The 144,179-nt window shown below is 33.8% G+C and overlaps 3 protein-coding genes, 1 long non-coding RNA gene and 1 other non-coding gene across 11 annotated transcripts; 1 reads left to right on the top strand and 4 right to left on the bottom strand.

Moving 5' to 3' along the window:
• Window positions 1-60,311: 60,311 nt before the first annotated feature.
• Window positions 60,312-71,844, bottom strand: LOC108457905 (phenylacetaldehyde synthase-like). Of its 3 annotated transcripts, none has more exons than XM_017757114.2 (13): window positions 71,564-71,844; window positions 71,315-71,435; window positions 70,998-71,070; window positions 70,575-70,805; window positions 70,232-70,395; window positions 69,896-70,036; window positions 69,557-69,616; window positions 68,830-68,994; window positions 63,335-63,391; window positions 62,431-62,495; window positions 62,019-62,142; window positions 60,935-61,072; window positions 60,312-60,767 (listed from the first exon to the last, which is right to left on the bottom strand). In XM_017757114.2, coding segments are annotated over exons 1-13 (1,467 nt in total). In that variant the 5' UTR covers window positions 71,566-71,844; the 3' UTR covers window positions 60,312-60,641. The 3 variants fall into 3 exon arrangements, with proteins under 3 accessions (XP_017612603.1, XP_017612611.1, XP_052886284.1); XM_017757122.2 differs by having other exon boundaries at window positions 60,312-60,757; XM_053030324.1 differs by lacking the exons at window positions 60,312-60,767; window positions 60,935-61,072; window positions 62,019-62,142; window positions 62,431-62,495 and adding an exon at window positions 62,543-63,216.
• An 11,667-nt stretch (window positions 71,845-83,511) lies between these two features.
• LOC108486903 (uncharacterized) lies at window positions 83,512-84,331 on the top strand. The gene is made up of 2 exons (XR_001871566.2): window positions 83,512-83,990; window positions 84,091-84,331. It is a non-coding gene; the product is annotated as an uncharacterized LOC108486903 (long non-coding RNA).
• Window positions 84,332-85,484: 1,153 nt separating this feature from the next.
• On the bottom strand, window positions 85,485-88,344 carry LOC108463947 (alcohol dehydrogenase class-3-like). Its single transcript, XM_017764005.2, has 9 exons — window positions 88,098-88,344; window positions 87,866-88,002; window positions 87,415-87,461; window positions 86,990-87,315; window positions 86,746-86,828; window positions 86,494-86,569; window positions 86,156-86,313; window positions 85,912-86,073; window positions 85,485-85,825 (listed from the first exon to the last, which is right to left on the bottom strand). Exons 1-9 carry the CDS (start codon window positions 88,129-88,131, stop codon window positions 85,709-85,711), a joined length of 1,140 nt encoding a protein of 379 aa, XP_017619494.1. The 5' UTR covers window positions 88,132-88,344; the 3' UTR covers window positions 85,485-85,708.
• Window positions 88,345-114,416: 26,072 nt separating this feature from the next.
• Window positions 114,417-121,917, bottom strand: LOC108456418 (uncharacterized). 5 transcript variants are annotated; one of them, XM_053030768.1, is made up of 14 exons: window positions 121,485-121,885; window positions 120,155-120,307; window positions 119,887-120,003; window positions 119,714-119,798; window positions 119,062-119,170; window positions 118,900-118,967; window positions 118,636-118,761; window positions 118,441-118,551; window positions 117,482-118,350; window positions 116,993-117,193; window positions 116,836-116,896; window positions 115,999-116,112; window positions 114,885-114,998; window positions 114,417-114,776 (listed from the first exon to the last, which is right to left on the bottom strand). In XM_053030768.1, the coding sequence occupies exons 1-14, from the start codon at window positions 121,553-121,555 to the stop codon at window positions 114,678-114,680; spliced, it is 2,298 nt and encodes a 765-aa protein (XP_052886728.1). In that variant the 5' UTR covers window positions 121,556-121,885; the 3' UTR covers window positions 114,417-114,677. The 5 variants fall into 5 exon arrangements, with proteins under 5 accessions (XP_052886728.1, XP_017610507.1, XP_017610498.1 ...); XM_017755018.2 differs by having other exon boundaries at window positions 120,155-120,310; window positions 121,485-121,884; XM_017755009.2 differs by having other exon boundaries at window positions 117,482-118,551; window positions 120,155-120,310; window positions 121,485-121,917.
• Window positions 121,918-138,438: 16,521 nt separating this feature from the next.
• On the bottom strand, window positions 138,439-138,545 carry LOC128295677 (small nucleolar RNA R71). Its single transcript, XR_008286237.1, has one exon. It is a non-coding gene; the product is annotated as a small nucleolar RNA R71 (small nucleolar RNA).
• Between the last annotated feature and the right edge of the window lie 5,634 nt (window positions 138,546-144,179).

Raw genomic sequence — 144,179 nt, 5'->3', positions numbered from 1 at the left:
CAAGAATAATTTCAAAATACCAAAAAGTGCAATATCATCGAATCAGATCAAACCCTAAGGTGAATCTACTATTTTTTTTTTATTTTTATTTTTTGTTCATTTTCGAATCTTTTTTTTCTTTCCTATCTAAATACATAAATAGAAATAAAAATAATATTTTAAAACATAAAAAAAAGGAAAAATTACCTTTTCCCGGTGGCCGGCGCCGGCGACGGTGGCCCGACGATCGGCCGGTGACCGGCCCATGGCCGGAAATCTCATTCCCCCTCCCTTCTCTCTTCCTTCTCTCTTCCTTCTCTCTCTTTTTTTCTTTCTCTCCTCACCAAATGATTTTTTTTTTTTTTTTTACAAATTTTAGCCCTTTTATAGCCCTCCAAAACGACGTCGTTTTGGGGTTGGCCTTTAAACCCCAAAACGACGTCGTTTTGGCCTAACCCGTTTATTGACCCGGACCGCTCCAAGGATCCGCGTGTTTTTCATTGAAGGGGCTAATTGCACTTTTAGCCCCTCCGCTTTTTCATGCTTCTACAATCAAGTACTTTTTCAGTTTTTTTAATTTGGCCACAAAGTATGTAACGCTTTGTGATTTAGTCCCTTTGTTGTGTTGTGTTTTGAGGGAGGAATAATTGTGTTTTAGCCCTCATTTGTTTTGTCTTGCGTCAATCAAGTCCTTTCTTTTTGTTTTATTACTAATTTGCCCCAAACTTTCTGTTTTAATTTCGATTTAATCTTTTTTATGGTTTAGCTATTTTGTCATTAAATTAGTTAATTTTATCATTTTGCTATTATTTATACTGTTGTTTCCTATTATTATTATTGTTACTAATATCAATCTATTACTATTATTAATATTACTATGTAGTAATGTATATTTTACATACGTATATGTATATATATATTTATATATGTTGTTAATTTATTACTTTATTTTAATATCTTTATTATATTTACTTTTTATATTTTAATATTATTATTATCATGATTACTATATATTAGTGTATATTTTTATATATATATATATATGTTTTTAATATATTTATGTATATACTTATGTAGCATTATTATTAGTCGTTTTATCCCTAATATTTATGTATTATGTAAATAGTTTAATATTATATTATGTATATCTATATATTTTTCGTATATATTATGTATATATGTTTTCAATATTGTATGTTATATATATTATTGTGTATATATTTTAACATTATTAGTTATACATCTTTTATACTATTTTATACATATTTCTAATATCATTGTATATTTCTAACATCATTATTATTTATATATATATGTATGTATTTATATAGCGTATGAATAGTTTTTATATTATTATCATTTCTAATATATATATTATATGTATTTTATATATTATATATATATTTTAATGTTATTAGTTACATATAATTCTTATGTTGTTCCATGTATATTTTTTTATATCATCTTATGTACATATATAAATATTATGTTATATACATATATGTAATATGCTTTTAATACCATATTTTGTACGTATTATTATTATATCTATTTTTATCCCTATTATATTTATTGTTAATACTAGTACATATATTTTATTATATGAGTATATGTATACTTTTATATATAGTATTATTTTCATACATTATCATATTTATTATTATACCTATTATTTTCACTATTATCACTTATTATTTTATTTTAATATTATTATATATATTCATATATGTTATGTACATATTTTTTTATATCTATTTTATACCTATGTATATATTATATATATATCTTAACATTACTAGTTATATTTTCACTATTTTATGTATATACTTCAAACACTATATATAGTATATTTCTAACACTATTACTATTTGTAAATATATATATATATATATTTTACGTACATACTCTTAATATCTTTATTATGTATATATTCGTTGTTTTTATTTCACATTGGATACTATTATTACGTTTAATATATCGCATGCATTGTTATTGTTTTAATATTGTTGTCATATTTATTATTTGTTTCAATGTATTTCCAACTCGTTTATTTTTGTCTCCGCCTATTTTATATCATTCTCTTGTTCATTACTTTAAAGATTTTTATTCATGTTTTACTAATTTCAATAAATAAGGCAATGTTTCGCATTTTGGAACATCGAAGAATTGTGCCCTAACTTACGTGGTTTTGGTTCTCTTGTTGGTTCTAAATAGCTAAATATCCTTTTGAGTTTTGAAATGCACGGATTTCAATTTAAATTAAAAGACGACCTTGTGCTCTGAATTCATGGTATTGTGTCCTAACTTACGGGATGTGATACTCGATATCTCGAGATAAGAAAATCTTTAAACAAATCGATTTAAGCTACTTCAAGAATTTTAAAATCAGTATTAATAGAAAAGATCGTATTTCAAGTCCCTTCCCGATTTTTAATTTTCGACATTAAAACACTAACTAATCAATTCGGTACCAATTTTTTGGGCGTGTCGAGGTGCTAATCCTTCCTCATGCGTAACCGACTCGAACTCATTCTCTCAAGTTTCAGAAACCAAAGGCCCTATTTTAGTAAACTAAAATTGATTTATTAAAACAAAGGTGATCCGATCACACCTGATAAAAGATTGGTGGCGACTCCCGTTTTAATTTTCACTTTCAAACAAAGTCGATCCCCGTTTTCAAAAGAATGGTTTCGACAGCTTGGCGACTCCGCTGGGGACCTCGAGAGTCAAGCCTTAAATTGATTATTTTTTTGTCTTTTGTCAAAAATCGAAAATCGATTTTAAATTTACTGCATTGCATGTTGTCTGTTATTTTCGCGACTCTCTTCATAATATGCTTGCTTTAAGTGGTTTAATTCTTTGAGGTATCTTTGCATATCGCATCGCAATATTGGTCAATTTCACCCTCTTAAGTGGAAGTGAAAAACTACTCCTTCGTGAGGTCTTCAGCTCTGTATAGGATAGTAGATCGCTTTCGGGATATATCCATACCTGCATCTTCGTGAAGTTTTCACCTCCGTATAGCCGTAGGGAAATGTATTCCCCTGAATCGAACTCGGTCTGTATGAACCTATAATGAGTAAGGACCGAGGAATCTGCTGGTTCAGGTACCTTTACTTTAGAACCAAACTACATGTAATGAGCCCTAGGAGCCTACCCTAGGTAGAACCACACCAAACCCTAGTGGTTACCTGATTAGGTGCTTATTTACTCACTATTTGCTTTGAATTCTATTCTTTGTATATAATACTAACTTGTTGTATTTTGATCATTTTCGCATGACATTTCATCATAAAAGGGTGTTGATTTACGTTTGGTTACTAATTAGAAGAGTTTAGTATGGAAAAAGGATTTCTTGATAGAATGGAGGATAATGCGGCCGTCCGACTATGGTTTGAGAGAACGCAACAGGAGAAAGGAGATAGTTTGACCGAGGGATATAAATCGGAGTTGTGGGATTTCACTCGCATCAGTGTGACTCAGAACGACCTGCAAGAGTTAAGGGATATAAGGAATAGTTGGAATGACGAAGTCAAACAACTTTTTTACTGTAACTATGGCGACCTACCCCATTTGCTCGATGTAAAGGTGGACAAGTACTTGTTCCGGGCCCTCGCGCAATTTTAGAACCCCGCTTACAGTTGCTTCACTTTCGGAGGAGTTGATTTAGTACCTACGGTGGAGGAATACATGGCGTTACTTAATTGCTCAAGATTCGGGCCAATAAGGCCTATTCAAGACCATTAATGTCCCTCCTTTTGAAGAAATTGATGAATATCACGGGATGAGCGAGCAATGGGTTGCGGCCGCATCAAGCAAAAGGGATAGTAAATGTATTCCTTGGAGGAATTTGAGGATTTTATTCTTGCGCACCTGGATTCAAGAAAAGGGTTGATGTTTTTGCCTTAAGTCTCTACGGTTTGATCGTCTTTCCTAAAGCACTTGGACACATAGATGAAGCCGTCTCGATTTATTCGATCGACTTGATAAAGGTACCACACCGTCCGGAAATCCTAGCGAAACTTTTCGATCCTTGAATACATGCTTGGGAGGCGGGCGAGGAAGATTTATTGGTTGCGCATGACTTCTTTTGGCTTGGTTCCACATCATTTTGGAAGGTGGAGAAGGTCTCCTATCGGGTATTCTCTAAGGATTATTCCCCATTAAGAGAATTAGTGGCCACATCGAGGTGGGATGACATCTCCGAAGAGAGGTGGATAACTATTCTCCAAAATTTACGGGCCGAAGACGTTGAATGGAGAGCTCCGTGGTTGATTCTTGGCGAGATCTTATATAGGTTCGATGATTTTGACTGGGTCCCTCTGGCTGGAATATGGGGAGCCATTGGATACGCTCCATGATGGTGTTAAGGCAGTATCGGTCAAGGCAATTTATAAGTGACATAAGGGTTGGCACTATGTGAGTTCCCCTATAAAGACAACAATTATAAAAAGAGGGTTCGCGAGATATCAGATGCATGGAACCAAACTCGAAGAATGAAAGGATTCACTGCAGGCCCGATGACGACCCCCGAGTATGAATGGTGGTGGGGTAAGAGAGTCAACGACAACATCCCTAGGCAGGATCAAGGGAACACACAACCGATAGAGGAGCATTTACGGGTTATCCCATCCGAGTTAGAGATTATTAAGCAAGATTTTGAGAAAAGAAACTCGGAGTTAGGGAAGAAGATAAAATGAAGTTGGGGTTAGACGTCGATATCCACAAGCTAGAGGCCGAGAAGTTAAGGAAAGGAAAGAACAAGGCCGAGGAAGATTTAGATAGTCTGAAAACCGATTACAAGAAGCTTCGTATAACGATAAAAACTACCGGATTAGGTAAAACGTCGGAGCAATGGCGTCAAGAGATTAAAGAGGAAAAGACTAGAGCCGACCATTGGGAGAAAAGATTTCAAGATGCTCGAGTACGAGAGCACACTCTGAAGAAGAGTTTGTTAGAAACCCAAAACGAAAAGGAGAAGTTACGAGCTCGGGTGGCTGAATTGGAAAGATTACTTCAGTAACATCGTAGCCATAATTCGATAATTAAGCTAAAGGCTAGTCTGAGCAGGATCGAAGAGTTGAAAGGAAAATAGAAGAACTCGAGACCGCACTGTGAGATAGCAAAATTCGAGTGGAACTTCTTGAGACAAACAACGACCATTATAGAGAACAACTTCACCACTCTCAAAACTAGATTAGAGATAGAGACTATGTCATGGGCGAAGCTATAGCTCAGGTTCGGGAGATAACTGATCACTTGCAAACCTTGGCAGTTCAAGCTAATATATTGAGCTTAAAGTACGAGTCGGAATCAGACCGAGGCCGAAGTTTAGCTTGGCTTCTTAGGAAAGTTAAGACTTTAGGCATTAGGGCGAAGTCGTATATGTAATCATCCGTTCTATGTAAAGAAAATTTTCTTCTAGTGAAGTTCTTCTAATAAAATTGAAATGGGAATCAACGCATCTTTTTGCATTCATTCATTGCATGTACATGTCCCATAATCATTCGCTAAGGTTAGAATCCTATAATTCGCAATTGCAACACTTCAAATCTGGAACCACGCCATTCGTATAAAACGCGTCGACAAGCTAGAGCAATGGAGGCTGAGTTCAATAAAAGAATCGAAAGGATGGAAAGAGTCCAGAAGGAATTACAAGAACAACTAGCTAAGTCATAGCAAGAAACGAGGGATTTGATAGTAAGATCTCGAGAGGAATCACTTGAACAAAAGGATCAAATGGCTAGAATAATGGAGATGATGTCAGTTTTGGTCAAAGGAAAAGGACCCATGCAGAACCCCGGCAGTATGGAACCTCAATCAAGAATTAATCATGACCAGAATCCACTCTATCCCCCAGGATTCACTCCACCACATGCCCACGTAGCACAAAGAGGGTATACTCAAGGGGAATCCACAGGCTTGGAACAATGACCTATGCCATTTGCTCATCTAGGGCAAGAAACATTTATGTCAAATCCCGGAGCAACCCCTGCCAATCCTGTAGTTCCAGATTTAGATGATCCAGTCAAAATAGCCAAATTGAAAATAAATGATCACGAGGCTCAAGAGAAGTATAAGAGTTTGGAAGAAAGACTCAAGGCAATAGAAGGCACTGAAGCTTTCTCGGTACTAGGTGCTAAAGAACTCAGTTTGGTACCTGACCTAATCCTGCCTCCGAAGTTCAAGGTGCCTGATTTCGAAAAGTATGATGGGACAAGATGTCCAAAAGCACATCTTGTCATGTTTTGCCGAAAAATGACTGGTTACGTGAATGAAGATAAGCTACTTGTACATTGTTTTCAAGATAGTCTAGTAGGACCGGCTCTTCGGTGGTACAACCAGTTCAGTAAGGAAAAGATCCGATCTTGGAAAGACTTGGCATCGGCATTCTGTGAGTAGTACAAGCATGTATCAGATATGGTGCCTAATCGGATGATTTTACAAATGATGGAGAAAAAGTCGTCAGAAACTTTTAGACAGTACGCGCAGAGATGGAGGGACGTCTCAGCCCAAGTGGAACCCCCACTAATGAAAACGGAGATAACAATCCTTTTTATCAACACCTTAAAGACGCCGTTTTATGACAAACTAGTGGGAAGTACCACGAAGGACTTCGCGGATATTGTAATATCCGGTGAGCTTATAGAGAACATCATCAAGAGCAGTAGAATGGAAGGTTCAGAAGGCTCAAAAAGGACAGTGCCCATGAAGAAGAAAGAACCAGAAGCCTACATGGTGGGAATGGAAAGCCGTTATGCCCCTAATCCATATCCAAACCAACGCCGACCTTGAAGTTATCCACCTCCAAATTTCTATTATCCCCCTCAAACCCCTTACAACCAAGCACCACCTCCTTCCTACCCCGTATACGCCACGAACAACTAAAGACCCGTCACCACATTCCCACAAAACACGGTACCTGTTCAAAGCCAGCCCAGAAATGAACCAAGACCAGCAAAGCCTAATCCCGAGAGACCGCAATTTACTCCTTCCTTGTGTCGTATGGGGAATTGTACCCAAAATTTTTAGAGAAATAGCTGATTTCTCCCCATTACGTGGCACCCCTTAAACCTCTATACCCAAAGTGGTACGATCCAAACGCTAGTTGTGCATACCACGCGGGGAACCAGGGGCATTCCACGGAGAATTTCCTAGCCTTTAAGAGGAGAGTTCAAGGACTCATTGACGCTGGTATCCTACGATTCGATAGTGCGATGCTTGGCTCGGGAACCCGTTCCTAACTATCTTTGAAGGGAATGTGAGCACAGTAGGGAAAGAGGACGAATGGAAAGTCAGAAGATGTGTTTCAGAAAATCTGGAAGGTACTGGTTAAGAAAGGATTGCTTTGTCACCCCGATAGAATTCTCGAAGAAGAAGGTCAAAGTTTTTGCAATTTCTATGAAATTGTAGGACACGATATTCAGTCGTGTGAGGAATTTAAAAGGTTGCTTCAATACCGGATGGATAATAAGGAGATTAAGGTCCTTAACAAGAGGGAAGAGACCAACGAAAGAGAAGTATGCACCTCTGACAACCAGTCATCAGGTCTCCCTTATAGCACGGATCGACCGTTAGTAATTTATTACGACGCGATGAAAGAGCCGGTGAAACCAAAAATGATAATCGAAGTATCGTCTCCTTTCTCGTACAAGGACGACAAAGCCGTACCATGGAAATATTACATCAATATTGTCACACCAGAAGATGAAAAGCTCAAAGCCATAACTGGAGATGTTGGAGAGGTAGGTCATTTTACCCGAAGTGGAAGATGTTATTCGAAAGAGGTCAAACCAGTGAAGAAGAACAGTGACTGGAAGCAAAAAGGGAAAATAGTGATGCATGAGGCCGAAGTTGAGCAAGAAATTCCACCCGTGCAAGAAACTAAAAAAGCCTGTTGATGAGGAGGAAGCACAGGAGTTCTTGAAATTTATCAAACACAGTGAATACAATGTGATGGAACAATTGAATAAGCAACCAGCACGAATCTCGATTTTATCTCTGCTGCTAAATTTGGAGCCACACCGGAACGCTTTGCTGAAGGTGTTGAATCAAGCTTACGTGGCAAACAATATATCCGTGGAGAAGCTGGACAGATGGGTAAACAACTTGAATGCGGATAATTTCATTTCTTTTAGTGATGACGAAATACCACCCAATGGTAGAGGCTCTGTGAAAGCACTACATGTTACGACTCGTTGCAAGGGCTACATAATACCGAATGTGCTTATCGATAATGGCTCGGCACTCAATGTCATACCTTTGGCCACGCTTTCCAAAATTCCGATAGATCTATCCTATTTAAGGCCCTGTCATTCCACGGTAAAAGCATTCGATGAGACAAGGCGTGAAGTTATGGGAAAGATTGATATCCCTTTAGAAGTGGGCCCTTACATTTACAATGTCGAGTTCCAAGTCATGGACATTACTCCCTCGTATAACTGCCTTCTGGGAAGGCCCTGGATCCATTCTGCTGAAGCAGTTCCATCCTCTTTCCATCAAAAAGTAAAGTTCATCATGGATGGTTGTTTGGTCACTGTCGAGGGAGAAGAAGACATTATGGCATCTATCTCTGCTGATGCGCCATATCTTGAAGTAAGCAAAGACGCATTGGAATGTTCCTTCCGATCCCTTGAATTTTTCAATGCCACTTTTGTCGCTGAGGGAAATAGAATTTCGGTGCCAAAACTGTCGAGAAATACCAGAATGGGTGTCAAGTTGACTGTAGGAAGGGGAGCTCGAGCGAGAAGAGGTTTAGGGAGATATCTGCGAGGAATAGTCAGGGCTCTAAAACCAGTGCACCACAAGGCCTGATACGGTTTAGGGTTCCAGCCGAACATGCGTCAAAGAAGAAGACAGTGGAAGAAAGATCAGGAAAGAAGGATCACGAGAACTTTAGGCCGAGAACCAGAATGGGAGCTTTTGGAATTCCCTCCTTTGTCAAGAACATTTACGTCTGCTGGAATGATATACCCAAGGCAGGACAATGCACAAGGCACAATGTTAATGATCGAAAAGGGTTTTCAGAACATCAGTATAAATGCCATTGACAAAGGAGCTAACGCAAGTAAAGACATCCCAAGGATATGCCCTTGTCCCCTGGGTTTCAGGTTGAACAATTGGACTGCCGAGGACCTTCTTGTAGTTTATAAGTCTTCAGAGTAATGCTCAAACGTTAACATTCTATTATGTCCTTAGATATAATAGAGTTCTTTTGTAAGAGCCTGTATTCGCTCTTTATCATTCAAATGAATATCAATGAAGATGCATTTTGTCATAATCTTTCACATTATCACTAATTTCATAATCATTTTCTCCTTTCATAGCCAATCCTCACATTTGCCTTATTCCATGCCATAACATTTTGTTTGTTGGTTCCAATACTTGGATGCCCCTCTATAGTCTCCTTTTTCATTCAACTTTCAGGTGCTCAGATGTCAACAGCATGAACAAACCCGTTACGAGTCCTGAAATCGATTTTGAGAAGGCTGTTTGTTTAGGAGAATTCGAAGCTGAAGAAAATTCTGAATACTATGTCTCGTCTCCTGACTTGCTAAGAATGGTGGAACAAGAGGATAAACAGATTTTGCCTCATCAAGAATCTGTTGAAACAATAAATTTGGGAACTGAAGAAATGAAGCAAGAAGTGAAAATTGGGACCTCTATTTCAGGGGGCACCAGGCATAATTTGATTGCTTTGCTCCGTGAGTATAAAGATGTATTCGCATAGTCATATCAAGAAATGCCAGGATTGGATGAAGATGTAGTGGTTCATAAGTTCCCGTTAAAACCAGAATGCAAACCCATTCAGCAAAAGCTAAGACGGATGAGACCTGGGATGCTGTTAAAGATAAAAGAAGAGGTCAAAAAGCAATTCGATGCGGGTTTCTTACAAGCTTCCAAATATTCAGAATGGGTGGCTAACATAGTCCCGGTGCCAAAGAAAGACGGCAAAGTACAAATGTGCGTGGATTATCGTGACCTGAATCGAGCAAGTCCTAAAGATAATTTTCCCTTACTGCACATTGATACGTTGGTAGATAACACAGCAAAACATTCATTGTTTTCTTTCATGGATGGATTCTCGGGGTATAATCAGATCAAAATAGCCCATGAGGATATGGAGAAAACTACCTTCGTAACAATGTGGGGAACATTCTGCTACAAGGTGATGCCATTTGGGCTAAAAAATGCTGGGGCAACATATCAGAGGGCTATGGTAATGTTATTCCATGACATGATGCATAAAGAAATAGAGGTCTATGTCGACGATATGATCACTAAGTCCCGAGGGGAAGAATAACATGTGGTGAACCTCAAGAAGTTGTTCGGAAGGCTGAGAAAGTTTCAGCTAAAACTTAATCCAACCAAATGTACGTTTGGGGCTACCTCGGGAAAGTTGCTAAGCTTCATTGTCAGTGAAAGAGGTATCGAGGTTGATCCGGATAAAATAAAAGCCATTCAAGAGTTACCACCTCTGCGCACGCAAAAAGAAGTCAGAGGATTTTTAGGGAGGTTAAACTACATCGCCCGATTCATCACTCAACTTACCAACCAATGTGACCCAATCTTTCGGCTTCTTCAAAAACATAACCCGAGAGAATGGAATGAGGAATGCCAGGTGGCCTTTGATAAGATAAAACAATATTTGTCTAGTCCTCCAGTGCTAGTACCGCCAACTCCGAGAAGACCATTGATATTGTATTTGACTGTGTTTGAAAATTCAATGGGTTGCGTACTGGGGCAACACGACGAGTCAGGAAAGAAAGAAAATGCGATCTACTACCTCAGTAAAAAGTTCACTAAATATGAGGCAAAATATTCATCCATTGAAAAATACTGTTGCGCTCTGGTTTGGGTAGCTCGGAGACTCAGGCAATACATGTTGTATTATACAACATGGTTAATTTCAAAGATGGATCCAATAAAGTACATGATAGAATCACCGGCACTCTCAGAAAGAATAGCACGATGGCAGATCCTCCTACCAGAATACGACATTGCCTATGTAAGTCAGAAGTCGATAAAAGGGAGCGCAATAGTTGATTTCTTAGCTGCTCGAACGACAAAGGAATATGAGCCCTTGAGATTTGATTTCTCGAATGAAGACTTGATGTGCATTGCAGAAAAAGAATACGAGTCATCAAAAAAGAAGTCATGGAAGATGAGCTTTGATGGTGCATCGAACGCATTGGGGCATGGAATTGGAGCAGTCTTAGTATCGCTAGAAGGGAACCATTAACCACTCATTGCCAGACTGAACTTTTTCTGTACCAATAACATAGCAGAATATGAGGCTTGTATCATGGGACTTCGTGCAGCAATTGGACGAAACATAAAAAATTTAGAGGTATACGGAGACTCAGCCTTAGTGATATATCAAATCCGTGGAGATTGGGAAGTGAGAGATTCGAAACTGGTCAAATACAATGATCTAGTGGCAGGGCTGATTAAAGAATTCGAAGAAATAACTTTTAATTACCTCCCATGAGAAGAAAACCAATTGGCTGATGCTCTGGTTACTTTGGCTTCAATGTTCAAAGCAAACAGAGAAACAGAAAAATGCCTTTTCAAATGAGCATATATAAAGTCCTTGCACATTGTTTCAGCATTGAAAAAGAGCCGGATGGACGGCCATAGTTTCATGATATCTTAGAATACATTAAGAATCAAAGGTATCCCGAGTAAGCAAATGAGAATGACAAAAGAACAATCAGAAGAATAGCAACGGGATTTGTTCTTGATGGAGATATCCTGTATAAAAGAGGAAAAGATCAAGTGCTCTTGAGATGCGTGGATACTGTTGAAGCTAGGAAAATACTTGAAGATGTCCATGAAGGAATTTTTCGGACACATGCCAATAGTTTCACTATGGCCAGGAAGATTATGAGACTCGGTTATTACTGGTCGACGATGGAAAGTGACTGCATTAGTTTTGCAAGAAAGTGCCACAAATGTCAAATTTTTGGCGATAAGATTCATGTAGCCCCGTCGCCCCTTCACGTCATGACTTCTCCATGGCCCTTTTCTATGTGGGGTATGGATGTTATAGGGCCAATTTTCCCAAAAGCTTCTAATGGACACCAGTTCATTTTTATGGTTATTGATTACTTCACAAAATGGATAGAAGCTGCTTCGTTTGCCAATGTGACAAAAACTACAGTTTACAGATTTTTGAAAAAGGAAATCATTTGTCGATATGGTTTGCCTGAGAGAATCATTTCAGATAACGCTTTGAATCTGAACAACAAGATGATGAAGGAAGTGTGTGAGCAGTTTCAAATAAAGATCATAACTCGTCACCCTGTCACCCGAAAATGAACGGAGCTGTTGAAGCAGCCAACAAGAATATTAAGAAGATTATTGGGAAAATGACTGAGACATATAAAGATTGGCACAAGAAGCTACCATTTGCTTTGTATGCATATCGCACATCTGTACGGACATCTACGGGGGCAACTCCTTTCTCTCTGGTCTATGGAATAGAAGCTGTGCTACCTATCGAAGTTGAGATCCCCTCTTTACGAGTCTTAATGGATTCGAAACTAGAGGAGGCAGAATGGGTTCGAGCTCAATATGACCAGTTAAACCTCATCGAAGAAAAACGTTTAAAGGTAATTTGTCACGGACAGATGTACCAGAAGAGAATGATCGATGCCCATGACAAGAAAATACGACCAAGAGAATTCCACGAAGGAGAACTCGTGCTGAGAAAGATTCTTCCAATACAGAAGGACTTACGAGGAAAATGGGCACCAAATTGGGAAGGACCATATGTTGTAAAGAAGGCATTCTCGGGTAGAGCTTTGATTCTCATTGAGATGGATGGGAAGGGGTTACCTAATCCAGTGAATTTAGATGCTGTGAAGAAATATTATGCCTAAAAAAAAAAAGAGGGGATCAATGTGAAAACCCAAAAAGGGCATCTTGATTAACACAAAAGATTAGGATGAAAACTCGAAAGGGCATTCTAATGAAGCAAACCCGGGCTTAAAGAGCAAGGCGGATGAACGGTGGGTTAAACAGCGAAACTACAACATTTGAAGCATTTTTCAGTAGCTCGAAATCTTCTACGCAAGAAGCCATGCTAGAAAAGATTCTTGATAAGAAACATGGAAGAGTTCGTGTGTTGAATATCTAGAGCATCTGTATCCATTGAATGCGATCCGTTTTCTCTTTATGACACTTTCTCATTATCATTGGTTAATTTTCTTTGTTTGCCACGTTTGAAATAAATAAATGTGAGGTATCCCTTTGTCCCTACCTGACCATTTTCATGCATCTCATTATGTTGTTTATTTTCATGATAAATAGTGAAATGACATACTCTAAACAAAAGAAATGTTAAGCATTACCTGGATAAGAACTTGATAAGTACAAGAGCCTCAACGCAAGGACAAAGTTCAACCAGGGGCAAAAGAGTGATATCTGAGAAATGTAGATTACTCATGAAGCTTGAGGATGGGTACAGGGCCTAAATAGAAAGTCAAGAGTCAAAGCAATGAACACAGATCATCAAAAATCATGATGAAAGAGGACATATGACAAACAAGCCCAAGGCGCATAGTATAATCATGTAGGCATAAAGGCATTTAAGACTAAAATGTGCATATCATGATGACATCATGCATGACATATACAGGTATTCCAGTAGAGCAAGAGGATGTGATGATAGTCATCTTGAATCAAAGGAAAAGACATCCGAGTTCCACCGGTTGACATCTTTTGGTATTTTGATGTTTTTATTTACATTTCAAAAAATCAACTTATATTGCGAGAGGTGAGTTGAGCCTCAAGTCACATTGAGGTATTTTCAATTTCTGCTTTTCAAAAAAATCAACTCATATTGCGAGAAATGAGTTGAGCCTCAAGACACGTTGAGGTATTTTCAATTTCTGTTCAATTTATGTTTTCAAAAATCAACTCATATTGCGAGAGGTGAGTTGAGCCTCGGGACACTGTTGAGGTATTTTCAATTCTGTTTTCAAAAATCAACTCATATTGCGAGAGGTGAGTTGAGCCTCGAGAACCTGTTGAGGTATTGTCAATTTTGTGTTTCAATCTATTTTCAAAAATCAACTCATATTACGAGAAATGAGTTGAGCCTCAGGACACGCTGAGGTAATCTCAATTTCTGTTTGTCAAAAATCAACTCATATTGCGAGAGGTGAGTTGAGCCTCAAGGCACGTTGAGGTAATTTCAATTTCTGCTTTTCAATTTGTATTTTTCAAAAAAATTTAACTCATATTGCGAGAGGTGAGTTGAGCCTCGGGACACGCCGAGGTAATTTCAATTTCATTGTCAAAAAATCAACTCATATTGCGAGAAATGAGTTGAGCCTCAAGACATCTTGAGGTATTTTCAATTTTGTCTTTCAAAAATCAACTCATCTTTGCGAGATGTGAGTTGAGCCTCAAGGCACGTTGAGGTAATTTCAATTTCGCTTTTCAATTTATATTTTCAAAAAATTCAACTCATATTGCGAGAGGTGAGTTAAACCTCGGACACGCCGAGGTAATTTCAATTCATTGTCAAAAAATCAACTCATATTGCGAGAAATGAGTTGAGCCTTAAGACATCTTGAGGTATTTTCAATTTTGTCTTTCAAAAAATCAACTCATACTACGAGAGGTGAGTTGAGCCTCGGGACACTGTTGAGGTAATTTCAATTTACATTGTTAAAAAATCAACTCATATTACGAGAATGAGTTGAGCCTCGTGACACTGTTGAGGTAATTTCAATTCTGTTTTCAAAATTCAACTCATATTATGAGAAATGAGTTGAGCCTCAAGACATCTTGAGGTATTTTCAATTTCTGTTTTCAAAAAAAATCAACTCATATTGTGAGAGGTGAGTTGAGCCTCGAGACACGCTGAGGTAATTTCAATTTCTATTTTCAAAAATCAACTCATATTGCGAGAGGTGAGTTAAGCCTCGGGACACGCTGAGGTAATTTCAATTTCTGTTTTCAAAATTTAACTCATATTGCGAGAAATGAGTTGAGCCTCAAGATACGTTGAGGTTTTTTCAATTTCTGTTTTCAAAAAATCAACTTATATTGCGAGAGGTGAGTTGAGCCTCGGTCCACATGCTGAGGTATTTTCAATTTCTGTCTTTCAAAAAGTCAACTCATATTGCGAGAGGTGAGTTGAGCTTCAGATTACACACTGTGGTATTTTTTCAATTTATATTGCGAGAGGTGAGTTGAGCTTTTTAATTTCTGCGAGAGGTGAGTTGAGCCTTGAGTCACATGTCGAGGTATTTTCAAAATCTGCTTTTCAAGATAAGTTTAAAAAATCAACTCATATTGCGAGAGGTGAGTTGAGCCTTGGCTCACACGCTGAGCTATTTTCAATTTATGTTTTTAATGTCTACTTTTAGAGAGTCAATTCATATTGTGAAAAATGAGTTGAGCTCAGGATCACATGCCGAGTAGAGAATAAAGATTGAAGCTGATTGAAGACGTCAGACTCTGTCTCCTTAAAGTTGCAGTGGAGTTGATCGAGGACATCAGATCTTGCCTTTCTGAAGTCGCAGAAGAAAAGACCACAAACCTTATCTCACCGAAGCGATAGAAGAAGCAGATTGAAGTTGTAGATCTCACCTTTACGAAGTTACGGTGAAGTAGATCGAAGCCATAAATTTCATATCCTTGAAGTTACATTGGAATAGATTGAAGCTACAAGGCGTATATCATAAGATGCGATGGAGTGAACCAAAGCTACAAGATGCGGTGGATGAAAAGGGACTAACTAAACAAGAAGAGTTCCAAAGCAAGTCAAGACCTAGCAAGACCGGCAAATTTGGTCTTCCTTGAAAGTCTTTGCTCTATTCCGTTGCGATAATGAGCAAAAGGGCATTGTAGAAGCCCAAATTGCCCAGTGCCGATTATATCAAAACCCAACCAAACCTCTAAACCCACTAAAACCCTTAACCCATGACCCATTTACATCTACCCAAACCCATTACAAAACCCAAATATTAAACCCAATTCAAAAGCCCATTAAGCCCAAAAAAACCTAACCCCCAAAAAAACCTAACCCCCTCCAAAAAAAGCCAAGAAACCCTAGCCAACTAGCCACTTTCCCACTTGCCCCATTTTCCTCCCATTTTTTATATCCATTGTCTTCCACCATCACCTACAAAATAGAAAAAGAAATAATAGAAAATCATGTAAAAGATGGCTATAAAAAGCCATTCAAAAATCATGTAAAGGGGAGGCATTGATATATATAAAAAAAAAAAGAATTTTTGGCTATCAAAACAAAGAGGATTTTTTTTGCATCAATACTAGTAGGTTAAAATACAAGAATAATTCCAAAATACCAAAACAGTGCAACATCATCGAATCAGATCAAACCCTAAGGTGAATCTACGATTTTTTTATTTTTATTTTTTGTTCATTTTCAAATCTTTTTTTCTTTCCTATCTAAATACATAAATAGAAATAAAAATAATATTTAAAAACATAAAAAAGAGGAAAAATTACCTTTTCCTGGTGGCCGACGCCTGCGCCGACGACGGTGGTCCGGCGATCGGCCGGTGACCGGCCCATGGCCGGAAATCTCCTTCCCCCTCCCTTCTCTCTTCCTTCTCTCTCTTTTTTTCTTTCTCTCCTCACCAAATGATTTTTTTTTTTGCAAATTTTAGCCCTTTTATAGTCCCCAAAACGACGTCGTTTTGGGGTTGGCCTTTAAACCCCAAAACGACGTCGTTTTGGCCTAACCCGTTTATTGACCCGACCCGCTCTAAGGATCCGCGTGTTTTTCATTGGAGGGGCTAATTGCACTTTTAGCCCCTCCGCTTTTTCATGCTTCTACAATCAAGTACTTTTTTAGTTTTTTTAATTTGGCCACAAAGTATGTAACGCTTTGTGATTTAGTCCCTTTTGTTGTGTTGTGTTTTGAGGGGAGGAATAATTGTGTTTTTAGCCCTCATTTGTTTTGTGCGCGTCCAATCAAGTCCTTTCTTTTTGTTTTTATTACGAATTTGCCTCACACGGCCACTAGAAACGCCCGTGCCACAGATCATGTGAAAACAGGGAATACATACTAACTTGCACCACACGGCCGATAACACGCCCGTGTACCATGGCCGTGGGAAAATTGGAAGGGTTACTGACTTGGGTCACACGGCCGGCCACACGCCCCTGTGCCAGCCCGTGTGCCACACACGGCCAATAGACACACCCGTTGTCTAGACCGTGTCAAACCTGTAGGGTATACTGACTTAAATTCAAAGGGTACCCTAGGGGACACACGACCGTGTTGCATGACCGTATGTCGCACACGGCTGAGACACACGCCTGCATCTCTGCCCGTGTGGATAAAAATAGGCTATTTGAAAAGCCAATTTGCCACCCTTTTTGCAAATACCTACATAAGCTCATATGGTACCAACTTAAGTCACAAATATGCAACCAAAACTCATCAATCAATACACAAATATGCCAAATCCAATATTTCAAGCATATCATTTCACCATTTCTATCTATTACAAAAACATGCCATTGATAAACAATCAATCTCATAATCATCAATCCATTTCAATTTCCATAATAAACTTGCCAATCACATAGACAAATATATATATATATATATATCCACAAACACATATATGAACACATATCATAAGCTAAATTCACATTCAATAATACCAACATTCACAAGTCAACTTATATGACCAAACATAATCCAACATTTACAAGCCAAATCACTTGGCTAATATCACAACTCAAAGTACCATAACTAGCCTATACATGCCATATACCATATATATACAACTCAAAAGTACCAAGTAGTTGGTTGGATAGTGTGACGTAGTCTCTAACGATCCTCGAATCTGAGCTAGCTTTTAATTTACTATAAAACACGGAAGGAACAAACAAGGTAAGCTATAAAGCTTAGTAAGTTCGTATGATATAAACTTATCTAATCACAAATATATCATTCAATAATTTAAGCATAATAACATGTAACTCTTAATTACTAACAAACCTTTCACCTTTATGTTCATATGTTATATGTAAACTTCATGACTTCTTCAATTTAAAATACATATACATACACAATATGCCGTTGAATACTTGATATTTCACACACTAAGTGCCATACCAAATGTCTCGCACACTAAGTGTCATATTCAATGTCTCGCACACTAAGTGCCATACTCAACGTCTTGCACACTAAGTGCCATACTCAATGTCTCGCACACTAAGTGCCATACTCAATGTATCGCACACTAAGTGCCATACTCAATGTCTTGCACACTAAGTGTTGTACTCAATGTCTTATACACTAAGTGCCATATATAGTCGAAGCTATCTTAAATCGCACACAAAGTGCCGTATATAGTCAAAGCTATCTTAAATCGCACACTAAGTGCTAAACATAGCCGATTTGTCGTTGAATATGACCATAATTTCGTATATACAATTTATGCAATATCAAAGCATTAAAACCATAATTGTAATAATGTTTATCACGTACGAACTTACCTCGGATGCTAAGATGGCGATTTGAGTCGATTATTCGATAACTTTCGTTTTTCCCCGATTGATGCGTCGTTAAGAGCACCAAAAATATCTTATTCCCTGTAAAATAGTAAAAATAACAGTAAAGGGGAAGTAGGATCGAATCCTTAGGGACCGGATTGTACGAATGCTCGTTTCTTGAAATCTTGGACAATTTATTGGCCAAGAAAACCTATGTTCTTGAAAAATAATAAAAATAATAATTAAGAATTTCGAAATAAAAAAAATTTAAAGTCGAATTGAAATTGCAAAATTCAATAAATTGCGAAAATTAAAATGGAGAGTATAAAAATAAATAGTGTTTGGGAAAAGAGAGAGTTTCTTATGTGGCGAGATTCTAGCCTCTGGTTGTCTCGATCCACTTTGGGTTTAATCCTTGGCTTTTAAGTAACACTTCTCGAGTGGGATAAGCCAGTTATAGTGGAAGAGGACGCCTATGAGCACCAGCTCCAAGAATTTAGACTTAAGATTTGGTGGAACCTGACTCTAGCCAATAATCGCTTTTGTAGGACTATCTTCTGCTAGATCATCACTTCCCAACGGCGAATACCACGCCGTTTTGTCTATTGGATTCACCAACCTCTGACGCAGAAAACCAACGAATCGGTTGTGCAACCTTCCCAAAACGTACAAAGCGGCTGTTCCTTGCACAAGTTGAAAAGATCACCTATTAAGGGACATGGATGGAAGCGTCAGCCCCGTAATATGGAGAAGCGATGAATACCCTGTTGAGAAGGCTAAGCACGGATTCTAAGTCTCATGAAAATTTTTGGGGAATTTCGACATCCTTCGGCTAGATTGGTTTAGTGGCTCATGATTTTTGGGAAAGAAATAAATATAATAAAAATGGAATTTTTATTGAAGAAAATATGGAGAGAACAAAAGACAGAGTTTTGGAGAGAGGGAGTGTTTACGGAGAAAAAAAAATGTCCAATATGTGCCACTCCATCCCCTATTTATAGTACTAGAAAACCTAGCCTATTCTTAATTAAATTCTAAAAGATAAATATAAATAAATAAAGATAATTAAAGATAAATGAAAATAAATCCTAAAATTAAATCTAAATAAATATCTTTAATAATTATCCTAATATAATTGAAATTAAAATAGAGTCTTGTGCTATAAAATCTCTTCTTTTGTATTTTTGCCCCAAAAGTCTTCCATACTTTGCATTTTCGGCACCACTTCTCTCCTACTTCACATGCTGGCCCAATTTATCTTTAATTTCACTTTTTTTGCCCCCAAATATCCTTTTATCTTCAATTATGTCTCTACAAGACAAAGAACCATAAAATAGCCCAAATTAGTAGGACATACTCAAAATAAACATGCAATTAGCACAAAAAAAATGATGTTCTAAAGTAGTATCAAATTCCCCTACTTAGCCAATGCTTGCCCTCAAGTATGGTTTCTATCCACTGTGAAAAGTAGATCCTGCCATGAAAGAAATTCTACTCCAAAGTTTTATAAAAATTAGTCAAAATGTATACGAAAAATAAAGAGAAGCCTTAGCTTGATTTAAGTAAAATTGAAAAAAAAATGTTCCAATTAACACACACAAAAATTAAGATCGACTTGTATTATTTCATGAAAGTTAGGTAATTTACCAAACCTATCAAGACACCTTATTTATTTCTCCCTTTAGTCCCCAAATTTTATTAATGCATTTTTTTTATACTTTAATTTCAATTTTATTTATTTACTTTCACTTAGGAATATACTGAACCTTTTGACACAAAGAGAGATGACAACCCAAGCACCTTACCCCGGTTACTCAGCCCAACACATTCCTAATTTTTTTTTATTCCTAAGAACATAACAAACCTTTTGAAGCGAAGAGAGATGACAGTCAAGCACCTCACCCCGGTTACTCAGCCCAACACATTCTTAGAAATTAATTCCGGTTAGCGGAGTTTTACCTAACACGTCACACAACCTTTTGAAGTGAAATAGGATGACAACCTAAGCACCCTACCCTGGTTACTCAGCTAGTCACGTCTTAAGCTGCACTCATAACCACAGAAACATTATTACTATTAAACGAAAATTTAATTTTGGAGGACTTAGAAAAAAAAATCAAGTGTCAAGAATAAGTTTTAGTAATCACCTTAATAGTCATGAACATATTTTGAGCATACAATTGTATTAAATGTCCTTTTGTATTTAGACTTAGTCAAATTTACTAAAATCAAGATAGGGTTAACTCTATTAAACATAATTATTTTATCCAAAAGAAATAAAAAAGTGGAGATGAAATCTATCAAGCAAAATCATAATTAACTCAGTAGATAAAAATCATGCATGGAGGTTAAACAGTGGCCAAGTCATGGTCAAATTCTTGGGCATGAAAAAACATAGAATATGCTAAAAAAATAATTATGGGCAGAACGCAGCAGCAACAATGATATAACAGTAGAAATAGCAGATAAAGTGACAGTAATAATGAAGAATACTTCCCCTACTTAAAACATATTGTCCTCAATATAGAAGAAAGTAAACAAATAAAAGGAAAAGGTGTAGAGGAACTCCCCGTGTAATTACTGTTATTCGCATATGATGGCAATCTGATCGACTAGTTACTGGCCAAAAGTGTCGAGTTGAGCCTCGATACGCTCAAGGCGTTGTTCAACGGTCGTCGAAGGTTGGGCTTGAGTGGGTGCATTGTCATGATTTTACCGTCGAAAGACCCGTTTAGTCGGTGAGAAGTGAACGCCTGGAGGGACAAAACGGAAGGAGGATAGAGTGCCAAGAAACAGTCCCATCGAGTCGAGACATTGGGCATTTAAAGGATCAGTTTGACAAGCAACATGCAAATATGATATAGGAGCATTAGTACCATATAGAGAAAATAACAACTGTGTAATAAAAGAGCCTAAAATTAGAGGTAGCTTTGCATTTATAACATGTTCGAATTGAAGCGCAAACTAATAACCCCAATTGATCGATCGACTGGTATACATACACCATAAAAAAAATAATTTCGTCTTCGAAACGGTAGCCGGAACACCTCGACAGCCTGAAAAATTGTAAGCCAAATAACGGTGTATATAACATAAGGCAGGGTTACGAAACCATAAATCCTTTGATGTTTTTGGGCTATACATGGATTCGGCATTATCAGTTAATAAAACAAATGCTTCTTCAGCCTTGAAATCTGCAGGAAAAGTGTATAGGCTATTTTTATAAGTAATAGACATAGTATAATCCTCAGTCACAAAAGATAAGACAATATTAAAATCAGTGAGGGATAAACTATGCATGGTACCAAGTAACCGAAATTTGACAGTATTAGGTGTATCCAATGAGATTTGACCTTGTCGCTGAACATGAAACGTGGAATAAAATTCTAGAACCAGCTCATAATAAGCACAGTGAGTAATATCAAAATTTCCAACCCAACCAATATTGCGAAAATAATTAGTAACAACAATTTCAATACGCAAAGCAGCCAAAACAAGTAATGAGAGACATTTGAAAGGCACGAGTTGTTTATGGCGTAAACGATCATACCTGTTTCGGCTGGTAGTAGTATCGAATGTTAAGTTACCGTGTAAATGGCACTCGAGTGGTAAAATGTTTGCTCGAGATCAATAGGTTTGGCTACGAGTGGGCACCGGCTACTGGTCGTCACGAATATTAGAGGTGCCGGAGCGAATGGGTTGGTCAGGGGCACTGGTGTTGGAGTCAAAGAACTCGTGGGTGCCTCTGGTGGTTGGGCCGATTGGCGTGGTGGTTGACCAATGGACTGACGTCATGGGGGATCAGGATGCATGTGCCGTTAGGGAGCGTTGGCAGTGGTGTTGGAGGAAGGATCGGTGTTTGATACTGTTGGTTGGGTTGAGGCCCGTATGGTCTTACGATGGCACAGGTGTCGCGACAGTTCAAGTGCCAAACCTGATGGTGGTGTCATGGCATGAATAGCAAGGGGTGGGGGCGATGGTGGTTGAAGGCAAAGAAAGGGATGTTCGGCATGTAGAGGTGAATGCGGCAGTGGTGTTGAGTAAGGCGTCGGTGTCGCGTGAGGCGAAGAAGGTGACGCACGTATAGGAGTCGAGAACACCTCAGCTTCGTTGAAGTTTGGCGACGGCATGGGAGAGGTGTATGGCGAAAAGGAAAAAGAGGAGGAGGCTTTGTGTGGTAGAGAAGAAGATGGGGATGATGAGCCGTGTGATGGAGAGGAGGAGCCGTGTGACTGAGAGGAGGAGCCGTGCGACGAAAAGGAAGAAGAGGAGGAAGCCCCGTCGGTCAAATTGACGACTTGTGGAGTGGAGAAGCGGTGCCGATGGGGATTGATGGTGAATAACGGCTCAGCGGCGGCACAGTTGTGGGTACGCACCATGGGTTGCGGCAAATCGGTGGTGAGGGGTGGGGGAGAGTGTTTCGGTAGCTAGGAAAAAAATGTGGGAAAAAATAGGTTAAAATTTTAGGATTTTTTTAGTTGGCTAAAAGGTGGTGTTTGCCTGTAGGATTAGGGTGGTCATGGGGCAGAGATAAGGTATTCTGGGTTGGAACAGGGCTGGAATAAGAGCTGTTTGGCTGCAGGTTTTTGTTTTGTCCTCTTTTTTCTTTTTTTCTGTACTTACCTCGGTTTACCTAGACAGAAGAAGAGAATTTTTATTAATATAATAAATAAATAAATAAAGTAAAATAATAATTAAAGAAGAGATAAAATAAAATAAAAATAAAAATAAAAAATAAAAGTAAAAATTGGGTTGCCTCCCAATAAGCGCTTGTTTAACGTCATTAGCTCGACACCTTGAATGGTTTTATGGTGGCTCTAACTGAATTTTTTCAACCGTATAGGCCTGAAAATTTTCGTCAAATGGCTTCAACCGTTGGCCATTGACTACGAACCGCTTTCTTGATTCTTCATTCTCTATTTCAATCGCACCATGTGTGAATACTTTAGTCACAATAAAAGGTCCTTGCCATCGAGATTGAAGCTTCCCTTGGAATAATTTCAATACGGAGTTATAAAGTAAAACCTTTTGCCCTACCGAAAAATGCTTCTGAACTATTTTTTTATCATGAAACAACTGTCTTGTCTTTATAAATGCGAGCATTTTCATAGGCATCGTTACGAATTTCCTCCAATTCTTAGATGTCCAATTTCCTTGCCCTTCTTGTGGACTCTAACTCCATATTACATTGTCGAACAGCCCAATAAGCTTTATGCTCTAACTCTACAGGAAGATGGCAAGCTTTGACAAAAACAAGTTGATACGGAGTCATGCCAATTGGTCCCTTATATGCTGTCCGATAGGCCCAAAGTGCGTCATTTAGCCGAAGACTCTAATCTTTCCAGTTAGGCCGAACTGTTTCCTCTAAAATAGACTTGATTTCCCTGTTCAAAACCTCAGTTAGGTCATTTATTTGGGGATGGTAGGCTGTCACTACACGATGATGAACTCCGTATTTTTTCATGAGTGCCTCCACAACTTTATTGCAAAAGTGAGTGCCACAATTACTGATCAAAGCTTGAGGTGTGCCAAACCTAGAAAAAATAGTTCACTTTAGAAACTCCACAACAGTTTTAGCATTATCATTGCTAGTAGCTTTTACTTCTATCCACTTAGAAACATAGTCTACTGCAAGAATTATATATACGTTTTTAAATGAAGAAATAAATGGACCCATGAAATCGATGCCCCACACATCAAAAATCTCACATACATGCATTGGGGATAGAGGCATTTGATTTCGTTTCGTGACATTACCTGTATGTTGGCATTTATCGCAACACTTACAGAAATCATATGCGTCTCGAAAAATTGTGGGCCAATATAGCCCACACTCCAATACCTTATGAGCAGTCTGTTTAGGGCCAACGTGACCTCCACAAGCTTCTGTATGACAAAAAGTAAGGATAAAGGTTACCTCGGTTTCTGGAACACATCGTCTTATTATCTGATCTGAGCAGTGTTTCCAAAAGTATGGGTCATCCCAAATGTAATAGCGAGCTTCACGTCTAAGCTTGTCCTTCACGAAACGTGCTAACTCAGTAGGCAGCGAACTTGTGGTTAAGAGGTTTACTATATCCACATACTATGGGTAATGAGCCTCGGTCGAAAATAAGCTCTCATCAGGGAATTCATCCTTAATAGGAGTGTCATCATAATATATTTTTAGCCTACTCAAGTGGTCAGCCACCAAGTTTTCACATCCTTTTTTTTCACGAATCTCGATGTCAAATTCTTGAAGTAGAAAAATCTATTTAATGAGCTGTGGTTTTGCCTCCTTCTTTGTGATCAAGTACCTAAGAACTACATGGTCAGAAAAAATAATCACTTTAGATCCTAATAAATAAGACTGAAATTTATCTAAAGCAAATACAACTGCTAAGAGTTCTTTTTCCGTAGTGGTGTAGTTGCTTTGTGCAATATCTAGGGTTTTTGAGGCATAGCAAATGACATGAGGTTCTTTGTCTATCTTTTGTCCTAACACGGCCCCCATACTGCGTTCCTTGCGTCGCACATAATTTCAAAAGGGTATTTTCAATCTGGCGCTTGCACTATAGGGGCGAAAACCAACTTCTGCTTGAGTGTGTCGAAAGCCTCCTTACATTTTGGGCCAAATTCAAATTTCTTATCCTTCTGCAATAACTCGCACAGTGGTTTAACTATTTTCAAGAAGTTCTTTATAAAACGCCTGTAGAACCCTACATGGCCAAGGAAAGAACCAATTTCCCTTATAGTGAGGGATATGGCAAAGAATTAATAATGTCAGTTTTGGCCTTATCGACCTCAATTCCCTTAGTAGAAACTACATGACCCAGAATCAAACCTTTGTCTACCATAAAATGGCACTTTTCATAGTTCAAGACAATATTAAATTTTATGCATCTAATCAAAATTATCGTGAGATTTTTAAGGCATTCATCAAAATAATTCCTATACACAGTAAAATTATCCATAAAAACTTTGATAATTTTTTCCACATATTCAGAAAATATACTCAGCATGCATCTCTGGAATGTGGTTGGTGCATTACAAAGTCCAAATGGCATCCTTCTGTACGCAAATGTGTCGAATAGGTATGTAAAAATGGTATTTTCCTGGTCTTCTGGTGCAACTAGAATTTGGAAGAAACTTGAGTATCCATCAAGACAACAAACATGAGTTTTACATGATAAACGTTCAAGCATTTGATCTATAAAAGGAAGAGGGAAATGATATTTTCTAGTGTAGGAGTTCAACTTCTTGTAATCAATGCAGACACGCCACCCATTTTGCACTCGAATTGCTACCAAGTCGCCCTCAGCATTTTTCTTTACTGTCATGCCCATTTTTTTGGGCATGACTTGAACTGGACTTATCCATCTGCTGTCAGAAATGGGTTAGATTATACCAACATCCAGCAGCTTGATTATCTCCCTTTTTACTACCTCCATCATATTTGGGTTTAACCACTTTTGGGCCTCTCGCCTCAGTTTTGTGTTTTCCTCCAAGTAAATTCTGTGTATGCATGCCAAAGGGCTTATTCCTTTTAAATCGGAAATGGACCAACCAATCACCTCCTTATGACTAGTTAGTACCTAGATCAAATTTTCTTCTTCAAGCTTAGAGAGTTTGTTTGAAACTATGATTGGTAGGGTATTACCCTTCTCCAAAAATGCATACTTAAGATGTTCGGAAAGCAATTTCAATTCCAATTCTAGAGTCTGCACAACAGAAGGTAAAATTTTAATGTTTGATGGAGATAATAATTCATTAATAGATTCATAGTCATCAAATATAAATTCAGATTTATCTTCATAAATCGACTCAAAAGTCTCGTCTACTAATGAGTCAATTATGTGGATACGGTTTACACTCAAAATTTCACTTGGATAACTAATGGCATCGTAAGCATTAAACTTCACGATCTCCCCATCAAATTCCATCGTATGAGTTCTACTTTAAACGTCGATCTTGGTGCTAGCGGTACTAAAGAAAGGTTGGCCCAGCAAGATGTCCGAAGATCCAGCAGCATTGTCCTCCTCCATCTTTATCACATAAAAATCTACAGAGAAAATAAGTTCGTTAACTTTAACCAGTACGTCCTCGAGGACTCCTTCGGGGTGCACAATAGACCTGTCTGCCAACTAAATTATAACACCTGTTTTCGTCAAAAAACCCGCGTTAAATGATTCATAAATAGAATAAGGCATAACATTTATGGAGGCCCCTAGATCACACATGGCCTTCTTAATTCCCAAATGGCCTATTTTGCATGGTATAGCGAACATACCCCTATCTTTGCATTTTGCCGGCATTTTTCACTGTAGCACTGCAGAAACATTCTTACAAACACTAACCTTTTCATTACCTGTTAGTTTTCCTTTGTTGGTGCAAAGCTCTTTGAGGAACTTGGCATACCATGGAATCTGTCTGATGGCATCCAATAGTGGTATGTTGATCTCAACATTTTTGAATGTTTCAAGGATCTCATTGTCTTCCTTACCTTTTCGATATTGATTCAATCATCCTGGAAATAGAGGTTAGATTTTCGGTAATGGAGGTTTCGCTCGGACCTGTTCATCATTTTCGGGCTTTTCCTGGGCATTTTCTTGGTCAAGATTTCTGCCAGTAATTGGTTCCAGTACCTTTCCACTTCGCAACGTCACTGCATTCGCATTTTGTCTCGCGTTCGGTTCTATTTGTGATGGTAGCTTACTTTGAAAACTCATTTTCTCAATTGATGTGGTCAATTCTCTTATAGATGCATCGGTTTTCTATTGAAAATCAAGCATATTAGCTGTTAATTTATTGACCAAAGTTTCTAGAGAATTATCTAAATCTCGTGGCTGTTGTGGAACCTAATTTTGGTATGGCTGGTTATATCGTAGATTGGCTCCATAGCTTAAGTTAGGGTGGTCCCTCCATCCGGGGTTATAGGTATTAGCGTAAGGGTCGTATCGCCTTTTTGGTAGCCCAGAGAAATTTCCCACAGCATCTAAATGAGCCATAGTATCATCATACAGACTGGGACATGCATCAGTTGTATGTTCAGGTGCAGCACATATTCCGCATAATCGGGATAGTTTCGATTTTTCTACAATAAGAGAATTCACAATATTAGTAAGTCTATCAAATTTATCATCTAAGGTTGAATTACTTAGCTAGTGAACCCTTCTAGTGGGTTCAGGATTGGCTCAGAACTGCTGAGTATTTACAGCCATCGTGGAGATTAAGTCCCTTGCTTGTTGTGGAGTCATGTTGACCAACGCTCCTCCACTAGCGGCGTCTACTATATTCATTTCTATTGGTTTCAGGCCTTCGTAAAAGTATTGGAGGAGAGATTACTCTGTTATACCATGTTATGGGCAACTTGCACACAACTTCTTAAATCGCTCTCAACAGTCGTAAAGAGACTCTGATTCTTTTTGTCTTTTTCCAACGGTCTCTTTTCTTAACTCTGCTACGCGTGATGCTGGAAAAAACCTTTTGAGAAACAAATGAGAAAGATTAGCCCAAGTTGTAATAGATCCAGGAGGTAAATGCTTGTTGGGATTTTCATTTTGCAACCCACGAAAAGCAGGCAATTTGATTTGATCCTCAGTTACCCACTGAGGTTTCATATTAAGACAAACCATATGGAACTCTTTCAAATGCTTGTTGGGATTTTCATTTTGCAACCCACGAAAAGTTGGTAGTAGTTGGATTAAACCTGACTTCAATTCAAAATCAGTATCCATAGTAGGATACGCAATGCACAATGGCGGTTGTTCTGCTAGAGCTTCAGCAAGTTACCGAATCTTTTGAGTCATTGGTTGATGTGCCAAATTAGGGTTTTCGTTAACCCTAGATTAAGTACTTCTTCTGGTGAATCGACTTTTACTTTTTCTCTTTCAAATGTTTGAGTAGGGTTTTCATTAACCCTAGACTCTACTTCGTTGTCGATTCTAATTTTTGGCGGTGGATTACTTTAGGTCCCAACCATCGTTAACTACTTTTTCCTTAGCTTTGTTTCCTTGCGAATAGCTCTCGTAGTCTTTTCAATCTCTAAATCAAACACAAGAGTACCTGGCGTAGATCTGGCCATAAGAAACCAAAAACAAGTTTAGTACGTTACCGATCCCCGACAATGGCGCCAAAATTTGATGCGTTGTTGAGAGCACCAAAAATATCTTATTCACTGTAAAATAGTAAAAATAAAAGTAAAGGGGAAATAGGGTTGAATCCTCAAGAACCAGATTGTACGGATGCTCGTTTCTTGAAATCCTGAATAATTTTTTGGCCAAGAAAACCTGTGTTCTTGAAAAAAAAAGAATTAAGAATTTCGAAATAAAATAAAAACAGAATTTAAAGTCGAATTGACATTGCGAAATTAAATAAATTGAGAAAATTAAAATGGAGAATATAAAAATAAACAATGTTTGGGAAAAGAGAGAGTTTCTTATGTGGTGAGATTCCAGCCTCCGGTTGCCTCGATCCTCCTTGGGTTTAATCCTTGGATTTTAAGTAACCTTTCTCGAGCAGGATAAGCCAGTTATAGTGGAATAGGATGCCTACAACCACTAGCTCCAAGAATTTAGAATTAAGATTTGGCGGAACGTGACTTCAGCCAATAATCACTTTTGTGGGACTATCTTCTACTAGATCATCACTTCCCAACGGTGAATACCATGCCATTTTGTCTCTTGGATTCACTAACCTCTGACGCAGAAAGCCAACGAACCGACTATGCAACCTTCCCAAAACGTACAAAGCGGTTGTTCCTTGCACAAGTTGAAAAGATCACTTATTAAGGGACATGACGGAAGCGTCAGCCCCGTAATGCAGAGAAGCGATGAATACCCTGTTGAGAAGGCTAAGTGCGGATTCTAAGCCTCATAAACCTTTTTGGGGAATTTCGACAACCTTCGGCTAGATTGGTTTAGTGGCTCATGATTTTTGGGAAAGAAATAAATATAATAAAAATGGAATTTTTATTGAAGAAAATATGGAGAGAACAAAAGACAGAGTTTTTGGGAAAAGGAGTGTTTACAGAGAAAAAAAAAAGATGTCCAATATGTGCCACTTCATCCCCTATTAATAGTATTAAAAAACCTAGGCTATTCATAATTAAATTTTAAAAGATAAATACAAATAAATAAAGATAATTAAAGATAAATGAAAATAAATCCTAAAATTAAATCTAAATAAAAATCCTTAATAATTATCCTAATATAATTAAAATTAAAATAGAGTCTTGTGCTATAAAATCTCTTCTTTTGTAGTTTTGCCCCAAAAGTCTTCCATACTTTGCATTTTTGGTACCACTTCTCTCCTACTTCACATGCTAGCCTAATTCATCTTTAATTTCACGCTTTTTGCCCCCAAATTTCATTTTATCTTCAATTAAGTCCCTACAAGACAAAGAACCATAAAATAGCCCAAATTACTAGGACATACTCAAAGTAAATATGCAATTAGCACAAAAAAATATGATGTTCTAAAGTATTATCACCGATCTAAGTCCGAATTCCTCCTTTCTTGATCTAAATGTATTAAAAATCAACTTATTTATTCATCAATTCATTCAATTCAAACCACAAACACTTATTTAAACATTTTTACACTTTAACCCCTAAAGTTCTACATTTTTACAATTTAGTCCTTATTTCATAAATACACAAAATTCACACAACTCAATTTAACCCATGGTTCGCCAATTTATACTTGAGTCCCTAGCAGCCCATATTTATCAACATTTCTCACATTTAACCACACATTTTACAAATTTCACAATTTAATCCTTAATATGTATTTTTACCGAAAATCACTTTACAAAACATGATAATCTATAAACAAATATCCATTTTTCATCATCAACTACCATAAAAATCTTGAATTCATCAATTTAATTTTACAAAATCACCAAAAATCTCAAAAATTAAGGCACGGGCTAGCTAGTACTCAAAGCAGTGATCACAAAAACATAAAAATTATCAAAAACTAAGCTCAAACTGTACCTTAATCAAGCTTAATATGTGTCGAAACCTAAAACACCATCAATGGCTTTCTTCTCCCTTAATATTCGGCCAAGATGTAAAATAAGATGGACAAAAATTCAATTTGTTTTTATTTTATTATCATTAATAACCATTTTACAAATTTAACCTTAATTAAACCATTTAAAAACAACTTAATGGATGTCCATTTATGAAAAATTCAACTATCAATGGTCTAATATCAGCATAAGGACCTTTCATTTATTAAATCATAGCAATTAAATACCTTTATCAAATACAATGCAACTTTTGTATTTTACGCGATTTAGTCCTTTTATCAAATTAAGCATTCAAACGCTAAAATTATTTCACGAAACTTTCACACATATATAATCACATGTTATAAACATCAAAAATAATATTAAAATAATTTTCTGACCTCAGATTTGTGGTTCTAAAATCACTGTTCTGATTTAGCTAAAACCGAGCTGTTGCATTTGCATGCAAAGCAAAATGGAAGCAAATATTATCTCACTGGTTATCTAATGTTTAAATAATACTAAGTGGTATTAAATGGTCTGATCGTAATACGAAAATACAACTTATATTGTTAAATGAACTTAAACGTGTCCTTATTCTAATCAGAAATGAGCAAATCGATTGAAAGACTAATATGTCGTCTATCAAGTCCAATTGAGGAGATGTTTTATCTTGAGCATCGGAATGAATGACTCCCAAAAGATAAAGACATAGATGTGACTGATTGAATTGACAGAACCCAAGTAGAATATATCCTGAATCCATTTATGGATTTTTTTTCACTTGTGATGTTCATAATGTGACATACCTTAATCCTAAGTGGATGATAGACTATGTATGTGACTCGCACACTTTGATGTAAGTAAAAGCTTGAGTTCAAATAGATAATGAACCAAAAGTTGGTGCATTGGGTATACTACTTCTTTAGTATGTAGCATCATTCACAATAGTGAAATTCATAGTCCAATACATGGGTAAACGATATCCATTCGTTGGCATTACATGGTAGATGATAAGTAAACGTGGTCACGAGTCGTTTTTCTTTATGATGAATGACTTAATTATTATTTGATAGTAATTAACTTTTCATGAAGGAAGATGTAATGGTTACCATGAGATAAAATAGGATCATATTGGTAGAACGAATTTATCCCAAAGAGATTAAGGATATCCTATGAGCATAACACACTTATGACAAGGTCATTGGATGAGCACTGATCGAGTAGTTTTCGTAATGATATGTTATTAGGGAGAGCTCATTCATGATATATAGTGGAATGACTTTGTGGCTAAATGAGTTTATAATTAATAGGAGTAAAGCTTAAACTTAAATCATTTGATCTCTAATTAGATATGTCCAATCGGTGTCTCCACTAACTCGTTGAAACTAGAAATGAATTGCATGCTAAATCAAATGAACAGAAATAGATATAAATGATAAAGTTAGAGAAATGAGTTACATTCGGAAATGAATGTGATTTCTCACTAAGTATGGAAATGACATAATAATTAATTCAAGTTTTTCAAATTATTATTTAATTAATTGAAGTTTGAAAATAGAATTAAATTAAGTGGTCATGGTGAATCCGTTGAATATAAAAATTAAATATATTTCCTCATAGATTCTTTTACGGTAAGGTTGTCATGATTTTAACGGAATTAGATTAGGTTGAGAAAGTTATTTAACTGAAAAATTAATGAATTTAAATTAATTTAATAAATAATATTTATTTTGGAAAATAAAAAACATGTATTAGGTTGGATTAAATTATAATGTGCAGGGTTAGAAATCTAAGAAGCACATATAATTGGACTCGATATAGAAGAGGCCCAAAACCCCTTATAGTAAATATCCAGGGTGACAACCCTAATAAAATAACTAGGGCTAGCTGTCCATCTCTCTCTCTTAGTTCAACTAGGGGATTGTTTTTCTATTAAATAAATATTATTTTTATTCTACTAATTTAACTAGGGTTTCACTTCATCTCCCTATAAATAGATGGCACCGGTAAGGCTTTAAACACACCACAACACACAACAAGTTATACATAACTTTGAGATATTGTTATTCTACCCGGAAATAGTCAGAATTTATTTCTAAGTATAAATTTTATTTTCTAAAAATAACAATTCTACCATTTTCTATAAGAGAGAGAGATTTAATTTCCTACTGAAAGTAAGAAAATTATTCATGATTTTTTGTTTGATTCGAGATTGTTCGAGCCCACACTTGGCGCAGCTCGTGGTACGAGAATAGCAGAGAAGGTCATGCAGTTAAAAACCGAGAATGTCTAGGATTTCTCTCGCTCAAAGCACAAGTACTATTTTGGGGAAAGTTTATTCTCATAAATATCACAAACCAGCTCAATTTTCAAATTTTTATTTTTCCACTGTGCAAGAAAATCATTTTTGAGCCGGATTTTTTCCAACATCGAAAGCACCACATTCCACAACAAACTCATCATCAAATTTTGAAAAGTGTAATACTGAAAAGAATTTCACTTGAACATCCAAGTTAAGGGTTTTGCAAGTGTACCATACTCTCGAATAAATTTACACTAATACCCTGCTAGCCTAAGAAAGCCTCATAAAGCTGACATAGGTTATGGTTTAGGCCAATCAATGATGGCTTGAATTTCACTTGTGTTAATAGATACCCTTGTTGTAGAAACAACATGACCAAGATATACTACTTTGGGATTTCTTAAAAGAGTATTTAGATATCTTTAAACAAATACAATAAGCTCATAATAAGTAAAAAAAATGACTAGAATATGATTTAGATGATCATGTTCGGGTATAAGTTAAAATACCATCGGAAAAGACAATGACAAATTGACGTAAGTGCTTACAAAATACCTCATTCGTAAGAGATTGAAAGGTTAAAGTTGTATTAGTCTACCTAAATAACATCATTAGAAACTCAAATTGGTCATTGTGCGTACGAAAAGTCATTTTCTCAATATTAGAAGCATCCATTCAAACCTAATGGTAGCTAGATCAAAGATCAAACTTAGTGAAGTATTTGGCCCCATGGAATTTATCTAGTAACTCATCAACCACTGGTAACAGAATTTTTTCTTTGAATTTTTTGGCATTGATGTATTGTCATGTTTGCGAACTAATAACACTGGAAGAGAAAGGTAAATGATTAGGCTAGATTATTCCTTGTTGCATCATATGTTCATATTTCACTCGATCTTATCTTTTTGTAAATGTAGATACATGTATGGCTTAACCACACGGATTGGGCTTTGGCTTAACCCCAATGGCTCTTGAAATAAATCGATGAAATCCTCCAAAATTGCTCTAAGTCATGACATGAGCCCACAGTTTTTTAAACCACATGAATACTAGTTCTATGTAATTTTTTTTTTTTTTTGCCCTTGTAATGTAATAGTTATTTCTCCAAACAAGTACTTCATTGTAAGCCCTACAAAATCCCATACAATCTGCCCCAGTGTTTAAACCCACTTGACTCCTAATGCAACATGGAATCCATCCAAATGAATAAAAAAATCAAAAAAGTTTGATCATCAACCTTAAATGTTACCTCAAGGCAAATCCCTTTGTTGAAGACTTTTTCTCCATTAGCCACAGCTACATTCAACCTAGATTGAGATTGGATTGATAGCCTTAGACTTTTGGCCACTGTAACACATTTCCAAAGGTTCCCCTCAAGCTTGAAATTGTATTTTGTCACAATGTTCTATTCAAGTTGACAGATCTAAATAAATTTTTTTTTTTTGTAGTAGTTCTTGCCAAATTCATTGCCTGAATTAAATTTGGAGGTTTTTGCATCTCTTTAACCAATCAGATGGAACTTGATAGCCCTACAGTAAATATGTCAACTTATTTATCTACTCGTATGGTTTGAACACGAGCTAATATCTCTTGAAATTGATGTTATTATCCCTCTATCATTCTTTTCTATCACAACTTTATCGGTTCTTTCAAGAGGTTGACATGCATCGATGTCTCAAATGTGATCGTACAATAATCTTTTAAGGAAACTTATGAGAGATTGGGTTTTTTATTTTCCATCTTGTAAAAGAACAACGTGCTTCTCTTTTCATGTGAAACGTCATTAATCCCACTTTGTCCACCTTATATTTTTTCTAATTTGAGAACAATTTCTCGCACCTATCTAGTCAAATCAAGGGTTTTTTAGTAACATCAAAGGTTGAAAAGTCTAACTCTGTAAAACAAGGCACTATTTTAACCCCATATGTTGATTCTATCAAGTTTTTTCTAGGTTAAATGGATTGATTTGGAGAGAAATTGAGATATTAAGAGAGCAAAATTTGTTCAGGTAAGGATTTGTTTATGTGTGCTTTATTTTTGTAACCAATCAAGAGGGTCTCATGAGTTGCAAGTCTAAGCTTTCGACGAGGAAGCTTAGAGGGAGAGTGATTTAGCCTTTGGACAACGATAAGGTCGCTAAATTGGGGAATGTTAGACCAATGATAGGACTTAAATCATTAGTTGTATTGTGAAAAAGATAGTGGATCATTGCTTTGGGCAAGCCCCAAAGACTTAAACTAAGATTGAACTGCGAAAACAATATTGGTGTTCGACTTTATCTTTTATGATACGGCCACGCCCTGAGTCACACCTAGCTCGAGCAAGGAGCCTTTGGAGCTGCCTCAAGGTCTTATCACCTGAGCACTAGCCAAGCACTTCAAAGAGGCTATCTCGGCCTTAGTAGATCAAGTGTGGGGCGAGACCTTGGCTAGACACATCGAGAGAGCTTGGGGCAGCCTTACGAGTTCACCTTGCAATCTTTTGTAGGCTAAACTAAGCTCAAACTTAGCTCAATGAGTTCGATTCAGCTCAATTGAGCTCATATCTATCTTTTAGTTCATGCGATTTACCTTGCTGGAATAAACTTAGTTGTTTAATTAAGTTAGTTAATTTAGTTTCAGCTCATAAATATGTCTTAATTTAAACTTATTAATTTTGTGTTAAATTTGTTTTATTTTAATGCATGTTTTTAATATGTCATAGTTAGTACACGTTATTAATTTGTCTTAGTCTATTACATATTTTTAATATGTTCTAGCTTCAGCTGAATCTAATATGCAGGTATTAAAGTGTCTTAGCTACTACACGTTTTAAATTAGCTCCTACACGTTTTAAATGTGTCCTAGTGCTACCGAATTTAACATGTTTTAAACTTAATTAATTTGTTGAATTAATGGTGCAACTATATACATGGAACGGCATGAATGCAAGGAACTGATGGTTTATTTCTTCTAAGCATCATTTCGTGGACACCAACGGCCAAATGATAAGCTGTTGTTTCTTCTTCCCAAGCTGATCATTCAGCTCTCTAAGTAGCCTTGAAAGCCTTCACACCAGCTGAATATTCCATTCACACTTCAAGGCCATTCAATTTTGTGCTGCACACACAAGAGCTACTCAACTCCAAGTGTTCACATCAAAAAAATCGTTGAAGACCCCAAGCTGAATTTATTGGGCTCAAAACCATTCAACTGATCAAAGCAGCTTAATTAAAGCCTATTAAAACATATTGGCTAAATTTATCTAGCCATTTCAGCTCACCATCTACTTCATTTAAATCAAGCTCTTTGAAGACATCAAAGGGTTGCCCATTGGCATCTCCAAAGCTCAAGGAACCTTTATGGAAGCTGCTAGGAAATTTACCAAGAATCTTCAGCTCATTTAAGCTGAAATCAGTTGTATATTTAGCTGTCTTTATGCCTATTCGGCTAGCCTAGGAATATAGCTATAAATGCTTAGCTATTTTCTGGTTGTATGGACTTTTGCTACTTAAATGAATTCTGAGTTATTTGTAAGTATTTCAACTCTCAAATTTTGTTCAAGGCTCAGCTTGACTTATCTACTTGGCTAGTGGCGTCAATCTGTTTCTTCTATCTGAACTTATCACTTTCAAAATGTGGCGTTCACCCTAAATTGATACCTCTGGTTCCTATCTTCTTAAATAGCGGGTCAAGGTCCCATTTTTATTCCTAACCTACCTTAAGAGTCTTATAAGTCTCGGGTCAATACTCTCCTTTAGTGTTGGTTCATTCTTGACCCTTAAGTCCTATTTCTATCCCATCGCCACTATCACCTTAATTCCTTTGTTTTTCTTTTTTAGCTGAACTATCCTTTTTATTTAGTTAGCCCTTTTGAACTTATTTTGTTAACTAAAATCTCTACTTAGCCGAGTTCACCCTTTTGTTTCTAATAGAATGATACTTTTCATTTTAACGATCGGGTAATTACACGACTCGAACACCTCAACGAGGTCGTGGGCGTATCATTTGGTATCAGAGCTAGTTAAAACGAGGAGTACAAACGTTTTCGACTATCTCAAAGTAAGTTGAAAAAAATTCAAAAAAAAATGTGCACAAAGAAGCATTCATTTGTATTCAGCATTTTGTAATTTAAAAAAAAAAAGAGAAGAAAGAAATTCAAAGTATAAAAAATATATATATAATAGAAAAGTGTTTGGAAGTGATCAACTTGTACCCGATCATCAAAATTCTCTTCTACTATCATCAAACATCATTTTGTCGCATTCTAAAACCAAACTTATTTCCTTTTAGCCTACCTTGCACCTATCTCATCTACTACCTTACAAACCCCCTTTGTAGTCGACCTTTAGTCTAAAAGTAAGTCTAAAAGAGTCTTCTACGAAATCACGAGAGGAGAAACGAGTGGAAAAAGGCACGAGTGTAGTGAGAGCATTAGAGAGAAGAAAAAGCCATTAAAGAGTGCAAACACGAGTAGGAATGCCATCTACTTTTCTTTTCAATGAAACGTGAGGATTTGCTGTGAGGTTCATTTTACATGTCTAGAAGTCCTGAACGCAATATGGCAAAAGGAGGCGGACGTTACCCAATAAGAAACGTTGCACCTAGAGAAGATGGAGTACCGGACTTGGCTTAACAAGCCCTTTTGCGAGAGTTCCAACACATGCTTCGAAACGAGTTAAAATCAATCAACGAGCACTTGGAACGAGTCGAGGAAAGAAGCCAACAAGAGTGGACTCCCCAAGGTCCACGAAGAGGTCGAGGCTACCCAGAAATTAACCAAGATGCCCTTTATGACCCAAATGATATCAAAAGTGACCAAGGGTCAAACCAAAGTGAAAGGCAGAGAGGTTCAAGGAACCGAGGCTTTAGAGAACTAGGGTGACTGGACGACGACTTGAAAAATATTAAAATCTCCATCCCACTCTTTCAAGGCAAATCTGATCCGGAAGCTTATTTAGAGTGGGAGAAGAAGATTGAATTGGTTTTTGAATGTCATAATTATTCCGAGACCAAGAAGGTGAAGTCGACAGCAATTGAGTTTTTCGACTCACCAAAAGTCGGCAAAGGAACAGAGAACAACCAATATCTACTTGGGCCGAGATGAAGGCAGTAATGCGAAGGTGATTTATTCCATCTTGCTACCTCTGGGAACTCTACCAAAAACTCTAAAACTTTACCCAATGTACGAGGAGTGTTGAAGACTACTTCAAAGAGATGGAAATCACAATGATCCGTGCAGATGTCCAAGAAGACCGTGCGACAACAATGGCGCGCTTCCTAACCGTCTCAACCAAAACATTGCCAACATCGTGGAGCTCTAACACTATGTTGAAGTCGTGGACATGGTGCATATGGCCATCAAGGTGGAAAAACAACTCAAGCGAAAAGGCGTCGTTCGAGGCTATTACACCACGAGCACATTAAAATGGGGCCAAGGCACTAGCAAAAACAATCTACTGAACCGTGCTAATGCGCAAATGGTGCCAGACAAGACGAGTAAGCCTATTGGCGACACTAGCAAAGGCAAGGCGACAGAGTCATTTTCCAACCAAATGAGGGACATCAAGTGTTTCAAGTGCCTCAAAAGGGGACATATCACCAGCTAATGTCCCAACAGTAGCAATATAGTGGTTTGTGCGGACAGAGAAATTGAATCGGAGGAGGACAATGAAAAAAACACAATACCACTACCGATGAAGAGGAGTTGGAACATGCTGTTGATGGTAAACTTCTTATCATCAAAACGAGTCTAAATCTCCAAAGTGTGGAAAATGAGTAGCAAAAAAAAAAATATTTTGCATACTCGGTGTCAAGTCCAAAGAAAGGTTTGTTGCGTGATCATCAATGGCGGGAGTTGCACTAATATGGCTAGCACTCTCATGGTGGAAAATTGGGGCTACCGACCACCAAGCACCCCAACCCTTACAAACTCTAATGGCTCAATAATGGAGATGAGCTAAAGGTGACCAGACAAGTGCTTGTGACGTTTTCTATTGGAAAGTACTCGGATGAAGTGTTGTGTGATGTTGTGCCAATGTACGCGAGGCATTTGTTACTCGGACGTCCTTGGAAATTCAATAGACGAGTCATCCATGACGGGTATACCAATAGGTATACTTTCAAGCATTTGAGCAAGACTGTGACCTTAGCACCATTAACGCCGAAACAAGTTTACGAGGACCAAGTGAAGTTGAAAACTTCTGTTGAAAAAATGAAAGAAAAAAAAACGAGTGAGAGTGCAAAAGAAAAGAAAACCAAGAAAAAGAAAGGAAAAATAAAAAAAGGGAATGAAAACATCGTAAGAAAAGAAAGAGATGAAACTAAAGAAAAAGAGTGTGAGAAATTGAATGTATTTGCAAAAGGAAGTGATGTTCGAAAGGCATTCTTGACGAGACAACGATCTTTGTACTTATGTACAAGGAAAATTTGTTTAATACTAAAAACTTAACCGAAAATCTTCCTTCTTCTATTGTGTCTCTTTTGCAGGATTTCCAAGATGTTTTTTCTGGAAGACGTCCTGAGTGGGTTGCCACCCATTCATGGGATTGAGCACTAAATCGATTTTGTGCCCAGAGCTGTTATTTCAAATCGACCAGTATGTCAGACTAATCCCGAAGAGACCAAAAAACTTCAACAACAAGTCAATGAACTTATGAAAAAAGGCTACATCCGAGAGAGCCTTAGACCATGCGCCGTACCAGTTTTGTTGATACCAAAGAAGGACATGACTTGGCGCATATGTGTCGACTGCCGCGCTGTAAACAAAATCACCATCAAGTATAGGCATCCAATACCACGCCTAGATGACATGCTTGACGAGTTAAGTGGTGTCAAGTTGTTTTCAAAAATTGATCTCAAGAGTAGGTACCATCAGATTCGTATGCGAGAAGGTGAAGAATGGAAGACTGCATTTAAAATAAAACATGGTTTGTATGAATGGTTGGTCATGCCATTTGGCCTAACCAACGCCCCTAGTACTTTTATGAGACTTATGAACTATGTGTTACGATCGTTTATTGGTAAGTTTTGTGTTGTGTACTTTGATGATATTCTTATCTATAGCAAGTCATTGGATAAGCATGTAATACATCTTAAGTCTATTTTAGAGGTTCTTCGAAATGAGACCTTATATGCCAATCTTAAAAAGTACACGTTCTATTCTGACAAAGTTGTTTTCCTAGGTTTCGTGGTCAACTCAGAAGGACTCGAGGTAGACCAAGAGAAGATTAAAGCAATTCAAGAGTGGCCTATACCAATGAATATAAGCCAAGTGAGAAGCTACCATGGCCTCGCGAGCTTCTATAGGCGTTTTGTACCCAACTTTAGCACCGTGGTTGCTCCTTTGACTAGTTTCATCAAGAAGAACTCAACCTTTCACTGGGACGAAGAGCAAGAAAAATCTTTTACTGCTATTAAAGATTGTCTTACAAAAGCTCCTTTACTTGCACTACCTGATTTTTCTAAAACCTTTGAAATTGAATGTGATGCATCAGGTGTGCGATTCGGGGTTGTGTTAACTCAAGATGGAAGGCCTATCACTTACTTTAGTGAAAATTTGAACAGAGCCACGCTAAACTACCCCATCTATGACAAAGATGTATACTCTCATTTGAGCTCTTGAGACTTGGCGGCATTATTTGTGGCCGAAGGAGTTCGTGATTCACTTCTATCATAAAGCATTAAAGCACATCAAAAGCCAGCACAAGTTGAACAAACGATATGCCAAATGGGTAGAATACTTAGAATCATTTCCCTATGTCATTAAATATAAAAAAGGTAAAGATAATATAGTGGCTGATGCACTTTCGAGAAGGTATACACTTTTGTCATATTTAGACTCTAAACTGCTTGGTTTTATATTCTTGAAAGACTTATATACTTGATGATGACTTTGGTGAAATGTTTACTGCTTGTAAAAATATGGCTATTGACAAGTTTTATAGGTACGAAGGCTTCCTCTTTAGGGAAGGTAAGTTATGCATTCCACAAAGTTCCATTCGAGACTTGCTAGTTAACGAGGCGCATAGCGGGAGCCCCATAGGCCACTTTGGCGTAGGAAAAAAGTTGGTGATGCTCCAAGAGCATTTTATTGGCCTAGGATGAAAAGGGACGTCGAACGCATTTGTGATCGTTGTTTGACGTGCAAAAGGGCCAAATCAAATATTAAACCACATGGGCTGTACATGCCACTTCCTATACCTGAAACGCCTTGGACGAACATATCCATGGACTTTGTCCTTGGATTACCTAGAACAAAGATGGGGAAGGACTCTATTTATGTTGTTGTTGATCGATTTTTAAAAATGCCTCATTTTATAGCGTTTACAAAAACTGATGCCCTATTGCTAATTTTTTCTTTAGAGAAATTGTTCAACTATATTGCATCCCGAGAACATTCATGTCTGATTGGGATGCAAAGTTTTTAAGTTACTATTTTCAACCACTTGTCACCCCCAAACAGATGGCTAAACGGAGATGGTTAATCGTGTGCTTTTTACCTTGTTGCGAGCCATCATTCAAAAAAATTTAAAGTCGTAGGAGGAGTGTTTGCCGCATATCGAATTTGCATATAATCTATTTGTTCACTCGGCAACTAAATACTCTCCTTTTGAAATAGTTTATGGATTTAATCCTTTGACTCCATTAGACCTAGTGCCTTTACCTAATGATCAACTTATTCATGCAAATGCTAGGAAAAAGGTTGAGTATGTGAAGGAGTTGCACCAAAAGGTACGAGCAAACATTGAAGCAAGGATTGAGAGTTATATGTAAAAGGCAAACAAGGGCCAAAAAAGAGTTGTGTTCAAACCCGGCGATTGGGTTTGGGTTCACATGAGAAAGGAACGATTCCCAACCCAACGAAGGTCTAAACTATTACAACATGGAGATGGTCCCTTCCAAGTTTTGGAACGGATCAATGAAAATTCCTATCAACTCCACCTACCGAATGAGTATAATATAAGTGCGAAATTTAATGTGTCTGACTTATCTCCCTTTGAAGTGGGTTTCGATTTGAAGACAAATCGCTTTAAGAGAGGGGATGATATGGCCACGCCCTGAATCACACCTAGCTCGAGCAAGGAGCCTTTGGAGCTGCCTTAAGCATATCACCCGAGCACGAGCCAAGCACTTCAAAGAGGCTATCTCAGCCTTAGTAGATCAAGTGTGGGGTGAGACCTTGGCTGGACACATCGAGAGAGCTTGGGCCAGCCCTACAAGTTCACCTTGCAATCTTTTGTAGGCTGAACAAACTTAGCTCCATGAGTTCGATTCAGCTCAATTAAGCTCATATCTATCTTTTAGTTCATGCGACTTACCTTTCTAGAATAAACTTAGTTGTTTAATTAAGTTAGTTAATTTAGTTTCAGCTCATAAATATGTCTTAATTTGAACTTATTAATTTTGTGTTAAATGTGTGTTATTTTAATGCTTGTTTTTAATATGTCATAGTTAGTACATGTTATTAATTTGTCTTAGTCTATTACATATTTTTAATATGTTCTAGCTTCAGCCGAATTTAATATGCAGGTATTAAAGTGTCTTAGCTACTACATGTTTTAAATGTGTCCTAGTGCTACCGAATTTAACATGTCTTAAACTTAATTAATTTGTTGAATTAATGGTGTAGCTATATACATGGAACGGCATGAATGCAAGGAGCTGATGGTTTATTTCTTCTAAGCATCATTTCGTGGACACCAACGGCCAAATGATGAGTTGTTGTTTCTTCTTCCCAAGCTGATCATTTAGCTCTCTAAGTAGCCTTGAAAGCTTTCACACCAGCTAAATATTCCATTCACACTTCAAGGCCATTCAATTTTGTGCTTTCACACATAAGAGCTATTCAACTCGAAGTGTTCACATCTAAAAACCATTGAAGACCCCAAGCTGAATTTATTGGGCTCAAAACCATTCAGCTGATCAAAGTAGCTCAATTAAAGCCTATTAAAACACATTGGCCAAATTTATCTAGCCATTTCAGCTCACCATTCACTTCATTTAAATCAAGCTCTTTGAAAACATCAAAGGGTTGCCCATTGGCGTCTTCAAAGCTCAAGGAACCATTATGGAAGCTGCTAGGAAATTACCAAGAAGCTTTAGCTCATTTAAGCTGAAATCAGTTGTATATTTAGCTGTCTTTATGCCTATTCAGCTAGCCTAGGAATATAGCTATAAATACTTAGCTATTTGCTGGTTGTATGGACTTTTGCTACTTGAATGAATTTTGAGTTATTTGTGAGTATTTCAACTCTCAAATTTCGTTCAAGACTCAGCTTGACTTATCTACTTAGCTAGTGGTGTCAATCTGTTTCTTCTATCCAAACTTATCACTTTCAAAGTGTGCCGTTCACCTCAAATTGATACCTCTGGTTCCTATCTTCTTAGATAGAGGGTCAAGGTCCCATTTTTATTCCTAACCCACTGTAAGAGTCTTCTAAGTCTCGAGTCAACACTCTCCTTTAGTGTTGGTTCATTCTTGACCCTTAAGTCCTATTTCTATCCCATCACTACTATCACCTTACTTCCTTTGTTTTTCTTTGTTAGCCAAACTATCCTTTTTATTTACTTAGCCCTTTTGAACCTATTTTGTTAACTAAAACCTCTACTTAGCCGAGTTCACCCTTTTGTTTCTAATAGAACGATACTTCTCATTTTAAAGATCGAGCAACTTCATAACTCGAACACCTCAACGAGGCCGTGGTCGTATCATTTTACTCACTTTTAGTTTCGTGATTGAAACTGGGACTTGACGAGGTCTTAGGTGTACGTACGTAGGAGTGTAAATGAACTGGGCTCAAACGAACAAGGCTATGTTCGTGTTCGTTAGTTTATTTTTGAAGTTGTTTATGTTCAGTTCGTGTTTGTTTAAATTTTTAATATCATGTTCAAACTCGATTCGTTTATTATTTAGTGTGTTTAGCTCGATTCATTTAGCGTTTGTGAACATGTTCGTTTAGTGTTCGCGAACATGTTCGTTTAGTGTTCGTCAACATGTTCATTTATATTCACGAATGTTAACTAAATAAACAAACAATAAAATTAAATAAAACAAAACCAACTAAATAAAACTTACATTTTAACATGAAAATTGTTCAGTTCTAAAGTTGAAGGAGGCATTTGTAATATCATAAAAAACTAAGTTGCAAACAAGTAGTTTGATCGATTCAAAATAAAACATATCACAAGAGAAGTAATTCAAAAAGATAGCATTAAAAATGCTACAGTAAACACTATCTAGAAAACTTGACAACATAAATAGCACATTCCCTTGCAATGAATCCAATGATACCCATCCTGAAAACACCAAATCAAAATACTCATGAGTTTCACCCATCAAATTCAATAAGGCAACAACATAAAAAAATTTGTTTGATCTATTACTATTATTATTTATTAAAGAAAATAATGTTATAGAAAGTACAACTAGTTAAAATGTAAAATTGCCTTACAAAGATAATCATATTAGAAAAGTTAAAAACATATTCATACAAAGCTATTGGACAAACACCAATCAAGTTAAAATGCTCACTAACTTCTCATAAACACCACCCTAAAATGTACACACCCTAAAAATTAAGTACATTTGAAATTCTACAAAATTCAAACTTCAAAGTAAAGAAATCTCTTTAATTTCTATTTTGCTCTACATAAAAAATTAAAATTAGATGACCAAATTAAATGATATTTAAAATATTAAATAAATACAACAAATACTTGAAAATTACTCACTTTGGCTTTCTTTTGTAACCAATAAAAGTTCTAATACCAATCATAACCACAAAGTAACATTTGCACCGTATCAGTACTAAAAGATGAACGATATGCATCAATCACTCTATGAATAGATTCAAGATGTGTGCACAACAACATGCATGAACAATTTCCTATTCAAAAGAAGCCTTTTTATGAAATTAAATGCTATCTTTCAACATCATTACAGCTGCACCATTGTAAGAAGCATTGTCCATAGAAATTGAGCACACTTTTCCTTCAATACCCTAGTCTTGTAAGCATTTGTACAATGCGTCATATACAACAACTCCACTATATGGAGGAGGCACATCATCAAAGTTTAAAACTCTTTTTTGCAAATTCCAATCCAAGTCCACAAAATGAACTGTCAATGCTATGATTTAAATCTTTTGACCCGACTTCCACATATCAGTTGTAATGCTAATCTTATCCACTATCTTCAACAACCCATTTAACCTCTTCTTCTCAACCTCATAACTTGTCCAACAATTAGCTTTGGCTGTAACACGAGAAATTCTTACATAGTGAAAACTTGTTGTTTTCATCAACAAAATGAATAACTCATACTCAGTAAATGCAAAAGGCAACTCATGAACCATTATCATGTGAGAAACAACTTCTCTGATCCTTGCTTGGTCACATTTCCAAGTCTAGATACCATTCGCACTGTCATATCTAGGTGCCTGCGGTGGTTGAAAAAGATTGCCTTGTCCATTTAAAGATACTTGATGTTTCACACAACCATCTAAATGCCTTTTATATCATGTAATTGTACCATCCTTGTTCTTGGCAAGTTTAATCTTACAGTGATTACACTACACTTTCTCGGTCACATCAGCAAGCTTAACTGCGATCAATTCTTTCCAAACAATTGATGTCTTCTTTCTATTTCTCCTCGTGTAAGTGGCAACTTCAATATCATCCTAACACTTAGCCTCCTCAAGGATTGGTCTTTCATGAGTAGTATCCCGAGCATTGGAAATTTCATATCCTTCAATGGCAACCATCGGTGATGAAAAATCAGTACACGGATAGGAATAATGACCTTGTTCAAAGTTATAAAACATACGTAAAAATTAAAACTTAAATCATTATTAATGGATAACACCAAATCTAATAAACAAGCTCTATAAAAGCAATAATACACATAGGCTAAATAAGTAATAGATCACCATTACAAATAATTTTCTTTTACCATTAATAGTATTAAATATCTTTAAAAATCATCAAAATATGAACAACAACAATGTGCATCAATTTTAAAGCAATATCTCATAAAGCTAAATTTGGAGATAATAATAGCAAAATAATAGTTACCAAATTATAATTCTAACTTGAAAGGTCTCAACATTAATTTATACTAAAATAAATTGATTAAACAAGATAAAATAGAATGGTATACCAAAAATAAAGATATGAAAATGTCTCCCCCGAACTCTTTGTAGCCTCTCCGAACATCATTTTTGGAGAGATTGTTAGAAAGATTCGGATCTTAGAAGGATATGCATATTGCTAATATATGAAATAAAAACAAAAAAGAAAAAGACACTACAGGAAAATAGGGTTTTAGCGGCGTTTTTAGCGGCGTTTTATCAAAAAACGCCACAAAAATTGTAAAACACAGATCAATAGCGGCGTTTTTGGTAAAACGCCACTAAAAACAGAGCAATAGCGGCGCTTTTTGTTAAAACGCCGCTAAAAAAAGAGAAATACCGGCGCTTTTGGTCAAACGCCGCTAAAAGTCGGAGCAATAGCGGCGCTTCCGGTAAAACGCCGCTAAAAGTCGGAGCAATAGCGGCGCTTTCGGTAAAACGCCGCTAAAAGTCAGAGCATTAGCGGCGCTTTTGATAAAACGCCGCTAAAAGTCATATAACCCCTAAAATCCTAAACCCCAAAAAAATCATGAACCCTAATCTATAACCCCTAAACCCTAAAAACCTTAAACCCTAAACTATAACTTCTAAAACACTAAACCTCAAAAAACATCACATGGATGTTGATGTGTATATACATATATATTAATGTAAAAGCTTATGTTCATATAATAAATTATGGAAGCAATACTTAATATTGATTAAATTTATTTTTGGTTTACGGTTTAATATTTAAGGTTTAAGGTCTATGGTTTAGGGTTTTATGGTTTAAGGTTTAATGGCCATGGGTATATAGTATGTTAATCTCAATTGAATCATATTCAATAATTAAATCCTAAACCCTATAATTAATTATTGTTATCGATAATAGATATCTTGATTTTGATAAAAAATATTTTTATATATTAATAAGGTGTTATATTGTTTAATGGATTGAAGGGATATTTTGTGAAAAATGTTTTAAATGATAAGTTTACCTTTAAATTTTATTAATAGTTTTTGCTTATACTATTTTAATATTTATCTATCTTGATTAATTAAAATATATATTTATTTATCTGAACGAAAATTCTCTGCACTCATTTGTGTCTCCACGTTTCTTAATTGTAACTCATTTTCTTTTTAAAATATATATTTGTGTCTCCACGTTTTTCATTTTCTTTTACACAATTATTGATATAACATCATTTTATATTTATATATTGCATGGATACATAAATATTTATATTTATTCAATATAAAAATATATTGATGTATTTTTTTTTAAATGTGTATGATTAAATCAAAATTAAAGTTTTAACTATACATTTAAACCACAATTAGAATTTCACGTCTACAATTACACATTAAATCGAAATAAAAATAAACTCAAAAATAAAAATTTAAAATTTAAAATTTAAAAATTTAAAAATTAAAATTTAAAAATAAAAATTAAAAACTTAAAAATTAATATTTTAGTCCATATTTCAATTAAAAAGTTCAATATTCAAAATTAAAAAAATTCCAAAAGAGAAAAAATAAAAAAATATGTTAAAAAAATTTTAAAATTAATATAATGGCGTTTTTAGTGAAAACGCCTCAAAATTTGATAAGCCCAGGCATTTGAGAATCAAGCTGTTGCACTAGAGAAAAGCCATTGGGAACGATCTTTAAACGGATTTTTAAAGTCCATTTTTGAAACAATATAGAAGCCACGTGCTTCGCACGCCAGCACCCAATCCATTAAACCTTGTGTTTTCTGCTTATATCCCTAAACTAAAAGATTACCCGAACCCCCATTTCACTCACTTTCCTCAAAAAGCCTTAAGAACACAATGTCTGTGCTTCTCAAATCCTTCCTTATCCTCTCCTTTCGCGCCAGAGCTCTCCCTGTTTTCCCTTCTATTCTAACTCCAAAATCGCTTCCAAGGAACCGTCAAACCCAAACCCTTTCCTCTATTTCTGCTTCCACTTTTCAATCTCCTCCTCCTTCCGTTTCCCCTGAAACTCCCACCCCCATACCCCCTCTCTCTGACTCTCTCCGTTGGGTCTCTTGTACCGCTTATTGTGGTGATTTGTCTAATCAAGATGTGGGTTTTCGGGTCCGTTTTTGCGGCTGGGTCGCTCTCCACCGGGTCTATGGCGGCCTTACCTTTTTTAATCTCAGAGACCACACTGGCATTGTCCAGGTATTTACTTATTTTCAACTTTTTTCTATAAATGAAATTGTGAATTTTCATCCCCGATTCAACCAAAATACAGACCCGAACCAAGACATTCGGGTTCGACTACTCCCCTTTGAACAACTATTCTCGATTACCGTCGGTTTTCCTATATGGCCATGATTCCGAACATTGGCTTATCATTTTGGAATTCCCAGAACGCCCAAAACCTTTGAAAGAAGAAATGAACGATACCTATGTTAAAACCCTCGCTTCTGTTGTCGGCAGGTTTTTAAATTATAATTATTCCTTGATTTCATTAAATTTTGGGTTTTATTTTTCTTTTTATTTGTTCGATCTTGTAATGAAGAGAAGCGAAAAAGAGAATATACTGTTTTGTACAACGAGGTATACTTGGGTTTCGTGCTATTTTTCTAAAGATTTGGTCGAAGAACTTAGAGGTAATTTCATTTCTCATTTACTAGGGTTTAGGGTTTACATGGTTTTCCCTTTTCTAGTGTAATTGGAAGAAGAAATGGGTTTTCGAAACAATGGGTTTTCGAAAGAAAAATAATAAACATTGGTACCTTGTATGTGTCCCCTGAATTTTATTGAAGGAAATATTTTTGCTTTCTCGTTTGATCTTTTGGTAAAAGTAAGACCTTCATTCTTTTGCATTTGCATTTTGCAGAAACTATAAAAGTAATGGTTTTCTCAAAGTTTCATGCAATGGGGCTTGAATCAAATGTCTTCATGGTCTGTGTCTTTCCTCTAGCTCATCTTTTCCTTGTTCTTCTATTCAACATTATGTTATTAATTTAAGTGATTAAGCCTTTTTAGATCTGTGACATGGTAATCGTTGCTTCGACTTTTAAATCTCACTTTGGTTGTTCCAAAACTTGATAAGACATCATTCAGGCGGACCTAGGTAAATTTATAATTCTAGAAAGGTTGTTTAGTCCTTTCTCAATTCTTTATAAATTGTCTTTGACTCATGATCTGTTTGGCGGTGATTTTGGTGACATTTTGATGTGAGCCATTTCATTGATTCTCTAATGGATGAAGTTCGGATTATCAAAAGGTCGCCAAAGAAGTTTAATAGGAAATATGAGTTTCAAGCTTTTCGATGTCTCCTGTTAGTGGTCAAATGAAAAGTACTACTTAGAACAAGTTTGGTTGCTCGTTATTAATTACTATTTTAGCTTAAAATATTCATGTCAAAACACTCAAATTATCATAGCAAAAAGTGGTGTACCATCTGTTTAGGAGACACAGAGTAGTGATTAGTGAACCCCAAATTCACACATCCTACAAATAAGATAGAAAATCGTGTCATGACTTAGATATGAGAACTTCTCTAAAGTATAATGTCGACAGGGAATAAAAATAACAAGATGATGCCTTCTGCATTGGTAGGCAAATAACCAAAGTATGACCATGGTGTACCCTTGCCTTGTTTTTTATGAGTTGCATCAAATGTTTGCACTAGTGATGACAAGATATTAATCGCACTTTTAAATCTATGAAGTATCTTGTGATCTTAATATTATCGGTTTCAAGAATCGGGATTTAATGATACGAAATGTAACTAGGTAGTTACCCTTTCTTTCGGTATGCATACCCTTGGTAGAGAGAGAGATAATGTCTCAAGAGAGGAGACAACAAGGGTTGTGTCCTCGACACCCGAAGCGACGCTAGTTTTGCAAGCATTAGGTTTCGATAAGGAAACTTCAGTTTACATAGCTTCGGTGAGATTTGTGGCGTTGAACGGAGATTGGCATCGCTAAGAGCTGCATTTCCATACATTGTGAGATTTTGACCTCAGTAAATGTTTTGTTCGGGCATTTGTAAGGTTGTTTAAAGCCCGGTGAGAACCTTTGGGTTTCTATATTGACAACTTTTTGGATATCTTGATGATAATATCTTATATTTTACATGGTTATGATTTAAGTCCTTATTTCATTGATATCTTTATATTTAATTTAATTTTATTATTTATTTTAGTTTTGATTCTAAATTTTTATTTTATTTTAATATTTTTAGTTAAAAATTTAATAGAAAGTTTTATATTTATATCATGGATATTATTCTTCTCAATATTTTGATAATGAATTTTAAATTTTTATATTTTCATGACTTTTATAATATTTTATTTTTTAAAATTTCATTATCTTTAGTGGCGTTTGTGGAAAAAGCGCTAAAGGTCATGACCTTTAGCGGCGTTGTGGAAAAGCGCCGCTAAAGGTCATGACCAGAAGCGGCGTTTGTGGAGCGCCGCTAAAGGTAATGACCTTTAGCGGCGTTTTTTTAAATAAACGCCACAAACTTTTGTGGCGCCATCTATAGCGGCGTTTTTTGCGGCGCTTGTAAAAACGCCGCAAATAGTTTTAACGGCGCTTAAAAGTGCCGCTAAAGACCTTAAAAAACGCCGCTAAAAATTAATTTTGCTGTAGTGAGAAAACTCTTTCACATACCGTTGGGAAATAAAAATCGAGTATTTGTGATGACTGATGAAGTTGAATGATGAAATCTATCAAGAGATGCAACAAATTATTGAGTTGATAATGAAATTAAGTTGAATCCAAGTTGAATCAGTCTTGACTTCTAACTTTCAAGAAAGAAAGTAAAGTAAAAAGGAAAGAGATTCACACAAAATTAAAAAACCAAATGCACCGTACCAAAAAAATATGGGAAAAAGAAAGTGTATGACAACTAAGGCTTTTAAAATTATATTTTTGCTTTTCTTTCATTACTTTTAATTTTTATATTATTGTTTGCTTTAATCGAGGAAAATATTTATCATTAGTGATTTGAAATATAATATATATTTCCTAGATTAATGAGTTGAAATTCAAATATAAAATATAAGAAAATATTATTAAGAAATAAATGAGTGAATAAACGGGTTTATTTTTGAACATAAATGAACTAAATACATTTTTGTTCGTGTTCTTTCATTTATCAAACGAACATAAAGTTTTTGTTCATACTCATTGATTTAACTTAATAAACAAACGTTATATGAACGGTTCACGAACAATCCATCTATTGCTCTATTCATTTACATCACTATATGTAGAGTTGTGACCTCAATCAGTCCAATTCAAACCCAATTTCTTTTGTATCTTCTTTTCTTGAAATTTAGTTATTGGGCCCCATGCGCTTCTAAATTCTAAACTATTGGACACAGAAATTTTAATTTTTATAAATTATTAATCAAATAATACATATATTTAGAAAATATATAATAAAAAAAGTATATGTCTAAAATTAAAATTATGTTGCTATTATACCGTATAGTCTAATCTAGAATAGATTAAATCAGCCATTATTTATTGGTAAAATTCATCATGTGTGGTCCTGACAACCAAGGCATTTTAAATTTTATAATCTTTTTTCTCTTTTCGTAAATTAATTTTATTTTATAGACTTAATAGTAATTTTGCAAGAAGCGCATATTACAATTATAATTACATATGACCTTAACCAAAAAAAATCAGATTATTTTTCTATAAAGTCCTTTAATTTTATTATCTAATAAAAGTTTAAGGTTTAACAATTTCAATATATATTTAATATGTTTACAGTTTATAGGAATGTAACATCAGTCCACTTCCCTAGCTGATGACGACTTGACGCACACATGCACCATGATGTCGTCGCCAACTTTTTCTATAAAAGCTAAACTTTCAATAATAATAATAATAACAACAACAAAATTCAAATCTGTTGCGTATGAAATTTTTGAGCTTTAATTTTAATTTTTAAGTAAAAAATTAAAATTTGAAATTTATTAAAATACAAAGATTAATAATATATTTTAAATTTTTATTGTTTTAATTTATATTTACATAAATGAGTTGTTATTGGAAATAACAACTTAAATATTTGCATTTGTTTTATTAAGAGTATGACATATGTTTAAATATTAAAAAGAAAAAGAAGGTTTAAAGGTGTGAAATGGAATTGTCATTGTCATCTTTTGGGTGGTGAAGCTGAAATGGAAGGAAGCAATGTGATGCCATTCATAACAATTTCATTTCTTTTATATTTTATTTTACACTTTCAACTCTAATTAATAGAATGGAGGAAATATATAATAATTACTTGCATACATGCGTCGATTGAGTCTTAACTTGACTCATATCGTATTGTTTTCAATGCAGGGGTATATGTTCGAGTACGTTAAAACATATTATCTTCCTATTTATGAGTTTGAGAGAGATTATAGATAGTTCTAAGTATTGTGTCAAAAATAACCTATAATGAAATTGTTCAAAACTAAAAAAATGTGAGTACCTTTAAATTTATTTGTTAAGTAAATTTTAAATAAAAAAGCAGTTATATTTTTCTTATTCATTTATATATTTTCTATTTATTTTTTAAACAAAAATAGTGAAAGTTTTACTTATATATTGAAGTTGTGTAAAATTAAATATAACTGATCTCTTTCATCAAAATTATATTTAACTTCAATTAAAAGTAAATATTTTAAATTTATATTTAATCCAATCATTTATTATCTTTGAGACGAATTCATTAAAGTAATTTACGTTAAATTAATTAATTATCATTATCTAGAATGTTTTAGTGGAAAAGAAATTGATTCAAATATAAAAGTAAAAATAAAAATAAAATTTTATCTTAAAGTTAATATTATAATTAAATTAAAATTTAAATATTTAACCTGTATTTATATAAAAAAAATTATTAAAAATTATAATTATAATTTATAACAGTTTTTAAAATTAAATTTATGACCAATGAAGTCTCAGCTTAATGACAAGGTAAAAGTCTTAAAATTTTAAGATCTCATGTTTCAATCTCACTCCATGTAAACCATGCATGAATTGTAACTTCCGAAAAAATTACACATTCTAATGAAAATTATATTTTAAAAATACAAAACTAAATTAATTTATGCTAATAAAATTTTAATTATTTTAATTGAAAATTGGATATAAGGATTAAATATAACAAAAATAAATTGAATAATAATTAATAAAAGATAAAATTGTGATTTTATTTAAAATTGATTTAATAAATAGGCCTTAAACGATTAGTAAATTTTTATCATACTCTAAACAAGTATGTTTTAATTCAGAGAAAGTAAGTAGATCTTTTATCAAATCTAAAGAGGTTTTATAAATTCCCATTATTTGAATTAAATTGGGGTCACGAGTTAATCAATACTAACTCAATTTAAAAAAATTATCATTTTAAATAAATTTTATTATAATGGTATTTATGTTTTTAATATATAATAGCTGAAACTACTTAAAATGAATGAATGGTGAAGTTAGAAAATCTAAGATTCCTTGGGTTGGGTTTAATTATGGGTGTTGGTTATATATATAATTTTTATTCTCCGTGTCATATAATTTAATATTAATATTTACATAAAGAGATTAAATTAAATGTTTTTCATTATTTAGCTAAATTATTTTAGAATGGACGTTTTTAATTAGTGTTGTAAGGAATTACTTTTCTATATTATTTTTTCTGCCCAACTTCCTATTCTCTCATTAGTTTCATTTTTAAAAATAAAATTATGTCATGAAAAAGACGAGATAGATTGTAAATTTTATCCCCAAACTCTCATATTTTCAGAAAATTATTAAATATTTTTATTTTTACAATTTTTATTCCAACGCAAATTTTTATTTTTAAAAATTAGTAATTTTTTTTTTTTTAAGAATGTGGTTTCTTATGTGGCAAGGAGGGAGAGCATCCTATGGGGCTTGCTTTTCCCTGTCCTTGCCGCATAAATAAAAACGTATCCAATAAGACTTACTTTTGTTACCTGTATCTAAAATTCACCTATTCTTCTAAATTTGAAAAAAAAAATCTACTTCCCTAATATTCAAATAAAAAAGACATTTTTGTCCAATTTTACCAAAAAAAAATTGACACAAAATTAACATACTTTAGTTTAACAAAAAAAAATTAAAAAAGGAAAAATGTGTTGCTGTGGGTAAAAACATGGTAATTATTTGGCAAGGAGATAGTACTGGTGGTGTTTATTATATTTGAAAATTGAGTTCCATAAAATTGCCTTAATATTGTCCTCATAACAAGAAACAAGAAACAAGAAACAAGAAACTGGGTTAGGTTGTTGGTTCACGTGCATGTTGTTGGATTTCGGTGGTTTGATATATAATTTAATTTTAATTTAATTTGTTATATATTTATATCATCTTATTTTTATATTTAAGGAAAAAAAAAAGAAGAAGATTGGTATGAATTGCAATGGCAATGCATGTTGTTTTATTTTTCACATATGCTGCTGTGAGCTTTGCTAATATATGAAGTAATGAAATAATGGTCTATAGTTGAGCAGTGATTAAGGAAGGCATGTTTTTGTAGTTCAATTCTCTAATTGCTTCATCCAATCATCAAAATCTGTACTGCTTGAGTGAATGGATTAACATGATATATCAATTTTATTTTTTGTATTTCTCAATGGATTTGCTTTGGGACAACAAATTTTCTATGCCATTTGAGGTGATGTCTATGTTTATAATCAATCTTTTATTACTGCAATTAAGAAAATCAATATTTCATTCACTCAAATGGCATAGTATTATTGTTAATGTAAAAGAAAATGAGTTTGAGTATATTAAAACGTATTATCCTCTTATTTTTATGTTAAAAAGTAAAATTTAATATCTTAATAATTTAACACTTGTAGGTAAACTTTTAGTTATTTCAATTCTTGCAGTTGATATTATGAACCTTACTAATATCCATCATAGTTAAATTATAATTCTTAATTATGTCCTTTCAATTTAATGAATTTATGTCAATTCATACAACAAGTTTGTAAGGGTGGATTTATTTTTCAAACATTAATAAATAAAATTACTATCTATTACCGGTCCAGCTCAACTAAAAATCATGCTTATTATTGGGCTTAGGCGGGCGGACTCAAAATGGACTTAAAATTTTACCCAAGCCCAATCCGGATAAAAATATTAAAATCGGACCCAACCCAATCAGCCAGTATTAATTTTTCATATTTTATATTATTTTAAATATATATAATACATCAAAAATGCTAAAAACATTAAAATAAATACTTCCCAACAAATTGAAAATAAATTTTAAAAATATATAGACTTAAATAACACTAAGATAGATGCAACTTAACAAGCAAATGCCTCTAAAATAATAAAAATTTAACAAATGCCTTTAAAATAATAACAAAATTAATAATAAAATAAGTTTTATACAATATCCAAACAATAACAACAAAATAGTAGCAACATAATAGTAAAATGGTAGCAAAATAGGAGAAAACAACAAGAAAATAACATTCAAAAATAAAAAAAATACAGATTTTTTTGTCCTTTAGTGAATTTGAGCCGTGCCCGGGCTAAAAATACCTTACCCGAGGCCCTGCTCATTTTTAAAACGGGTCTTATTTTTTTGTTCAAGCCCATTTTTCGTGCCTATATTTTTGCTCAAACCCTCCTACAATTTAGGAGGGCTTGCAGGCCGGGCGGGGTAACCTGGCCCATGAGCACCTCTACTATCTACTTCAAAATTTTAAAATATTGTTTTATATTTAGATTAACATACGATGATGACTTTAAAAAGTCTTTTTTAGTTAAATTTAATTATAAAAGAATGTTGATGTAATACCCCTACCCGTATTCATTGCCGGACTAGGGTACGAAATATTACCAGAGTTTACGAATTAATTTTTTTTTAACTCAATATAACGCCTTTATAGATATCTAACATTTCCTGAAATTTTAAACCAAAAACAATCCACATCAACCAATCCAATTCAACATATTTTCAAGATAAATTCATGCATATTTATAAAATAACATCATCACGTACCCAAAACCAGGTTTGTTAACCATACTAATGGTCTTTACATTCATTTCACGTTAACATTTACTTTATTATCTTATACATGCCATTGATTTCCAAAATAAAGTTTCTTCATCTATCGAAATCTTGAGGTTGATAGTGTGATGTGTCTTCGACCAAATCCGACCTCCGAGCTCTTAACACTACAAAACAGGGGAAAATTAAACAGAGTAAGCACTTTGTGCTTAGTAAGCTCATGTAACAAGAATTATACTTACCTAATATTTTCAATACAATACAATAAACATTCATATACCCATTCAATGCATTATTACCCTAACATGCACAAACTCAACATTCAAGTTAGTACAATAATTTCCATGTACCAATAATATATACCATGATTGATGAGCTCATCAATATCATAATTTCCATTTCCTTGTTATTTTTCCATATTTATCCCGTTGAATTTATCAGAATTTTGATGGATTTTTCAGAGGTACACTTTTAGTGTACAATTCCGAGTCCATCAATTCATATTCATGTGCGCACATTTCCATTTCAGAGAGCACACTCTCGTGAACCTCAACCTTGCAAAGGGATTACCACCGAGCTAAATCCTCGCAATATAAACTCATAGAGTATTGTCGGGATTACCAATCCAGGCTAAATCCTCGCAACGACAATTACTCTAATGAGCTTGGATCCAATTACCAGTCAAAGCTAAATTCAGACCTAATTCGGATTACCGTCCGGCTAAATCCATTTTACACATATTCTTCGGAGGGCTATATCAAGATAGGATCACCCGTCCTGCTAGATCCTTTTTACCGTCAATTCCTTTTCGAGATCCATTGAATTTTCCTTTCATTCAACCGGGATTTCTTCCCATTTTATCAAATATATCAATGTTTCATTAATTTTCATACAATGAACATTCAAATCATATTCACATCAATCACATACAATCTCAAGCATTTAAGAATATAATTCAAGTTACACGAACTTACCTTGATACTTGTTCGTGTACAAAAATCTACTAATCCTAAACTTTTTCCTTTCCTCGATCTAGCTTCGTATTTGAATCTTCTAGATTTGGTGCAAAAATCATGAAATACCAGCTTAGAGAACTCTCCTATGGCGTTTTTAGCTGCTGGAATTGAAGAGAAATGAAGAGAAATCTAGATATTTCCTATTTAGTCCTAGCTTTATTTAGTTAATTTTGCAATATTCCAATTTTGCCCTTAGTTTATCAATTTTCCTGCTGATTTCATGCCCTTGCCGTCCAGCTCAAATAAATTTTGGGTCTAATTGTCTTTTAAATTCTTTCTCATTAGACTCTTAAGCTATTTAATCATTCTAGCAACTTTTACACCTATTACAATCTAGTCCTTTTCATTTAATTGACTACCCAAACATTAAAATTTCCCAACGAAATTTTAATGCCACATTACTAACATTTCATAAATATTTTCATACGATTTTCCTATCATATCAATTTTCATGCAAAAATATTGAAATAAATTTCTCTTTAAATCAGATTTGTGGTTACGAAACCACTGTTCCGATAACTTTGAATTTAGGCCATTACAGTTGATCATATTCATTGAATTAGGCTATAATTATCAAAAATTACAAATTTAAGATAGCAGGGACATTGAATATTTTTATATAACAAATAAAAAATTTGGCTCATATTTTAATTTCCTTTTTCGATGAAAATAATAATAATAAATCTTAAAATGATTAGTTTTCATAGATCATAAAACGGACATGATGAGATACCTTAATTACACTAAAAAATATTACTTTCATTTTTCAAGCATTGTATAATATATATTAGAAATGTTAACCAACTTCATTGTTATAAAATATGTTATGAGCTTAAAATAAATTTTAAAAAATTCATAGTTACTTACATTTACCATTAAACTATATCCAAATTCTCATATTGATTTAAATGGTTTAGTATTAAACATTATACTGATTATTAATTGTCTCAATTTATTTAAAAATAATACCAGCCAATAAAAATGTAATAATGGCACATTATTATTAAACATACATTTTTTTTATAAAATGAGACAAAATTAATAGTTTAAATATCATTTCTAACGAAAAATACTTTACATACTAATTTGAAAATCATGATGTAATTTATGGGCCAATTTACTAATAAATTAAAATTTTATTATTAAAATTATCTTAAATAATTTAAATATAAATTATTGTTATAAAAATAAAGAATTATAAATCACATCAACTTATAATTTTTGTACAAATAGACTAATAGAATTGATATATGCAAAGAAAGGTATATATTCTCATGTATTCTTAAAATTCACCACTGACACTTTGATCATGTTAGCCAAAGTTGGTATTGAAATTTTGAAGGTCAAAGTCCAAGCCTCAGTCTCATTGTGTATAACTCATTTATAAATTCTCCTCTAAATTTATTTTGATTAGTTAATTTGTACTAAATTATTAAAATTTATTGTTTTTTCTTACAAAAAGTTTTAATATAAGGATAGATATCAAAACTATACATGAACTATGGTTTAATGTGCAAATGTATACATGAACTTTGATTTTGTGCAATTTTATCCATGAAATTTTAATTTGATCCAATTCTTATAAATTATTAACACAATTATTGATATAATATCATTTTATGTTTACATATTACATACATAAATAATTATATTTATCAAATATAAAATAAACTAATATATTTATTTATTTAAATGTATATGATTAAATCAAAATTGATGTATAATTTTAAATTTTAACCTTCTAATATATAATCAAATTAAGCAACGTATGTAATAGTGTTAGTAAGATAATATCAAAATACACTCTCCAATTACATAAAATTGGTCTTAAATAACACCTTTCCAATAAGGCACCTTTACAATGAGAATCCAACCATGAAAAATGTACGTAACCTAGGTCCATTAATTACTTCTTTGCACCAATATCCTTTTCTTCTCTTCCTTACCCAAACTTTATATCAAAAAATATAATCCCAAAATTCTTAAAAAATACAAATGTAATTGAAATATTTACTTGGGCAAGCCTTTTATATGAATTAAAAATTTTATCACATCAATATAAGTGTGTGTTCAATAAATAATTAAACATAAGGTATGAAATTAATAATAATAACAACACGTATGTAATATGTGTGAAATTTAAACACATAAATATATCGGATAAACAATAGTAAATACATTACGATTATTTATCATAGTTTTCTCATCAATTATGAGTTAGCATTGAGTTGACTTGTAATACCAACTCAATTAACAACATTATTATAAATTGTGCATATGAAAATAGAAATGTATAAAATACATTAAAATGAAGTTTTGTTTGATTGGTAAATTTAAAGTTTTACTAATTTAATTGGCATGACCATATGTATATTTTTATTGGTTATTTTAAAATAAAATATTAATATACTCTCAAATAGTTTAACTATAGAAATGGTATTTACGTAATTTTACTAACCAAGTTGATGACCGGTTGAAGGTTTAATAAATCGTATATATATACAACTAATGAGAGGTAATAAATTGTGCATGTTAAAATTGAAATGTATAAAGCACATTAAAATGACATTTTTGTTAAGTGATAAATTTAGAGATTTACTATTTCAATTGATGCAAATTTAAATCTCTATATTTTATTAGTTTTTGTTAAAATGAAAAACTAACATACTCTCAAATAGTATTAACTTATTTTATCTATAAAAATATATTTTTGTAATTTTAATAATTAAATTAATGACTCAATAACATCAACATAATAAAATAAATGATATAATACATGTAAACACTCCAAAATGTTGATGGAACTTGTAAAAGAAATTTGCAAATCCAATAAAGGCATAGGTTTTTTTTTTTTTGGTTTCCATTGGCATGCATGGCCAACATATCACTTTCTAGGCTTGTGAGTACATAACTTCCCCAAACTCATACATATTCACAAACAGCATCTCTGGGCCACTCTGTTTTGTCATTTGCTTTGACTTAGATATCATAATTTCTCATTCGCATAATTTGCAATAATTTCTTTCCTCAGAATCATAATGCTTAAGAATCAAAGTATTCTCATACTACCCTTTCATACATATACTGTTTATTTTCTCAACTATTCTATAGTCGTTTACAATAACAAGTATCAATTAGGGAAAAATAAAACTGGGAATCAGATGTAAACATGAAGAAAAAGAAAGCTAGGGATTGATTGGAAGCATGCAACAAATAACCATCTGTATACTTAAAAAATTAAAAATAATTTGACAAATTATAGAAAAACACCCCCAGGATACGAACATAACGTGTCTAATAAGCATGACACGACATGATTGAAAACATGCTTTATGAACATGATATGAAATATGCAGAGAGAAAATTCCCCATGCTTCTATTGTGGAGTGGTGCAAAAAGAAGACAGTAGGTTGTAGTGTTTATTTTCAAATAAGGGGATTCAATTGAAGAACCCTTTTTCTTTCTTTATGGAATGCTGAGCTAGAAGTCCATGGTTGAGGTTGACCCAACACCCACCCAAACCACAAAAAAACTCAGCCTTCACGGCTACATATTCTGGGTTTTGACTCGGACTGACAATTGGATAATCACAAATGCATCTCGGTGATGTAATATTCAAAGGGGTGTCACTGATAATTAATACAAAGAAAAAAAGCCAACAATTTCAGGAAAAATATATATTATGACAGGATTGCAATAACGGCCTTTTAAGATGATCATCAATGCATTAAACACAAGAAAATTTTTATCACAAGGATTCTGCTAGTAAGGAAGTGGCCTTGTCTTGCAAAACTTTCCATGCTGCATTCACGTGCTTCTCTTCAGTCAATGGGGCGCCTACTGCAAATCTTAGTATGTATTTACCTGATAAAACCTGCAGTCATCATAACTGATTGATAGATAGTATGCCTTCCACGTTAAACAAAGACATAAATCCATTTCCCCTTTTTTTCATTATTCCTTTAATATTTCTCGAGAAAGATGTATATTGCAGATTTGAATATATATATATATATATATACTGTAGATGGGCAAGCTTACCGTGTGAGATATGAAGGCACTCCCTGTGGAGTTTACAGCATCTAAAAGTTGATGGTTCAATTTGTTACCATGAGATTCATCGTTGCGAACCGGCAGAAGGCGGAAACAAACTAATGAAAATATCCTGGGGGTGACAACCTGCGCAAATGAATTAAAGCATGTGATCCATCACTAACGTTGCATTTTTGTTTCATTTTTATTAACCAACTTTTGCATGGAAAATGAAAAATCAATGACATAAACTCCCTACGCTGAAGGACCAAGCTATCTTCTGTCTGTTAGCTTGTATTAAACATGCAAAAAAGAGAAAAAAGGACACCAAGATATCATGCCAAAATCAACTTAAAACTAGTTTCCAATTTCAGCATTATATACAGGATTATCAGATCAGATTGGCAGTCCAATTTCCAGAAAGCATTGGGAAGCATTTTGTCAGTCTCACATTGTCAGCCTAATTATAATATTCATGAGCTTCGTGTCCAATGAAGAGGCAATAATTTGCAAGCATCAACAATTGTTAACAGAGCCATCTGTACATCCAGTTGTCCAATGCTTTAGGGTGATTTTATTTTCAGTATCTGCTCATTATTAATATTATGAAGATCTTTCTTTAAAACATCAGATGGTGCTCATAGGGGATAGAGCCATGCTACAAAGCACATGCTTTGACACTCTGGTTTAAGATAAAAAAATGGTGTTGCATGATTCATCTAGAATATAAAAAATGAACGGTTTGACCATTCCATTTAAGATTTGCCCATTAGCATATATACTGTTTCCAGTCATGGTGACTACTTTCAGGCATGCAAATGCCAGATATTTTAAAATGGTCCATCTATAGCATAAAACATCAACTGTTTGATCATTTGATTTAAACTTTGCTCATTAGCCTATCATTTCCAGTCGCAATGACTATATTCATGTATGTATCCTCAAGGGGTTGTTAAGATCTACATCAATTATATAATAGAAAATAGAAAACTCAAGAATTTTAAGTGAGTCTTAGTTTTATAGAAGAAAGGCAGAAACAAAAACCAAAGAGCTTGTATGGCCAATCAACCAACTTCATAAAGAGCACACCAACCTCAAATCTTGGGTCTTGAGCAATCAGGTTCTCAAAATGTTTGGCCAACTTGATATGATTTCTTATATAGCATTGCAGGTTTTCCAAGCCATACAGTCGTAATACCATCCATAGTTTCAGTGATCTGGAGGCAAGCAATGGATTAGTTGGGGGAAATTTCTTGTTGATTATATAAATAAAGTTATTCCGTTAATTTAATAGTTTTTATTGAGAAAAAGAAATACATAATTTGTTAGCAAAATATGGTACAGAACTCGCAGAGAATATGTCTTACATTCATCAGGAAGAACAAAATTACAATTGTGTACAAAACTCTTTCCTTCAAGTAACTAATTTTGCATCGATATGCACATATGCTCATCTTAAATGGAAATATGTTCATATCTTCAATGCATAATGTCAAAAAGCATACCTAAACCGACGTCCAAGAGGAACTTGCCAATCCTTGTAATCTACAACCATGTTTGCTTGAGAGGCCTAAAATTGGTAGCATTGTGAAGCACAAAAGGAAACACACTTATTATAGATATTGCAATAGAATAGTTGCCTAATTTATTCAGGTTTGATTCATTGCTCAAATAATAAGAGGCAAAACCACCAATTCAATATGACTAAAGTTCTTGATATTATAATATAGCAGCAGCAAGGAATGAAGATCAATTTGTAAAAGATTCACATACGCACTACATAGAAAGGCTAAGCCACCAGTTGTTTGAGGAATGTTTTATCTATAAATGTCAAGGTCTAAGATGGTCGTCAACCGACTAGACTTTCTTTTAGACATTACGGAAAACTGTTACTACTTACTCACCATTGCTCTCCTTCCTGGGAACACATTTTAACCTACAGCTATGATTTTTTTTCCCATTTATTGTTTTCTCGTTACAAACTAAAAGACTTTGATATTCTCAAGATCAGTACTAGTGATTCTTGAATAAGCTAATAAAATATGATTCATGGATTTACAATCAATACGGACTGTGTCTAAATCATGTGAACTGATAAGCTTGATGTCCATCAAAGGATTGATACTAATTGATTTTTTTTAAGTTTTCAGAGTCCATCAATCCATTTATATCTTCAGTGGAAGGTTATATAGTACAGATCATTTCTCCAGCTGACAAGCTACCACTAACTTGGCAAGTTTACGACTGTACATAAGAAACCAGGTCTTGGCTGGTTTGGAGTCGGCCATTTTCTGAAACAAAATGTGTCTTATACATCAAACATGCACAACCAATTTACAGAATAGTAACTAAAAACTTTTGAGATTTGGGCAAAATCAAAATTTCCATCAACACAGAAGAAAACTAAACCTTATTCTTCAGATACTCTGGATTTGTAGAGAGGGCCTGAACCAAAGCACTTCTATCCTGTCACAATAAGCAACAACGAAATATGAGCATTTAACATGAAGGGCATTTGCTGAAACACGTTTACGAAATTTAGAATTATTATGCCATGTTGATGAGACAGTTTTGCTAGTTCATACGTATATACTCCTATATGTTACTTTGTTGGTCAATGCTGCACCCCAATTATCCCTGTGAAAAACAGGATATTTTCTATTATATTTTCCACAAGAGATTACATACATATTTATACACATAGTTAGCCTAACTAAGGTAACTTTACGCTAGGAAACAGAATAATTGTAGGGATACTGTACAGCCTTAAAGTTAGGGATAGAATATTTTTAGAATCATATTTGATATACTTAAATATTCTAAAATCTAACACTCCCCCTCAAGTTGGGAAGTGGATATCATCCATTCTCAGCTTGCTTACTAATTTCTGAAACAACTTCCCAGACAATCCTTTGGTAAGTATATCTGCTAGATGTTCATCAGTGGACACAAATGGAGTGCAAATTAAGCCACTGTCCAGTTTTTCCTTTATGAAATGTCTGTCCACCTCAACGTGCTTCGTTCGATCATGTTGAACTGGATTATGTGCGATATTGATAGCAAACTTATTATCGCAATACAACTTCATTGGACCTTCCCACTTGATCTTCAAGTCTTCCAATATAATCTTTAGCCATAACAACTCACAAACTCCAAGAGCCATTGCCCTAAATTCAGCTTCTGCACTAGATCTAGCCACAACGTTTTGTTTTTAACTCCTCCAAGTCACAAGGTTGCCTCCTAGGAAAGTGCAGTAACCAGAGGTCGATCTTCTATCAACCATAGATCCTGCATAATCTGCATCGGTATAGGCTTCAAGGGTTAAATTTTCTCCTTTTTAAATAAGATTCCTTTGCTGGCGTGCCTTTTAAGTCTTGTAGAATCGATATACAGCACTAACATGTGATTCCTTAGGATTGTGCATAAACCGACTTACAACACCTCTGCATAGGCAATATCTGGTGCGGTATGGGACAAGTAAACAAGCTTCCCACAAGTTTTTGATATGACCTTCTATCAACTGTTGTATCTTCTAATACATCTCCAGTCTGTGGTTCACCTCTATGGGTGTCTCTGCTGGTTTACAGCCCAACTTGCCTGTTTCATCAACAAATCAACTATGTATTTTTTTGAGATATGAATATTCCTTCCCGAGAGTGTGCCACTTCAATACCAAGGAAATATTTTAATTTACCTAGCTCTTTGACTTGAATTCTTTTACTAGGCATTTTTTAACTTCTCCATTCCTTCTAGATCATATCCAGGTCACAATAATATCATCAACATAGACTAATAAAGCAGTCACTCCCCGAAGATGAATGTTTCTGAGCAGTATGATCTCCTTGACTCTGTTTATATCCCAACTTGAGCATCACTTTGGTAAATCTTCCAAACCAAGCCCTCGGGACTGTTTTAGTCCATATAAAGCCTTTTTAGTCTGCAAACCGCTCATCCTATATTTGGACCGAATCACGGAGGAACATCTATATAGACTTCCTCCTCAAGGTCACCGTGTAAAAGGCATTTTGATGTCAAATTGCTGTAATTTCCAGCCTCGGTTGGCAGCTAGTGACAACAACACTCTTATAGTGTTCATCTTTGCAACAGGACAAATGTCTCAAGATAGTCTATCCCATACATTTGAGTGTACCCTTTAGCAACCAACCTTGCTTTGTACCTCTCCAAAGAACCATCGACTTATATTTCACTGTGTACACCCAAATGACATCCCACGGTTTCTTTCCTTCCGGTAATTTCACTAAGTCCCATGTCTTATTTTTTCAAGAGCTTCCATTTCAACCTTCATGGCATTTCTCCAATTCTCATCTTCTAATGCCTCGAATACGCTTTTAGGAATGGAAATAGAATTTAGGCTAGTAAGAAAGGCTTTGTGGTTATGGGACAAGTTTTTGTAAGACATGAATAGGTGCAAGGGATGTTTTGTACAAGCTCTAGTCCCTTTCTAATAGCAATAGGAAAATCATCTAAATCAGTAGTATTAGAATTCAAAGTAGGTTCAACAGTTACCTCGTCGTATTGGAGAAAAAGATGATTGAACTTGCATTTGGTGCCTTCTTCCTTGAGTAAACCAAGAATGTGACGAGTAGTGTCCTGAATTCCTCTTGGTGATTTGGGTGTACTAGGCTCGGTTTCAGGTTGTATAGGGTCATTGTTTCAATTTGGGCGGTTGGGTAGCGAGCAAGGTCCGAGTGAGAGTGTTTGATTGCTGGACAAGAGCCGGAATGGGAGTTTTAGAGCTGGAATGAGAGTGTTTGGTTCTTGGACAAGAGCTGGAATGTCAAGAAGAAAGAATTCTTTGTCCTTATCTTCGTGAATAAGATCTCCCCGAAAACAAGGACGAGTGAAGAAATTTTCTTGTTCAAAAAAAGTAACATCACCGTTACAAAAAAATTTTTTGTGGTGGATGATAGCACTTGTACCCTTTTGAGTGGAAGAATATCCAAGAAAGACACACTTGACAGCCCGTGGATCAAATTTCCCTCTATTTTGAGAATGAACATGGACAAAGCGACCTGACCAAATACTTTGGGAGTAAGATTACTGGAGGTATTGAAATCGGGAAAAATTTGGCTAGAACTTGCATAGGACTTTGAGATTCAAGGACCTTTGTAGGCAATCAATTTAACAAATGAGTAGCAGTTAGAACACCTCCCCCAGTATTGTTTAGGGACGCTTTTTTGGAACAATAGGGCTCTTGTAATGGCTAAAATGTGACCATTCTTTCTTTCGGCTACACCATTTTGTTGGGGTGTACTAACACAAGATGAGTCATGTATAATGCCTCTTTCTTGAAAATATGTTGAGAGGAATTGATTGAAATAATCCTTGGCATTGTCTGACCTAAACCTTTTTATTTCGGCCCCAAATTGTGTTTTGATCATGTTGTAAAAAATTGGAAAGACAGACCTAACATCAGATTTTTGTTTTAAAAGAAAAATCCAAGACACACGAATACAATCATCAATAAAGGATACAAACAACCGAGCTCTAGAAATATTTGAAATAGTGGATGGCCCCCAAACATCACTATGAACAAGAGTAAAAGGAGTGGATGTTCTTTTATTGCTTACTGGAAAAGAGGTACGTTTATGTTTTGCAAGTTCATAGATATCACAATGAAATTTTTCAACAGTTAATCCTTTGAATAGTGAAGGAAACATAATTTTAAAGACTCTAAACGATGGGTGACCAAGGCGAAGGTGATAGAGCCAAATTTGGTCTTTATTGGTTTTAATAGACTTGGATATGAGAGATAAATGTGAGGAATTGAACACTAACTTCTTCATTGGATTCTTCAAGATAGTATAGGCCATTTATTTCCTTAGCATGTCCAATCATCCTCCTCGAATTCGCTCCTAAAAAGACACCGATTGTGATAGGAAACCACTTTACGCTTAGAGTCTTTGGTAATTTTTTTAATGGATAAAAGATTGGTAAATAATTTTGGAACATGAAGGACATTTTTAAGAGTAACGTTTTTGTTTATAACAATATCACCTTGAACGGCCAATGTGATCACAGAACCATCACCATCTTGTTATTTTTCTACTACTAGAACAAGGTATATATGAAACAAATTTTTGTGAGGAGTGGGTCATGTGGTCTGTAGCTCTGAGTCAATGACCCAAGAACTTTTGGTATCTCAGATTTGAGACTTTAGAACTTTGAGGAGAGGATATACCGAAAAGGCCAAACTACAAGTACTGTTGAAGAAGTTTTTCCAATGATCCCAAAGAAATTTTTAACTTCTCAATTTCTTCTTTATTGAATTCAATAGGTAATTCACGAGAATTGTTTTTTTATCTAGTTGTCTAGTTGTATTTGCTCGTCCTTGTCCCTTTGATTGTCCACCTTTTTCGAAAAATTTTTGTTTGTTGTCCTGTGGCTTCCCATGGAGTTTCCAGAGATCTGTCTTTAGTGTGACGAGCCTTTTTGCAAGAGGGTGCACCATACGGAATCCTTGTTAAAAGACTTTATACGTTCTATCTGTCTATTATCTTCACTAGTTGGTCGCTCCAGCCAAATCTCCTCTCATTTACAGCATTAGTAACCAAGGCTGAACTATCCACTTGATTGTTCTCCACCATAACTCCTCTTCTTCCTTCCTCGGCATGAACAATTGCAATTATTTCATTTAGTGATGGTAGTTCCTCTTTTCCAAGTATTTGAACTCTTCGCATAAAACTCAACATTCATCCAAAGAAGAAAATCATAAATTCGATCCTTTTCAACAAACCTTTCAGAGTGTCTTGCATCTTCACTGCACTTCATCCGAATGCACTGGTAATGATCCATCTCTTGCCATAAACTTTGCAATGATTGGAATACTCCGTGATTGATCGACTTCCTTGCTTGGTGGATGAAATCTTAGTCTTGATTTCATAGATTTGAGCAAGATCTCGAACTTTAGAATACGCCCGCTTCACGACTTCCCATATTTCTTTGGATGTGCTAAGAAACATGCATGTATCAACGATTTACGGCATCATAAAGTTCCATAACCAAGACATTACCATAGAGTCTTGTTCATCCCAAGCATCACACTTAGGGTCCCCTTTTTAGGTCCGGCCCGAGTAAGTGACTCGCTTTCCTCTTCCTTTCAAGAAGGTACGAACCATTGGGACCATTTCAGATAATTTTTCCATTTAGCTTTGTAGGCTACTTGGATATTCTAAAACTCACTCATTGGATTTGAGTTGTTTACGAAATTTCGAGCCCTCCGATTCTTGGTCTTGACAGTTTCATCATGTTGTGTCTCGAACAAGTTCTATAGACTTGAGGACCTGTTGGGAGTCGAAAAAAAGGCTAAAGAAACCGCTAAAAATCCGAAATGGGGCTAAATAACAGCTCGATACCATGTGAAAAACAGGATATTTTCTATTATATTTTCCACAAGAGATTACATACATATTTATACACATAGTTAGCCTAACTAGGGTAACTTTACGCTAGAAATGAATAATTGTAGGATCTTGTGACACCTTAAAGTTAGGGATAGAATATTTTTAGAATCATATTTGATATACTTAAATATTCTGAAATCTGACAATCCCAAACCAGGATAATATACTAGGTAAATCGCAAATTAGTCTAACAACTCCCAACTCACAAGCCATGCACATCAGGCAAGTTCAGTAGTTGCAAACTGAAGCAAGAAAGCCTGGGCCGAATATATATACCATGCATACAACAGATTCATGTCAGTAGTTACATAGAATTGAGCGCAAAGTTTGCAGTAATTTATCTTTGTTAAACTTAAAAGAAACTATCAAATGATAATGTACATAAATCAGATCCTCCATCAATTTCCGGGCAGAGTGCATAGAGTAATGAAGAGAAATTTTATTGTTGTTGCTATATGCAAACAAATAGAGATGGCATACCTTTACCCATAGTGCAGAACAATCAAAATTAGTCAGAAACCACTTATGTGCATTCATGTTGAAAGAGTCAGCCTCTTCAACACCATCAATGTAATGACGGAATTCCGGGCATACACAAGCGCTTCCAGCATATGCAGCATCGACATGGAACCACATTCCATTACTCTGTCCAGAGGCAAAGCATACAAGTATAGTTAAATTGTATTGCCCTCAAATGTACCGGATAATAACATGCATCATACAATACAAACTTCATGGAGATAGCCTTGTGCTATGTTAGTCGGACTCTTCATTTTTCTTGAAGTACTATGTTCCACAAATATTTGGATATGGGTATAGGATATGATCCTCCAAATACATGAAAAAACTTGGAAATAGTGAGCATACCAATGCCAACACATACTATATCCGACACTTACCCTAATTCCAGATAACATAGGTCTTGTAAAAAGGAGGGTGAGGAGGTTATACAATCCTTGTAAATGACCTAAAATTAAATTTTAATCATTTTAGTTAATTTTAAATGCTTGTGCTCTATGTTTCAGTAACAGAGTTGGCTTGATATCTCCATCTTATCAACTATTGACAGAATTTATGCCTAAAAGTTAAACAGTATATATGAAGGTACTTATTCATCAACCAGTCAAACACAGAAATTTTATATTGGTCTAGACTCCAGAGCATATTTCCTCCTCATATTTCTAGACTATTGCATTAGCTAAATTACCTTAGCAATCTTTCCTAGAGACAGCAAAGGATCAACGGCAGTTGATGAAGTAGTGCCAACCTGCAAATTTAAATACCATTCACAGATCAAATTTTTGAACTGTATTCATGATAAAAAAGGTATCAATCAAAATGATAAGTAAATGAGCATAAGCTTTACAAATAGGACTCATATTCTAATAGGTTTCTATGCTCAACAAAGCAAGGGAAAATACCCGACAAAGTAAGCATCTAATAATGTACCCATTAATTGTTATTTTGGGGAAGTGAAAAGGAAAAAGTACACATGATAGAGAAAAAGATTGAAAGAAACTAACATCAATAAATTTTTGCTTCTTACAGTGGCACATAAAAAGAATGGAATCAACCCAATGGTCAGGTCTTGTGAAATTGTTTCACTCAGAAACTCTGGTGAAAGTGCATAGTTAGTAGAAGAGGTTGCCTTTAGAAGCCTGCAATTCTCAGGATGGATTCCTGCTATCTGCCATTGCATAATAAATATGTAAATCGATTAACACAAACAGATAATAGCAACGTGATCTTTTACTGCAGTGGATAAAGTAATATACATAGATCAAGTAGTCATACATGATTTGAACATTATCTTCATTTCATTAATCTCACAAAAAAGAATAAAAAAATAAAACTAGATATGAACCCTAATTTACAAGGATACCTGACAAGCTTTTTGCAAAGAAGAATGCATCTGATCGGAAGCATAAACTACAAGCTTTTCAAGTGCATCTTTTCCAACCCTCCTCAAAACCTTGTCACGAGCAGCCAATAGTACAACAAGAACAGCTTCACTTGCTGTGCCCTGTATCACTCCACCACCTTGTCCTGCAACACAATTACCAACCTCAGTCCATAAACTTTAGAGATATGTTACTCTTTCATTCTTATTAAGCAAGAAAAAGACTGAAACATTGTGATGCTAGAAATAATTCAATGAAAATCCCCTGGACCCACCATTGCATTCTATATCAGTGTTTTTTTTTTAAAGAATCTGAAGTCCTTACCTGCTGAAAGGAAGTCTTCAGGTAGCTTAAGCATCTTAGCAAGCCAATCCAAAACAATTATTTCAAGCTCTGTAGCAGCAGGAGATGTAATCCAACTGAAACCAACAATATTGAGACCAGCACTCAGCATTTCTCCCACAAATCCAGCAACGCTGCTATTGGAAGGATAGTATGCAAAATAATTTGGGCTCTGCCAATGAGTAACCCCTGGCAATATCTTTGCTTGAATGTCTGCAATCAGAAGAATATTTATTCATGAAAATTCACAAATAACTAGAGCAATTATATAGGAGAATACATCCCAAATCACATGGTGATGCACCCAAAGACTCAATACATTTTGTCATTACTCTATTCTTCTACACATTTTATAGTGTTTATTATGTAATCGAATAAATTCAAGAATCAATTGAGCAATTTCACCATCAAGAACATGCTGAAAAGAGTCTGGTTGATTAGGAGCAGAATCCGGTAACAAGTTACGAAGGTATCCAGGCTGCATATAAATGACCACAAATAAACAAGGCCAACTAAGAAAAATCAATTCAATACCATCAAATCACATTAGTCCATGTAAATAAGACAAGCATCTGAACCCAGTTTTAGAGAGCAAAAATCTGACCTTTGGGGCTTTGACATACATTTACACTTAAATTATATTTCCATACAACTCTTTCGGAAACTATAAAGCAAGAAAAAAGGGAAAAAAAATTATTAGAGATAGATATATTTATAGAGACCTCAACTTGGCTGAGAACAGGGAAATTCTCAATGGTTTTGTAATAATCAGCAATGAAATCAACCATCTTGTGACCATACTCTCTCAGCTGCTCAGCATCCATTGGCTTCAACCTGTTCTCCCTGCCAGTTCATTCAAATGCAAAGATAACCAAAACCCAACAAAAAGAACATAAAAAACATTAAAGGGAAAAAAGAAAAACAAAGCTGGTGCCATGAAAATGATAATCTGAGAGAATTGGGAGACTTACATTGGTTCGTTACTTGAAGAGCAAAGAACTGAAAAATGGGTGTTGAAGGGTCACGGGAGTCTAAATGACAATTTCTTTTTTGCTAACCCGACCGGCGTAATTGTATGTATGTAACTAACGAAAGGAGCTAAGCAGGTGAGTGGAGTATTACAAAATGCATAAAAATAAGGTTGTGCCATCCAGTGGACGTTGGTTATCGAACGTGGCCGATGCAAAATCCAATGCCAACCGTAGTCAAGGACAAGAGGGCTGCCGTTAAAGGCCGGCCTAATTGGGTTATTGGACTCAAATGGCGGTTCTTGGCTCAACAAAATTATATCTGCAGTTGTCTTTTGGCATAATGACTTTTTTGACCCTCCAACTTTACAAAAGAAGTCATTTTAGTCCTTTATTTAATTTTTTGTCCTTTTTAGCCTTTAAACTTATATTTTTTTATTAAATTACCCCCAAAATGAATGAAAAAGTTAACTTTTTTTTTAAACTTTGTTGACATCGCATACACGTGGATTGTCGCATGGATGACACTTCAAGATTTAATTAATTTTTAAAATTTTAAAATTCAAAAAAATTATAAAACTATGTTTAAAATTAAAATTATTAAAATTCTAAAAACATTTTAATATTTTAAAATTTTAAAAATTAATTAAATACTTATGTGTCATCTACATAGTAATCCTCACCATGTCAGCAAAGTTAATTATCTATTTTGTAGTGATTTAACAAAAAAATTGTAAGTCAATGGCTAAAAGAAGTGAAAATTAAATGAAAGATTAAATGACCTTATGAAGTTAGAGCGTAAAAAAATCATTATGCTTTTTTTTTTTTTTGCTTAAACCACAAAACAATATTTAAACTATATAAATTTTTATTATTTTAAAAATAATAATTTTGCTCACAAGTGGTACTAAATTATAAACCATCACCTAAATAACTAAAAAAGTTAACAATTTTTCCCAATCAATTAAAACATGACATGTCATTTTTGTTTTAAATAAATTCTATATTTTTCATTTTTTAAGGTGTTTTCCCTCCCATTTCTTTCTTTTTCTCTCTTTTCTTTCTTCTCCAACAAATGTTTGGCATGAGAGTTTCCGGCTATAGTTTCTTGGTGCTAACGCAAATGCAACCATAGTCCAACATTTTGGTCATATTGGACATGGGATTGAACCCTTTGCACTGACTATTCGTTGCATTTGTGCTAGCATCAAGGAACTATGGCTGGAAACTCTTGAGCCAAACACATGTTGAAAATAGAAAGGAGAGAAGAAAAAAACAAGGGAGGGAAAAAAGAAACTAAAGGAGAAAATTAAAATAGAATTTATTTAGGACAAAAATGGCGTGTGATAATGCGGTAAATTGACATATTTTTATTATAAATTTTAATTAATTTAGAACATGAATTTTACTTAATTTTACCCTTAATTGATCATTTTCTATGTAGTTACAATTATTGTCTATTGTGTCGATAAATGAGCATATATGTAGATTATACAAAAGATTTGACACGAGAACTCAAATTGATGCACAAGACAAAGATTTTAAGTTTATTTTATTACTATTTTATTAAAACTTCTAGTATTTTTAAGCTTATATTTTTTAAGGTCTATTATTGAGTAATTTATATATATATATATGCCATTTTTTAATAATTAAGATTTTAGACCGTTTTATATTTACGAGAATAGATTATTTTGGAGAGAGAAAATGAAAATGCATCTTACAATGCACGTTTTACTAAAATTAACAATTTAGTTCTTTTAGTTAGATGGTTAAATGTTAGTGCTTTTGCCTTGAGTCTTAGGTTCGACTCCTCTCCTACTTACATATATATTTTTTATTTCATGTTGTTTAAGTTTTTTTTAATTTTTAATTAATATTTTAATATATTAACTATTTTGGTTAGATGGTTAGATAATTGTAATTTCATTTTGAGTCTCAAGTTCAATTCCTCCTATAAGCATTTTAATATGTACTTTTTATTTCATTTTGTTTCAAGTTATTTTATTTTTAATTAATGTTTATAATTAATAAATATATTGTTTTCAATTTTTTAATTAATAACTCTTTTATTTATAAAATCAAATAATTATTGCAAATATCATTATTTTTAGTAAATATAATTTTTATATGTGTAATATTTATTTTTCAATTCATATCATGAGTGTAGTAAATTTTAGTATTATATATTTTTAAATGTGTATTTGAAATAATTATTTGATTTTATAATATTAGAAATAATCATAATCACAATATAGGTGGAGAAAATAAATATTTGACATATAAATATTATATATTAAGAAAAATATATCAACAGTAATTAGTTGATTTTTTAAAAATAATTCCGTATTTATTATTTGATTTTATAAATAAAAATTTATTTATTAAAAACAAAAAATATTTTTAATTATAAACATTAATTAAAAATAAAAACTTTAAACAACATTAAATAAAAATACATATTAAAATGCTTATAAGAGAATAAACTTGGGATTCAAAGATGAATCTACTAATATAAATTATCTTTCCAGATTACGATCCAACCACAAAATCCCACTTAGTATTAGTTAAACATTAGACAACCATTAAGCTAATATTTGCTTCTATTTTTCTTTATATGCAAAAACCACATAAGGACAATATACAAAGGGTATTAATATAATTCATGAATTATTTTATTAACCAATTTGTTCAAAAAATTTACAAGTTTACAAACATATATACTACATTTGGGGCACTAGATTCAACAATAACTATCAAAAGGTGAAGCAGACATACTAGTTGACTAACTAGCACAAGAGGATTGGACACTAGAACTAAAAAAATCAGTAGGAAGAGCCTGATCATCAAAGGTAGTAGGGAATTAAAAATAGGCAAAGAAACATGTGGAACAATAGGTGGACAATCAGAAAGGTGTAAAGAAATAAGAACTTAGACTCATCAAAGATCACGTGACGAGAAATAAACACTTTACCGATATCATCCAAGCATTGATATCCTTTATGAATTGGACTATAACCCAAGAAAATATAATGTTTGGAATGAAATTCAAGTTTATGACTATTAACAAGTTGTAAATAAGAAAAACAACAACACCCAAACACTTTAAGATGAGAGTAACTAGGTGCATCTTTAAACAAAAACTCTCTAGGAGTTTTACTACTAAGAGCTAGTGTGGGAAGTTGATTAATCAGATGAGTTGTTGTTACAAAATCATAACTAAATATTTAAATGGCATGGAGGTTTGAGCTAAGAGGGCAAGTGTAACTCCCCTAAACCGTCTTTGTCATCAGATTAGGGTTACAAAATATTACGACACATATCGAATCAAATGACAACATAAAACCATTCAATTATTAAATTAAATACTAAATATTCAATATTCATAGTATATATATGATTACGGGCCTTATATCGAGCTTACAAAGCCTAAAAATAAATTCGGGAACAATCAGGGACTTATTTGAAACAAAACAAAAAAATGTAGAAAAACTTGAAAATATGGGTCACATAGCTATGTGGCTCAGGGATATGGCCATGTGGCCAAACCGTGTACAATTCAAGAATAGGGTCACATGGTCGTGTCACCAACTGTATGCCCGCCCATCTGCAATTCAAAATAGGTTCACACGACCGAGTCTCGAGGCTGTGTAACAACCTGTGATCGTGTGGATCAAACCTACACCAAAATTTAACAGTCTACACGACCGTGTGTGACACACGACCATGTGCACCTAAAATAGCTTCCAAAGCAACGCAAAACCATACCAATTTCTTAGGTGCCAAGTCAAATTGAAATCAACCATTAACATGCCTTCAAAACAGATTCAAACAAGCTTAAAACATACCAAAACATTCAACTTAAGTGCCTAACCAATGTACCCTCACTGGCACCACATTTTATATACCAAACAAAAATCACATTCAAAGGTCACAAATCTTACTTTGTACACATATCAAACATGCCATTACATCCATTCCATTCACATGAGATTTACCATATTTCAACCACTTTTAAGAAGCAATAACCACACAACTAAAGACACTTATAAAAAGGACATATACAAACCAAAACAAAGATATATATAAGTATGCTTAACCAAATTTAAACATCAGTATAGCAAAAAGACCCAAAAGCTCCTAGTACATGCCATTTATAACCAACTCAAAAGTGACCAAAACTTTTACCAAAATGAAGGGCGAATAGTATTTATGCTCTGACTTGATTCCAACTGATCGAAATTTCCAATAATATAGAGAAAATGAAAACAACTAATAAAAGTAACTAGTACTTAGTAAGCTCGTATAAATCATAAATGTAAACTTACCAAATAGAATTTAACTAACAATTCATGAATAAAATTCATTCAGTAGCTCGTGAATTCATTAAATTCCTCTGCACACCACAAATATCACAATTTAATGAGTTCATATACATTTAAAACTTGTAATCACACCATATCATTTAACATTCATCGGTAACCTATGAAATTCAAAACATCTATTTCATGTTCATATTATATGACACATTTGTCATCCGATAAATATTATTTGATAAACATTTTTTCAAGGATACCATAGCGTCTTTCAACCATGGTCTTATTAATTTCCGACATGATGCCATAGTGTCTTTCAACTATGGTCTTTTTCATTTTCGTCATGTTGCATAATATCTTTCAATTATAGTCTTATTCATTTCCAGTATAGTGTCATGGTGTCTTTCAACTATGATCTTATTCATTTTCAGTATAGTGTCATAGTGTCTTTCAACTATGGTAGTATTCATTTCTGGTATAGTGCCAAAGTTTCTTTCAACTATGGTTTTATTCATTTTCAGTATAGTGTCACAATGTCTTTTAACTATGGTTTTATTTGTTTTTCAAGCCAATGAACTCGACCCCCACATGCATAAATAGATATTAAATGACCAAAACAACAAGTAATTAATTTAACCAAATTACGAACTTACCTAGACAAAAACAATTGCAGAAACAAGACTGACGAGTATTTCATTACTTTAGCTTTTTCGTGATTCAAGTCTAGTTGATTTGTTTCTTTATCTAAATAATAATTTTCCATTCAATTAAAACATATCAAATAATTAAATTTAAGCTTATAACCCTTTTCAATATAAAATTAAAAAATTACCCCCAACATTTTACTCTTTATGCAATTTAGTCCCTAAACCTGAAACTTACAAATTATCAACATTTAAGTAAAATAGAAGCTAGACGATTTCTATATAGTCCCTATTCAGTCTACATTTATCATATTTTCACAATAATTCCAAGAATTTTTACTCTTTTAACATTTTAATCCCTAAACATTAAAATTACTAAAACTACTTTACAAAATAGTCATATTTCTCAACCAAGCTTAGTAATCTACCATAAAAAAATCATAAACACCTGAAACTCATCAATGGCATAATCTAAAATGTTTAACAGTTTTATGAATTAACCCCCGGGTTAGCTAGATTAAGCTAAAACAATCTCAAAAACATAAAAATAAATAAAAGTAGGCAAAAAATTATATATCATGCATGAAATATGAGTTTGGCCAATTTTCAAGCCTTTAGCTATAGTGATTTCCGATCATAAGATGGTGAAATAAGGAAGATGATGATATTTTGGTTTACTAATTTTATGTTTAATTTTCAATTTACCAAAATAACCTTTATTAAAACCTTTAAATTCTTTAATATTTTATACAAAATCGTCCACCAAAATACCAAAGGTATAATTACCCAATAAGGCTATCCACTCTTGTCTATTTATTAAATTAACACCTTTAAATTATAGAAACTAACTTTTGCAGCTTTTACAATTTAGTCTTTTTACTTAATTAACTATTTAAACGTCAAATTTTCTTAAATTTTAATACAACCTTGTAGTAACCCTATAAATAATAAATAATTAATAAAACATTAACACACTAGTCAAAATTATGGTCCCAAAACTACTATTTTCGACACCACTAAAAACGACTTATTACAGTAAGCCTAATTTCAATGACATGGCAATGCTTTCTTTCAGTAATGCCATTTTTATCAGAAGTAAAAGGATAAGAAAGTCATTGTTGAATGTCATTAACAAGTAGAACATTTCTAAAACATTGATACTGATCACCCCAAATAATTTGAAATGCTTTAACCTTATAACAAAATTGTGTATCAACAAGTTTCAAAATTTTAACAAAATAATTTATTACATCAGATTGGTTTTCAATAATTACAACAATGTATGTTTACTATAAACGTTGACAAATGTAACATAATACCAATAACAATTGGAAGGCATCGAAGCAAGCCCCCACAAGTTTGAAACAGTAACACTCCTCGCTCGACTTGATCGCTAGGTCCGATTTGCAGAATGCTACAGTCGTTGTCAGAGAAACTACGAATAATTAACATTTAATTAAACATAAATCATACAATTCAAGTTATTTCAGTTCATATTTAACATACACAACCTTTCTCAGGTCTTATATGAGCTTACATATACTCTAGAATTAACCCGAAATCAAATAAGGATCAAATTGTAACATTTACAAAATTTCAGGTCAACATTGTGACATGAGGGATTTCCTCATTACAATGTGACATACTGAATTGGGCCTCATTGTGACAACGGGGTTCCTCATCACACCATGGCCCAAAACCCAGAGCTTATCACGACGACTATTGTTTAACGTCATGACGTGGACTCTGTTTTTGGCACAAATAGACCTTTTGGTACATATTTCAAGCCAATTCAACCATTTGCACCTTTGGTACATTTTTCCACCTCTAACCTGCATAAAACAGATTCCAAACAATGCATTGTAACCAATTCAATTCAACCAATCCAATATGCCACAAATTGGCACCAAAACATATTAATCCAACCTATTTAAACTTCACTTATACAATTATGCTTTTAAACCATTTCATATCATCATTTTTCATACCATTTCATGTTCAAGTAAGCAATTATAAGCACAATCTCACAACAACATATTACTAAACTTACATATACAAAATTTGGCATTAATTTTCACAAGATCAAACATTAACTAAAGTTCAAACCAAAACTATCATTTTAGATTAACTCAATGAAACCTATGTACATGCTACATAATTGAGTAAAAAATGATCAAAAGACTACCAAGTCGAATGTTGGATAGTGTGAAATTCAAGGCGATCTTATCCATACGTTCGGCAAACCGACAATCTATAAAAAAAGGGAAAACAACTAGGTAAACATTTCAAATGTTTAGTAGCTCCATAGGCATTTAATATAAACTTACCTCATTTTGTAATTAAACATATTAAATAACTTAGCTTTGTAAAGTTTGCCTAAACATATTCACACATAGCAATAAGGTGAATTTATCATATAATCACATCAAATAGTAATTCAAACATGCATCAAATCAATTCACCAATATTAACTTTTCAGTATTATATGGATAATCAATTTAACATTTAACCATTTTAAATATCAAATTCGTACCACACACAAATATCTTGTTACACTAGTTATCCAAGCTAAATGTATATATATACAAACGTCAGGTTACCCATCCGGACTAAACCTTTAAAACGACATCAGGTTATTCGTACGAGCTAAATTTGTGTCCTAAGTATCTCAGACATATTAATTGCTTGTCTGAGCTGAACATATAATCATGTCAAGTTACTTGTTTGGGCTAAACCTTTATGTCAATACATCAATTGCTCATCTGAGCTGACCATATAATCATGTCAAGTTACCCGTTTGGGCTAAAAATTTATATCAATACATTAGTTGCTCATTTGAACTGAACATATAATTGTGTCAGGTTACCTGTCCGGGCTAAAACTTAATGTAGACACATCAAATAGTTTGGCCAAAGTTGGACACAAACATATCAGGTTACTCGTCAGGGCTAAACCTTTAAAACGACATCAGGTTACTTGTTTAATCTAAACTTGTGTCACATGTATCTTCGAGTCCGCAACAAATGATGGAGCTTTATAATCATCGGTAATCATTCTGTATCCATGTGTACAAGACATTTATGAAGTTCATATTTATTTCTTTACAATATAGTCTAATTCTCACCTTTTGTGCTAAATCGTAAACATTCCAAATTTCAATATATTTATACTTCCAATACAAAAGAAATTAAAAACACAATTATACCATATGAACTTACCTGAAAAAATCAACAAACAAGTTGAATCATAAGGGCTAATCGATAATTTTATATTTTTCCCAATTATCCTTGATTCGGTTCAATTCTCAATCTAAAAAAATAATTCAGTTCAATTTATCAATACCAATCATTTTATAATATTCTCTATCATGCATGAGTTGGTTCAATTTCATCTTTTGAATGCTCCTAAAATTTTATATTTTATTCAATTTAGCCTCGATTATGAAACTGATCTCAATTACATCCTTCTATAACCCTCTATTATCAATAATTATAGAAATCTTTCATCAATGTCAAAATTTATGCACTTTAGTCCTTATGTTCAAAAACTAGCAATTATGCTTTTCAAACTAGTCCTTTGTAACTTCTAAGCTTAAAATGTAACAATTAAGTACCAATTTCATCAAATATTCATCAATGGAAACTTTTAAAAACTTTAACAGTGTTGCAAATTGGTTCACGGGTTAGCTAAATCAAGCTCCCGAGACCTCAAAAACATAAAAATTACAAGAAACGAACTTGTATACTTACCAAATTAGAAGACCAAATGCTTAAGTTGATAAAAGAAATCTGCTTACTAGGTTTCTTGGTAGTTCCGGTTGAAAAAGAAAGCAAAATAAAAGATGATAACATTTGATTTTAACTAATTAGTTTAATTAATCATTAATTAATTAACATTAAGCTTACTTATAAAATTTAATGGCTTACAAATAGCCTCCACTATCGTATAGTCAAATATTAGTGGTCCAATTGCTCAAGTGGTCCTTCAATTAATTAATCAAGCTTTATTTCAATTAAACCTTAATTTAATTAGGGCCTACTAGTAATTAACCCAAAATTTAATGGGATTTAATGACATCCATCACCTCTTGGACTTTTGAAAATGGTTTATTTACCATTTTGATCCCTTAGCTATTTAAAATCTATAGCGATTAGCTTTTACCACTTTTACAATTTAGTCCTTATACATTAATTAACTATCCAATTAACAAAATTAATGGACCAAACTTTAATTAAACTTTATAATAACCTCATATATATTAAATAATAATATTTAGGGACTCGATAATAAAAAATAGGGTTCTGAAACCACCATTTCTAAGACCACTGATTTTTAAGTTGTTACAAAAATAACAAATTGGAATGGAGAAGCATACACAGTAGTAGAACGAGGGAAAGAAAGCTTGCGGGACTTCCGTTGTTGACAAGCTGAGCAAACTGCAAGAGAATGATTATCTCCAACTGAAATATCACATTGATGAATAACAACCTTAAAGATCTGAGAGGAGGGATGGCTAAGATGTCGATGCCACAACTCAAAAGTACCAAGAGATGAGTCGAGTGAGTGCTATTAATGAAACTAGAAGAAAAAACAAGAGAAAACTAGCCATTTGAAAAGAATGAACTACATGAGGGTCAAATCGATATAAGCTATTATGTGTGTGCGCCTCCAGAAGTGTGACCTTTGTCTTAATATCCTTAACAAAGTATTGAAATAGATGAAACTCAAAGAACACATTATTATCAAAAGCAAACCATGAAACAAACAACAAATCCTTTTTAATGCTAGATACATGTAGTACATTCTGAAGCTATAATACTTTAGCAGAAGAAGGAAAAGACATATTACCAATATGTCGAACTGAAATACTAGAACCATTACCCATAAAGAGCTTTCCCATACCAGAGTAAGCTACACATATGTCCAAATTAGTTAGATAATTTATGACATGATTTGTAGCTCCGGAATCCGGATACCACCCCTTGCCTTCTGGAACCGAACTAGATGTGGTAGTTATGAAAAACATATGAGTCACAGATGAAAAAGGATTACATGTAACATGTAGAGTTGGCATAGTTGTAGAATACGGATGCAGGCCTAATATATATGGATGATGCAACACATGAGCTGGAGATGTCTGAGGAATATGAGAGTCATTGGTTGAAAAATTACTATACCTCATATTGACACCAGAGAAAAAAGAAGGAGAAGACGGGGAAGGTGCTTACTAAGCAAACATATGATGATTCACCACCATAGCCTGATACATGCCACCACGCTAAAAAACAATAGAGACAAGTTGAGAGCCAAAAGAATGTTTAGAAAACTGCCACCATAAGACTGAGAGGCTTGATCACCTTTAAAAGCATGATAAAACAGATAGTAACATTTTTGCACAAGGTGACTAAACTTGCCACACAACTGACATTAAGGTCTATTTATGCATCCATAATGACCTCGACCACATCTATAATTGCCTCTGAAAACCTCTACCACCTCGAGTAGCACCATAGGCCTACAATTGTTGTTGTGGTTTAGACTCACTGGAAGGAACTGACTAAGTAGTCACAGAACTGGATTGAGAAACTTGAGACCCTTTAGCACCTGCTTGATGTTGAACAAGATTTGCCTACATAAGACTATTAAGAACAAACTCCTTTTGCCTATTTTCACACTCTAGTAACATATCAGTAAGTGAGTCCAATGACGAAGTGTCCCTATTAAAAGAAGCAACAACCAATACTGATTCAAATTCAACAGACAACCCAACAAGAATGACACTAACAATTACTATCGCTTATTTTAAAAGTTGTATTAGTGAAGGGTCGGTCGTCCTACAATTTGGGTGGTACAGTTAACATTGATAAGTTGGAAGTATGGTGTATTAAAGTAATGATTCTTTAAAGATGAAATATTGAGTAATATTCAAATGACAAGAGCTTTTGAGAGAAATGAAAAATTATTTTAATTTTTAATATTATAATTTTATAATTTAAATTTAACATTTTCAAATTTTATTATTAATTTATTTTTGAAATTTTAGGAATCAAAATTTAAGAGGTAATGTTTAATAAATGTCGTGACAAGGAAAGAAAATACGAGTAAAAATCATTTGGTAAATTTATTATTGTGTATAAAAACTTGAATTATCAGTGAGTTTGTATACCATTGTTAATAAAGCAACTATTTTTATATAAACAAAATATTTTATTTTATCATTTTATTTCCTTTAATGATTTGAAAGAACTCATGGACAAACAAATAGATATAATTTCTTTATTAAGGATAATTATATTATGATAAATGCAATAATATACTTTACTTATATTTTGGGAAGGAATTCACTTATATTATTGTAAAGTTAATGTAGTTTTATATATTTCATATCTTTTGTACTGTTAATATTTTAACTATTCAACCATTAAATTTATCGACATAATTGTACTTGACATGCATGTAATTTTTTAATTGACCTAATATTTCTATCATATCAGTCTAACATATTATATATTAATATTTATTGAACCGTTGAAAGTTTTTTTTTTTTACATAAAATTTGACATACATAAATTATATGAATGGAATATGAAATATGATTATAATATTAATCATAAAAGGTATAAAATGTGTATAACTGTGGATCTCATCCCTTTATTTTTATTATTTATATAATTTTTACTTGATATTAATTACTTTTATTTTATTAGATATTATTCATCTTATTATTAATGCCAAAACAATATTTTCAACATAAAAAATGAAAAAGTATAATATGAAAAATATATCATTCTCAAGTAGCTAATTGTTTTATTTTATTTATTTCTTTATATTTTTTATTTTTTACTTTTTTATAAATTAATCATCCACAGTTGCTTTCTATTTTTTTCATCACACTAGAATGTTTTTTTAATTCTTTTAATTATTTTTTAAAATTAACTGATTCTAGTAAAATAAAAGTTTAAAGGAAAAATTAAAAACAAAAAACAGAACAACTAACTTTTACTTTCTTCAGTTTGTTGGTTTCTATCATATTTAGCTAAACCTAATTTTACCGTTTCTCTCATCACCTGCTTTGCCTTTGCTTTCTCTCATCGCTGATTGCTCACTCAATGTTCCTTTCATATTTAGCTAAACCTAATTTTAATGGAGCTTGTGGCGTTTCAGTGATCATCCACATCATATATATTTCAAATCTGTTTTAACAATTTCATGGCGACAAGAAAGATGAAGTTGCCGCAATTGGTGGCACAAAAACCAGAAATGGAGAAGGCTTCGAAAGCAGAGTTTAAAGAAAACGGCGAATGCTTGAGAGAGGAGCAAGTGCAAAATTTGAAGAGATCGAAAGAGGATGCAATCAACTGAAACAAGAAACCTAAACGCTGACGAAACAATCAGCCATGACTCAAATCAGGCTCGCTCTCATCTTCAATATCTCCAAAGCCCCACAAGGTGGATATCTCGTTGAAGCCTGTAAGCACTTTCACTTCCTTAGCTTCTCTTACAATAAATTAAAAAAGAGAAACTGGTGATCCTAATTTGTTTCTACATTTTAAATTTTGCTGGCTTGCAGTGAAGTTGTTGCCGAAAATGAAAACACAGAGAAGGAAAACAGGCGGACAGCAGCAACCCAGAAAACATGTAGGCAGGTCTCATGTTTGTAGATAGTAACATAAATAGTACTTGAAAAACATGTATTATCTTTTCGGTTTTGTGTATTCAAATCGAATTTTCAATCACTTGTAAAACATGTAATGCCCATTGATTTGAAATAATATACAACATATTAATAGTAGGATTGTTTCTGTTAAAAACGGTACAAAATATCACTTCATCTTTGAAGTTTTCCTATGATTATATGTTCCAGGTTTACGTATCATTTCATGATATTTCCTTGTTCCAGTGTTTTTATGCAAAGCAAGCAACTTGTTGCTGTTGGAATCAGCAAAGACATGTTTGCGATGGTTTTTCATGTTTCATGTGGGATTTAGTTTTAGAACAAAGACAAACAGCAACAAAATATAATATCTATCTATATTTCCAACAGTTTGAGTCAACTATGTGTGGTGTTAGCCAATTGAGGCACATTCTTATTTTTATAACAATTAAGAGAGAATGAATTTAAATATACTTAAATATGTATTTTTTTCCGATTCAAGGGTCTTAAGAATTTTATGAGTAGTAAGAATTGTATATATATATCAAATATTGTAAAGCCTCGGTATCTATTATCGATCAGAATTGGATCATAACGAAATTTCGGTCTATACTGGTACTATATAAAGCTATGTATGGAATAAGTAGGCATTGTCTTTTTATTTAAAAATTTGCTTAGTATATGTATCTCAAAATGGTTTATGAAATTTTCTTCAAATATGACTAAGTGAAAATGCTTCAAACTATAGGGGGTAAATGTATTTTACACTAAATTCGAGATGAATAAATGTTTTCTGCAGTGTCTTTTGCCTGAAGATTTTATATTAAAAAATCAACTTAATTTTTAGGTTTATAAGTACAGACATTGATGGTATATTTAACTTAAGTTTTCAATCAAAGTTAGCACATATTTTTTTTTTTTGTTTTTCAGGTGAAAGGGTAAAAAAAAAAAATTAAAAAATTTAAATTAAGTTACACAATCTGTAAATGTAAAAGGCCAAGTTTTTTAGAATCAAAACTAAATCAACAAAATATATACATGTTGAGAGTTAAAGTTATTATTATGCCAATTTTAAAAATTGTTATTGTTAACCCACTAGTGATCAAAATTGAATAGTTAGGTGCCCATTTTATAATTTTTCATAGTTTAGTGATCCAAAAAGAAATTTACTGATAGTTCAGTAACCATTTTGTAACTTTTCAAGTTAAATGGTCAATAAATAAATTTACTAGTTTAAAAGTTATTAGGACATGGAAAAAATAACAATTTGTAATCTATATCTGATAATGACCAATGCTATAATGCAAACATTTCCAGAAGATCAATGTTTTATTCATGCATAAACCTCCTTAGTCGTTGTTTCTCTTTTAGCATCACAAAGCAGACATTTCCAAAAGGTAGAATTAGAAGCAGTTTGTTCCAACACATTATGGTTTCTATTTGTAAGTAAATGGCAACAGAGTACATGCCTTTCCTGATGAAGGATGGGCATGGAGTTCTTCACAGGTCACCCCTTCGGTTCACAAATACAGCCTCATTCGTGCATCTTCAGCACACATCGGAGGCAACCCCCTTCATGCATCAGATCAAATGCCTTGTTAATCTCTCCGAGGGTCAAGTTGTGGGTAATGTACTCATCGATTTTGATTTCCTGGAACAGAACAAGGGAGTATAATGAAAAAAATGCCACTCATAAAACAGGTTTAAATATATAAAATGCATTTAAACTATATTTACCTTCTTCATGTACTTGTCCACAAGCCAGGGCACTTGGGAGCGGCTCTTGAAGCCACCGAAAGCAGTCCCTTTCCAAACACGACCAGTAACCAGTTGAAAAGGTCGAGTAGATATCTCCTGACCTGATGCTGCAACACCAATGATGACTGATGTTCCCCACCCCTGAAAGTTTCTTAGGTTCCATTAAAAGTGACCTGCCATTTTACAAAATCATTATTGCTCTAAAATTTCAACAAGCACTTACCTTGTGACAGCATTCCAAAGCAGCCCTCATGACAGAGACATTTCCAATACACTCAAAACTGTAATCAACACCACCATCTGTGAGATCAACAAGGACCTGCTGAATCGGTTTATCATAGTCCTTTGGATTCACAAACTCTGTAACTCCAAAATTCTTTGCTGCAAATTTCAATTTGCAAAAATACATTCATATACATGTATAAATAGAAGTAACACGAGAATTATTACAAAAAAGATAAGCTTGACAATAACCTCCCATTTTCTAGCAAATTGCATACTGAATATCTCATATTAATATTAATAAAATACTTTGAGCATTATTATTCATACGTTACTTACCTATATCAAACTTTTTGCTGTCAATATCTACGCCAATTACTCTCGAGGCACCAGCCGATTTTGCACCCTCTGCAACCTGCAACATTGCGATCAAAAGAGTAGATAAATAAACAATTTAACATCTGGCACCAAAAATAAAACAACAGTGGCAATAACAAACATATTGAACAGAACCAAAAAAGATAACTAGAAGTTCATAATAAACAGCTTTAATACGTTTCCTAATAAGTGAGGTGGATATTTGAAACATACCGCAAGACCAACAGTCCCAAGGCCAAAAATAGCAACAATAGCCCCTGGTTCAACTTTGGCTGTGTTCCACACTGCTCCAAGCCCTACACAACACAAAGCATATATAAATACTATAGTTTGTGCAAAAGGACAAATTTATAAAGCATATACACTGTCAAATAAAAAATTGAATTGTTATCCATTTAGATGATCACATATGGGATTCCAAATTCTTAAACAATGGAAGAGTTAAACAAATGTATACCGGTTGGGACACCACATCCAAGAAGGCATACTTTGTCCAAAGGAGCTTGCGGATCAACCTTTGCAACACTAACATCATGTACAACAGTGTACTGGCTAAATGTTGAGGTACCCATGAAATGGTAGATTGGTTTTCCATTTATTGAGAATCGGCTCTTGCGATCATTCATCATGATGCCAGCTCCAGTGGCCATCCTAACTTTGCCGCATAAGTTTGTCTTCCCTGATTTGCAGAACTTGCATTCTTTGCACTCTGCCTGATAACAAGGGATGACATGATCACCTGGTTGAACTTCGGTTACTCCTTCACCAACACTTTCTACTATCCTGTGGTGAAAAATTCAAACAAAACTCCCTCTTTAGCAATCAAAAACGAACATAAACTATAAGAAGTAATAAGAAACAAAGAAAGAAAAACCAGCGTACCCAGCAGCCTCATGACCAAGAATGCATGGGAATAGACCCTCAGGATCCTTGCAAACAAAGCATGATAAACATCAGAACTAAGCAGAGTAATTGGAAAATGCCAAAATAGAAGTAAACAACATAAACCTGATTAGATTAATCATTTATCATTGTAACTACTAGAGGAAACAATATATTATATACACACTCATGAGTCATGACTCATCCATAGAATTTCAGTGCAACTTCACATTTCCAGAAAGTCGTGAATTGAACATAGAACAATGTTATGCACATCTTTCTTATCTAAAAGCAAAAATACAGGATCAGCGAAATACAATGCTGACAAACTTTCAACCAAAAGGTTAGATGAAAGAAAAGCAATGAAATCGTTTTATTTAAAAAATAAGTTTAAGCAAGCAACTAAGATGTAGAAATGCAAGAAAAAGGGGAAAAAGAAGAGGAAAAAAACCTTTCCGCTCCAAGTGTAGGCATCAGTGTGGCAGAGAGCAGTGAAGAGAATATTAATCCGAACCTCACCGGCTTGCGGCGGAGCCACCTGGACATCCTCAATGACGAGCGGCTTGTTCGGTTCATAAGCCACCGCAGCTTCATAATCACAGCCGCATCGGTATTGTCATCATTAGGGTTCCGAAACAAGTAGCAAATGCATGACCGGAAAAAGATGAGATGAAAGAGTATACCTTTGCAAGTGATGACTTTGCCTGCCGTAGCCATTGGTGAAAACAAAGAAGAAGATCAGATTAAATGATTTTTTTGAGGTTGAGAGAGGACAAAACGTCTAATAAAGCAGTGTTGGTAGAGATAGGAAAGTAGAGACGAATGAAATCAACTTATACTGAAATTGGTGGTGTTTGTTTGCCTTTGGATTCTAATCACTCACCGGATTTTTTAAACCCGCACGCACTCCCTCCTATTTTCTTTTTTAATTTCTCTTTTTCAACATTAAAATAAAATTTTGCAGTATCATACCTTTATTATTTAACTCATTCATATGTCACCCCGTTAATTTGTTATTACATACACTTATTTTAATTAATAAAATTTCATTTTAATTATTTATTTTATTTTGTTAATAATTTATTTTTTCATAAAAGGAAAATTTGGGGTCTTATAAAAATTTGTTGGATTTTTTTAAAGAAGAAATCTTGAGTTTTCACATAAAATTAGGTTATAGGTAAAAAACTTGAATTTCATTTCACCGTACTTTAAAAAAAATAAAATTAATTTTAAAGATGAAATGAATAACCAACATTATTTTACTAAAAAAGACTCATTTCCAACATTATTTACAGATATGGGCCAATTAAAACATTATTTATCGAAATGGACTAAAAAATCAAAAATGCGCCTACGTGGAAGCGTTTTAAGGGAAAATTTCAGAGAAGCGCGTCCTCAAGGGAGCGCTTTTGCCATGTCAATAGAAAACGCGCTGATGTGGTGTAACACCCCTAACCCGAGTCTGTGGCTGGAATAGGGTTACGGAGTATTATCGGAGTTTACAGAACAAATAGACAGAAATTTTAAACATTTTACATCACATAATATACATGTCAGAAACCAATCAAAATTAAACATATTGTCCCTTATACGAGCCCTCGAGGCCCAAAATACACATTAGAAAAAAATCGGGACTAAATCAAAAACTCAAAAAAAATTTCGAAAATATTTAATATTTTCAACACTGCAAGGGTCACACGGTCGTGTGACCATGCAATGTGACTCACACAGTCAAGAGCCACGCCCGTGTCTAATGTCGTGCAACTCACTGACTTGCATTCTTTTTAAAAGATACAAGGGACACATAGCCGTGTCACCTGGCCTTGTGTCACATACGGCTGAGACACATGCCCATGTTTCTACCCGTGTGGACGAAAATAGGCTATATTATAAGCCATTTTTCTCACCCAACAAGGCATGTACCTTCAGTTAACATTGTGTATATCAATAAGCCAAAATTAGGTACTAAAACAAACTAAAAGCAAGCTTTTCACATATATTATCTTTACATACAACCAATATGCCTTTAGGCACCTCAGATGACAGATTATAACATGTGTACTCATGTATTTAATATATTCATGTGTATAACTAACTTATATGCATATTTGTACCCAAGGTTTTCCAAACTAATTTGCATTATTTCAAACTACACCACTTGCCTACCAAAACATACCATTTGATGCCAAAATGTATTTCAAATACTAGCATATTTAGTTATATATGCCTTACATATCAAGGGACCAATTTATGACCAACTTATCGCATACTAAAACACATGTATATAAATGCACAATTAGCTAACACTTTACCTTTCACTATACAACCATAAACTAAACCGCACATCAACCATATAAGGCAAATATGCACAAACCAAAATGTGCCAAAACACAAACCAAATAAGTGGCTAATCTCCACAAAATACATATAGGCCAACATTTAGCCAAAATAACCTATACATGCCATTATAACCAAAATCAAAACATCCAAAAGTACCAACAAAATCGATGGATAGTGTGATATAACTTCGACAAGCTTCCAACCCAATTGATGTAACACCCTAAACCCGGCCTAGACGTCCAGACCAAGTTCGGAGAGTTACATCACCAATACTAAAATTACTACTATCATAACATAGTCAAAATGAATCATTCATCACATAATATCCATCAAAACAATTAATTAAACACATAATCTTCAAAAATACCATAACATCATAAAATACCGAAATCCCTAATAGTAATGCTTAAAAGAAAAATAAAAGTTTGACTGAGCTTCCGCGGTACTGACCCGATCAAGACATGGGACCACCTGAAATCCAATCAATAATAAAATGAGTTGTGAACTCAGTGCGTAAAAGGAAGTTTATTCAATTAATGCTCGCTTATAAAGTAATTCCAAATTCAGAGATCCGATTCAATATAAAAGTAATTTCAGTTCAGATTCAGAGCAGATGAGTTACATATGTATATATGTAATTTCAGTTCATATATATGGTACAGATCAGATTCAGATGTAACATACCTATTTCCGTCTACTACACATCGTATTCGACCATCCCAACGAACTATTATGGACATTCAACGCCCAACTACCCTGCACACCTTTAAAGTGTTCATTGACACTTTCCCAGAGAAATAGCTTAGCTACTAGATTAATATGCGACAAGCGTCAGAATCAGAGTAATACTCATTGTAGCATAGCCACGATTTCAGAACAAACTTCTTCCCTCTTCACAATATCCCAACACATGCCAATGCAGGACACAAATACCCATAATATGTATTCAATCATTCTAATTCATTATACAATTAAATGAGATAGTTCAATATCAGAGTATGTATTATAGTGCACATATTATTATGTTGCTCGCAGGTCAGTTTCAGAGTATCAGACAGTTCCCATATTATCAAATTCAATCATTCATACTTTGAAAAGGCTAGTATCAGAGTTAAGTAGCACTTTCAGCCTCGAAAATAGGTTTCGGGCCCTAATAAAATGTCACTCGGCCAGGTCGCATGTCCATGTGCCTTGCCCGTGTAGTTTCGAAGCATAAACAGTGAGTTACACGGCCTAGACACACGCTCGTGTTCCTGCCCATGTGACTCACACAGTCGGGGCACACGTCCATGTCCCTAGTCATGTGGCTTTGCTCCACAAATAGTGAGTTACACAGCCTGGGCACACGGTCGTGTCCCTGGCCGTGTGGTCTTGTACCACAAATAGTGAGTTACACAGCTTGGGCACACGCCCCTGTCCCTGGCCGTGAGAACTCTGCACTAATATGGCTACACATAGCAGTGTGCCTTGCCCGTGTGGCCCCAAATTGGTGAGCAGTGAGTTACACACCCAATCACACGGCCTGGCCATACGCCCGTGTACTCGACCGTGTGGCATTGACAACCACCATTTCTGGCAACCCAAACTTGCAAAACTAAAGTTTTCGGTACACACCTGGAGAAATTTCAAAGTAATAACAACGCAAAAGATCCTCGGAGCCTAACACAATCATATAGTAATACAATTTAGCCATTTAATTAGTAGAATTTCCAAACCATGTACTTAATGCTTATGTCGAAAGTTTCAACACGAAACCTTGGATGGAAATAAACTCATCGAAACTTCAGCAACAAATTCGGAAGTTGTTGAGTCGCTATTCCTTAATGCTAATATTCTTGTCTAATAAAAAACAAATAATCATTTATCAGAGATTCTTGAACTCACAGAATACTCAATTCCTCGCAAGTCACAGAAACGAAAATAATCCGCGAAAAGGTTCACATTGACAGTTACTTACCTGATAACTTTCTGACCAATAACTAACAAAAAAATTTCTGTTGATCTCGTATCTCCCACAATTCCGATTAGCAACAAAATTTAAATCACAACGAAAGATAATCAAAAAGAAAATGGACGCGAAGAAGAAAAGAAGGAAATAAAAAATAAAAGTAAAAGAAACTAGCGTTAATTAAATTCCTAACTTCCAAGCAAATTTCTGGTATTTGGCAAAAAATTTCCTATTTGTCCCATTCAAGACTCGAACATGGAACCTAACAGAATACAGACAGATACTTAACTAGTGAACCAGTAGGCTCATTCTTGACACAGTTTCATACTGAATTGAATTTAACCAGGTAACGTATGACTAAGGGTTGATTTTAAGATAAAAAAAACTTTTAACGACTCGAATCGAACTCTAGACCTTAAACATAAAAGCAGAGCACAGAACCATAGATACAAAAATTAATTACTGCAGATTCTCACAATAAAATTCCTAAAATTTCAGGGCGTTATTGATAAACCGTAATTTATACATATTTTTACCCCATGTTTAACGCATTTTATGTATGATTTCCTATTAGAATTGGTGAATTCGATGCTCCTAATACTTTAATTTTAGGTTTTATACTTAGGAGAGCATAGGAGAGCAAAATGAACGAGAAACGGGCCAAAACTGGAGAAAATGGGCCAAAGTACGAAATCAACATGGCCTAGACCTCCTCACACGGGCAGACCACACGACCGTGTCAATTTGGCAGGCTTGAGCACGGCCTGAAGTAATTGCACACGGGCGTGTTACACCGGCGTGTCCCTGCCGAGCCCAAGTTAAGTCCAATTCGAAAAAGGCTAATTTTGAGGGCTCTTCCAAAGCCTATAAATACACCCTAGATGAGGAAGAAAAGGGGGACACAGAATAGGGAGTAAGGAATTACTCCAAGGAAGTCGATTGATCTATCTCAGAAGCCAAATTCACCATCAAGACTGAAGATCTCTCCTTAATTTCCCTTCAGGAGTTTTGGGTTTTCTTTATGTTTTGTATTCGTTATTCTTATGAGATGTTTTCCTTTTTAGTTATGAACTAAACCCTTAAATACCTAAGGGGAATGAAACCTAAGACGAATCTTGTTATTATTTTCTGAATTGTATGATAAATATCTAACTTGTTCTTAATTATGTGTTCTTAATTCTTGTTTTGATATCCCAGGATACTGATTCAAGATAAACTCTTATTCAGAGGAGGAATAGACCCTGTCTAAGAGTACATTTATCATAATTAAGCGGAGTTGTTTGCGCGCCTAGACATAGGGTGACAAGATTTTGCCGAATTAGAGTGAAACCTAATAAGGGGATCCATAGATCAAGTTAATGCAACCCTAGGGTGTTAATTAGAGAAAAGTCTCAATTATTCAATCTAGGTATTAGACGTTATTAGTCTTGAATAGGGATAATAACATAACTTAGGGATATCTACGGAACAAGTTAAATGAATAAATCGTTCGATTCGGAGCCAGAATAACAAGTATAGTTTAGGTGGATTTTTCCTTAGGTATTGTCTTAATTCAATCGATTTTCCCAAAAGCAATTCCCCAATTCCATTCTCTGTGAATTCTTAGTTTAGATAATTAGTTAGTTAAAATAAAAACCTCTTTATTCTTAGGCTAGATAATAAAAAGACAGTCATTACTAGTACTTTTAGTTCCCTTGGGTTGGACAATCCGGTCTTGCTAAAACTATACTACTGTTCGATAGGTACACTTGCCTACATCCCGATAATAGTTAGTTTCAAGAACGATTAATTATAAATATTTAAAACCTATCACGAAATCAAGTGATCAGTTACAATCGAGCTTCCGATAATTTGAAAAGTAAAGAAAAACAAATATGTAAGCAATTAATGCTTAGTAAGATCATATAAACTTTAATCATATCAATTCATTTCCAATATAAAATTTATACATATCAAGAATAATTCAATATCGATACTGCAAGATTCATGAAGCTATATTCAACAACTCACAAAGTGAATAAATCCACAGCGTCACTTATACATATCATTCCTAGTATGGTAGGATTTTAAATAACTTTAAACTTTACCACTCTTTCATGAGCTAAAGCATATTTTCATTTGAATACTTACTATTTCAATACAACTTATAATTAAGCATATTACCATTCAACCAACAGCTTGGCATTTACCTAAGCATCAAACAACAACACTTGTTAGCATACTTGAACATATTTCATATAAATTCAACATCGATAACCTTATTATCTCAACATGTTACACTTGAGTTTATTACTCGTCTCAACTTACATAATTTCCATGTATCAACATATCAAAGATATTCGTATATGTTCATGTCAAGATACATATCATTCTCTTACCGTTTCTTTATATATATATCATCCATTTTAATATATCAATATATCAATATATCATGTGCCATCATTTCCTTGTATTTTATGTATATACCTATATTAGTTCGTATCAAAATCATATCGTCTCGTAACACAACATTGTCTGTTGAACCATTTAGAATATTGTTGGATAACTTTCAAATTCATTAAATAAATCACTTTACCAAGACTTTCCCAAATCAAAGAACGAATTACGGATAATAATACATCGTTAACAGAAGCTCATAAGAGCTAGGCCTTTCAGATACGGCAAAAGAAGCTCGAAAGCTGAACAGAAGCTCATAAAAGCTGAACAAAAACTCATAAGAGTTGAACAGAAGCTCGTAAGAGCTAAACAAAAACTCATAAGAGTTGAACAAAAGCTTGTAAGAGCTAAACAAAAGCTTGTAAGAGCTGAACAAAAGCTCGAAAGTGCTAAACAGAAAGTAAAATACGAGAGTTCGCAACAAATGCTAAACCCTAATTTACTTGGGCAATTTACCGATATCTTCCTTCAATAGCGTCATAGGCCAAATAACAAATGTACTCAAATCTCGCATTCCATTTAACTTGAATATTCAATTCAATATTAAAATTCCAACAATAATTTATTTTCAACAATAAAATAACTACATAATACCATTCATCAAATTAATAAAAATATTAATTTTTAACTATACGAACTTACCTGGCTAAATTGCAGAAATACCAAATTTCAATGGCATTTTGGTAATTTTTCATTTTCCTCGATTTTCACCCGATCTTGATCTAAATTAATAATTTTATTCAATTTATTAATTTAGAAAATAAAACAATTCATTTCATGCAATTTTTTTATTTTTGACATTTTACAAAATTGTCTCTAAAGTTTAACTTTTATTCAGTTTAGTCTCTGAACCCAAAACATGAAAACTAACCATTTTTAATACAAATCCAAGCCAACAGAATATTCATGGCATTTAATACAGCTCATTTTTGCAATAATTTCAGAACAAATTCTTGTTTTTTTACTAATTTAACAAATTAATCTTTAATCGAAAAATTCATCAAAATCACCTAACAAAATAATTTTAAATAACAACTAATATCTCAAATTCATCATTTAGCATAAAAAATCATATAGATTCATCAATAGAAACATCCAAAATCTTTAACAAAATCAAAAACTGAAGTAAGATTTAATTGGACCTAATTGTAACAATCTCAAAAACATAAAATTACAAAAAACGGGTAAGAATTGAACTCAGATGAGGAAAAAATATTAAAAACCAGCTTAAGCTCTCTCCCTTGTCTGTTTTAAACCGAAAATTGGAGAAGACAAGCCTAGAATGCTTTTAAATATCAATTTGTCTTATTTAATTTCAATATAATTACAATTTTGCCATTGTTTCTTTTTATTTTTTTATTTTTTATTCATATGTAGCCTCATCCATTAATTTAGGCATATTTATCACTTAAGTCCCTCTTTATTTATTAATCAAGCCATTTGGTCACTTTATTATAATTAGCAAATTTTGTACATTTTTCAATTTAGTCATTTTTAATTAATTAACTGTCGAAATGTTAAATTTTTTTAACGAAACTTTAATACTACCTTAATGACACTCCGTAAATATTTATAAAAATATTTACGGCTTGGTTTATAGAAACGGGGTCCTAATACTTCATTTTCTAAAACCACTTGAACTAGGGTTTTATCACTCGAACCTAATAGTTTATTATAAGACATAGGTTACTAATTCAATTTTTTTTTTAAAAATCATATTTGACTTGTAAATATTAAATAATAAAATTTATGAGCTTACTTGCTGGATTTGGTGGCCTCAAACAACTGTTTTCGACACCACTGAAAATCGGGTTGTTACACGTGAAAGAGCTTTAGCCCGTCTTTTTCAAGGGTTTTTGGGTTATTTGCATGTTAGGGCTTAGGGTTTATGGGTAGGGTTTTAATGTTTAGGGTTAGGGTTAGGGTTTTTGAAAAAATAAATTAGGGTTTATGGTTTTTGAAAATTAAATTTGGGTTTAGGGTTTTTAATAGGTAAGTGATGTGTTCTGAAAAAATTATTTTGACGAGATGGATATTGTTTTCATTTTTGTATAGTCAACAAAAGTACTGAAAAAGCTCTCAACTAGACACTCTTTTTGTACATTAGTTTCTTAAAAAGTAATTTTGAGAAGATAGTTCTAAAAAAATAGGTTGAAAAACATTTCAAGCAGGATGCACTGTCAACAAAAGTATTGAAAAAAGCTTCTAGCTGGACACTGTTTTTGTATAGTAAATTATGAAAAAATAATTTTGAGAAGATGGTTCTGAAAAAGTAGGTCAAAAAATGCTTCAAGTAAGATACGCTGTCAGCAAAAGTATTGAAAAAAGCTCCCAGCTGGACACTCTTTTTGAACAGTAGTTTTTGAAAAAATAATTTTGAGAAGATGGTTCTGAAAAAATAGGTTGAAAAACATTTCAAGTAGGATGCACTATCAGCAAAAGTACTGAAAAAAGCTCCTAGCTGGACACTCTTTTTGTACAGTACATTCTGCTTGACCTTAGGCTATAAAAGAGCCAAATTTCATTATCGTGTTGCATAAGTTACATCAAGAGAAATTGAAGAAGTTTAGAAGGATAGAAATTAAAGAAGTTCAAAAGAATAAAAATTGAAGAATTTGAGAAGGTATAAGTTGATTTATCACATTAATATTTATACGAATCATTATATTTTTGCATAATATTTTTTGTTTTGAATTTCTTTAGATAGATAATTTGGTTGAAAATAAGTGAACGTATTAATGTTTGTTATTTACTATGACGGTAAGGTCCATGACATCGAGAGCGGCGTTATTTTTTTATCAAAGAACACAGCGCGACTGATTTTTAACCAGAACATAGATTTGATAGAACTTCGTAAAAGAATTAGGTGTAAAATCTTTGGAACAATGCCAATGAGAGTTTTGTCTATTAAGTATCAATTTTGTGCTTCGGTTGATCTTGTGACATATGAGTCATTTGATATCAAATGTGCTTATGGCTTGGAGGTAATGGTGCAGATTCATCTCGTTAGTGGATCACCCTATCTTAAGTTGTATGTGGAATTTTCATTGCCAAATGAAGCACTTGCGACTTTAACATCTACTACTATTCGAGAGGAATACACAACCCTTTCCAGACACTCCATTAGTGGGAGTTATAACACGGAAGAGTCCGTTTTTTGTGGTAGTATGGAATACACGACCCCTGCACGACACTCTATTAGTGGATGAGACATACACCTCGGTGGGTCGATGTTCAATGTTGAAAATACGTATTAGAGAATGGCATCAACTTCTAGTGGTTGGTAATACGTATCTGATTGGGGATGTTATGAAACGTCCGAGAGAAGAGATGATGTACTCCCTACGACGTCCATCGGTGAAAGGACCTTGTACGTTATAGATGTTGGTGGGTCGGATAATGAGTTTAATGTGGATCCACCTCGAGAGCCTGGTCCCCATGATACAAAAGTTGCTTTATTTTCTGAACCTGAATATGTTCTAGTCGAACCTAAAGACAGTGAAAGAGGTTCAGATGAAGAAGAAGAAGATCTACGATTCACGATGTACTCGTCTCCAGTCCACATGCATAATGTCAATATATCAGCAGATGATGCATTGGAGTTTCCAGATCTACCATACAAGAGGCACGACCACACAAGTTTATTGTTGGATTTAGGTGAATTGAAAGTTGGTAAGGATGGTTTTCTCGGTGCATTGAAGTAATATAACATTATGAATAGGGTTAACTACCACGTGGTTAAATCCAAATCCAAGAAGTTCAAGGCCAAGTGTGTAGCGCGAGACGATAAATGTTCATGAAAAATCATGGCTTCGGTTAAGAAGAGGATAGGGTTGTGGGAGATAAAGCAGTTCAAAGGTCCATATACGTGTGTTGTCGGTACAATATCACTGGGTGTTTAGGCTTTTTAAATATTACCATTATTATTTCGTGTTGTATTATTTAACGTACTTATGGGTTGACAGGTGTTTCACAAGATCATCTCAAGATAGATTCAGATATGATGGCGGGCTTAATACTACCGATAGTGAAAGCAGATCTTAGGAGTGCTATGTCAGTCTTAATTGTCAATATTCGTAGCTAATTCAAGTACACCCTTTCTTACCGCAAGGTCTGGATAGCTAAGCAGAAGGTGTTAAATAAGATGCATAGTGGGTGGGACGCTTCATACAATGAGGTGCGACAATGGTGTTAGGTGCTGGAGGGGTACGTCCTAGGTTACGTAACAGACCTTGAAACGGTTCCTGCGTACTACAACGACCGCTTGCTCTGTGGATGCCAAGTGTTCAAGCGTCTATTCTGAAGCTTTAAGCAATGCTGGAACGCATTTGTGTACTGCAAGCCATTGATACAAATTGATAGTACCTTTATGTATAGTAGATATACCTATTGGCTACTGCTAGCTATGGCACAAGATAGCGATGGGAGGATCCTTCTAATTGCGTTTGGAATAACACTGAGAGAGTCAGGTAATGACTGGGATTTCTTTCTTTCTAGGTTGAGAAGACATGTCTACCCTCAACCTGATATTTGCATTATATCGGATCGAAGCGCTAGAATACTAGCCGCAATTGAACGATAGGGAAGCCTATAGGATCGTATGCACCATTAATATTATTTAAGATACGTTGCGTCCAACTACCACGGGAAATATCGGTCTACCATCAAACGACGACAAGTGGGTAACATGGGTATTTAATTGCCACCAATATTATTTCATTTGTAATATTCAATTTGTTCTGAATAGAATAGTGATATGTAACTATCGCTATCCACTTATATTGATAGAGTGTGAGATCAATAAGAACATTTTTCATGAGATGTTGGCGATTTTGCGATCAATTAATGATCAAGGCGTAAACTACCTTTGTAACATGTCTTTCGATCAGTAGACACAAGCATACGATAGCGGCCTACAATATGGTCATATGACTTCAAACCTGACTGAATGCATAAATTCTATTCTAAAAGGAACGCCTCATTTGTTGATAACCTCAGTTGTGTGGTAAACATACTTCTGTTTAGAGACACTATTTCAAAAGCGAGCAACAAGTTATAAAGGTCAAATGCAGGGAGGCCATGTATGGTATCGGAAGGTAGTGTAAGAAATTAATAAGGTGAAGGCACGGACCAACTCCATGCTCACAGTGTGTCACGATCGAGACAACCTATGGTTCCATGTGATACATTTTGACAGATCGAACTAAGGTATTACCATTAGACAATATTGTGTACACTTGAGAAATAGGACTTGTGACTGTAGGAGGTTTGACGCACTTCGTTATCTATGCGTTCATGTAATTGCAGCTTGTCAGAATCTCCGTTTAGATCTCATGAGCTATGTCGATGAAATGTACAAATTATAATACATGTACAACGTGTGGGGACACGTATTCCCACCAGTTTCAGATGAACGTAAGCGGTCGTCTGTATTGCTTGCTCTGTTTAAGTTGTTATCGGATAGAGAATTGCGTTGCAGACCAAAAAGTCGACCTTGTTCAACTAGAATACATGATAATATGGATACCCAGGAAAGAACGAACCAATAGAAGTTGTGCAGGTGGTGTAGAAACCTAGGTCATACAATTCGAACATGTCCAAATCAAAATAGTTCCTAATTTGTTAAATAAACTATGAAAAAATTATTTGTATTACCTTATTCAAAAGAACTTCTATTTTATTAAATATGACAAAATATAAAAATAATTTATACAAAATATTCAAAACAACTTTTGTTTTATTAAATGAAACAATATAAAAATAATTTGTATAAATATATTAAAAAAATAAATGCATGTGTCGTTCTGAATCAGTGCCACATGGGGGTGGTCGACGGTTACGCGCTGGATTCTTTTTTGGTTTAGCTTTTGGAGAGGGTTATACTTGTTAGGGATTAGATTCTGGTCATTGTTATAGTTGTTCTGGTTGTGGATGTTGAGAGGATGACCCACATTGATAGAACAAAGATTGCAGAGGTGTTTGCATCACTCACAGTGAAGATGTTTGAATCCTATAAGGCGATGGAGATTGGAAATGAGATGAGCTCCCCGACAATGCCTCGTGTGATCCCTTGTGCGATGATGGCCTATATATCGTAGGTTGAGTCAGAGCTATCGGGAAAGGAGATGCACTGGGCTATGCATTCCAACCTGGCATAAGACTGGAAAAAGGAAACATATAAGGCCTAAGATACGCACCTGGCATAATCTGAAGGGGTTGTGGTGTGGATGATTGTGTGGCCACTGTTGATGGGCCCGTCCCGTTAGCTCTTGTCCTTGATTTAAAGGGCCCCATCGTTTTCTTTTGACACGGAATTGCCGACGCATCTGCTCTTCCGAGAGCAAATATGGCTTGCCATGGATATTAAACCATGGCATATAATCTGACTCGTATGCTAACATTGGAACGATAATCGGTTCGCAAGTAGGTATATTATCATACTGATTTTTCCACATTTTGATGTATTCCGACAAGAAGATTGGCCAATGCATATTCGGTCGCTGTAAGTCAATTTTGTGCTCTTCATTGAGCACCTCAGGTGCCACAGGAATCAGTTGTCGAAATCTAAATTGTCGCAACGCTCTATCCGTTTGATGCATCTCGACGGTAGAGTAGTTGATCAATGAGACCCTAACATGCCAAATGTTCGAATTCTGTAAGAATTCGTCCAGAATTACTGCCCGAATTATTAAATTCTCGTATGGTGTCCATTAAAACTATATGAATGTGACAAAAATATTAGTTATATACATAATACTAAATACTAAATACGAAATGACTATGTTATGTATATATAGTTCAAAATGAAATATATACTTACATGCGCTTCTGACCGTTGGTCTAATAGAAGCCGTATATCTTCAAGAGCGGTAGGTATTCCTTATAACTTGCCGAATGGTTCCACCTAATTAAATAAAATTTTAGCATAAAATTATATTTTAAATCTATATAATAAATGTAAAATCTAATATAAATTTTACCTCGTTAAGAGTGGGAATGTATACGAGTGGTTCACTCGAGGATGTAAAAACAGAAAACGAAGCCGAGCTTATGATTGTAGTAGTGAGAGGCAACCTCTAATTTTGATTTTGTTTGGTTGCATTGTCCGGCACATCTCTAGGTACAATGTCGACAACACGGAAGAACCCCAACTGAGTTCTCCAACTGCTCTAAAATCGACAAGTTTCAGCAGCCACCTTAGATGTATGAGGTTTCTTGACTTGTCCAGCATAGATAACCTTCGAGGATCTCAAGAATGTGTGCCCGAGCATATCGTATTCTTTTTACTTCAGTTGAATCATCCCCCAGCTCCGGGAATGTGTCTCGTAACTAGCCCATCTTGATTCGACCTCTATAAATATTATTTGGAATCGCACCTAAAAGATCGTAGCATATGGCTCTCAAATTAGCAGATTGAGCAAATCCGGTGAGTACGGACCCATCCATCGGTAACCCCAATTGTAACTACATGTCTTCCAAAGTGATTGTACACTCTTCGCATGGAAGATGAAATTTGTACTTCTCGGGTCTCTACCTCTCTATGAACACGCTGATGAGTTTTGGGTCTAACTTGTACCCCCGACCTATATTTGCCACGTGCCAAAAACCCACTTCCCTTCAGTAATTTTCTATCAACAGTGATGGAAGACCAGACATATAACAAATATAACATTGTAACACCCCATTTACCAACTGTTATAAAAAAATTATTTAAAATTACATAAATGAAAAAAAATAATATTAAAAATTTGAAATTAAGCCTTGTCATTTTCATTTGATCGACCGAGATATGTTTATGGTCAAGATGAATTAGTTCCTGAGCCATTACTAATACGATCAAATTTCTTAGAAATTATAAAAAAATAATACTAATTTAGAAAAAAATTAAAAACTTTGAGAGCTTTTTTGAGGAAGAAATGTAATTTAGAGGAAATTTTGTTTAAAAAAATAGGTGGGGGTTTTATAATTTTTTTCATGACTGTTGGAGGTGACCCTTAGGGCAAAAACATGGGCTAAAACGCGCTCTAGTAGGAGAGCTTTTTCCATGTCAGCAAATCGTTTGCACGTCAGCGCGTTTTCTATTAACATGGCAAAAACGCTCCCTCGAGGATGCGCTTTTCTGAGAATTTGCCTTAAAACGCTTCCATGTAGGGGTGTTTTGAGTTTTTTAGCTCATTCAGATAAATAATATTTTAATTGGCTCATTTCCGTAAATAATGTTGGAAATGGGTCCTTTTTAATAAAATACCCTTTTTTTTCCTTGTACTCAAAATAAAAACTTATGAAAATTGGATGAACAACAATACAGTTTACACTTTCTTTTTATGTACTTTATATTATCAAAATAATAATTTAATATTAAATTATTATTTTGATAATATAAATGTCACATCAAATGAAAAATAATATGTAAATGTTTAAAAATTATGTTCTTCTAAGATTAAATCTTGTTTAGGTTTTATTGATTTTATATAAAAATATAAAAACATGCCTTCCAAATATTTCTTAATTGAGTTGATGTTTTTTTTGAACAATTTCATTATAGATTTTGATCATATCTACTCTTTTTGACATAATGTCTATTATTATCTATAGCTTCTTCCCAACTTATAAATAGGAGGATAATGTGTTTCAGCGTAGTCGAACTCACATCCTCTTACATTGGCAACAATACTCATACCAATCGAGCTAAGACTCAATCGATCAATTGAGTTTATGGTTAATTGACTTGTAATGTCAACTCAATCGAGGGTTTTAAGTATAGTATAGATATTCATAAATTTTGATAAAACTCTACATGTAAAAAAGTAATGTTTTTGGTACCAGACTAGTGGTCAAGCCAATCAAACAATCAATTCTTGATTTGATCGGTTCAAAATAAATAAATTATTAAAAAATAATTGTTTGAAAAATTATAAAATTTGGTTCAATCTCTAGTTCAACTAGTTTTTTAGCCCGATTCAACCAATTCGAACTAGTTTACAATTCAATCGATTTTTTCTTTCTCCAAACCGATACCCCAACTAGTTTTTTTTATCTAAAATTTAAAATTTAATTTAATCAATCTAAACTCAAATTTGACTTAATTCGATTTACCGTAAAAAGTCAACACCAAACTGAATTGATTTGAAACTAACTTGAATCCCACAACGACATAAAACTAGAACAACATAACCTAAAACAAGTCACTTAAATTGACTCAAGTTCAAAATGACCATAGTCCATTATAATTTAAACTTTAATGACCCAATTTGAAAACTTTGAGTCTTAAACTCAAAATCAACACAAACTCAAAATTATTTAAATCTTAAGCTAACCCAAATTAGAATGGTTCTATTTTTTTTTTAAAATTTGAAATTACCACATTCATATGGAATTAGATTCAAAATAACTCTAAAGGTGCAATGTCAACTCCTAGAGGTGCAATGTCATCTGAATCAAATCAATTGGTTGGATTAATTGAATTGGAATACTGATTCGAAAAGAGATAAAAAATTGGTTGATTTATGAAGCAATATAAACCAATTGGACTAGACTAAAAAACAGTTAAATCAATGTTTGAATCAGCTGAACAATATTTTATATTTTTAATATTTTTTAATTTTTTTATGAATTTTTAATAATTTATTTTTATATAAAATAAATAGATAGGAGCAAAGAACAAAGAAAATGGGATAGCAAAAGAGATAACATATTTTATTAATCAATTGGAATATTTATAAAGCTTCTTCAAAGTCTCTATTTATAGGTATAAGAAGTATAAATAAAGTAGAGATCTACTTCTAATGACTATTAGAATTGAAAGCACATCAAAACTTATATTGATCTTAATGGACATCCACTTAATAAGATATACATAATACTCCCTATTGAACGTCCATTGGTAGATAATGTGTCTCGTTAAAACCTTTACTAAGATAAAAACTGTAATACCCCTAACCTGTATCCGTCATCGGAATGGTTATGAGACATTACTAAACAAAAACACAGTTCCGGATATTTTCAAATTAATTCAAGATTTAAATCTAAGATTTAAATCACATCAATGCTATTAATTCAATCTAATATCTAATCATAAATTTATTATCATTCACCACATGGCTTAGGTAGACCATACTTCAAAATATACAAATATTAAAACAATTCACTGAATATACAGAACATGTAGTGTATCAATAATTTCCTTGCGGAATATTTGTCCTATACTTATACTTATACAAGTCGTGCATATACACAAGTTAGTTATCCATTGGACTAAATTTCACTACTAACCCATTTCCTTCACATTTATGCGGCATTAATGGGTTAACTATGGGTAATTCATATGTAAAAAAATAAAAATTAACTAATTTTAATAACAAACATTCTATTATAAATAACCCAATTTAATTCTATGTCTACTTGGCTAACTCATTTCATTATTACATATTTAATATTTTATAAATACCTAATGAATTCACTTTGCCATGCACATGAACGTATCAACTACATTACAAGCACATACATTTATACACGAATAACATTTAAAAATCTCAACTAACTTAATAAGACCTATTACCGAATCCTTATATAAATCTAAACTTCAATATGCATTACTTTTCAAATAAGAATTGGAAAGTCATTCACGTCATTAATATAGACCATAAATGAACACTCAATTTAAACCATGCATAATAATCATAATAAACTTAGACCATGACACAACCGAACCGAATTTGAATCTAAGATTAAAGCCATTCTCAATTCATGATATGTATACTCCAACATCAAACATAACATTGGTATACTTCACTAGTGAACATCGAATCTACCTCATGCAATTATATGTATTTCAAATGCTTTATACCATCTCCGAACTTATTAATGATGTACGTATATAATATGTATACTATACATTTAACCGAATTTTTATTCATGTAACACACATAATATTTATCAACACCCAAGCACATTGAACATTTAACCAAAAACATATAAGACCAAATTTAGACATGATAAGCAAACCATTCTCAAGCATATAGTACTTATCACAAACATTATATATTCGTAGCACAAAACTATAAAACTAAGATAAACATAACCAATGCCTAACATAACCGAATTTATATATAAAAGTTTAGTCATTTTCGCATGGCTTATATATATACATTCATTTCCAAAATATTTAACCTCAAAACCAGCCTATTCATGCCATAATTCAAGTTTAGTTTAAGGGTACCGAAGCAGTAGATAGCGTGGTGAACTTGGCTGACAATCCCCGAGCTTATAACTTGACTTCAAAATCAATAAAATAGAGCAACGTAATACACAAAGTAAGCTACCACAGCTTAGTAAGTCATAAGCAATAAACAACTCAATAACATTTGATTCATATTAACTAAATGAAATGCATTAACATTTTTAACCACCTCAGCCGAATACATATACAATCATTTAATACAATATAAATCAACTTCCAAACTAGTAGCCATAATAACCACACATTCATTTACTCTTTTATGCAACTTAAGAATCATCAAGTGTCATCCCATGTATAAATAATACCTAGGCAGCTGAATACACAAATTATATATATACACATGTTAAGTAACATTTCAATACTACACAAATTATTCATCCAAATGCCGAATTCACATATCCAAATACACATGGAATCCTCATTTGCATTGTACATGATTTACAGCACATAACTATAGTACTTTCTTACCTTATCTTAAGTAGACATCAAGTTAACTCATACCTGACTATTTAGCTCGTAATATACAATTCATTCTCAGTTTACCTTTGCCCGATCATTCGAAATTGGATAGGACACACAGATAATCACATAATCATACAATGTCAACGTCCCAGACGTGGTCTTACATGTATCCACATTTTGATGCCACTGTCCCAGACAAGGTCTTACTCGTAAACACATATCAGAATCACAAATCGATGCCATGGACTTACTCGCACGCATATATCAGAATCCTATGTCATGACATATGTATCCTAACTATTCCTAAGGTTCATACGGGGCTTTCGGACGTTGTAACTCGGTCGAATCAAACTTGGAAGTGTAGTAGCCACATTTAATCATATTCGACCATAATATATTTAGTTTCTAACATTTCTTAACAGAAAGTAAATAAAACATTAAGTTATCAATAGACACGTCTATTTGCTTATATACTTACCTCGGACGTCGTAAAAACGGGACGGGGTTGCTAGTCGGCAACTTTCGTTTTCCCCCGGTCCAAATCCGATTTCTTTGGTTCTTGATCTAAACATATTCAAATTAAGCTCATTCAAACATATTTTCACTCAATTTAGTCCAAAAGCGCATAAATAGATAAATTACCATTTTACCCCTAACATTTACAAATTTTACAATTTAGTCCCTATTGCACAAAACACAAAAATATGCAAAATTTCCCTATACCTATGTTGGGCTGAATTTTACCCACTCTCAAACAAGTCCATATATTCAATTTATTTCATATTTTAGTCCCTCAAATTATTATTTTTGCAATTAAGGCCTAATTACTCAAAATCATCAAAAACTCCAATACAAAACATATTAATCTAAAACATATCTTTCATTTTTCATCATCAAACAAAAAAAAATAACAAGCTATCAACAATGGAACAACTCAAAATATTCATCAAAATCAAAAATTAAAGCATGGGTCTTGAAGATTACTAAGCAACGATCTCAAAAACGTAGAAATTATCAAAAACCGAACAAAAAACGAACCTTGATTGAGCTAAATAGATGGCCAAACCTAGCTTTTTGTCTTCTCTTTAGTTTTAGCAATTAGGAAATGAAAATGATGAATATGGTTTTATTATTATGTTGTAATATGTTATATTATGACATTTTATTTCATTTCCCATTTTACCCTTAATGAAATAATAAGGAAATTTTATAATCTATGTCTAATACCGTCCATACAACATGCTAATGGCTTAATTACAACATAAAGACTTCCTATTAAAGTTTATAATCTATGTCTAATACCGTCTAAACTTTCTTATTCAATATAAGTAGGTATGGTGTGAAGAAAAGACTCGCATCTATACAGTCTAGAATCGATACAAATTGCTTTTATAGGGATTAGATACAAGAGAAGACAATAATTCTACAGATACAATGATTTTTTACAAAAGACTTTGGCAGACACATTTTCCAACAAAAGTAAATATCATGAACTGGAGAAATTACAATGGTTTTATTCCTACAGCTAGCAATCTCCATTTCAGATGTACTCTCAACTCTGCAACTTATCCCCGATGTTAGAATGTGAATGAAACTATGAAGCATGCATTTTAAGTTGTGTGGTTGTCAAAGACATATGGAACCGATTAGGTTTCTCATGGTACCAAACAGTAAATTTTGGGAATTTTTCAGAATGGCTACTGTATTTAAATGATACTATATCAAACGCAAATAAGAGATTGGTGTTTTGTGCATTGTGGGCTATGTGGACAGGTCGAAATAAAGAAATACATGAAGGTATGAAACAAAATATTTAGAGTACTATTCAATAGATTTTGAAGTACATACATGAGTTTGATGAAATTATGAAAAGTTTACCAAAGAAGAGGGATGTTGTAGGAGTATCGTGTCCACCGAAATCAGACACTTTCAAGATCAGTTTCGATGGGCTTTCAAAAACAACATAAAAACTTCATGCTTAGGGCTGATGACTAGATATTTTGACGGTGAGGTTATTACTTCAAAAATTATTTTGAACCAACACATACCTTTATATTTCGCTGCGGAAGCCCTAGCATGCAAACAAGCAGTACTTTTGGGTGTGGCTCTAGGTCTTAAGAATATTTTGATCGAAGGGGACGTCCTATCAGTTATCAAGAAACTTCAAATTGATTTGGAAGATAGATCAGCCATCAGTTCTTATATTAGAGATATTTTAGAGTTAAAGAACGATTTTGAAATCTGTCGATTTGTTCATGCATTAAGAAAAAGAAATGAAGTAGCACATACTCTAGCAACAGAAGGGTTACAAAAGGGAGAAAATACTTATCTAGTTAATAATATTCCTAATTTTGCTATAGCAGTTGTAACACCCTGAATAATTTATTTCTATTTCTGTAAATATTTAACATAAATGAGTATCTACTTCAGTGGTTAAGTGTTTTTGGTATGTGTATGAGATCTTGGGTTCAAGTTCCACATTTGAAAATTTTGTTATTTTCTAATCCTAGCCTTATCCTTGGTGGGTTGGGTTATAGTCCAGCTTTAGTAAACTCATATCAGAATGAGCCTGCTGGTTTAAGTGGTAATAGGTGGTTGTGCTGGAGGTCTTGTGTTTGAATCCCTAAGGGAGTGAGTGTATTAATTTTTTCTGGGTTGGCTGAGAGAGAGTTTTGGATAGGATTGGGAGTCTGAGTGAATGGGTAGTTATGGTTGAGATGATAGGGGGAGTTGGGATATTGGGGTTATCTAATTTTATTTTTTTTCAAAAATTTCGGTTCTCTTTTTCTCTCTAAAAAAAATTGACATTGGTTTTCCCTTTTTCTCTACATTTTTCTATCAATTTAATTGTTCAATCTTGGTATTTCGGCTATTCGGTGTTTTTGTACGTTGGTAAGTGGTGATAGAATGCTTTGTTCGGGTTAGAGAGATTTTCTTTTAAATCCATTTTGAACGTTGTTGATTTTCCGTTGGTATTGAAATTGTGTTTTTGGCAGCAGCGAATCGTGAAGAACGGGACTCTTCTCTCCCAGAACCGTAGTCGGATTCGTTCGTGAATTTGGGTAAGCGTTGTACACTCGAGTTTCACTGTTGTTGGTTCCGTTAGTTCGATTTAACTGTTAGTTTAAACTGATTTTGGAAGTTATGTTGTATCGATTTTAGGTGCTGGTTGGCTCGGGAGTGATTTCGCATAAAAATTGTGTCAGGTGTGTTCATAAAATGCCCAAAATCGGGTTTCGGAGAAAGCTGAAAAAATATTCTATCGACGCCACATGGACATGTGCCTGGCCGTGTGGTTGGCTGTGTGCGAGACACGAATGTGTGTTTGACGAAGGTGCGGCCGTATGTAAGACACGGTCATGTAATGTATGAGTGTGGCCGTGTGGGCCATACGGGCGTATGGGTTATGGGCCAAGCCTGTGGGTCACATGGGTAAGGCCAATCTGGGCGTGTGGGCCGTAATGGCATATGGGCCCATAATTTTAAAATTTTCCCTAGAGTTGCACGGGTCGTTCCAATCGACTGTTGGCCTACCGCAGGGTCGATAAAGGCTAACCAAACCCTAAATTATATGATATGATCTTCTGATAATCTGCTCTGAGTAGGACACCATTATGCACGTTTGACTATTCTGTTAAATATATATGTTATCTGTATACGAGCATGTTAAGCACGATATTTCTGTATCTGTATTCTTTATATATGTTTGGGGTGGGAATCGCGTATGTAGAGGAAGTGATCTGTACGACAACCTTTCGCCTATATTTTGGCAGCTCGATTGCATATTATCTGTGATGTATCGGTTCGACACTGTATGGTGTGTAGGGATGGGTGGGTGTTTTTAACCCCACATGATGTGATGGGATGGTCAGAGTTGGTGTGTAGAGGATGGGGGTAGGATTCTGTATATCTGTTCTGCTTATCTGATTCTGTTATCTATATCTGAAATAGACTTCAGTCCGAATCTGTATTTGACTGCGGATGAGATTTCTGTATGTAATGCATGTCTATTTCTGTTGGGTTACACACTGAGTTTATGAAAACTCACATATGTTTGTCTGTTCTGTTCAGATAATCCACAGACTTAGACGGATCGGTGCGACGGAGTCTCACGGTGACCACGAGTTCGTAAACTGTTTTAAATATTGGATTTTATTTAAATTAAGGATTATTTTTGGGAGTTTTGTAATTATTGGACTCTCCAGACTGATGATTTTTATTTTGATTTTGGATGCGTTTTAACTTTTATTGCGGTGTTTGACTAGAGTCACGGTTTTTCGAAAACAAAGTTTTTTTTTTCCGAATACACAAACTAAATTTCCAAAATATAATGGTTTCTAAGACTACCACTGTAAATTATGTTTTGTAAAATGAATTAATTAAATAACGCTTTCAGTAATAGTTATAAACGAATATGAGCTATAAAATTTGGATGATTTCTCAAACAACTATACAAAATTTTATCAAAATAATACTGTTTTCAAAACCTTTCATCGTAACATTATCATATTTGGCCATAACGTCTTTGTAACATTATCATATTCGGCCATAATATCTGGGCTGGGTTTGGGGTGTTGCAGCAGTGGTCGAAAGAGATTGTAGGGGTAAGGATGAACAGATCTGAAAGAAGAGAGAAGAAAGGTCTATTTCTAAAGCTTCTAGAATCAATTTTTGCTCAGGCATCGCTTCATTTCCAAAACAACTTTACCAAATAATTTTTGTTGGTTTCTTGTTTTATTTGGTTCAGTTTTTAATTGGGTTGGTTTATGCTTTTTCAATTTGTACAAGCTCGAGGGAGTTTTTGTTTTCAATTTGTACAAACTTGAGGGAGTTTTTGTTCCCTATGGCTCTTTTATTGCACCTTTTTAGTGTTTTATAATATTCGAGCTAATTATTTCAAAAGTATAACACTTAGTTATTATAAGTAATGGTTTACATGTTAATAAAAAACATTCAATCAATAAATTCTCTAAACCATTATGCGCATAAATAATGAGCTTTTACAAAAGTTTTTCAAACTCAATAAATAAAAGACTAAGATATAAACTCATAAGCTTTAGTAATATGAATTGTCTTAATTACATAATCTAAAATTAATTATTTAAACAAGCAATCTTGCAAACAACATGTTGCAAGTTGATAACACATATATGATTATTTTGTAGATGTGTTTACCAAAATCATATAATATCAAAATCATCCACATGATGGATGAATGAGCTCATATTCATTTCAGAAATGTAAGACATTAAATATCAATTTTAGCTAGTGAGTTTCTAACAATCAATTTTCATTGAGAACAAGCAACAAATGAGAATTCTTTAAATTAAAGAATCTTTTAGTTCTTTAATGAATGTTCATATAAATTCTCAATTAATTTTCGCATCATATATGATCTAAGATGGTCTAACTAGTTATGTTAATTAGTAAATGTATTTGTATCAAGAAACTTTTGGTTTACTTTAACATGCATTTCAATTGTAATAATAATGTCAATATAAATTGTGACAAATTGATAATTTTACTGTCATTCATTTTACTTTGTATCCATATATAAGTACTATTGTGACATTTACTACTAGAAATGTTTAAATCAATGTGAAGTTTATAATGTTACTAAGTCAACAAAATAAATATAATTTCCAAATAATTTTGCAATATTTGCTTTAGGGAATATGCCAAAATCTTTTTTTTTTTCTATGTTGAGTCTTGACAATTTTATCGAGAAGTAAGCAAATTAAACTCCAGTAGTAGACTTTGAATCCAATAAAATCTATTAATAATAAACTTTGAGACTGAATCTTATTTTCCAGGTATGCAAAATGTACATAACTAATAACTTTTCATACATAACTTTTCTCTCTTGCAAGTTCTCATCAATAATATTTTTCTATATAACTTTAATTGAGAACTTATTTTGAATACTGTAAAGTTATACTCAGTTTTTTTTTTAAAAAAGAAAACTTATAACTTCAAGAGCATCCAACCATAACGTGCTTTAAATAAAATTACCATATTCTATTACTCATAAGTAGATCTTTCACAGTCAAATATTCTACTTTCAATCCCTTAATGAGGATGATGACAAAGAAGATTACAAAAAAGTCACAGTCAATTTAATTTAATAATAAGAATAATCAATAACTCAATCCTCCTTTTTTTCATCTTTTCAAAATAGATATTTATAGCAATAGTGATTCATGTGAAATATAATTTTTCTCCATTCACAATCAATCTCAATATGAGATCCATTATAAATATATTTTAAAACCAATGGATTAACCATTACAAGATATTAATATATTAGCTCTTCTGAAGCTTTCGACTAATTTTGTACTATCAAATATTGGACTAATATTGGTTTATACTTTCTTTTGCGTTCACTTCGGGGAATGCAATAAATTTACTAGGACGAACTTATAAATATCCCAATAGATTCTTTATTTTATAATCACCATCGCAAACATGTGTGGATCTCAAATGAAAATCTATCTATTCATGTTGTCATGATTAGTCTCCAATTATAATAAACATGATATAATAAATAAATTATAGTAAAATATACCTGAAGATCTTTAACATCGTTGTCATCACCTACATAAGGATTATATAAATTTCTTTGGATAATGATTATCCATAATGTGCAGGCCTCAAATGAAGACGAAAATTGCAATAGCTCTTGAAGGCAATCGATAACAACTTGAGCAACAGATTTGGAGTGATCTTATTATAAAATAAAATAAAATCGTGTTGATAACGTGTTATAAAATAAATAGGCAGAGAGTAAAGAACAAAAAAAATGGGAGAGCAAAAGAGAGAGTGTATTTTATTGATCAATTGAAATATTTACAAAGCTTCTTAAAAGTCTCTATTTATAAATAAAAGAAATATAAATGAAGTTGAGATTTACTTCTAATAATTATTAGAATTTAAAGTACATCAACACTTATCTTAATTTTGATGAATATCCACTAAATAAGATATTCATAATAATTTTATTTGAATTGAATAAATTACACAAAAATCAATAATTTAATTGATTTAACTACTGATCCAATTTCAAAATCATTGGAAATTTTAAAAAATTCAACAAAAATATTTTACAAGGTTAATTGTTTTAAATTAAAAGCAATAATGATACCCACCATTGATGGCCGACCAAAGTGTGTGTGTGGTTTTTTTTTTTTTTTTTTAATTATATAACGAACTCCTAAATACATGGGATTACGATTTTAGTATCTACATTATAGAAGTCGATTTCGTATATTTGGCTTCATGAAAGTTTAAGCGAAATTTATCACAATTTATAATAGATGAACTGATTTTGTTTAAATATTTCGATTCCATAAAATTGATTTCAAATACTAATCCTAGCAACCAAACAATTAAATAAATAAATAAATAAAAGTAAACCACTAAATTCTGATTCAAAAATTGAAAAGATTTAAATAAAATATTAAATTATTTTTAAATTTAGGTAAAAAATTAAACTCATTTAAAATATTAAATAATTTTAAGATTCTATGGAGAAGGATGATACATAAATTATTTTTATATGAAATAATTTTTAAAAATTTTCTATGGGTCAATTGATCCTATAGCTTTGCCGTTGATAATATTTAAATGTAAAATGTTGCTTCGTGGAAAGTAATATTAGTGATTTGTTAAAATTAAATTAAAATATAATTTTATATGTATAATTATAAAATAATTAAAGTTTATGAACCACGTTATAAATTAAATCAAAATTTATATGTGAGTTTAATATTTATTTCAAGTCAAAAAAAAAAAGGTGATATGTAAGTTGTTATTTAAATTATATTTTTGTGTGAATATTTATATTATACTTTAAATCCCATAATTGAGTTAGTGTCACAAGTCCACGAGACATCTACTAAATAAAATGCATTCTTTTGCCTTATTATATTTGAAGAACTAAAACCTCATTTATAAATATATATATATATATATATTCACGAATACATGCTATAAATTAATTATTATTTAATTTATTAATTTATTTGAAAATACTAAATATATGTCCAATCAACTACAATGATATATAAAATCAACTAATTTAATACCGAATAACTAAACAAAACCCACGTAGTAATAAGTTGTAACATAGCCTACCCAAATGATTCATTAAAATGATAGAAGAACAAAATTATTTGGTGCAAAAGAGTGGAGCTCATTAATATTGTTTCTTAGCTGTACTTTACCAGAATACCATATGCAATTATCATGGAGAAACCCTAAGACATGAATTAAAATAGTTGTTTGAAAATCTGCCCCCAATAAACCCATCAAGAGTTTGACTTCCACCTTTTAAGATGGATCAAATCATTTTATATCTTTCGGATCTATATTCCATCTCACGTTATCAAATATTGAATTTGAAACATCAACAATCAATAAACAATAACATTACCTTATTAATTCAATGCATCTTGATGACTTAGTATCACAATGGAAACATCAACTCTCTCTCTCTATTCCCATAATAAACAAAAATATATATATATATATATGCTACACCAATAACTTTGGGATTTTTTTTTTTTTGCAATTTAGAAGTTATAAGAAATTGATTTGTAAACTCAAATAACTTCAAATAGTTAAAAGCCCAGCCAGCATCTGGATAAAATGGGTAATCTGTTGTTACAATGCAGCAATATCAGTGGATAGTGGCATTTTAATTCCAAAATGGTTAATCAGATCCTGAATACCACAATAAGGACGACCTTGCTATTCTATGGCAGCCATGTTTTCTTCTGAAAAATGGTCATCGGATTTGGCATACCACAAGAAGGAAGAATAACTTAAACCTTACTCTTGCTATTCTACTCTGGCCGTGTTTTCTACAGAGAAGTAATTTGATGTGTTGTGATTGGTGTCTCGAGCACCATCGTACTGAAGCACTCTCAGTCTCCCTTCCTGCGTTTAGTAGCAATCTTTGTTAATGGACTAATGATCTTACTAGGTTTGTGGTTCAAGAATATTGTGGGCAAATAAAACACCATTTATTTATTTAGATACACCAACCTTGGTTCCATACACAAGACCTCCTCCAGGGAAAGGATGAAAGCATGCAACATTTACCTCATCCTCTGCGCTAGGAAGTACCCTCACAAGTTCCATATCCGAAACTCTATATACCTGATGGACGAAACAACACACTGTTATGCCAGATTCCCAACATTGTAAACTCAGAAAAGAAAGATGAAGTTTCGAAAAGCATTATATCAACTAGTTGGCAGTACAATGCATGTAAGATTAAACGCATTACAAGCAACAAGTAAAATCCTTCTGCTCCCCTCTTCACCCAAACAAATTATCGGTTATAAGATCAAAACAACATTAACTCCAGTAAAACAGTTTTATATGGATAAATACATTCACATTGATTTATACCAAGTGAAATTTGATCTAATTATAAAATTCAATCAACAGTAGATTGATCAAAAATAGGTTCAAACTAAGATCAAGCCAAACATTGGAAAGAATAGGCAAAGTTGAAAGCAAATCTTAATATAAAAAGGGTCATATAAGATGTATAATGAAAGTTGGTGTCCATAAGGACCATACTTCCTAAAAGTAATTGAATAAAGAAATGGAAGTTGAACAACCATAACGTAGGCCCACACAGGACCCACATCCATGAATAGTTGATATCCCACAACTATAGAATTGTGATACAGTTCATTTCCAAACAGTTGGAAGTTAATATAATATCAGACATTCAGACTATAAGATTTACTGTGTCAACCATTTTTTGTAACTTGAAATTCAGTTTTGAGATTTCAGTATATAAACATCTTCAACTAACAATTAGGGTCTTAAAAAAACAGTACCAAAAAATGATTATATCTTGAAGAGCAAATGAATCGTACAGCTTTAGTCAACTAACTTCTCAATAATCCAAATATTGTGAATTTGGACAAAGCCCATGTCAGATATCATAACATTGCTTGAAATATAATAAATCATTTACAACTGAATTTTCCACGTTACCTTACTTAGAGCAATCCAACAGATTCTATCAATAAATATATTCCAGATTGAAATAGAGAAGCAGAGAAGAGAAAACTGTTGGCAGAGGGACAAAAGACATTCATAATATGCAGAAAATATAGAATAACTTAAGAGGAACTTCTACCTCTAGTACTGTGTATATAGGAGACGTCGTTTTTCCGTCAATTATGATGCTTTTAAGAAGAGAACCATGACGCCGACCATAGGCAAGTAATATGTGCTCAGAAGTCGGTGAGAACTGCATGCGTGACATTAAATACAGAAATCAGAAACATTTATGCCCCTATTCTAGGCCAATACAGTACCTCCTTTTTTTTCGGCCAGAAGGCCAATACAATACCTCTAATTCCATTCATTTATACAAATGGCATGTAAGAAATTTAAGCATTAGTAACAACAGAAATTAAAATAAGGAAAAATAATATTTGAACAAATTAATCACATACTAACTGGAGCAACAGCCAGTACTGATATTCTAACAGATATATCATACCATCAATACAAAAGAAAAGGTAGGAACAAACAGATTCCAATGGCCAAATCATGTTGCCCATGACATTTTTGGTTTGGTCATAGCTGACTACGCAATATGAACCATGATTGGAACAACTTTAAGCATCCAAGGAACGAAGCAATTCTCTTGGTAAAATATAAAGTAAATTATGTCTTCCAATAATGAATTGAAAAACTGTTGGGAGTTCGATGTGAAGGCATCAGGCAAAAAAAGAGGAATTCCAGAACTTAGCATAAACTGGGGAATGAGCATCAATACCAAAATTACGATGACTAAAACAGTTTCACATCCTTGAGGAGTTCTCTTTGTTGATTAATATGTTGGAATTGGGTTGTTGAGGGGAGAGGGGAGGAGGAGATATTTCATTGTGGTTATTTTTTATGGCTAACATTCAGTACTGGTACCTTCTGTAGCAAGCTTTGAGATTATCAATTACAAGCAACTGACCTGAATTGATGTCAAAGAATGTGCAGCTCTAATTGCTCGCGAAACAAGCACTGAACCAAAGCTGCATTGTTTCAAAGAACATTGCATGGATAAGATAACCATCCACCAAATATCACTAAAACAATATGTACTAGAGCACAAAAGGAATGAACTTTACGTTGCCTTCTCAAGGGAATATATCCGAAGCTCATATACGACTTGGTGTGCTGAGATTGGATGTCGAGTTGGGGATGTTCCAGCCCCACCATCTTGATGGACCAATGCCTGTAATCGAGGATCAGCTTCCGAATGAGGAAGCACACAAGCAACACAAGCAGCTAAAAATTTCCCACAAGGTGAAAAATGTGCACCCATTTCACTGCGAACACATAATGCAGCCACGAATTGCCATAACATAAACAGGATGACATGCTAATGAAATACAATATTAGAGGGCAACCACAAATTTAAGAAAGCCAAGTCTTTTTGTGATGGAACAATATTGAACAAATAAAAAGGAAATTTGCAATGTCTTGTGCATAGAGAGATGTATAAGAGATGAATGCATACCAAGTAAAATAAATTAGCTCTTAGAGACAAAGCAGTGTTTAATGACAAAGGCAAATTTAAGAGCATCAAACTGTAGGAACAAATAAAAGATGATTACCTACAAAGGACAGCATGTGGTATGGTTAAGCGGCATTTGCCAACATTTAGTAGTGCACAAGGATTTTCTATATCATATGACCACACTTTAAGCTTCACCGTGCAAGGCAACTCGGCAGCCGCAGCTACAGCCATTGATGTGGCAAGTTCAGATTGGAGTCGACTTATAATTCGTTCAGCATCAGTGCCATCATGCAGAGAATTGCTAGGCACAGGAACTTCACCAGTTTCAGAAACTAAGCGAGACCGTGAAATATTTTGCAATCCAATTCTTCCAAAAACCCCGGATTGGCTAATACTGTTGGATATTCCCAAAGAAGATGCGGCAGCCTCCACATTACCGACCAAAGGCCGCAATATCGAGGAAGACCCTGTGTATTGAGTTAAATTTTCGTGACCAGTGTCACTATGAGGACGCATTGAGGGAAAAGTTGTTTGTTGACCCATTACCCACCCTTGCAGAAATGGAAGCTCCCAACATATAGCTCCCAAGGGTAAAAATTGCAGAAGTGGCCGAAATTCCCTGGCATCTTGTCGATCAGAAACATGTCTAGGCACTCGCCTCTGTGCACTACTATAACTACTGCGGTTAGTAGAGTTAGGTTCCTCAGTTTCCCTTATAGGCTGAATTTCATCAGTAACCATAGCATTGAAAGAGGGTTCGGCTGCACCAGTTTCCATCCTAAAAGCAACTGAGGTATTTACAAGATTCTCTGAACCAGAATACAAGTGAGAAGGAATTGGAGGAACTGCCTCCATGGGAGATGCTGTGCTATTATACTGTTCTCCCATTGTTGTATCTGTTTGAAATTGCATTGGAGGAGAATGCCCAGCCTGCGTACCAGATGACCCAACAAGCCTACTAACGTACTGCAAATCCATTCTCGAATCATCTATGGAAAATGAAGGCACAATCATGCAAGGCAATGACATCAGGGAGGGATCAGCAGCCAAACCGACCTGATCACTAGATTGACCACATGTCACAAAAACTGCAGGAGGATGATGATGGAAGTAGCCCTGCGATGTTGCTTTTGTCATTGAAGAATCTGAAGAGTCAAGATCATTCACCTGCATATCAGTCCAATAATGTAATCCATACGATAGATGAAATAAAAAAATCAAAAAAAGGGAAAAAAACATTGGAGAATTTACCTCAGCAGTCAAGAGAAATGGAGCAGCATGTGGGTGAAAGTGTACAGCTCGTAGAGATCGTCGTGTCTTCAATATAATGGCTGGTGACGAACCCTCTCCATTCTTATTGTAGTCCCATATGTACAACTGAAACATGATACAAAACGTAAATGCTGTGAGACCCACATAAACATGCTTCACAAGCTTAAGGATATAATGCAGGCGGAGATAAGAATTTCAAGCATAAAGGCATTATATGACAAGATCACAGGCAATATTCAACACCTTGTGACCACATGCAACTGCAAGAAGTTCTCCTTCTGCATGAAAAGCAAGGGAAGCAATTGGACGATCTGCAAGTGTAAAAGTGGGCAAGAACACATGTACATAATAAGTTTAAGAACAACACTTCTAAAATCACAAAAAAATTGTTGGAGTGGGAAGTACAGAAATCACGAGATCCTAAACACTCTGCAGTCTTTGCATCCCACAAACGAACTTCATGATCCAAGCTCCCACTTGCAAGAATTTCTGGATGCACTGGGTGAAATCTAACCTGTAAAAGCTCCATTAGGATTTATACAACGCTATATAACTCTTTTGTTTTATCAAAGCATAATAATTCATAAACTGCATACTAAACTATAACTGCTTTAAATTTACCTAACCTAAGCTCATCTAGACCCTGCTCTAAGTCAAGCTAAGTGGTTTTCAAGTAAAAGCTTAAACATTTAAACCTTAGGCCTCATAGCAAACCAGATGCCATCAGGAATCAAAGCCACCTGAGGCCTTCAACTAGTAGCCACCACTTATCCCATGAAGAAAACTCCCAGACAATTTAAGGAGCCAGGGTAAAAGAAGGTTGGTAACATAGCAACCAAATTAATAGAAGACGTTGCACTTATGTTATTCTCTTTGCCTTAAAGAAACAACAGGTATTGTGCCTTTTAACAAATTGCCTTCTAGAATTATCATTTTCAGTAAGGATTACCATAAGATACCACCAAAATTATCTAACAAGAAAGTTACATTTTAGAACAGCAAAGTCAATCAGGGATTACCAAATCCTAACTTGCACAATAAGTAAAAATGTACTCACCACCCAAGGTGTTCTCCGATGACCACTCAAGACCTTTAAGCACTTTCCCTTTTGATAATCAATAATCTTCACAGTGTGATCACCACTACAAGTAAAAAGACGAAGAAAATACTACAAGCCAAGCCATGAAATCTGGTGAAGAAAAGGAGAACATTCACACAAGTACAACTTACTGGGTAGAAGCAAGTGTTCTTCCATCAGGACTAAAAGCTGCTGCAATTGTTGACCTTGGAGGAGGTACCAGAGGACAATATTTGCCTGATAAATGCAGCAAAGACTCTTCCTCAGCCCTATAAAAGAAAAGAATAGTAACAACAATGATTATGAATGGCTTGTCAGGATAAAATAAAACAGAAAATTGATTTTCAAAAAAGACATGCTACCCTTGCACAAGAAATGAAAAATAGAAAAAAAAACAAATACAGTTGAAGAGTCAAGTACCATGACAGAATACCATGTCTGGCATCTCTAATGGGTTCAGTCCAAGGTGAAGAATAGACAATTCGTTTAGGTGCTTCTCCCCACTGCTTCTTTGGTACATATTTTGTTCTAGGAGAGACTTCTCTCTTCCCTAACAGATGTAATATATTTTTACTGCTGAAAAGGAAAATAAAACAGAACTGCATTTAAGCAAGATATTCATATAAACAAAAACTAAAAACTTAATAAGCTTCATGATCCTTTACAAGTTTAAAATAATTATTTCTCAATAAACCCTAGTTACATGAACACAACACTAAGAAATAAGATTTGCATGCTAACAAATCCACTTGAAATTAAAATAGATGAAATGTGGCAAGTGAAAGTGTAGAAAACTTAAGGTGGTGTTTGAGAACATTCATTTAAGATGGACTTAGGTTTTAAAAATAGTGAGAGTAAAATTATTTCAATTCACTGACTTGCTAGATGCCTATTTAGTAGTGAATTTGAAATACCTATAGATATTTTTGAAATTAAATTCAAGCTTTATTCCTTTGAAATATATAATCATATTGAATTCGACTAATTTACATACAATGCATGCATATCTTTCTAAGAATTTATATAGCAAATAAATCCAAATCCAAGTCTTCAAATTCATATTCATAAACATAGCATAAATAATTTGAGAAAATGACAATAACTTAAAATCCGTATAAAGTAAAAGTTGACTTTATTGTTGCCTTCAATCAAAGGCAACGCCAATCAGTTGAGCAATATATTTTAAAATAATGAATAAAGCAATTGAGCACCAAGAAAACGTAAAATCACAAACAACATAACATCTCCAAGCAACCAGATCAATCTAATTAGATTTCCTAAGAATTGAACATATTAACAAAGGCATAACCTCTATACAGAAGCATTTAGTAAGGTGTAAGCAAGAAATATACCAAAAAAATAAAATTATGCAAAATTAGATCAAACCAAGCTACGGAATAGGATTTAGCTAAAACCAAAAATCTAGAATTCTAAGCTTTCTTGGTGACCCAAGACAACACAAGCAAAATTTGAAAAAAAAAATGAAAATATAAAATTCAACAATCTAAATTCAGTTTCAATTCCGACCTGCGTCGACGATTAATAGAAGCAAAAAGTAATGTACAAACACGAAATCTATGAAATAAGTGATCCATAATTAGGTCAATTCAAGCTACGTAATAGGATTTAGCTAAAACCGAATTCTAGAATTCTAGACTTTCTTAGTGATCCAAAACAACACAAACGCGAAAAAGAAGATGAAAAAAAAGAGAGGGTACTATTAAATCATAAAATCAGTTTCTACTCCGACCTGCGACGACGATTGCTGGAGGGTTGATATCGGAAGGAAGCTCGATCGTGCGGCCAGGTATGTCCGGTCATTTTTCAACAAAACGAAAGTCATAACAATCTAGGCATATTTTTCCCCTTAATTATTCTTTCTTCAAACAAAATCGTAGCAATTAAGGTGTTTGAAGTTGGGATTTGGTGGAGAATTCTCGTTTTCTCCTTTATCTCTTACGAGATCTCAATGGAAAGTACGAACTAAATCACTTTTCCGCTATGTGAATTGGAGAAGATTGAAATGGTGATAAAACCTAAAGAGGGAAAGGAAGAGGGAGCTCAGGACAGACAGAGAGAGGGGTTAAAAATGAGTCCATGTGAGGTAAAATGGGTTAAGTTTCACTTTCACCTCAACGGGAAATATTTTTGAAGGGACCAAATTAAAATATTCTTTTATGAGTAAAAATGTGATTTTTTTTTATTGTACACTTATAATTTTATAATTTTTAAATAACAATTTTATCATTTTAGGATTAAAATGTGAATTTATTATTATTAATTTATAGGTTTTCAAATTTTAATGGGTTAGAATAAAAAATTTTCCTTTTAGGTAACACCCTGCGTTCAAATTTAATGGTGAAACGAAATATAAGATGTCACGTTAATTCTCAAAATAATTCCAAATAAGTTCAAAATGAAACATTTGTCATGTATAATTAAAATATAAATTTAACTAGATTAAAACATTAATTCGAAGATGTCATGCCTTATTGATGATAATCAAATAATAACTCAACAAAAACGAGCTTAAGAATAGCATTCGGGCCCAAAAAAATAAAATAGAGCTGTAAAACTCGAGACTTAGTAGCCCCTGAATCATGAAATTTGAAACCATTTGCCCGCTCTCGAGACTTGATGTGCAAATCTAGATATTTTGAGTCAAGTCCCTAGAGGTGTTCAAACGGTCGATTTAGTTAATACCTTAATCGAATTACCATTAATCGAATTAACTGAAATTTTAAAATCTTTAACCTTTAACAAAATTAAATTTTTTTAAAAGCTTATTAATCGACCGAAATAATTTTAGTTAACTCGAACAATTAACCAAAATTTTTACATGTTTTTTCCTTCGTTCAAACATGAAAATAAAAGCAATTGTAATGTCCTTTTTCTTTGTTTTTAATTCAAATATGAATAAAATCAAAAAACAACAAATAACACGATAAAATACTAAATTAAAATCATAATAACAAACGGTAGATTAAAAACATAGCTAGTGACCTCTTCAATGCTTACACAAACACTAGATTAAAAATTGTCGAGTGATGAAATGAAAGGGAAAAAAAAGGATAAATTGAAGGGTGAAGAAGATGGTCGAGCGGTGCCCCCCAGCATTTAGACTTTGCTTTGAAAACAAAAACAAACAAACAAATGCTTAAGTTGCCTAGCACGAATTATTTGCTTAAGTTAGGTTTCTTTCATTCTCTCTCCCTCTTTAATTTTTTTATTCTTTTAGTTTAAATATATATAAATCCATTAATTTTTATATTTTGGGCTTACATAATGTATTAGACATATTTAATATATCATATCTATAATATATTATTAATAATTTTAATTAATCGAATTATGTGATTCATTATTTAATTTCAAACTGAATTAACTGATAAGCAAAAAAAAAAAAAAACTTTAACTAATCCTTGACTGAATTAGATTCGATCAATGTTGTTTGTACCAAACTACACGATCCGATTAGATTGATTGGACCATGAATCAATTGGGGTACCAATCTAGAGAGGGGTTTTGAACTGATTGACCCAGAATCGAAATGGATCAATTGAATCGAGAAAAAAATAGATTGAATTAGATTTTTTTTATTTTTAAAATTTTTAATATATTTTTTCAATCGAACTGGTTGAACCAATCGAACAGGCGAATTGGTGGCCTGATTGATTCAAACATTAGCTCGATTTAAAAAAAATTGGATTCAATGACCAACTAATTAACCAAACACTTCGATTCAATTAGTTAAGTTAGTTGAAAGCGAAAAATGCATACCCCTACAAGTCTCGATACCTAATGACCAAGTACCAATACTTGTTCATTTGATTTGTAGAAAAAGACCAAATTTTGAATAAGTCTTGAAACTTATTCATCATGGTTTCAAGATTTGAGCTAGAAATGTAGAAAATACCATTTCAAATCATTCTAACATGCTTCAAAATAAACCTAAACATATCCAAACATGCCTCAAGAGTATATGCACGAAACAAACATATCAATCTAAGTTTGAAACACATTTTTTTATCCAAAAACATGTTTAATTAAAATATAGTTAACGAAGTTTTGTACTAAAAAAAAACCAGTTATATAATGTCATCCATAAAATCATATTAGTCAATATCAATTTTGATTCTAAAGTTCAAATAAAACTAAACATGCCAAATATGTATTGACATGTTGGTGTCATGGGCAGCGGATCAAAGCTCATGATGAATGTGTTGGAAAAACGGGTTTGGAAAACGTAACGAAAAATAAATTTAGAGAAAAACTAGGGTTTTAAATTTTTTTCCAAAACAAGATATTGGTTGTGATATCTAAATTAATAAATACTTAATCATTGTACCTTTTCAATTTGTCTAGGATTAGCACCTCGACCGAGTAGTCTTCTCCGCTATCCTCAAGCTCATGTTTGGCGAGTGTGGGCTCTTTTCGAATCAAAAAATTTTTCACAAAAATTACCAGTGGAATAATTTTGCAATTTCTAAACTTTTGGGTCAAGCTGTAAATCAGAAAAATATCTATAGAAAATTTCTAGAATAATCTTTTTAGAGAATTTTCCCTCTACAACTTTCTCTTGAATTCAAGTGTATGAAAAATAGTGACCCAATACTCTCTTTATACAGGGAGATTTTAGAGAGTTCAACAATGATTAAACTTAATCACTTTAATATTAAATTTAATCTAATATTTATCTTGTAAAAATAATATTAGATTAAATATTAGATTAAATTTAATACTAAATCTTATAAAATAATAGAATGTTTATCTACAAGATAAACATTAAATAAATTTAATATTAAGATAATCACTTTAATATTAAATTAATAAAATACTATTAAGATAAGTCTTAAATTAAATTTAATATTAAACTATTAAAATAATACTATTTTTGGAATAATTAATCTGAAATCAAATTCTCTGATAGAGTCTCAGTAGGAGTGTAACTCTTCAACTCAACCACCGAAGACCAACAGCCACCGGCCACCAAGATGTTGCCGTCGCAGCCACCAGCATCGCCTTGTCCGATGATGTTATTGTGAAACCCTTATGGCACCCCGAGCCAGTTCGATTCGGGTCAATGATGACCCGACCAGTCTGATCTAGCCATCGGTCGGACTATCGGCCTAGTTTCACATACCGTGTAATACCCCCTACCCGTATTCATTGCAGGAATAGGGTACGAGGTATTACCGGAGTTTACGAGTTAATTTTTTTTTCCAATATAGCCCCTTTTATAAATATCTAACCTTTCCTAAAATTTTAAACCAAAAATAATCCACATCAACCAACCCAATTCAACATATTTTCAAGATAGGTTATCGCATATATATTCACGCATATTTATAAGATAACATCATCACATACCAAAACCAAGATTTGTTAGTCATACCATTGGCTGACCTTACATTCATTTCACAGAATCATTTACTTTATTAGCTTATACATGCCATTGATTTCCAAAATAAAGCTTCTTTATATACCGAAATCCTGAGGTTGATAGTGTGATGTGTCTCCGACCAAATCCGACCTCCGAGCTCTTAACACTACAAAACAGGGGAAAAGGAAACAGGGTAAGCACTTTGTGCTTAGTAAGCTCATGTAACAAGAATTATACTTACCTAATATTTTCAATACAATACAATAAACATTCATATATCCATTCAATGCATTATTACCCTAACATGCTCAAACTCAACATTCAAGTTAGTACTATAATTTCCATGTACCAATAATATATACTATGATTGATGAGCTCATCAATACCATGATTTCCATTTTCTTGTTATTTTTCCATATTTATCCCGTTGAATTTATCGGAATTTCGATGGATTTTTTTCAGAGGTACACTTTTAATGTACAATTCCGGGTCCGTCAAATCATATTCATGTGTGCACATTTCCATTTCAGAGAGCACACTCCAGCGAACCTTATCCTTACAGCGGGATTACCAGTCCAGGTTGAATCCCTTGTAATATAAACTCATAGAGTATTGTCGGGATTACCAGTCCAGGCTAAATCCCCTGCAACGACAATTACTCTAATAAGCTTGGATCTGAATTACCAGTCCAGGCTAAATTCAGACCCTAATTCGGATTACTCATCCGGGCTAAATCCATTTTCCACATATCACCCGTCCGGGCTAGATCCTTTTTACCGTCAATTCCTTTTCAGAGATCCATCGAAATTTCCTTTCATTCAACCGAGATTTCTTCCCCTTTTTATCAAATATATCAATGTTTCATAAATTTTCATACAATGAACTTTCAAATCATATTCACATCAATAACATACATTTCAAGCATATAAGAATATAATTCAAGTTACATGAACTTACCTTGATACTTGTTCGTGTACAAAAATCTACTAATCCTGAACTTTTTCCTTTCCTCGATCTAGCTTCGTATTTGAATCTTCTGGATCTAAATAAATAAATTTAATTATCAATTTAATGCATTTCATGTTCATATGCAACAATTTTTATAATTTCATTATTATTATTTATAGTTTATTCAAAGTTGTCTATTTGAGTCATAGTCACTAAATTATTTATAACTCGAGGTACAGAACTCCAAATTAAGATATGTTAATTTTACCTGAAACTAGACTCATATATCTTCTTACCATAAAATTTTCAGAATTTTTGGTTTAGCCAATAAGTACAGTTTATTCTTTAAAGTCACCCCTGTTCTGTTGTCTGACAGTTCTAACCCTTCTTCACTAAAAATTAATTATCTCTTCATACAGAATTCGAATGATGTTCCTGTTTCTTTCTTTTGAAAATAGACTCATTCAGAATTCTAGAAATATAAATTTAATCCCATAATTATGTTTATTCAATTTTTTATGATTTTTCAAAGTCAGAACAGGGGAACTTTTATTCATTCTGACCTTGACTCACAAAATTCATTATATCTCATGATTTACAGATCCATTGCTTACACCGTTTCTTCTATGAGAAACTAGATTCAATAAGCTTTAATTTCATATTTTTTTCATCTTCTAATTCGATTTCTAAAATTTATGGTGATTTTTCAAAGTTAGTCTACTGCTGCTGTCCAATATTGTTTAAGTGCAAGCTGTTTATTACCATTTTTCCCTTAAGCTTTTAATAAATAACAATTTCGTCCCTACTCAATTAGCCTCTCAATTGAGCTGATTTTTCTCAATTAACACTTTATCCTATCACCTTAAACTAGTTTACAACCTTTAGGAATCAAAATTTCAGCAATAGACTTTAATTCCAAACATTTTCACAATTAGGTCCTAAAAATCAATTTCTATTGAAATTACCTAATAAAATCATCTCATAAACAAATTAAAGCTTTAATTTTGTTCTATTTCATCATAAACTTACAGAACTCAACCATGGTGACTTTCAATTTCATCTGTGAAATCAAAAACTAATGAATTTAATAGTAGGACCTAGTTGTAAAAGTCTTAGAAACACAAAAATTACAAGAAAAAGGAAAGGATTAACTCACTTGGTGCAAAAATTATGGAATACCAGCTTATAGAACCCTCCTATGGAGTTTTTGGCTGCTGGAATTGAAGAGAAATGAAGAGAAATCTAGATATTTCCTATTTAGTCCTAGCTTTATTTAGTTAATTTTGCAATATTCTAATTTTGCCCTTAATTTATCAATTTTCCTGCAGATTTCATGCCCTTGCCGTCTAGTCCAAATAAATTTTGGGTCTAATTTCCTTTTAAATCATCTCTCATTAGACACTTAAGCTATTTAATCATCCCATCCACTTTTACACCTTTTACAATTTAGTCCTTTTCATTTAATTAACTATCCAAACATTAAAATTTCCTAACGAAATTTTAATACCACATTACTAACATTTCATAAATATTTATAAAATTATTTTTGACTCGGTCTTACGAGATAGAGGTCTCGATACCTTATTTTACCCAATTTCTTCAATAATTTATTTTTCTAATTAACCACTAAATCGGTAAAAATTTTTTATCAATATTTTCATACGATTTTCCTATCATATCAATTTTCATGCAAAAAAATTGAAATAAATTTATCTTTAAATTGGATTTGTGGTTACGAAACCACTATTCCGATAACCTTGAGTTTAGGCCATTACATATCGAGCTCAGTTTGACCAATTTCTGGGTCTTGGTCTCAATTTTGGGCCCCCGAGTCCAATTTTCGATCTTAGGTTCAATTTTCAAGTTCAATTATCCATTGGGCCAATTGTCTAACTTGAAAATTAATTTCCAAAATATTATATTAATTTTAATTGATTTGATTAAATTAATTTTGAGCAAAATTAATTTTTTCAAAAATCACTTAGATTTTCCAAATTAGTTTTTCAATAAAATTCTTTAATCAAATTCTCTAGTTGAATAATTCTTACAACCACTTAACTTAATTCCATATCAAATAAATCGACTCATTTAAATTATTCCCAAAGTCGTAGAATTTTCTTGTGATTCAAATGCAGTCCGATCGAGCTTATGTTGAGCTAGCGGAGGGGCCAATCAGACTTATACAATTAGGCTCTAGTAATTGCAATTATGTACAGAAGTATCTTCCAATAATTCGTAATTACTTAATCATGGAGTCAATCTACAAGAAGTACCATGATTGAATACTCCTTATTAGATACTCTTTACGAAAACAATTCATCCAACTACTTTGTCCAATGACTTCGTCATGTGTGTGTTACCCTCATATGATATCCTTGATTCATTTAAGTAAAATCCGTTCACTCAATAGAATCCTATTTTATCTCATTTGTCATCATTGTGTCTTTTTAATGATTAATATGATCAATGTCAACAAATGACTGTGTTAAATTGCTCGTTCGAGAACAAGCAACCCGTGGCCACGTTCCATATTTATAAATCCACACAATGCCAATTAGAGGATATCATTAACTCTTTAATTGATCTATGAATTCCACTGTTGCTAGTAAAGCCATGACATACACAAGTCATGTACCCAACATACCGGTTATGTGCTCGATCATTTTTAGAGCATAAGCCTCCACTTATATCAAAAGCACATGAGTTGCATACGCATGGTCAGTGATTAGCTTAGGATTTAGGTAAATCACACCATGAATGTCACAAATGAATTAATTCACAAACGAATTCAAAATTAATTCATCTTGGGTCCAGTCCAATGTATCATTTTACCAATGAAAACATGTCTTTACTTGTGGAGTTAACTGCTCCAATAGTCAAGGCTAGCCATCTCTCCAATTGGAATTGTAGACAACACAATAATCCTTCTCAGTATTTGAATCAAATGCTCACTTTGATTCTTTTACGGGATTACGTGCTCATTTAGATTATCTGCTGAAGTAAGTTGTCTTTCTCACAATGTAAACGTTCTTTACAATACCATTTATCTTTTGTTTGAACTTTCGACAATCAATGAGCTAATATTTGCTTGTCACAATTTTGCTATGCATGCAAAATATAAAAGACAAAAATAAAAAAGACTTAATAGTGAAATATGAAATTAAATTTATTTATTTATTCGCCATTCAAATAAATAGAAAACAGTTACATGTTTACTACAATATGAGCGCATTTCCCAACAGAATGCGTATAGAACTTCCCATAGAGGACAAATGATTAAATGGGGCTCATTTGCTCCACTTGAACTGGCCCGATTCATGAAACATATAGAGAAGCCCATCTACTTGAAGCCTTAGTAGCCCAGTGAAATACTCTAGTAAAACTAACGTTTCTTAGGTAATTATTGTAAATCCTAAGGGATAAAAATGTATGAAGTTTAAATCTTTTAGGACTCTCATCTTGTAGATAGACACTAATCTCAGTCGTTGATGTAATTCAATCATACCATTGGATTTGGGGGGAGGTTAACTATAAATAGGGGCGTCCCCCTCATTTGTAATCACTTAGTTGTAAACTGATCTGTCGTAATTTGATACGTCAAATTAGGCTTTCCAAAACACTCGTGGAGCTTATTCTCAAGTAATATACAAGTATTATCCATATTCTTGTTGATCTTTAGTTTTTACTATGAATATTCATTTTTGCTTCATTTTACTTATTTTGAGACCCCAATTGGCAAAATGGTGCCATGGAGAACAACGATGAGTTTGAGTTGGTGTAGGGAGACGAAAATATATTAACTTTGAGGAGAACTTCATTTGAAAATGGTGTCGCGACATTGATGCTAGGATGTTGCGACGCCGAGCTCCTTCTCCTCGAAGGTGCAAGGCTTTAACGAGAAATCAACATAGAGCTAACTGTTAAGAGAGTCACGATACTAAGGGTGTTATGTCGCGATATTGATCCCAATGTTGAGGCATCGAGCTTCTAAGATCACGATATCATTGAAGGTTGTGAAGTGAAGAAATCATGGTCACCACTAAGGATGTCGTGACATCGAGAACCCCTAGAGCCACAAGTGTGCCACTGTTAAGGGTGTCGCGTCACTGAAGCTTAGATGTCACGACATCATTGCCTAACAGGGTGAAAAATGTTGAAGAGAAGTAATCTTGTGTCCAACACCAACCCAAGTCAATACACACATTTTAAAGGCAATTTTGTCATTGTTAGGATTGAATTCTCATCTATTTAAAAGACCTTTGTTGAAAAAACGGGTTTGAAAAATGGAGCAGAAAATAAATTTAAGGAAAAACGAGAGTTTTAAATTTTTTTTCAAAATAAGATCTTGGTTGTGATATCTAAAGTAATAAACACTTAATCAAAATTGTACCTTTTCGATTCATTTAGGATAAGCACTTCTGAACACCCCTCACCTGTATTCAACACCGAAATAGGGTTACAGAGCATTACCAGACTTACAACACATTTAAACATAATTCTCATATATATTCACATTTCATGCGAACATTAATCAAACTCAAGCATAATGTCTCTATAATGAGCCTTCGAGGCCTTAAACATAATTTAGGAATGGTTCGGGACTAAACCGATAACTCAAGAAATTTTTACGAAACATAGAAAATTTTCCTCAAAACAGGGGACACACGCCCATGTGGCTAGGCCGTGTGTCAGACACGCCCGTATGGCCAGGCCGTGTGTCTCACACAGCCACCAGACACACCCGTGTCATAGGTCATGTGTACATTCGAAATGGGAGTACATGGCCGTGTCCCAGCCCGTGTTCAACCCTATGTAACTCTCTGAATCAGGTCACACGACCAATACACATGCTCGTATGGCTAGCCCATGTGGCCTAAAAATGGCTATATACACCCGTGTGTCAGGCTGTGCCAAACTTGTAGGGTATACTAACTTATGCCAAACGACTGAGTCATACGCCCATGTGTGAGGTGGAGCATAGACTTGATTTCTAAAACCACACCAGGGGACACACGGCCGTGTAACATAACCATGTGTCACACACAGCTGAGACACACGCTTGTGTTTCTGCTCGTGTGGACAAAAATAGGCCATTTACCAAGCCAATTTGCCACCCAAATTTGCATGTACCTACACAACCTAAATGGCACCAATTCAAAGCATAAATGAACACCTAATTTAGCAAAATCAAGGCTAAATCATACCATTTCCAATACTAACAACCAACATGCTTATAACTTATGTTTTACTCAATCAAAACATACCAAAACATATATACAAATCAACTAACCAAGCCTTTACCAAACATTCATCATTTTGCACCAATTTACAAGCACAATTCAAATCTAATATCAACCATTTAACATTTACTATATCAATATCCACAAGTCTCATAATATAAGCCATTCACATATCCATTCATGAGCTCACCATAACAACCATATATACACATATATGCACATAACCAAAATCCACCAAATTAAGCCAAATCTCATGGCTATATTTACAGACCAAACATAAACATTTACAATATCAATTCAAATGACCAAATTCATTAACAAGTTATAACCAAAATCATTATCAACCCATACTCAAAATGACTCAAAATACCTATTCATGCCATATACTTAAAATACCAAGTTTATAGATACCGAAAGATAGGTGGATAGTGTGAAGCGATCTCCGACAATCCCCGAATCCGAGCTAGCTTTGTAATCACTATAAATCATAGGAAATTAAACGATGTAAGCTATAAAGCTTAGTAATCTCGTAAGAAATAAACTTAATGCAATCACATAAACATAATTCAATAATTTGAATACTCCAATATGTAGCTTACATTAGCTAACAAACCTTTTAAATACTCATTCGCAAAATTATATACTTTTATCATCATTTATTCGATTCAATGCTAAAATAGTTTATGCACATACCTGTACTATCTCGTATCAATCTCATACGCATTCTCATCTTTCATTTACCCGTTGAACCATTCGGAATAGAAGTTGAATACTCAATGATTTCACATGATAAGTACCTATACCATGGCCCGTAGCCAAATCGAGGTAACTTATCTTCGAAATACTGATATCATGGCGAAGCCAAATCAGTCGATATGTATGGCCCGAAGCCAAATCAATATATCTCGCACCTGAAGTGCTATATCATGTCCCGAAGCTAACTCAATCTATTCCCTAATGACATGTCACTAGCATCCTAAACTATTCCTAAGGTTCAATCGGGATTTCGAATGTCGAATCGTCGTCGAATCACTATCGGTCATATCCATAGTCTTGTATTCGCAATTTATGCAATATCAAAGCATATGAAATACATTTGTATTGAAATTTATCATATACGAACTTACCTCGAATGTGGAAACAACGAAACGAGTCGATTAGTCGAGTACTTTATCTTTTCCCCGATCTAATTCCAAATTTCATTTTTCTTGATCTATATAATATCAAATTCAATTCATTTAATCATCTATTTATTCAATTCAATCCAAAATACACATCTGAGCTATTTTACACATTAGCCTCTAAACTCATATTTTTACAATTTAGTCCTTATTACACAAAATCACAAATTCATGCAAATTTCAAAACAATCATACTTAGCCGAATTACCATTATACCCCTAGTAGCCCATATTTTTTTATTTATTTCACATTTCAACCACAAAGTTTCAACATTTCTCAATTTAATCCCTATTTTGCATTTTCACTAAAAATCACTTAACAAAACTTGTATATCTATCAACAAGCATTTATAATCTATCAAGGAACTTCAAAATACACATGTATTTATCAATGGAATCATTCAAAATCTTTAACAGTTTTGCAAAATAGTCCCTGGGCTAGCTAGACTAAGTTGCAACGATCTCAAAAACACAAAAATCATTAAAAATGGGACAAAAATCGTACCTAATTGAGCATACAAACCTTGGCCAAATATCAAGCCCTAAAAATGACTATTCTTCATATTAAAAACGACTAAGGAAGAAGATGAATGAAATTAATGGCTTTTGTTTTATTTAATTAACCTTTAATTACTAAATGACAAAATTAGCTTATTTATTATTTCAAAATTTCAATTATGCCAAGTCATTATCATCCACTATCTAATTAATGGTCTATTTACCATATAAGGACTTTAAATTTAAGGTTCTATAGCTGTTAGACACCTTTAACTAATAGAACACTTTTACGCTTTACGCGATTTAGTCATGTTTTATCAAATTGACCAATCAAACAATAAAATTGTTAAATGAAAATTTCACACAATCATTCAATCATGCTGAAGATATTAAAATAATAAAATAAATATTTCGACTTTGGATTTGTGGTCCCGAAACCACTGTTCCGATTTGTCTAAAAACGGGCTATTATAGCTTTGATCGAATAGTCTCCTTCGCTACCCTCAAGCTCACGTCAGTCTAGCGTGGACTTGCTTCGAATCAGAAAATTTGTCACAAAAATTACTAGTAGGGCAATTTCACAATTTCTCTAAACTTTTGGGTTAAGTTTCAAATAAGAAAAATATCTCTAGAAATTTTATAAAAAAATCTCTTTAGAGAATTTTCTCTCTACAACTTTCTCTTAAATTCAAGTGTGTGAAAAATAATGACCCAAGACTCTCTTCATATATGGAGAGTTTAGAGAGTTCAACTATGATTAAATTTAATCACTTTAATATTAAATTAATATAATAATTTATCTTCATTTAATATTAAATCTTATTAAAATAATAGAATGTTTATCTTGTGGATAAATATTAAATTAAATTTAATATTAAGATAATCACTTTAATATTAAATTAATAAAATACTACTAAGATAAGTATTAAATTTAATTTAATATTAAACTAAAAAATAATATTATTTTGAAATAGTTAATCTGAAATCAAATTCTTTGGTATAGTCCCAATAGGAGTGTAACTTTTCCATTGCTCAACCACTAAACACCAATTGTCGCCGGCAACTGAGACGCCACCGTCACAGCCATTGGTACCACTGTGTCCGGTGATGCAGGTGCGACACCCTTATGGCACCCCAAGCTGGTTTGGTCCGAGTCAGTGATGACCCGATTGATGCTATCTAGCCATGATTGGACCATCGGCCCGATTCAACCAATTTTTGGGTCTTGGTCTTGGTTTTGGGCTTTCGGGCCCAATTTACTATCTTAGGTTTAATTTTCAAGTTCAATTACCCATTGTGTCAATTGTCTAACTTGAAAATTAATTTCTAAAAATATCATATTAATTTTAATTAATTTGATTAATTTAATTGTACTTGATCAAAATTAATTTTTCCAAAAATCACTTAGATTTTCCAAATTAATTTTTCAAGAAAATTCTTTAATCAAATTCTCTAGTTGAACAATTCTCATAACCACCTAATTTAATTCCACATCGAATAAATCGACTCAATTAAATTATTCCCAAAGTCATAGAATTTTATTTTGATTCAAATGCAATCCGACCGAGCTTTTGTTGAGCTAGCGGATAGACCAATCAAACATATACAATTAGGCTTTAGTAACTGCAATTATGTCTAGAAGCATCGTTCCGATAATTAGCAGTCACTTAATCATGGAGTCAGTCTACAAGAAGTACCATGGTTGAAAAATCCTGATTGTATACTCTTTACGAAAGCAATTCATCTAATTACTTTGTCCAATTACCTTATCATATGTGTTATCCTCATATGATATCTTTGATTCCTTAGAGTTAAATCCGTTCACTCAATACAATCCTATTTTATCTCATTTGTCATCATTGTGTCTTCTTAATGATTAATACCATTATTGTCAACAAATGATTGTGATAAATTGCTCATTGAGAACAAGCAACCCGTGGCCACGTTCCATATTTAACAACCCACACAAAGCCAATTAGAGGATATCATTAACTCTTTAATTGAGCTATAAATTCCACTGTTGCTAGTAAAGTCATGCCATACACAAGTCATGTACCCAACATACCGGCTATAGGCTTGATCATATTTAGAGCATAGGCCTCCACTTATATCAAAGCACATGCGTTGCATACGCATGGTCAATGACTAACTCAATATTTAGGTAGATCACACCATGAACATCATAAGTGAATTAATTCACAAATGGATTCAGAATTAATTCATCTTGGGTCCATTCTAATGTATCATTCTACTAATAAATACATTTATGTCTCTACCTTTGGAGTCAACTGCTCCAATAGCCAAGACTAGCCATCTCTCCAATTGGAATTGTAGACATAATAATCCTTCTCAGTATTTGAATCAAACGCTCACTTTGATTCTTTTATGGGATTACGGATTCATTTAGATTATCTACTGAAGTAAGTTGTCTTTCTCGCAATGTAAATGTTCTTACAATGCCACTTATCTTCAGTTTGAACATAGACAATCAATAAGCTAATATTTGCTTGTCACAAGTTCGCTATGCATGCAAAATATAAAATGCAAAAATACAAAAGACATAATAGTGAAATATGAAATTAACTTTATTTATTTATTTATTCATCTTTCAAATAAATAGACAGTTACATGTTTACTACAATGTGAGTACATTTCCCAACAACCTTTTGGCTGCTAACTTAAATGAGCCAACTTTATTTTGTTGAGAAATGTGCCCATATTGTAATAAACATGTAACTGTTTTCTATTTATTTGAACGATGAATAAATAAATACAATAATTTCACATTTAACTATTATAACTTTTGTATTTATGTCTTTTATATTTTGTATGCATAGTGAAATTGTGACAAGCAAATATTAGCTCATGGATTGTCTAAAGTTCAAGTTAAAGATAACTGGCATTATAAAGAATGTTTACATTGCGAGAAAGACAACTTACTTCAATAGATAATCTAAATGAGTCCGTAATCCCGTAATAGAATCAAAGTAAGCATTTGATTCAAATACTGAGAAGGATTATTATGTCGTCCACAATTCTAATTGGAGAAATGGCTAGTCTTGGCTACCGTAGTAGTTGACTCCAAGAGTAGAGACATAGATGTATTCATTGGTAGAATGATATATTGGATTGGACCCTAGATGAATTAATTCTGAATCCGTTTGTGAATTAATTCACTTGTGATGTTCATGATGTGATTTACCTAAATCATGAGTTAGTTACAGACCATGTATATGCAATTCATGTGCTTTAATATAAGTGGAGGCTTATGCTCTAAAGATGATCGACCCATAGCCAGTATGTTGGGTACATGACTTGTGTATGGCATGGCTTTACTAGCAGATAACTCTTGAAAAGAGTTATATGTCAAGCCTCTAAACTTGATGAATTGCCTGTAATTAAGTGGATATATTTGCATTTCTAGGTTATTATTAGAATATTGCATAATAAAACTTAGATTGTGCCTTGAATGTCATTATATGTTACTTTTATTGTTGGGAAGAAAAGAATTGGTTGTTGTATGCAGCAGGTGTAGGAAAGACGAAGAGAATGAGAAAAAGGAGAAAGAGAATAAAAGAAGTGAAATATTGCCATAGCAAAAGGTTGGACAGATTGCCAATAAAAATGCATGGCAATTCTAGGAAGATGCTGACGCAGTACTCAATCCTCGTCAGTCTCAGCCAGCTATACGTGTACGAGATAAATTCACTTAAAAAAAGGGAGAAAATATGTGTCCTGAGAGAGAAGGACCTACCCTCTAAAAGAAGAAAGAGAAAGAGAAGAATAAGAGTTTTTTCTCTCCAGAAAAAATCTAGTAGAAATTTCAAAAAAAAAAGGAAGAGGTTCGCAGCTTAAGAAGAGAGCAGAGAAACAAGGAAGGGATGACAGATTCAACCTTAGGTCCTACACGATTGAGTAGCATCAAAGTTAAAGCTGGAGTGGTGAAAACTTCCTACAGTTCTACCTTTATTCTATTAATTGATTTATTTTATTTTTAAACTGTGGATGACGATGTTGAATGATGTTGATATTTTGGATTTTAATTCTCAACCCATGAACTAATCTTATCGGGTTGGAATTACGGGATGAATTTTTATTACTTTTAATGGCCATGATATTATCTTGATTTGATCTACTGTTTCATTCGATTTGGGTTATCTTAGTACATGTATGCAAGCTCTAGACATAGATGAATGCATGGCATGTTCTTAGACTTGATTTAATTATGAAAAAGGTTAAGTGAGTTGGATCGTAATCGAATGATACAAGCGAGTACTCGAACGGATACTCGTAGCACTCTAGACATAGAGCTATGTTCTGTACAGAGAAAGGAACGATAGTGTTAGGTATCATTCTTGAGACTTGTAGACTTACAAAGTCTTGGAATTGTAGCTTAAAGTCTAGTTCTAAAAAGAAGTAGATTGCAGTAGTTATACTCCGAATAGTAATTTGGTTAAGGTTTTGCCATGGCATTATTATGTTATAAAGATATAATCTGAGTAATTCCAACCTTACATTTCAACAGCATAAATCCTCGCAACTTTGTCTCGTAGATTTTCCACAGCAATTTGTTTAGAATTTGATCTTAATATTTCATACATTAACACTTCTCATCAAATTGTTATTCTGTTCATTTTGCTATAGCTTAATTAGTATAGTTCATAGTGATAACTCAACCATTTTTATCTATTTTGATCCCTGTGGGGACGATCTCACTTATCATTTTATTACTTGATTCAATATGTATACTTGCACATTCGCATTATAATTCACACGCGACAAGTTTTTGGCGTCGTTACCGGGGATCGATAATTTGGTGAAATTTAGTTGTTATTATCTATTTAATTTTGTTAGTTTTAATTTACTTAGTTGTTTTTTCATTCTTTTTCAGGTTTTCTGCTAGTTTATGAGTAGAGGTATTCCCGAGAATGAAGAGTATTCTTTTGAACCAGAAATTGAGAGAACTTTGAGGAGAAGGAGAAAAGAATTGCGAGAAATAGCAAGGATTGGAAATGATCCAAGCAAAGAAGATCCATTACATTCGAATGGTAGGGACACTGATATTCCTCATGTGATAGATGATAGAGATAAACCCAGTAGAGAACATGTAGTGCCAATCTTGGATGATTTGAATCCAAGGATTGTTAGGCCACATATTCAAGCTTAGCATTTTGAGTTGAAACCAGTGATGTTTCAAATGCTACAAATAGTAGGAAAGTTTAGTATATTACCTACTGAAGACTCACAGCTGCATTTAAGACTCTTTTTGGAGGTTTATGATTCATTCATGAAATATGGTGTTCCTGAAGATGCACAGAGACTCAAGTTATTTCCTTATTCATTGCGGGATCGTGCTAGAGCATGGTTGAATGATTTGCCATCAAGAACAGTGGCATCTTAGAATAAACTTTTTCAGAGGTTTTTGTTATGGTACAATCCTTCAAATATGAAAGCCAAATTAAGGAATGATATTATCTCTTTTCAGCAATCTGAGGATGAGACATTATATAAAGCTTAAGAACGATTCAAGGAATTAATTAGAAAGTGCCCGATGCATGGTTTCCAACACTGGACGCAGATGAAAATGTTTTACAATGGATTAAATACACATATAAGAATGGTAGTTGATGCATCTACCAATGGCAGTTTGCTGGATAAATTGTATAATGAGGCATATGAGATTCTAGAGAGTATAACTAACAATGATTATTAATATCTGATTACAAGAGTAGAGACTGGTAGAAGAGTTGGTGGAGCTGTGGAGCTTGATACGATCACTTCATTAATAGCTCAGGTATCATTCCTAACTAATATGACTAAAGTAATGAAGAGACCAACTGTAGTGCAGGAAATGAAAACAACTAAGCTAACATGTGTTTATTGTGGAGAAGATCATGTTTTTGATGAATGCCTATTGAACCCAACCTAAGTATATTACATGGGAAATACTAATCGAAATAATAAACCTTATTCTAATATATATAATCTAGGATGGAAACAAAATCCTAATTTCAGTTGGAGTAATCAAGAGGTGGGAAATTCGAATAATGTTGTTTGATAGAATGTCACATGTACACCACCTGGATATAATCAACCCATGCCACAACAAAATGTTCAGCAAAGTTTAGCATCATCTTCTTCATCTATGGAAGCATTGTTGAAGGAATACATGGCCAAGAATGTTATTGTAATTCAAAGTCAAGCTGCATCTCTAAGAGCTTTAGAAAATTAAGTAGGGAAAATTGCTAATGCATTAAGCTCAAGACCACAAGGATCATTGTCGAGTGATACTGAAAATTAAAGATATCAAGGGAAGGAGCATTGTAAAGCAATTACACTCAAAAGTGGCACTCACTTACCTGGAGTTGTTAATGATGCCACTGTTGAAGAAGATAGCTCAGATTTCACATATAAGAAGAATTTAGAACTAGTAGAGGAGCAATCTACTACTGAGAAGATCAAACAGAAAAATGTTGAAGCAGAACCAACTCATTTTGCCAATAAGAATGCCATGACAAAAAAACTTCAACAATTCGAAGGAAGGCCATGCCACATTTTCTTCATTGATTTTAGAAGTTGATGGGCATCGAAACAACCAAAAATAATTCCTGCAAAAATAACTCTAAATAGTAGTAAAGAGTGGTAGTAGGGTCGAGTCCTCAGGGATTAGATGTTATAATCAACTTTTGCGTTTATCTTGTAAACAAAACATTTGTCGTGTCAATGGTCGTGGCAAAGGTCGTGCCCACGAATCCAAACGAACCTACAAAAATTAACAAATAAATCTGAGGGTTTTGAAAATATTTAGAAAGTAAATAATCTAATCAGCGTAATAAACAATTAATTAATATTGACAATAAATTTAAATCAGGAAATAAATTCGGATTTTTGTAAATAAAGATAATAAGTCTTAGCCCTAGACTCTGTAGATTCCAGATTAAGAATCTATCCTTGAAAGTTAATCTTCTCCTCCAAACGATAAACTGGTTATAGCTGTTAAGAACGTCCTAACCACCAATTCTTCCTCTCGTAGCTGGTTCCGATACGACCTGCAAACCAACCCTTACCGATCATCTAACCGAGATAGACGTGTTCCCGATACAAGATTCTGGCAGCCTTGCACTCTGAAGAACCCAACTCGAATCAATGGCCTCAACCGCATGGGTCATTTAAACCTGATCACTTCTTCCTTGATTTGTTCTCAGAGATCCGAATACAGAACGACTGACTCGTTTCTCCAACTGTCACCAAACACGACTCCAACCCAACGTGCACTTTGACTTGAGATCGAGTTTAACTTTAAGGGATGATTTGTCTATCCCAATACTTAGGAAAAAATGAATACCAATTGGAAGGATATTTAGCATGAATACGTATCTCACGACCGGAAAGAACACTGGCCTAAAGCTAAGATGGAATTTAGTGAAGCATGAAATTATTCATGCTTTGTAGATTTTAAAAGGTGATTTGATGATGGTGGTGAAGAATAGGAAAGAAAAGTACTTGGAAAGTAATTAGACTAATTTTTAAAGAACAAAAAAGAATTGAAAACAAGCAGCAGAATGCTTATGCCAAAATTAACAGAAAAAAAGAAATTAATTCTATCCAATTCCAAATTGAAATCAGAATGTAGAATTAGATGTGTCTTTCCTAAGAACATTAAGGCCCTAATTATATACATAGAATTTACTAATTTTAGCCTAAACTAATTTAACATAAAATAAATAAATAAATAATAAAATAATATATTTTTTCTATTTTTAGCTTTTACAAAGTCAAAAAATCTGATGACTCCTTGGTTTTCTCCATATTTTTTATTCGGCCTCATTTCATTGATTGTGTTTCAATTTGGTCCTTTTCTGCTTGTTTTTGTCTTTTAGTGTCTCAATTGCATCCCTGACAAGATTAAAACATAAAAGCACTAATTTAGCAGGGATCAATTCAGAAATAAACCAAATTAAACACAAAATGTCTTGCAAATTAACATGCTATCAAATCTCCCTACTTAGCTCATGCTTGTCCTCAAGCATATTGTTCCTTCAAACATTAGAAATTATTCTACAATTTATTACAAAATCGAGCCTCTTTTCCGCATCCATAATCAATGCAAATAACATAGGTAAAAATAAATAAATGCTCAGAATATATAGTTTGATCAACAAGTGTCATAAAACTGAAATATGTGAGCTAAATCATTTCACTAAATTGAGTTTGAATCCAAAATTTGCAAGGTATTATGAATTAACGATGCATTAATAAAAAAATTTTAGACATGGTCAAACCTTTTTACGCGAACTAGGATGACAACCCAAGCACCCTATCCGATTACTCAGTTCAAACAATCTCTTTTTTTATTTTTATTTATTTTCATTTTTTTTGAAGGCTCGGTTAGTGGAATGTTTGTAAGTTATCAATTTGTCACTCGAAAATTTTTACGCGAGATAAGATGACAACCTAAGCACTTTACCCCGGTTACTAAATTCGGTTAAGTTTTCGAAACTTTTACTCATAACTGGAGCCTTTATTTATTTATTTTTCCATTTTGTTTATTTATTTATGTACAAGCAAATATTTTTTTTTTCCAAACAATCAATTTAGATGAAAAATCTAGTTACATAAGATTGACTAATCTTAAAGCACAAATGTTGACTAATCTAGTTACTTGAACACTTTAATTCAAAATTTGCCCAATTTTCCAAATTGACTAAGTAATGACATTAGAGGCTCAATGTTGGAATAAACTATCGAATAATTCTAACATAAGATTGAACATATGCAAAAGAGAGACATGCAACAAAAATCATGCATATTTACCATTTACTTACCATTTCAACCCCCAACTGAATCTATGATTGTCCTTAAGCATGTTTCATATGAAATAAAAGATAGCAGCCCAAATAACAAGTAAAAAGAAAAGTTAAGAATACTCTCCATGTGTCTTTTAACGATGTTGTCGGTGTTGAGGGTAACGACTTTGCAGGATGTCGAGGATTGTGGGGACTTGGGTTTTCATTGTTTGAAGTTTAGCTTTGATTAAGCTTAAATGTGCCTCCACAGATAGAGGTTGCTCCTCTTGCACCCTAGTCTTGAAGTGTGGGCATTGGCCAAAAACCATATTTCTGCGAGTAGTCCGTGTACCTGGAGGAACAAAATAACACGCAGTGGGGGTATCGGTAAGCAAACCCATAGAATCCAAATAATATTTATCTAGGCTATCCATACTATATGCACATGTTAAGGATGAGAAATCGATTTCAGAGGGAAAAAGTCCAGAGGTTAAATTCGTAATATATATATAACCCAAGTATTAGTGAACGATTACATCGCAAAACAACATGAAAGTTTCGTGCAAACCAATATCCTAAATTAACTTTAAATCCAGAATGCATACACCACAAAAAAAAAACAATTCAATTCTTGTTAGGACAGAGGACGAATCATTTCATCTTGAAAAACTAAAGGCTAAAAATCGATGAATATATCTTAAAGCAGGTTCATGCACCAATAAGTCTTTTGTGGTCTTCGGATTATAAAGTTGATTAGAATGAGTTAAAGCACAATAAACATCTTGAGCATTAAAGTTACTTGGTATATCTAACAGAGCAGTATGATAGGAATCAGATTGAATATTGTCAGGGTCGACGAAACCCATGGCAATGTTAAATTCAGAAATCGGCATCCGAAAGTCCTTACCAAGTAAATGAAAACAAATAATGCTTTGTGTTTCAACAGTTTGCAATGCATTAATATTGAAGCTAAATGTGGTGTAGAATTCATAAATCAACTCATAATATGCATTACATGAAATATTTGCAAATTAATTCCAACCAATAGCATCAAAATAGCCAATCACAACATCGCGTATATTTAACAAATCAAGAGTGGAAAGATTGATTTGCTTACAGACCGGGAGCAGACGTTGTTGGATGTTGTCGTATTTTGCGCGATGCTCTGAAGTCAAAAAGTCTAAAAACCCTCGTAATCGTCCTTCAGTAGGAATAGTGTTTGCACGACCTTGTCTATTACGTTGACCATCTCGTGATGGTCGAACATATTTGTTAGGCGAGTCGGGTGGACTTGAATTTCCAACAGTGTCAGTACTACTGTGTGGGGGTGTCACTGACTCATGTGTCGGTCGTCAACGGGCTCGAGTGGTAGACGATCGTGGTCAGCGTTGAGAGACACGCTCGTTCGTAGTTGAATGACCTTCAACATTGTCATTAGTAGTCCCAACCTCCTCCGAATGACCTACATAATATGTTAGTAAAGGTAAAATAGGTTGAGGGTTGGGGATCAACCTTTTGGGAGTAGTAGGGCTGCTGTCCGGATGTTCTGTTTCGACCAGATTCGGACTTTTTTGGTGACGAGTTCTCATTGGTGCGACTGTTCGTATTGGAGGAGGTGCAGAAGGTTCTGAGTCGTCGTCGGCTATATCGACGACTGGAGGCACTGAAAATCGATGTCTACTTCGATTGAGCCAAGCTGAAATATTGTCGGCCGTTTGGTTCTAAGTTCGAACCATGGTTTCTGCGTAAATGTCACGAGTAATCGATTCTGCTTGTTATGATGGCAAGGACGATGACAACGACGATGGCAGATGATGGACAGTATGGTTTGGGCTAATTTTTGAAGGGTGATGGTGGGGATTTTGGTTATGGCATGAGTTAAGGTGGTGGGAGGGGTGTTTTGGGTGTTTGATGATGGATAAAAAAAATAAAAAAGAAATAGATGAGATGGTGTTTGGGGGAGGGAGGAGCGTCACTATGAGAATGATGGCTCCGATCGGTAAGAGGCGCAGCGTGTGGGTGAGGGCTCCGATTGGTAGTGGTGCGACGGTGAAGAAGGCAGGTGAGTAGTGGTTTTGAGTGAAGGGGAAAAAAGGAAAAAAAGAAGTGTTAGTGATGCTTTTGACTAGTTGATGACGATTGGTAGGGGCGGCGATGGCGCGGCAATGTGGCGGCAACGAGTCCACGATGGGGGGCGGGGATGGCAATGTGGGATGGGCGTGGGGCTTAGGGTTTTTTTTTTCTTTTTGGAGAAGATGAAGAAAAAGGGTTTGGAAATTTTAGGGATTTTGGGTGTTTGATTTTTCTTTTTCTTTTTCCTTTTTTTTTTGTGGCCGGTTGGGCCTTCTTGTCCATTTCTTCTCTCTTTTTTTCTCTTTTGGCTGGTAGGCCATTCGACCCAATTTCTTTA

This window comes from Gossypium arboreum, chromosome 7 (genome assembly GCF_025698485.1).
Source record: "Gossypium arboreum isolate Shixiya-1 chromosome 7, ASM2569848v2, whole genome shotgun sequence".
NCBI lineage: Eukaryota > Viridiplantae > Streptophyta > Magnoliopsida > Malvales > Malvaceae > Gossypium > Gossypium arboreum.
This window is presented reverse-complemented; position numbering and strand designations above follow the sequence as displayed.

Bases quoted from the DNA above. Each gene is read 5' to 3' on its own strand.
- LOC108457905 (XM_017757114.2), bottom strand. The intron at 70,037-70,231 runs GTATCCTTGTAA...ATGCAATGGCAG, and splicing joins CTTTGCAAAAAGCTTGTCAG to ATAGCAGGAATCCATCCTGA. The intron at 62,143-62,430 runs GTATGCTTTTTG...GCTTGCCTCCAG, and splicing joins CCTCTTGGACGTCGGTTTAG to ATCACTGAAACTATGGATGG.
- LOC108463947 (XM_017764005.2), bottom strand. From the start codon at position 88,131: ATGGCTACGGCAGGCAAAGTCATCACTTGCAAAG. The intron at 86,314-86,493 runs GTAAGTAACGTA...TGAAATTTGCAG, and splicing joins CAGCAAAAAGTTTGATATAG to CAAAGAATTTTGGAGTTACA. The intron at 85,826-85,911 runs GTAAATATAGTT...GTTCTGTTCCAG, and splicing joins TGGACAAGTACATGAAGAAG to GAAATCAAAATCGATGAGTA.
- LOC108456418 (XM_017755009.2), bottom strand. From the start codon at position 121,555: ATGACCGGACATACCTGGCCGCACGATCGAGCTTCCTTCCGATATCAA. The intron at 118,968-119,061 runs GTACTTCCCACT...TTACACTTGCAG, and splicing joins TTTAGGATCTCGTGATTTCT to ATCGTCCAATTGCTTCCCTT. The intron at 114,777-114,884 runs GTTGGTGTATCT...TACTAAACGCAG, and splicing joins GTCTTGTGTATGGAACCAAG to GAAGGGAGACTGAGAGTGCT.